The following is a 139,853-nucleotide window of genomic DNA, read 5'->3' as shown; positions in this document are numbered from 1 at the left end:
TTTGGGGGAAATACTACACTGTACATGACACAATTCAAATATAGTCAACCACCAAAAGGACTCTTCAGGTCTGGTTAAGGAGAGGGGTTTTGAGGTTGGCGCTGGAGTACGATTCCCAGGGTCCCATCATGTCAATGAGAGGGAGAAGAGGGGAAGACTTTGTTTCTTCTGTCTCTGTTTCTGTCTTTGTCTTTGGAAGCGCTAGAAGGCTGAGCTGGCGTTCTTGTCTCTAAGGGGAGCAGTATCGAGCGAAGTCAGAAAAACCGCTTGCATGACAAAACACAAAGTGTCACACTGAAGTGTTGCAGAGGAATGTTGCTCTTTTACTGCACGTTCTCCATCAGTTTCAGCCACTCTGGAAGAGAAGAGAGGACATTCAGGAACCCCGGACAGACTGAGTGACCTAGGGACAGCTGCAAGGTGGAGATGGGCGGGACAGGGCTGCTGGGGACAGGATCGTAATGATGGTGACTAGGCACAGCTACTGTTTGTGAGACGGACTTGTTGTGGTCATTCCTCCTGAACTACAGCTAATAACTTCCATGTAGTGATTACCTGAATAACTTTGACAAAAGCATCATATTATTGAATAGGAACAGGTAATAGGTTTATTCCATGCTGAGAAGAGATAAAACACAACGTTTAGGCTGTGAAGCCTTCTTCAGGTGTGAGCCGAAACGTTGTTTTCTCTCTTCTCTTTTAGAATAAACCTATTACTTGTTCCTTTGCAGACTGCGCATGCTGACGCAGCTGCCCACCTGAACTGCTTCATACTATTGAACAGTATCGGGGGGCCCAGCCCTGTTCCTGGTAAGCCATTTCCAGCTGGTCTTAAAGTCTCCATGAAGTTGGTATTTGTACCAATCACTTGCTGAAGGAATTCCCAGTGTCAGAAGATTGTGAGTTACAGTCACACACGAGCTGAGCCTGCCCTGCCCTGCAATCGCGCCGCGGCGGCGAGACAGCAGCTGTGCCTGCGGGATCTCTCACCTCTGTGAAGCAGCAGCACCTGGGAGCCAGAAGAGGTCTGCAGGCTGGACCAGTGAACTCAATAATGGGCTGATTGAGGTCATTATGTGCCAAACTGGAACAAACATGGGGCCCCGCAGGCCCAGAGCTGAGCTCGCACTGAACTGCAGAGGATGCATTTCCACTGGCTTTGAGCAGATACGTGCTGAGCCAAATCCTAATGAGCCCATAATGACTTAATATACTGCAAGACAGACAGATTCCCTCTGAACCAGGGGCAAGGGCATTTCCACTTAACATCAGTCTGCTACAGAGATTCTATCAGAAATTGTGCTGCAAAGTGGGAACCCGTCACTGAGCTGGGTTTGCACGAGAGCAGGAGGATGCTGTACTTCTTGGGTCTCCCAGCAACTCACCATCGAAGTCCAGTTTGCCATCGTTATTTTTGTCTCCTTCCCGGAGGAGCTCATCGATCTCTTCATCCGACACGTTCTCGCCCGCACTGCGGATGATCATGGCGAACTCCTCCCTGTCGATGTAGCCGTCGGCGTTCCTGCCACAGACAGACACAGCCGTGCTCAGGACAGTGCAGGAAGCTCAGCTTTCAATGCCCGAGGGGAGCGGCTCTCTGGCCCAGCTCACTTCGGGATGATTACTGCGCAGACTCGACTCTCATCCCTCGTTCAAAGTAGAAAACACATCACACAACGCGCTCTGTGGGCATTCCTCCATGCGGCTGTAAAGGCTGGTTCAGGCTACAGAGGAAGGTACATACTTGTCAAAGATGCGGAAGAACTCTGCCAGCTCCTCCTCGCTCTTCCCTTGCTGATCCTCCTTCATCTGGCGCACCATCATGACCAAGAACTCCTCAAAGTCAATGGTGCCGCTGCCTGGGGCCAGAGAGAGACAAGAGTCAGGACTGGGGCCAGAGAGAGACAAGAGTCAGGACTGGGGGCAGAGAGAGACAAGAGTCAGGACTGGGGCCAGAGAGGGACAAGAGTCAGGACTGGGGCCAGAGAGAGACAAGAGTCAGGACTGGGGCCAGAGAGGGACAAGAGTCAGGACTGGGGCCAGAGAGAGACAAGAGTCAGGACTGGGGCCAGAGAGAGACAAGAGTCAGGACTGGGGCCAGAGAGAGACAAGAGTCAGGACTGGGGCCAGAGAGGGACAAGAGTCAGGACTGGGGCCAGGGAGAGACAAGAGTCAGGCCTGGGGGGCGGGGAACAGGCCTGTACAGAGCCACCAGGAGACAGACAGACTGAGACAGGGAGACAGAGAGACAGAGAGACAGACACACAGGTCTGGGACAAGAGTCCCAAAGACAGAGCCACCAGGTGACAGATGGACCAACAGAAAGAGAGATATTCCAGCTGTCAAGTGGAAACAGAGACTGGTGGACAGACAGGGAGACAGATGGACACAGAGAGGGGGTGGGGGTGGGGATGCAGACAGTGTTTTCCAGGGCTCAGCAGTTCCTTACCGTCCTCATCTACCTCCTCAATGATGGCGTCCAGCTCCTCTCTGGATGGGTTCTGCCCCAACATCCTCATGACGGTGCCCAGCTCCTTGGTGCTGATGTCTCCGCCGCCATCAGTGTCGAACATGTCGAACGCGGCCTTGAACTCTGGAAAATGAACGGACTCCAGATTACGTCCCGTGTTAAAAACAATCAAACACCCGATAGCGCCGTAGTTAACTCACTTCAAGAACTAGCTAGCTTAGCTGGAAAGTCAGCGGTGTTTTTTTTTACGAATGAACCGAATCGCCAGGATGGGCGTGTATAATGCGCTCACCTCCGATCTGTTCCTCGCTGAGGTAGGAGCGCGCGTCTGATTGCGCGTCCGTCGGCTGCAAGAGACGGGAGACAAGAGCCTCAGAATCGCAGAAAAGGCGCTTCTCGCTGGTGGCGGTGCTAGTGTCTTACCCTTTCAAGGACACCTTGAACAAATCAGATACCTTCAACTGGCCGTATCAAATCTGCCTTCTCCCCAGTGACTTGACACCAGCCATGTAGCACACCCGAAGAAGCGTTGCGTTTCCTTTCTTCTCTTTCCAGCAGGGAATAAACCTTTTACTTGTTCCTTTGCAGACGCAGCTACCCACCTGAACTACTTCTATTAGAAGAGACCTTTTAAACATTAAGACTTCAAACTTTCTACAACCAGAGCCTCGTGCCTAGAAGAACCCGATGACTTCAATAATAATTTCTGAATTATTATTCAGACACGTCCAGCCAGGACGGTTTCGGTTGATCATGCAATTTCTTAACCCAACAGGCTCAGACAGCGCCGAAGCGGGACCGCGCCTTGCAGAGCGCGCACACGCGCGAAAGGAGCGCGCTTTAGAGACGCCACTTCAGCGTGCGTGTAATAATAATGAAAACATCTTGCACAAAAGATCACATCTGGTCCCGAGGATCTATACACAAAATATAATATATTAAATATAGATATATCTTCACAAATTTCGAAAAAATAAAATCATTCAAAACGAATTGATTTGATTAAACTGTGCATCTGTAGAATCTTAAAATGAGGCCAAATTGCACAAAGTTATCTGTGTTTGTCACTTGATCAATAACATTTAGACAATCTTTCAGTTGGCCTTAGAAACTGACCCCCGACACGAACCCACCCCCGCAAATGTAGAAACACCGGGTCTAAATAGTTTGCGTTGATACCTAATACCCACTGTGCGTTTCCACCATTAAAGTTTGGAAATCCTACCAGATAATATCGCTTGCTTTAATCTGGCTTCACGGGAGTTAACATCATGCAAACGTTTTGATGTTTTTTTTTCTCGCTTGCGAAGCGTGTATAACCTAATATCCGTCGGCTGCTTTAATCGCAACCCGCTAATACCCGAGAGTATATAGTTACGCATATTTCGAATTATTAAAGAGAAAAATCGGTTTTGAGGCGCGTGACCGCTGGACCAAAACAGATTGTTTGCGCTACATTCTCAGTAGTGTGCTTTCTTCCGTTGATGAAGACACCCAGTTCTGCAAAGCGACAACTCAGCGAAACTCTTCAGCCGGCCAAGACCTACAGCACATCGCTCCCGCACCTGGCCAAGTTACCGAAGACCTTCGGATCATTTCCTAGCCCAGCTGACCCGGTCGCTGCCCTGACAGTGACCCCGAGTCACCCAACCTGCTCGCAGCTGCTGTGAGCTCTGGCACAAAGCAAAGCGAGATCTTTACCGTCTCGGAGAACTGCTCTATTCGGTATGAGTTTGAAAATCCTCGATTCATACATCCTTCTACTATTTACAGATACTCCGGTGCCAAGCACATGTCCTAGGGTTTAAAAACGTTTGTTAAACGTGTTTGTTAAAGGAGTATGTTTATTGCATCTGTGCATGATTAAACATGTCGTTTTGGACCGTTACTGGTATACCATTATGTAAAAAAAAAATAAATCCTTCCAAGTTTGCCATTCGGTGGATAAAGCGGATGCCTCCAGTATATAAAGCGATTTGAGATCCTTTGGGAAGTAAGGAATGATTACTGAGGTATCCCTCTCACATTCCACTGTCTCCCGGGTGTAAGGAATAGTTCCAGACGTGCTGGAGTTCCGGGTGTGGAGGTGATCTTTCACAAGACGTGAAAACGAGATCGGCTGTCTTCCACTATTAAGAGAGAGAGTCGCCATATGTCCCCATGATCTTCATTATCAAATGCATCCTTTCTCCTTCTTCTCTACTCACAGAAAGGAGCGAAGAAGTCGCAGGTTTGTCTTACCATGTTTGCGGGTTACGATAGACTCCCACAGAAGAAGAGCTCCCCTCCACAGAAAGACTGCACGTCAGCTGGAGTTCACCCACCTTTTAAAAACGACTACCGGGGCCACGCCTCTCCGCCCCACTGGCGTCCAGAATTAGAACCCTTAACTTTTAGGGTTTTGAACAGGATCCAGCCAATAGAGTCTTGGAATGCGATGTCCATTTGTTTCTATGAACATTTGCACTGCGCTGAATTCCAGGACAAAGCTGGAGAGCTGGGGGGTAAGACCCTACAAACAGTACCTTTCACGCAAAAACCGCTCGGTGAGATACGGGGTCTTTCATCTGAAGCCTGCTTCACGTTGGTGCATGCGTGCGTTTTCTTCCTGTGTTTTAATTGTTCCTGTCTGTAACTTGGAAGATAAAGATTTTGAAACGAAAACTCGTCAGATCCTAATTTTCCGCTTTATAAAATTATACTTCCATGTAATTTTAATCTCTGAGACGTGGAAAGATAACCTGAGGATTGATTACTGTTGCAGTACAAAGTGTAGAGAGATACAGTACTAGGTGTAGAGCATATTTTGGAACTTTTTCAAAATATGATTAACTTTTTTTAATCTAAGGAGTTAAATATGGTGCTTCAATTTATTGACGTTGTAATATTTATGTTGATAGGGAAATGTGCGTGTATTTTATTTTGTGATTGAATTTGTTCAAAACAGTAAAACACTATTCCTTGAAATGAGGCGATATCAAACGACCCTTCTCTAAATAGCAAGCAATGCAGAGCCAGCTGGGTGTGTCCTTCACATAGGGTCTGCTAGTGCCAAACTGCAATAAATTCATTATGTCATTATCACTGGCTTTTGGTTTGATGTTGAAACTCTCCTTATATAGATACAGGACCCTGGAGCATTCCAGGAGGTTCAGGGAAGTGGACCAGGGTTCCAGAATCTACAGTATATAAGACTTGACTTTCACCATGCAGGCTGCAGTCTTTCACTGGTACAGAGCAGGGCCACCTGAAGTCAGAGCTGCTTTTCTGAAGCCCTCATGCGGGTCTTCAATTCACCTGTAGCTGGAGCCCCCAGGAGACTGCAGAGCTCAGAGGACGAAGCAAATGGTTTTCATTGCTGCTCGGGGATTGTACAGAATGGCTCTGGACATCCAGAGAAGGGCATGGTTCTGGATAAAGCTCTTGATCTCTAAGGCTCTTTTAGTCCTGTGTGAGCCACAGGAGGTCTTGGTTGTATCGGGGCTTGGGCTCCTGCTGTTGTTGGATCAGTGGATAAAACGTGGCCCCTGAATCTGCTACTGTTCTCCACTATTGGAAAACCCTCTTCAGCAATTGAAGTCCGCACTGCACCAAAGAAAGAAGTGACAAGATATAAAATATAAAATCATTTTGGAGAAGCACTACACTGTACATGACACAATTCAAATACAGTCAACCACCAGAGGAGGACTCTTCAGGTCTGGTCTACAGACAACCAGTCTGTGCTCTAACCAAGCTCTTGATGAAATGGTCATTTAACGTCCAAGTTGGACATCTTTAATCCTTTTCAGGTCCCTAAAGTTGTCGAATTGAGCTTTAGGTAACACAAAACTAAAAACGAGCCATTTAAAAGGGTGAAATAGAAACCAATGTTGAGTTCCATCAGCATGAGCCCTGGTAAAAGAACCCAAAGCAAAGACTATGTTGGGGTCCTGGGAGCCATGTGTGACTCTGAACAAATGTTTTTTTTTGTCCCAGATTATTTTTCCAGGACAATTTTACAAGTCAGAACCTTCCTTTTCCACAATTAACCCTTTGTCTTGACACATAAACTCTAATCCCACACACATCAGAGTGATCAGCCCAGGATGTGATCATTAAATCAAAACCTCAACCACAAACCAGCCAGTCCCAAGCGATTATCGATCCGCTCAATGTCTGCTTCTGTCTGTCCAGAGGGAAAAAGTCCTCAGCAACCTCAACAGCACACAAAGCATTTGTGTGCTGGGGGGCTTAGAGTTTCGATTTAATCCAGGCTCAGCTCTCAGTGTTGTGTAAAGAGAGAAGTCAACTCCAGACCCTATCTCCTCTGTGGCTCCGGCACCTATAGAAGTGTCTCAGTCCCTGACTGGGAAAGTGGGTTGTGGCACAGTGGTGCAGGAATCTCTCAGCTGAGCACTGGCAGTCCCACAGTGTCTCAGAAACTCAAATACCCCAAAGGTACAGTGCTGCCCTGCTCACTCACACTGTGTAAAGCACTGGGACCTCTGACTCTCTTTCTCCTGATGTCTCAGAGGCTGTGTAAGCAGGCCCTGAAAAAATCCAATTAAATCTGAGCCTGTAAACCTCAAAAACCTCAGGGTGTTGGTTCATCTGAGTAATGGAGAGTCCTGGTGTGAGGAGAAACTGAGAGACCCCGCGGTCATCAAGAGTCAGGAATGTCTGCCATTACTGTCCCACACTGGCTCTGGAAAGCACCCATCCAGTACATCTGATGTCATCCTAAATCACCTGTCTTTAGAGATAAGGAACACGTGTAAGCTACTGAAGGGATGCTCTTCAGATTTTCGTTCTGGGGGATCTTTAAATTACATTTAATTTAAAAAAATCACAAGATGAATAGATCACAGCAAAAGCCTTCCAAATCTTTATAAATCGAAGATTTAAGGGGTTGGCAGAAAAACAGTTGATCTGGGACACTCATAACCATCAGAATAAAGCCAAATGTCTGAGAAGTTGAAAACAGCTTTATTTCTATTCTGTTCTGTACAATGCTGGGATGATGCAGCTTACGCTTGTGACCGGTTTCACATGTCTGGGACAGGTGGTTAAGGAGAGGGGTTTTGAGGTTGGCGCTGGAGTACGATTCCCAGGGTCCCATCATGTCAATGAGAGGGAGAAGAGGGGAAGACTTTGTTTCTTCTGTCTCTGTTTCTGTCTTTGTCTTTGGAAGCGCTAGAAGGCTGAGCTGGTGTACTTGTCTCTAAGGGGAGCAGTATCGAGTGAAGTCAGAAAAACTGCTTGCATAACAAAACACAAAGTGTCACACTGAAGTGTTGCAGAGGAATGTTGCTCTTTTACTGCACGTTCTCCATAAGTTTCAGCCACTCTGGAAGAGAAGAGAGGACATTCAGGAATTTCCAGAAGAAAAGACATACTGTATATTCTCACAAATCCTTGCTACGGATATTCAAACAATCACCACCTTAAAGGTAACAGACTTTGCGGAGTAAAATCTCATTTGGACAGTGTTTTAATCATGTATACAATCTGTCAAAAAATGTAATGTACAGTACATTGTGCTTAATGTCATGTGTGCCTGAATATCTTCAGCTACTGTTGGAGAGTAGACTTAAAGGAGAATTCTTGTGTAAATGTGTTCCTGTGTTGAGCAATGAGAGCTGTGTGATGACTGAGGGACAGTCTGTAACACACTGGTGGGGACAGAAGGAGACAGGTGTGGACTGATGCGGACAGGTGCAGACAGGTGGATAAAGTTGTGGACAGTTGTGGATAAGTGGGGATAGTTATTGACAGCTGGGGGTAGGTAGAGATAGGTGGACAGACAGGGACACATGGGGACAGGTGTGGAAAGGTGTAAAGAGGTTGGGGCAGTTTTGGATAGGTAGGGACAGGTGAGGACAGGAATGGAGAGGTGGGGACAAGTTGGTACAGGCAGGGATAGATCGGTACAGGTGTGGACAGGAGAAGACAGGTGTGGAAGGTGTAAGGACACATGGGGACAGGCAGGGACAGGTGGGGACAGAAGGGAACAGGTGTGGACAGTTGTGGATAAGCTGTAGTTGTTGGCAGCTGGAGACAGGTGTGGACAGGTAGGGACAGGTGGGGCCAGGTAGGGACTGGTGGGGATAAGTACAAACAGATGGGGACAGGTATGGACAGTTAGGGACACATGGGGACAGGTAGGAACACATGGGAACGTGTGGACAGATGGAGACAGGTTGGTACAGGTGGTCGCTCTTCTTACCATCAAAGTCGATCTTGCCATCGTTGTTCTTGTCTCCCTCGGCCATCAGCTCATCGATCTCGTCGTCTGTCACGGCCTCTCCAGAGGAACGCAAGATATCCCCAAACTCCTCCCGATCGATGTAGCCATCACCATTCCTGCAGGAGACATTGTTGACAATCATTTGAATAACAATTCCTTACTTTCACATCAGGGTGACAGAGGATCGCCCAGTGCTTCACACAAAGTCTCCAGTCACCACACTGGGACATTAGGTTAGTCAGGTCCAGGGGGGAAAGAGTGTCTCCTACTGGTCCATCAATACCACTAGCGATACCAACCTGAACTTCCCCCGGAGGTCTCCCATCCACAGGCTGATCAGGCCAGACCTTGCATAGCTTCTGAGACGTGATGCGATTAGGCTACACAGTAGTTATGCTTTAGTCACACAGGGAGGTGTGTTTCATCAGAGGACCAGGGATTGTCCAGTTTAAACAGCATCAAGCCCTTCCTGCAGAGAGGAGCACTTACCTCTTGCAGGTTAACCCCCAGATGATGCTGGTCCCCACGTACACAGGAGGGTGGACTGGGATAATGGATTATAATGATTATGGATTGGGAACTGGGGCTAGTTGTCCGAGTGTGTAGGAGTGGCACGTGTGTGGTGGCAGAACCTGTTATGATATTAGTACTTGCTGCTGTACACTGTGTGGGTGATGTGCATGGACATAGCAACCTGGAGTACTGTCGACAGTCAGGTCTGTACCTGTCAAAGATGCGGAAGAACTCTGCCAGCTCCTCCTCGCTCTTCCCTTGCTGATCCTCTTTCATCTGGCGCACCATCATGACCAAGAACTCCTCAAAGTCAATGGTGCCGCTGCCTGGGGCCAGAGAGAGACAAGAGTCAGGACTGGGGGGCAGGGAACAGGCCTGTACAGAGCCACCAGGAGATAGACAGACTGAGACAGGGAGACAGAGAGACAGAGAGACAGACACACAGGTCTGGGACAAGAGTCCCACAGACAGAGCCACCAGGAGACAGATGGACCAACAGAAAGAGAGATATTCCAACTGCCAAGTGGAAACAGAGACAGGTGGACAGACGGGGAAACAGATGGACACAGGTGGATGCCTCTTCCCTGCAGAGAGGGGGTGGGGATGCAGACAGTGTTTTCCAGCAGGTCCTTACCATCCTCATCTACCTCCTCAATGATGGCGTCCAGCTCCTCTCTGGTTGGGTTCTGCCCCAACATCCTCATGACGGTGCCCAGCTCCTTGGTGCTGATGTCTCCGCCGCCATCAGTGTCAAACATGTCGAACGCAGCCTTGAACTCTGGGAGGGACCAGACACAGCCAAACAGCACTGAGTTTCTCATTTCTGGGTTAGTATATTGTATATACTGTAAGACAGCATAATTAACACTTCATTTGTGGATTCACCTGGGCAGTGGATACACATTGCTGTAGTGCATTAGAATATTAGGACTATTCAATGTAGGAATGTGTGGTTTCCTTCTAGGGACTAAGACACCTAACCTCCAGCTCATTTAATTGGTTACCTAATTGTCCCTAAGTGTCTGCATATGAGTGAGACCCATCCAGGGGGTAGTCCTGCATTGCACCCTATGTTTCCAGGATAGGATTCAGGTTGCTTGCTTATCAGGAGCAAGCAGCCCCCTAATAATGGCTGGATAGATGGAAAATAATAACTTTTATGGGTCCCCCTCTCCAGAGGTGTGGTTTTCAATAGATCAATTTTCAGAAGAACAGCGTGACTCCAGGGGATCTGATTTAAGAGGAACAGCTCAGTGTGGGTCTTTTTGAACGCTTTAAAATCGGAACACTTTGGAAAAAGACCTGTGTCTTTGATATAAATATTCAGAATGTCTTAAGCGTAATAGATTCTATTAAACGTCCTGGAGTAGCACCCATGGGGACAAAGGAGGGACCAGTGGGTCGTACTGCTTCCTCATTTTCTCCTGTGAGACGCTGCCAGATACCTACCAGCGACCATCTCCTCGCTGAGGTAGGAGCGAGCATCGCTCTGCGCGTCAGTCGGCTGGAAAGAGAAAAGAGACGCAGTGAATCACAAGTAGAAACTATAAGGAGTGTACAAGCAAGAACAGAAGGTACCTATTGACACAAAGAGTTATGGAAGCGTGGAAAACGCTACCAAGCTGAGTGCTAATCCATTTAGTCAGTTCACTACGAGTTACCAAATGGATGTGATGGGCTAAGTGGACTCCTCTTGAAATGGAAGATCTCTCCTGCTGTTAATGTTCTTGCTTTTAGTGGGAAGCACATTTTCTGCAGGGAGGGAACTACAACACCCTGATAGCTGTCTAACATCATAGTGCAGTCAGAGATAAATCACTGAGTCATTTACATATCGAGCAGGGAGTCAGATGCCTGTGTCATTTGTTTGTTTTTTTTGGTGTTCCTGAACGCGAGTAGCTAAAGATTCCAATTGCTGGTATGGACTGACAGGAAAAATCGTATACAATTATCCCACAAAATTTGGATTCCTGATGGTAGAACTGTGTTCACTTCCAAGCTGAATAGAGATAAAGGATAAATAGAACAGGTTTCCTCATCCATTCACCCTCTCACCCCGGTCATAGTATAAAATCAGAAAGTTGGGGAGCTAAATTCCAGGACGGGGCTACAGTCCAGTTGGTTTTCTCTGTCTCTTATAGAGGAAGATCAAATGAGTCCAATGAAGCTGCTCTTATGGTCTTGTGTAAGTGTGGAGTCTGAGCAGGCTGACGCAGAGGCACCACTGAGAGCCCTTCACTGCAGAGACCCTGCTCTGGGCCCAGTCTGTGAGGAGATGGAGAACTGTGTGCCGAGGGGCACTACTAATTCTACTAGAGAAAGAGAAAGGCGTCATGTTTTAGTTTTTGTTACGAGCACAGCTGTCACCAGTTGACCCTCCTTATTCAGTCTCCTCGTCCCTCTCTGTTTAAACCCTCCGTTCACTCCTAGTCCTCGCTCGGTGTTAGGAATCTATCCGGCATCTGATTTGCATCGTCCTCGAACCTCTGGCTACCGACACACAGACCTTTCTAGCGTCGGACCTTCTGACTACCCTTCCGTCTCGCCCCTTTTTGGAATTTTTTGCCTCTCTGCGTCCTCGAACCGGACTCCGACCTCTAGCCTGGAACTATCGAAGACTCTGCTGCCTCACTCCTCTCGGACTCGTAAGCCATCGGACTCTCTCAGTAACCTGCGCAGGGTTCAGGACTACTCGTCGGAATCGTTTTCCAGTCAGGATGAAGAGCAGGCGGCTCAGAAAATGCCCTATTTGACTCCTTCCCTCCATTTAAAAAATTGACCTCAGCCTCTTTTTTACCCAGTTAGCGTGCCGTACAGCCGAGACTCATCACACTTACTGTTCTGGTTTGTAAAGAGCATGTAAAATGCTTTCGTTGGGTTTTTGGCATTGTATGAAAACATCAGCTGTTTTTCAAATGTATACTTCACAGTAGGTTTGGGAGCATTACTACTGAGCTAAAGATCTCAAATTAAATATTGTTCATGAAAAAAGTAACCACTCCCTGATGAAATGCTGTCCTGCAGCTACAGTAAAGCAGTGATGTAGTTCATGTGTAGTAAATTCCCTTCTTTGGGAATTGGCCTTTCCTGTATAAGGAAACCATATGGAATTGTAACAGCATCTCATATATACTCTTGTGCAGATTGAAAGGAACACTCTGAGAAATTCCGGGATATAATTACTCGGACTCAAGCCGCTTCCCAGTCCGTAAAAGGCTGGGACTGCGGAGCAAAGAGCATATCACCCCCAGCTGACTCTGCAGAAGAGCCCCTCAGAGCCTTCTGCAGGCTTGTGACTGCTGTATTGTGTTACAACCTACAAGAGACTCCCCCTGCGGGGTGCATGCAGCTATCGCCTCAGTCCCCGTTAATACCACACGCCACCCTCTCCTCTTCGTCGCTCATTTTCACATCCCTCCTCAACCCCCCTCCCACCTTTGTAGCTACCCCTTGGTTGCCTTTTCTCCAAGCACAGGGGTGCTGGCCTCCCCGTCCTGAGGCTGGGAGGCTGGACCTCAGCCAAGCGGGTTAAGCCAAAGTTTTCACTAAATTCAATAAGCTATTCTACCGTCACACAAACTCCACGGCAGCTGCTGTCAATCCTGGTGAAGAAGTGTTTCTGAGACATTCGTCAGTGAGGGGTTGGAGTTCCCCGTGACAGGTGCAACCTCCTGGCTCTCTGGGGCCAGAGGGGAGCACTCTGATCACTCTGTGATCCGCCAGAGTGAGGAGCACAGCTTCAGACACATGACTAGGGCTGCTCAGCTTTCAGCCCACTCAGGCCAGCTCACCGTGGATCCATGCTTTTACCAGTTCCTCTAATTAAACTCATAATCAGCAGAAAACATTAACGAAGGTGCTGGCTGTATTAAATTCCTCCAACAGAATAGACTGAAAAGTGTCACACAATAAACAGCTGTATGTATAGACAGATAGGTTCTGCTTTCTAGCATTGACAAACGGCCCAGGATCATTTATATCTTCTATACACAGCAGTAACTCGCAGTAACTGGTACAAATACTCTTATTTCTGCACAATATTTCTAATAAGAACCATATTAAATATGTTTTACTGGTTCAAGCACAACTACACCATGCTGTTGAGCTTTATAAACAACTGTCTGTGGCTTCTTATCTTAAAAATCTACACCGAGCAGAATCAGACCAGGCTCTGCAGCTCTAATCCCAGAGGGCCACAGCCCTACAGCTAACATAATGTATCTATTAGATTAAATACGCATTTCCAAGGATGAGTGCCAAAGTCAAGCAAATAATTCATCAACTATCTGCTCCAATTAAGTAAATTAGAACTTGGCTTGAATGAAAGCCAGGTGAGTCTTCCACTCACTTGGACCAGAGCAGAGTAGCCCTGCTTCAGACAGTCCAGCTCTCTGCAGCCTCCTAGTGTTTGAAATGGTCTTGGCTAATCGATATTCGCACGGCACGGCCAGAGACGCTGGGTCTGAGGGCTGGCTGGTGAGTCAGGAGCACACAGTTACAGCTCCGCTCCCTCTCTGGCTCGATTCCCCCGAAAGAGCTTTCCGAGCTGTGCTCCGGAGCCGGCCAGCGGCCGCTGCTTCCGAAGGTCTGCGCTTCCGGAAACCACACGGATCAGACAACCTGCAGATCCACATCTCCTACATGCAACATACAACTTCCCCTTCCTATTCTTCGGTCTTCACGCCCTTCACTCAGCTGCCTCCCATCCTGCAGAATGAACCACCTCAACAGGACCGTTTATGGCCTCTGACCATCCGTTCACACTTAACGCTTTATTCTTCTTAGTGACCTGACTCGCTGGCAGTCTAATTGCCTACAAAAACAAACTATGTTCTTTTCCAGTGGAGGAATGAGGACTTAACAGAGGAAATCCTCTCTTCCTGGGAAAAAACAGTGGGATTAGAAGTTCTGAAGAAGAGATTATTGTAATTAATGGTGACGTCATTAAGGGCAACACTTAAAAATCGCTCCAAAATTATTGGTTATTTTTCAAAGCAAGGGAGAAATCGTAACACTTTACATATTTTTTACATGCATATAGCCTTTGAAACTGCTACCTCTGTTGGTATTACATATACATACACTGTTGTTAATACACTGTCCTTTTTTAAGTTGAATATGTTCAAATACAAAACAGAAGACATTTTCTTGGTGAAATCTTTGCACTTTATTGTATGTATATGCAATAACAATAAAGTCTTGTTTAATGGCACATGGTAAATGCATTTTAATTTTTTTATTGCGCTTATAAAAAATAATATCCGTAATTTGTTAATACAAAAGATATTTTGATCTATCTATAAGACTATTTACATACAATATCTATATCTATGTTTGTTCCTGCATATTGAGCTAGTAAAACTCAAAAGGGAGAAGAACTCAAAAAAAGAAACATACACTCAGGGAATAATCTTATTGAATGTACTGGAGTCAGAGACATAGTAGGATACAGTGTCCAGGCTCTGGGCAGTCTGCCAGCCTGCCCACTACTGTGCCCAGCAGTCCGTCTCGGCTGAGTCAGCCCACACGCGCCATGGACATCTGAGCGCCACCATCACCTTCTCCATCCCTCATGTTATCACCTGACACACTGGCATGTGCAGCCCTGTGCTCTGGGGCGCCATGCCCTCACTGACACTCAGCGTGCCCGCTAAACAACCTGCTCTCGGCCCAGCAGTCACATACACTGTCACCGTGCACTCCGAAACAGCCCACAGCTCTAACCCTGAGCACATTAGACCCAAAGCCCTACTGCTTCCTGAGCTGTGCACAGCACTCTGACACTGACAACTTCAACACACTGCTGCTCAGAACCCTAGCATCTAGCTACTGAACACACTGCAGTTCAGAATCCTGACATTTACGCTACTGAACACATTGCAGTCCAGCACTGTCCCACTACTGAAGTCCTGAAGCTCACTGCCTTAAGCACTCATCATTAAGAGCTCCATTCTTCCGCTTCCACGGAAGTCACCTCTGAGCCCCTTGGTATCAGTGTCTTTCACTACAGAACCTCTGGCTTGTGTAATTATTCCAGAAATCCCCAGCAATTTGAAGGGGCCAGGTTAGACAGTTATATTACACTGAAGCAGGCTTTGCACTCAAATTTCTTTTATCTGCATGAAATATTTTCTCACTGGAGCCAGAGCATCTTTTTCTATGGACAACTGGAAAGGGCACTGGGAAGTGTCTGGCAACACCAGTGCTCAATCAGTGCCCACAGGATTTAGGAATTCAAAACCTGAAAATCCCCCCCCCCCCCCCAACTCCACCCTCCACTGCAAATTTAACAAAAAGCGTCTATAAAGCACAAGCCTTAACAGTAGCAAGAATTAGAATGAGAATATGCATGTTAAGGACAAGCAAAACGACAAAAAATAGAAATTCTTTCCAAAATCCGAGACAGGTTTTTGCTCTGATCCAGGTCCCACCATCCAGAACTCAAGACCTACTTATAAATCGGAAGCTGTTTTTAGGTTATTTAAAAAAAAGTGGCAGTAATAATGAATACGAGCCAGGATGCTTATCCCATTAACCAGGCACGCGGAATCCCAGGTTCATGTGTTCACGGGAGGAGAGAGCAGCTGTTGGCAGAATCCAGTGGGAAATTGGCCAGTATCCTCAGCCGGATTCAGACTTTCCTCACACTCCAGGCCGCTGTTCGTTCTTTCTCTTTGATTTATATTGGCAGAAGCGCAGACCGAGGCAAGATTAAAAAAAAAATAGAACAGACCGTCAGATCTGTTTTTCTGCAGATTCTTACCATGCTGACTTGCTAAGCAATTGGAGGGAGAGAGAGAGGAGACAGACGTAGGGGATGCAACACTTCCTCCAGCTGACAGAGCGACACCAAAAAAGCCCAGTGTTCCTTCGTCAGCCACTCAATATGTACCCTCACACCTCAGGAAAGTTTCAGCAAAAATCTTCAGGATTGGGCAAGAAACCAGCGCCCTCGGCTCTTTCTGGCCAATGAGAGCTCGGCTCTTCTGTCCCCCCCTGCCTGCTTCACGACTGGTAGCTCCCACCATTTCACCTTATTTAGCTAAAGGACAGCTAGCTCCGTGTCTCAGTGACATTTAAAAAAACTCAGTCAAGGCATTGGCAGGTTATTTTGGAAATGTTTCAACTAAGGAGCCGGAGCACATGGGGCGTCTGGTGGGATTCCTGGAGGGGGGGCTAGTGTGTGCTGTCAGATGTGACATGGCATGTAATGCATATGTTGATTGATTTGCTAGACAGATAGACAGACGGACAGAATATAAGCAGATGGCCTTGAGCACTGACAGGCAGCAACCCATCTTGGGGAATTGTGATAGATGAAGCTGGATTTTCAGTGCACAGTGACAATTCCAGGGCTGGAAGGCACCATGCCTCCTGCTCGGGAACTCGGTGAGCACTGAGGAAACGCAGACTCTTCAAGGAAAGGCACAGCCTTGCTAAAGGCAGGCTGCTTGGCCCCTGCACTCTGGAGTGCATTTTACAGCACGTTGCTTGATTGCTACACACAGAGTGAGATAAATATAATAAAAATTGCTTACACTTCTATAGCGCTTTTGTGGAGACTCCACTCAAATTGCTTCACAGGTAATGGGGATCCCCTCCACACCCACCAGTGTGCAGCCCCACCTGGATGATGCGACGGCAGCCAGAGTGCGCCAGTCCGCTCCCCACACACCAGCTCTCAGTGGGGAGGAGAGCAGAGTGATGAAGCCAGTTCATAGATGGGGATTATAAGGAGGCCATGATTGGTAAGGGCCAATGGGAAATTTGGCCAGGACGCCGGGGTTACACCCCTACTCTTTTCGAGAAACGCCCTGGGATTTTTAATGACCACAGAGAGTCAGGACCTCGGATTTACACTTCATCAGAAGGACCGTGCCTTTTTACAGTATAGTGTCCTCATCACCTATACTGGGGCATTAGGACCCACACTGCAGGGTGAGCGCCCCCTACTGGCCCCACTAACACCTCTTCCAGCAGCAACCTTAGTTTTTCCCCAGAAGGTCTCCAATCCAGGTATGGACCTGGCTCACACCTGCTGAGCTCCAGTGGGCTGCCAGATGTGAATTGCAGGGTGACATGGCTGCTGGCCATAAATATGAATTATGTGGAATGATCTTTGATTAGCTCTTGAGATTTCACAAACGAGGAGTGTGAGACTTCCCCTTTCGAGTGTATAAACCCTAGGGTAGTCCATAATGTCTTTTGCCTGTTCTACGTTCCTTGGCACTGTGAAATGGGCTAATTAATATTCATTCTCATAACTGATAGCAGCTGCATGCTCTAACTACATACCATCAACTTGAAAGGTTTTCCTACCCAGCACTGGTGGAGCGTTTAAGCCTGGCTGAGCAGAACTTCCAGAACGCTGGTGATAAAGTGCACCAGACCGAAGAGGATTCAGAAATCAATGCAAGTGACCGTTTCCTGCAAAAGAGGATCTCCAAGCTGGCTGTGGGAGTAGAATGGATGAAGACAGCCCTCGAGGGCTTGGATTGTTGAGAGAGATTTGTGTGAGAACTTGTCCTCCTCCACTTTTCCGACTTGCTGATCCAGCTGAATATCTTCATCGGGGTACTGATTGAAAGCCGGGAAGTGTTAGGTGCCAGCAGGGCTGTGTATTGAATGGATGTCGAGATACATTGTCTGTCGACAGTGGGCAGAATAAAGTATGGGTCTGATTTTTACAGCACCAGGCCCTGGGAGAAACCTCCTGTTCCCTTCGTTTCCTAGAGCTTCTTACAACATCTCAGCATCCTGGTTTTCAAAGCATTTTTTGCTGTGGGTTGAGTTAGGCCTTTGTTCAAAGACTAGTTCTACAGAAATGAATAAAGTTAATGGACAGTTTATCTCCTCTCACCTCTCTCGAGATGCTCCCCAGGCCATGAAGTCAACATCCTCCCCCCTCCTCCCTCAAGCTGCGGGATGAAACTGACCTTCGGCAACTGCATCGGGTTTCCTGCTAATCCACGACACTTGAGTTTCGCACATCTCCCAGGGTCATCCAGGACCGCTGCTAGGGGAGACTTTAGCAATAAAGAATAAAGGCGTAAACAGCTACCAGTGTTTCTTTGTTTATAATACCACACTTCAGAAAAGCTCCCATCTCCATCAGCCATCACTGTGCTGCACAAAAAAAAAGGAAATTCTTTCATTCATTCTTGTCAATTTCTGGCGTCTTTGTCTCCCCTGTTTATTGCGCAATTAAAATGCAAGATAAGAAGAAAAAACTGATTTCTTTGGTGCCACTTTTCCTTCTTTCATTGTCTTTTTACTGCACAGATACAAACTATTGTTTGTTTATCAGTATGTCTCCACGCTTCCACGTTTTATAACTGTATTCCGTGGCTACTCGTGACCTTAATCTGCTCCACGACTGTGCCCTGATACTATCAACCCCTAGACTGCTCTATCGATCCTGCCCATCATCAATTAATAAATGAAGGATGTGCTTGCGACAAAAGTGTGTGACGGAGTAGATTGGAGTTGGCCCAAGCTGACTCGCTTTGCTGTGCTGTTACGATTTTTTTCCGCGCTTTCTTTTTAACTATTTGTAAACCACGCATAGGTGCCCGGTCTGGAATGGGGAGATGTTTCGAGCCTCGGCTCTTCGGCTGCGCCCCCGGCCCTCGCTCCACAGACGAGGAAGCGCAGGGGCGCGTTCCGCCGACCCTCCGAGGGCGCTCCGCAGCGCGCCGACTGGAGCCGCCGCAGCGCAGCCCTGCTCTCATGAGGCGGTGCACCGCAGCCAGGAGATCTCCGCTGACAACCGGTAAGGGCCGAGGCCCTCTCATATTTATCTGACTGTATGGTCATTCAAGCGCGTCTTTCCACTAGTTGGCATCCCAGTTGTGTTGTTATTGTGCGTCTTTTTTTCTTGTCATTCCTGACTTGCGCCTGACGCAGGGACTATGCTGGGGAGTGGGGAACACATATATGTGCACATGCTGCACTCAAAAACGATGCCCTTGGTTTCATGTCGTAAAAAGTGCGAGGCAATGCGCCCATAAACACGGGTGATTAGGAGGGGCCATTGGAAGTTTCAGCATTATTAATTCACCTACTGACAGAGGCTGCCCTGGGACAGCGCGGTAAACAGATATCACTTTCCGCTGAGCATTCAGATGTGAAAAAGCAGGGTGTTAAAAATTTAACTGCTGCTGTTGGACACCTCACTTTATCTGTTTACAATTTTACGGTTCTTTATGGGAGTGGCCTGCAGCCCTGTCCCTGAAAACCCCTTCCACTGCAGCCTCGTTAAGCTACCGAGTCAGTAAAGTACGTGGAAGATCTGCCAGAATGAAATAAGACAAAGTTCAATTTCAGAGATGAAGGGCTTCTGATGAGAAAGGGCCACTTAAAGTGAACAGTGGTGAGATCATGAGCTGTAAAAGGCTACAGATTGTCCTAGGCTGTATTGCTGCAGATACACACTCGTTTGTAAGACAGTGGTTTGCAGCTGCTTCAGTTGAAAACGTAGCACTGTATGTAGCAGCACCTTACAGAGTGACATTGCCTCTTGAAACCCAGGCAGTGGGGAATTCAGAGCCAGTCTTTTAGCATGGTGTATCTAGCCATTGAGCATGCTTCGAGCAGCTGTGATTGGACCCCAGCAGAACAAGGACCCAGCTTGTCACATGCCTTGTTCACCACCTGGTGATGTTACTGGCCCATTGTCTCTAGGGTGCTGTGTTTCAGTCCATGTGAACAGGTCTGTGAAGTCTGCTCACAAACTTCATGGACCCACAGTGCGTAATGTTTTACCTACATACAGGTTTTGTGTATATAAGAGCTGCTCACACTACGACAATCCCAATCTGCCCGGTTAGAGTACTTTCATTCAAGCTGTGCTTTGTTGTATTGATCCTGCTAATTATCCATGAAGTAATTAAGAAGTGAAAGGCAATGATTTACAAGGCAGGAACTATGTGTGTGGAATCTGAAGAGTTTCTACAGCCCCTCTTTTCCAGAATCAGCACTTATCAAGTGACCCTCATTTTCCCAGATTGTATGTTTGCTTATTAAACAAGACAGGATATGTTTTCCAACCACATGCACTTCCCCAATTTCAGTGGCCAAGTTTATCTGTGGTGTGCCAGATCCTTAAATCATGTGACAAACTGCTATCCCTTAAGCTTTTAATACACTGGCTTCTCTTGCCAGGCTACCAGTGTTGTTGATTATGCTTATTTTAGGAGAGATTTGATGTTAACAAGCTACTTCTATCAATGGATATTCCACCAGTTGGTTAATTAAAGGAGTCCTTCTTATTTGTGCATTTAATTTCAATTGCATCTCACCTGTTTTATATTTTATGAGCAACTGATATTACCATAGGCACAGTTTACCTGTCTGTTATTAAACCCATCTATTGACAAGAGCAGACATCTACAGTTCCAGCCTTAATTGTGTTTTACACACTAAAACAGCTAAATGGTTAGTCACTGCCTCCCCATTACACAACAAAGACATTTTCAAACTTACTGATTTAATGTTGTGTTGCTGCTATTATGAATCGAATCCTCATTATGTCATGCGAACTGTGTGCCTTCTGTTCATATTGAACAGATTTTTTTCTAGGCCCCAGATCTCAAGAATGAGCACCTGTACAGGTGATAAACGCATTTAATTCATTAAACCCATGAACCCCAGTTGATATACTGTAGCTCTTGCCCCCTGAAACAAAAGCCAGTTTTGATGTAAAGGGAGGTCCTATAAATACCTGTTAGTATATAGCAAAGAGGTGTGACTAAGGTTGGTGGAACATGTTTTGCAGCCCCAGGAGGACATCCACTGATATCCATGGATAGTGCCCTTTTCCATGACTCGCTTTTCATGAAAACACTGGAATTGACTCCAGACAAAGAGGAGATGTGAAAGTAAAAGCACTCAGAGAGACCATGATAGGGAACAAAGGGCCTGTAAGAGCCTGAACAGTGCCCTGATGTGTCAGGGACGGCTTTGCTGAGCTGGAAGCTAGAAAATAAAGCAGGAAATCAAGACTTCCCCCCCACCTCTTCTTCCCAGAGACACTCTCTAGTTTTTGTAAAATGTTCGACCAGGAATGGATCAGAACACATTTTTATTTTTAATTGAAGTGCTCCGGTAAAATAGCTGGAGCACTTCACAGCTGAATAAATGGGAGCAGCTGTAAGTTGCTCTGTATAAAACCATCAGCCAGGTAAATAAGTAGTAGTAGTAAAAAAAAAGATAAACCAAATATCAAACTTCTTCAAGTCTAGACTTAGAAGAGCCTTTACTTCACTGGTTCTGTTCTTTACCCCTCTGCTCCTGCTGCATGCAGTACCCCCATCTACTGTCTCCTCTCATTGTGCATATATGCAGAGCAGGCTGAGGCAAGTGTGTCTGCAGAGTGGTGGAATTGTGGCAAAGAGCTAGCAGATGTAACACAGAGTTATAAAAACAAGGTCATGTGGAAGGATACCCAGTTCAAGAAAGTCTTTTGGTGACAACATAAGTAACATTATCTTATTTTCTAAACAGGAGGCTGTTCACACCACATTCTTGGCTGGGCTTCACCCTCTGAATGATGAACCCCAAGGCCAGCCAGCGGGAGGGAGAGATGTTCTGTGATGAAAGGCAAACAGAAAATCTCTTCGTTTTGTGAACAATGGTAAATTGATGCATTTGCTGTACAGCCCAGACCTGCAAATATTTGCCACGTGTCCTGTACCATACAACAGAACATGAACTTAAATTGACTAGAGTGCAGTTTATAATTTTTTTTCCCTAATCATTTATCCTGCTTCAGAGAAGACATTCAGCGCATGTTCAACTTTTTCCCAGGAGCTCTGAAGATATTACAGGGTGTGAATGAGGAGGAGTAAATGTTGGTGTTGCAAAGGTGTGTGTGGCTTCAGGTGATTCTGTGTCCATCACTGTCTGTACAGTTCGGACTTGTTCATCTTTGCCATGTTTTCCTGTGTACACCTGAAACCAGCAGAAAACATCTCTCTAACATTGTGCGAGAGGCCCCTGATTTTCCCCTGCCATGCACAGATTCCTCACTGATGATAATGACTGGTTAATGTTTATCCACTCACAATGCTCTTAAAGAAATTAGGAATGTTAAGAGCTGGAATAGTGAAGGATTACCTCTTGTTTGTTTCCTTTGCTTCAGATGCACTGTCAGGAGAGCTCAGTGCTCAGCTTGATGCATTTGAAAACTCAGTTTAACCCAATCCATTTAATTAAAAGACCCAGACCTACTACCCAGGCAGCACAGGTTTTATGTTTGATGTTTTGCGAAAACCATTTAGCTATTTTGATCAGACCCCAGGTGAGAGCTTATATCACCCTTCCATATGATGAGATCTGAAATGTCAGTTCATAAGACAAATGGAGAGAATCACTAGGATATCAACCGGAAAATCACAAGGGCTGGCTGTTGGTTGACTTAACACAGACCTCCTAAATAAGAAGCAATGTTTTAGGACCTTTGTTTTTGTGTTTAGCAGCAGTATGCTCCTTATTTGCGACATTTCCTGAGTTCCTAACGGGCAATTAGGAATAAAATAGAATTCCGCAGCATGAAAATTCAAATCGCAGAAGAAAGGGCCAAACCCAAAGATCATTCAGCCACTCGTCTGGGTGGTAAGACGGACAAAAAAGAAAGCAAATGTCCTTCTGCAGGAAAGAAACATCGAATTCATTTTGTAGAATAAACCCTTTATACTTGTCTAGACAAGCCTGTGCGTAAATGTGTGGACACCACTACCCTCCACTTCCTCTGTGACGGTGGTTCGGTGTGGGAAGTGTCAGCCTGCTGCTGTTGTGTGTTAGCTGCGTTTTCTCACACCTGTCTGTGCCCAGCGTGTGTGAGGCTGTGGACAGGCCGGGGGGCGACTGCTGGTGACCCGGCCTCCCCCCTGTCCGGCTGACGGACAGCCCCAGGTGTCCAGTCGCTCTCTCTCTCTCTTCTCTCCCCGGCCCACTTTTATTCTTAGACATTCCCCAGAAAGACAGCTGAGCCCAGGAGGCTGTCCTTCAAGACGTTCCGAACTAAATAAGGAGAAAGCTGGTCCGTGGCGGAGCCCTGCTCTCTGCCAAATGCCACATGCCCCTCTACCTGGGTCAGGCGGGTATTTATAAACCAGAGGAGGAGGAGTTCTTGTGGCTGCCGTCAAGACCAGCTTGAACTCTCTTGCTCTTAAAGGGGCTGGATGAGGACCTGGGGCAGATCGTAGAATTTCACTGGAGACCCACAAAAACACCTTTCGTCCTCCTGCTCTGTCAACGTGCGGAAACGTACCGTGCACAGCGCTCCCGGTGGTGTTTTCGTGCAGAATACACTAGAATATACTTTCAAATGTCCCGCCAGTGTACTCTATATGTTTAATAATAATAATAATAATAATAATAATAATAATAATAATAATAATAATAATAATAATAATATGACTCATTTAACGTGGTGATGCTTTAATCTAAAATAAATGGCATTTGCATTCCTTTATTCAGCAGGGAATTTTACTGAAGCCACTGAGGAGGTTCTGGGCACAACAGCTGTGTCTCGCCTGGGATTGGAACCTGCAACCCAATAGTTACCAGAACCCTGGCCAGTGAAGGCAGACTTGAATATTACCCTCAGGCAACTCAAATGAGTCTGACCCCACTGATTGAGCCAAGTGTGTCCAACTTGATTTGAGCTAGGCTCCTGGATACAGAAAGCTGTGTTCTCTCTTGGAAGACCAATAAATAAATTGTGACTTTTTAAAGAATATGCAGGATACCAGTACTCCAGTCTACAACCGCCCCGATGTCTGAACTGCATTATTCTGCAGCTCTTGCACTTAATATGAAGATGTCCAAGCTGCAGAGCAGCAGTCCTGTGATCATAACCAAACGAAGTCTTGCCACAGGATCCCTGCAAATAGCGCCACCTACAGCATAGCACGCCGAGGAGCATTTGTTTTCATTTTGATTCTTGTCAGGGTTTACTTACTTACCCGGCTTTATTGACCCAGGTGGGAAATGTGCTTTGCAGACAGGCAAGAGACATAACCTAGTACACAATACATTTAACACAACATGAACCATTAACAAACAAGAAACGCACACGCATAAAATGAAAATAAAATAGCAGTTTAAGTAATCTTCAGGATCTAGAAAACATTGGGTCATCATTATGTGAGATTAATACATAAGATACATGCATGATTTAATTGTTTTGAATCATTGTTAAATGTTCTGTTCTCTTTCTGCGTGCTATGATTTTGATCGGTTTTTGTAAAATTGAATAAAAAAACGGGTTAATAAAAACCTGAGTTTATTATCGCTTATTTACAGACACCTCAATCATGGTATCACCTTTAACTGAAAAAAGAGCGTTGCTTTAAACAAAAAAAAAACATTTTAAAAATCTGCTGCAACGAATTACTTTGTCCCTACGACACCTTTGACACCTTTAAAATTTCAAATTGTGTTCGGTTTTCTTTCTTCCCCGTCATAATTAATTGCAGCTGCGCATCATACCCGATATTTCGTTTATAATTCACGCCGTTATTTCATTTTAAATATCAATTAATCACTTAATACGTTTTATTACAAAGCGCCTAGAATGACATAACGTAGTGGACGTCACAGACGAGAGACTGTTCGCGTCCTGTTCTCGGCTGAGCTGCGCGGCGTCTGGAACTTGGCGCTTGGCGACCAGGTAGAATCTGCCTGCGTGATTTCTATGGAGACAAATGGGATAAAACACGTCGTGTCTTCACGTCTTGGAGGTCCTTTAAGAGCAACAACTGAAAGTGCATTTAGCAAGATCGATAAAGCACTAGGAATCTGTCCGGACACAGTGGCAAGTGGCTATTAGTAATTACACCCCCAGCTGCAATCTACTGCACCCCAAAGAAAGGTTTTATTAAATTGATTGATGTCCACTGTGACGATCCATAATGCAGAGACGTCACTTGTCCTGATATTTAAAGAAAATTTTTAAAAAATACCATTCACACTCCTTTCTGTGCTGCTTGAACTTGTATTATAGGTGCCGGATGTCAAGTGCTGTTGTTATGGAAAGTACCAGCCAGTTCTGGGTGACACCGGTGAATTTCCAACTGCAGAAAAACGGTCTTAAGCATATACCAGCGTTATGAAGCTCAAAGCCTACAGCGGTCTACATAATCAGCAACATATTAATTTAACATACAATATAATAGAAATGTAATCAGAAAGGTTACCGGACTACCTAGAAACACTATAAAACAGTTTTTTAGTTACAGAGAACTGTAGAATTGTTGTAACGTGTGCTTCTTTGGTGTTTAAAATGTTCCTTTCTAAATCTAACATTTGTTACTTTTTGAGATTTTCTTTCAATTTATTCCAGTTGGGTTGCCGTCTCTGAGTCACCGTCTAAGGCACATAAACCGTCAAAGGAGAGATCATTCGAATCTGGGATTTATTTTTATACGGTATATTAAAGGGTATGTTTGCGTTTCAAGTCTTCAAGATACAGTATTTCTGATGTTTAATTTCACTGTTTCTGCTTGTGGCGTTGTTGTGACACAGATAATGATCTAATGCAGGGCGTAAAACCGATGGGGACCAATAATTGATCTCATGGATGGCTTGTTGGTTAATACTGCAGCCTCACGGCACTTTGGTTCTTAAAGTAGGTTCAATTCCAGACTCGGATACGTTCTGTGTGGAGTTTGCATGTTCCTCTTGTCCCTATCTCAGCTTTCCCCCAGGTGTTCTGGTTTCTTCTCACCTTCCAGAGACGTACAGCACTGCCCAGGTTATGTGGTATGTGTGTATCGCCCCCTGTGGTTGTGTTTGCTCCCTGCAATAGACTGGGCTCCCACGCTGTGCCTGCTGGGATAAAGACTCTGGCTCCTCAAAGATAGAGCCGTTACTGATGGATTATTCGATTTTATTTATAAAACACTGCGCTCTTATGCTCTTGGGATCTTGTAGCCATGTAGATCCCCCCCACGTGCTGAAAGACGTTCAAAGAAAATCAACTGAACTCTATTACAGCTGTGATTTTAAACTGTGCCTCTGCAGGGGCAGTGATCTTGCACACTTCCAGAGGTCCGCAGCCTGTTCCCAAGACCCTGTTGCTGATTCGCTGCTCTCACAATGAGAGTGGAGGCAGTGCTTCAGTCTCGGAAAGCGCGCTCAGATACCACTGCAGGCCAGATCAAAGCAAGAGCAAGCTCAGTGTAGGGCATTCAGTGGAAAGCAGTCTGCGTGGGGGAGGTAGGCATATAGGGCTGTTGAAGACTGAAACAGAAAAGGAGTGTTCATCAATAGCCCAATAGCCCTGCAGGTGATCAGCACTCAAAGGACCTTGCATTACTGCATTGCGTAAAATGCAAAGATGTCTTTCATTATTACATTCTGAGAATCAAAATTCCTTCATTGAAGAGAGAAGGATAATTGAATGCTATATCCCACTGACAATGGCCATGGATTATAATTACCTACCCAGTGGCAACGTGTGTTTTAATGCAGACAGCCCGGAAGAGAACAGCTCCAGCTGGGATCCGTCGCACTGCTTCTTCAGGTCCCTTTTGCCCGGGGAGGGCACTGTGAATTCTCTCATCACTCTGTTCGCGGTGCTGTCCTGCCTGTCCTGGGTGGTCAATGGCTACACGTTTTACGGGATCTTCAGGTCCGAGGAGCTCTCCTGGCAGCCCAGGTTTATCTTGCTGAAGAACCTGGCGCTCAACGATCTGCTGCTGACCACCACCTTCGTGCCCACCATCCTCCACTGCCTGATCAGCAGGCAGACGCTCAGTTTTGGGATCTGGTGCCTGGCGCAGTACTCCATCGGGACCATGTGCGTCTTGTGTGCTATCTACACACTCACCCTGATGGCGCTAGAAAGGTATCTGTACATCTGCCACGCCATCCAGTACATCAACATCCTCACGCCCCGCCGCCTGAAGCTCGGCATTGCCCTGGCGTGGGGGGTGTCGGCATCCATGTCCGCCGTTTACTTGATCCTTCTCCTCACGGGGCACGGCTCTTTCGGGATGCCCACCACCGGCCTCCTCTGCGAGCCGGACATCGTGGAGAAGCACATGAACTTCCCGCTGGCGGCCGCCGCCTTCAGGAAGGCCTGCGGGATGGCCTCCTTCCTGGTGTGCATCCTGACCTGCGCGTTCTCCTACTTCAGGATCTACGGTGAGGCCAAGAACGCCGTGGAGCCCTTCAACCAGACCAACAGCCGGGCGCGCAGGACCGTGCTCTTCTACATCAGCATGTTCTTCCTCCAGCTGGTGCCCTACTGGCTGAAGGTGGTGACCGATGTCTTCTGGGAGCTGAACAGCCAGCCGCTGCGCCAGCAGGGCAACGCCGGCCTGCTGCACATCGCGCTCCTGCTGCTCCTGTTTGTGCCGCCCTGTGTCAACCCCCTCATCTACGGGCTCCGAAACAAGGAGGTGAGACGGACCATGCTGCTGGCCACGTGCAGGATTCACCTCCCCCGTTCTCCCGGCATGGCGGCCTGACGGGGCTGCGCTGCCGATGCTCAGTCGCCCATTTTCTGACCCGGGTCTGCTGCACGGGCCGACACCTGTCTATTCAGCACCTGCTCAGGTAAGGCCGACGGGAGCAGGTGTTCCCCCTTCGCCAGCGCACCAGAGACGACGCTGAAGTGCAGCTAATCAACCACAACGAGACACAGAGCAGATGGAGCAGAAATGACAGACACCTGGGGGCCGGGAGCGCTTCGAGCTCAGAAATCAGCAGCGTAGAGACGGAGCGTTTTATTTTCATAGCAGCAAGGAGAGAATGACTGCTGGAAGAGGAATGCAAGGGATTGAAATGAAATGATCCCACTGGTTTGCTAGCTTACCTTCTCACCTGTCTCATGTTGATCTTCATTTGGAGCTCTGAACACATTGCTCATTTTATTCATCCTCATGTGCCCATGTGAGAGCGGAGCTATTTGTTTGGTGTGTAGGTAGCAATTCCTTTGCATGGTGCTGACGTCTGCTGAGAGGCAGGGGAGCGCAGTATAGCAAACGGCACCGTTTCCATATACTGCTCTGCGTTTGCTTTTGTCAGACCTCTGCAAGACTCTTCATTCATGTGTGTTGCTGTGTGCCAGGGCGGGGGGGGGCTCACGAGTGTGAGATGTGCTGCTTCATTTCTGGAATAGCAAACTCTGTGGCAGAGCTCGGCAGCCCCGTGCTCATTCCTCTCCGCCCTTTGAAGCATGCTGCCTCAGTCGAGCAGCAACTGGTTTTTATTTTATTGAGAAGTTTTCAAATGTTTAATAAGACAACAGCTAAGAAACACCTATACAAAACAAAACAGCACAAACAAAAACTGGCCAATGACCAAAAAGCTCAAATTTGCTGATGCCTTTTAACGGTTTTCTTGTTGAGATAAGAGAAAAGCCCAAACCTGTGAGAGAGGTAATCACAAAACAATTGGATATATAAAATAATCAGGGATAAGTAGAGCAGCTACTGTTTTATGTGATAGATGAAAAACAGGGGCAGTTTCACGGATTTTGACTGGAACGTTTATATTTCTCATCTCATCATTTCTCAACTTACCATTTTAGAAGGTAAGGCATTAGCAGTTGTGAAACAAATCACAAAATGACTCTGACCCGTATGCTCTGTATATATTCACCCCAAACTGAGAGGTACACTCTGAGTATGGGAATGATGAGAGGCATTTTTGCAAGCAAACCTACACACTATCTGCTCTGTCTCCTTTTATACCATGTCACCTGTTACACCTTGTGCTTTCTCAGGTTTTCTCAGACACCCACCTAAGGCTACAGAAGAAATATTCCTTTTTTCACACGGGCCCTTGCTTGCTATTTTAAGCCAAGCGTGAAGCAGAAATCAAAAAGCTCTGGTTGACTTTAAGACTCCACACCAGGTGCACTTTAGTGAATGCATTCTGGAAATGGAGCTTTCAGGGATTTGCTCCATATACGGTACGTACAATTTCTGCTGACAATGCAGGGACAAGCACTGAATAGCCCGTGACAAAAAAAATAGACTAACCACTCAAACTTACGACGTGAGTGATTGTACAGTAGATGGAATGAGCTGCACTGTATGGTTTTCTTTAGCAAACTACTCAGACACACGAGGAGTCTGAGAACGCAGTAAACGCATCGACGCCACTGACAGTAAACGACACCCTTTAGACTTGCCTTACAATCGTTATAAAAAGTAGACAAAAAACAGAGTTCGAAAAACACTCAGGGTGAATCCTGCCATTAAGTAGAACCTCTTCATCTCTGGTGCAGCTCGTTGCTTTCATTTATGTCCTCCACTTCTGACCTGGGTACCAGTTAACAATACATGAGACATTCCTTTTCTCACACCTGGGCCTGGGCCTATATACAGCTGCATACAACACCCACAGGCTCGGGTGCTGAGGCAAGCAGAGGGGCCCTGCTCCTCAGTCAGCTGTCTGGGCTCTGCTGCTCCTGTGAAGCTCCTCAGATCCCCATTGTGGTCAGAGACCCCGAGCTGCCGATTTTCTTGAATCTGTTAGCAGCAGCAACAGCAATGTAGTTTTTCTGCTTGGCACCAGTGAGCCAGGAGAAGGATGAGAAAGCAACAGAATAAAGCAAATATTTAATAAACATAAAAACCCGTTCCTGATAAAGATGAAAATTTAAATATATGACAAATACATTTAACACTGTTGGGCAGCACAGTAGCATGGTTGTTAGCACTGCTGCCTCATGGCATTTGGGTCCTGGATATGAACTGGAGAATCATCTATGTGGAGTTTGCATGTTCTGCCTCATTTCCCATGAGCTTTCTCCTGCCACTACTTTTCCCTCCCACAGTCCTAAGATGTCTGTTCTACAGACCAGTCTTATGCCTAGTGCCCACCTCCTTGGCGGGATCCAGCTCATTGCAAACCTCTAAGAATAACACAGTTACTAAAAACGAAGGATGGATGCAAAACTGTTTATTGGAATTTGATTGTGAATTCACCCATGAGATAAGCAACATAACCCCCATGGCTTGTTGGACATTCGCACATTCGCTGAGTGTGATTTGTGTGAAGGAGCTCGTTAAAAGGCGGTTGACTCACCTTCCACATCCTCCTAGCCATGTACTTCTTGAGCAGGACCTGGGAATGCAGACAGATGTGGCTGTGTTTGGCCTTCTCTGCGATGTTGTCCAGCCAGGGATGTTTCAGGCACTGGGCTGCACTGAGACGCCCGCTGTCGGGGAACATCAAACGTACGTACTTATTGTACTCCAGGCCCCGGGAAACCAGCTCAGAGTTTTATTAGCTAAACTCAAATACCTAAGCATCAAAAGATCTGAAAACGGTGGTAATTCTGACAACTACCATTAGTAACTTAATTAAATTATTAAGAGCTCAAAGGGCATTGGGGGAAAAAAGGCGAAAAGTCTCAGTTTCTCTCAGGACTTGAAGGGTTTTCCAGGTGCTTTTGTAAAAGAAGAAATCAGTACCAATACAATCATATGGAATCTCCCTCCTGCCACTAGCAGAAAGGATACAGAAACACACTGACTGAGCAGCGTGGGAGGTTGTGTTACACATACAGTACTGAGCCAAAACAGAGGCGGAGTGGTGGCTCTGTGGCTAAGGATCTGCGCCTGTGACTGGAAGGTTGCTGGTTCAAATCCTGCAGCTGGCACAGGAATCCTACTCCCTTGGGCCCCTGAGCAAGGCCCTTAACCCCAACTGCTCCAGGGGTGCTGTACAATGGCTGACCCTGTGCTCTGACCCAGGCTTCTCTCTCCCTGTTGGTGTATCTCATGGAGAGCAAGCTGGGGTATGTGAAAAAGACAAATTCCTAATGCAAGAAATTGTATAGGGCTAATAAAGTGATGTTATTATTATTAACTAGGTTTATAATTTAAACGTTGTGTGTGTACAAGAGGGTGAAATCTACGGGAGCAACTCATTAGAGTGCAAAAAGAGAATCTCTGATCAGTCACTGTTTTTTATTTAAGCATTCGTTTTTGAGGAATGTGAACAGGAGTCCCATGAATGTCTAGTATCTGTTGGCGCTTCTCCTCCTAGTAATTGAGGATGGGGGTTTGTGACATCCCTCTCTGGCCAAATCGTACTTTTAAAAAGACAGAATCTTCGGTGCTACGCGTCACGTTCATTTGTGGGAAGGTCCTGAGTGTCCTGTTCGAAAACATTTTAATGACAAAAATGGAGTTTTAATGTGCTCAAATCGTCAGATATCGATTAACAACACCTCCGAGTGGTGCCGTGTTATTGACCCAATGTTACTTAAAAGAGGAATATTGGACAGGATGTCTGGAGGTCCAGATGAGAAACTAGATTAACAACCTTTCCTCTTTTAATTCTTGTTTCCTCAAAATGGGTTATCAGAATGGGTCCAAGGGAGATTCCAATTCTTAATTCATCAGAGGATCCGTCTGTGGTAGATCAGGATGAATTGCTACCATTTTGGTTAGTCTGTTATGTAAAATATTTTTATTTAGTTGTATGAAACTGTATTAATAGGTGGTTCTTGGTCTTTATCAGTCACGTGAGAGTTAGGTATATATATTTGTGTTGTGTTGTACAGTAAACCCTCGATTTAACGGACAAATAGGGGTGTCCGTTACTGCCGAATGCCCGTTGTATCATGAATAACGTTTTCCAGCCTTAAAATGCTATGAAACATCTATGACATACAAATTGTACCTGTGCCTTTAGCATAAATATAAAACCTCTTTATTTCATGTCCCGTGCAAATACTGTATAAAATCAGATAAGGCATACAATTGATAAGGCAATTGATCTTACCTTATGGGACTGTTTTTTTTGGTTCATTTCTGAATTTTAAACCCATGTAGTATTTTGTAGGTGTAGGTCTACATAGTGAATATCAAGTATATACTGTAGGTTATCGATAAATTGCATTTTATTCACCTGTTGAACTCCAGACAGTGCCTACATACAGGTTTTCTGTCAGGTTTTCAACAGCGGTTGAAAAAGGCCTCGATTTGCATTGCTTTTGTTCATCGTTTTATTTTTGTAATATCGAACTCTCTTCAATTGGAGTTCTTTTCCCTTTTTGTTAACATTTTACCTGCATGAAGCTAACAACACCCTTCTCAACTCCTTCATAAACACTACACCACCATTTGTGCAAATGACATTGCAGGTACGCAATTATTCAGCACGGGTCATGAGGAGAGTTTCGTCCGACAAGTGAAAGCAGAACTCCAGGTAGAGAGAAGTCAGGTGAAAACGAAGAAAGACGCCAGGACTTTATTTTTGCTGGAGCAGATCAGTAACTGCGGGCATGATGTGTTCTTAAGAAGTTTTACTTTGTTGTACGTTTTGTATCAACTTTGTTTTAATGGTGCTGTGCAGTGTAGAGCATTCAAGAAGAGCGTTAACCCTTTATCGGTCTAAGGTTAAGTTTCTAACCTTTTGTCTTGGCCTTGTATGTGATAATAAAAAGATGTTTCCCATTAAAAAAACACTTTGTCCTCTTGAGTGCATTCACACATGGAAATTCTAGTTTAATCAATATTTGCTGATTTATCAACCTAATGCTTGCAAGCACTGCTTTTCTGAATGTGTTAGTATTTACCTGTTACAAATCGTATTTAAAGGGTTTGCTACATAAAAGACGGTGCCTGATCTGCATCTCTGTACAACACTTGGAAATGTTCGTACTTAACGAGTCACTGTACTTGGGGCAGCTCTAGGTAGTGAACATGCAGATATGTACTGTTAGGAATTAACATTAAAGGGGTACATGACATTGCAGTTTACAGCCTGTTGAGTTAGTAAGTCTTTAAATAACTTCCTTTAAACACAAACAGTGTCTGGTCTCTACTGCTCTGCCAGACAAAGTACCCAACTATCTCTTCCTCTGAGCCTACTGTTCTTGAGAGAAAGTCCAGCCACTAGGCCCTGCCAAGAGGGTGTTAGCCTGTGTATAACAGATGCTCGTGATGATGTGGAGTACTACAGACGTGCCCAAGCTGTGTGCTGTTGGTATGAGTACAGCACTTACTCTGCTTTGTTATTCCCTGGTGTGTAAAGTTTTGCACAAAACGAGGCTGCACATTTCCTCCCATCCGCGACAAGGAAACCCCTGGAGAGGCGTGTCTCCGGGCCTCACCTCTTCTCCCGGATGAGCAGGTTGGAGATGAAGTCTTTGGCCTCGTGGGACACGTGCTCAAACGCCTCCTCGTCGAAGTACCAGTTCGCCGCCAACACGTTGTTCAGAGTCTGGCTGTCGTCGTCGCCCAGGAACGGAGACAGGCCACTCAGCCTGCCGCAACAGTGCCAAACACAGTAATTGAACCACAGAAACAAGGAGGAGGGCGTGTCTGGATTTAGACAAATAGATCATTCTTTTGTTTTATCGATCATGTGGTATTCTTAGAGCTGGAAAGCATCTCATGGTCAAGAGAATTGCATTAAAGATGCATAGTGGGTGCATAGTGCTTAACAAAAGCCAGCACAGAGCATTTCCAAACAGAAAGCTATTCCAAGGCCACTGTGCACCATGTTCTGTAGTGAATAGACTGATAGCACCTCTTCTCCTTTCTATACGCCTTACAATACATTGCCTCGAGACTGCAGTTGATGTTACAATTTGTCATGTTTAGGAAAATCGGCAATTCCAGGCAGCAACAGCTTTTAAACCAGGGCTGTCCAGTTCAGGTCTCAAATGGCTCTGTGGGCTTCCATTTCAACACTGTAATGAGCCTAATCAACCTAAGCTCTTCAGGTGCTCCTGCTTTAAAGAAACCTAGAAAACCACAGTGCAGACACACTGGTCCTCCAGGACTGGACACCCTGTGGACACACTGACCCTCCAGAACCAGTGCTGGACACCCTGTGGACACACTGACCCTAGAGAACCAGGGCTGGACACCACGTGGACACACTGACCCTAGAGAACCAGGGCTGGACAGCACAGCAAGATTTGGTGAAACAAATCGTCTTTACTTGTCTAAAGCCCACTAGCAATCAGTTTTATATGGCTGCCTATACCGCACTACTTAAAATTGGGAACTACTAGCAACAGCTCTGATTAAAGAGTTCGGAAGTTATTAAATTAAGCAGGCTTTTCTTCACTTGGTCTTCTTCATTTCTGCGCTCCAGGGTTCCTCGCAGTGGTACTCACAGCATGTACGAAATCACACCCAGTGTCCACATGTCAGTTGGGAAGGACACGAAATCAAAGTTGACAATTTCGGGGGCCAGGAACTCAGGCGTCCCAAAGGACACCCTCAGCTTCTCCCTGGGTCTGAACCTGCAAGGAGATGAAAGATAAGTGTTCTCACAACTTCTGCACATCAGAAAAAAAAACCTATGGCATCAAGAGGCTGTGTGGTGGAGCCAGGATTACAAAATCCTGGCAAGGTGTAAAGTTAGCCAGTGTGACAATGAGTCCTGTACCACTTCTTCCTGACGTCCTATCACTCCTCTACGGATTTCGTGCCGTAGACAACAAACAGCCCTCTCTAACGAAACAGGTGTGGGTGGCAATCAGCCACCAGGTGTTAGGTGACAGCTGCCTCATAACTCTTGGGTCCTGGGTTCAATTCGGGACTGGGGCACATTGGGCGTGGAGTTTGCATGTTTTCCTGTTGTCCTGGGTTTCCTCTCAGCTCCTGAAGACAAACTGGTGTGGGTAATTGTAGTCTGTAAATACTGTGTGTACCCTATAAGGATCTAGCATTCAGGGTTGTGTGATTCTGTAAAAGGCGATAAGTTTTCTTATAGAGAACTTCTAATATTCTCATTTGTTTCATAATTACCTTAAAGCAATCGGTGGCTGTCACAGGTTATGGGACATGCTGGAAAATAACATATTTTCTACATGGTTGTTGTTTCAGGACAAGTCTGGGCACAGTGACTGAAACCTTGGTGAATCTCTAGCCCTTGTCCTTACTTTTCTTCCCCAGAATATTCTTAATTTAATTACTTTTTTGAGAAAAGTTGGAATGGAATTAATGTAACTGATTACAGAAATATCTCATCTCCATATGTGCAACTTAACAAATAACGCGTAGAATTGTGTGTAACCTTGAGTTGTCCTCCCATTTAGACAACTGTTTGACAGCGTGTCTTTTAACAGATTTCCTTCTGTAAGGAGGTATTATGTTGCTTTTCAGCATGTGATATCTCTTCTCTAAGATGGATTCATTCTTTAAAGAATTTGGTCCCTGAAGAGTTGTTTTGTCCATTATTAGATTCTGGCTAACCTCAAGACAGTGGAACTGGGAAATGGGATTTTGGTTCCAGTGAAACAGGAGGATTTCCAGCAGGTGGAGAATGAGTACTGAACCACTGGAATGTGAGGGAAAAATCCCAGTTAAAGGAGAAATAATCAAAAGGAATATTATGGAGATACAAGAAATAATTTGTGAGACCCCCAAAAATGCAGATTAGAGGAGAGGAATTTTCTTTTTATCTACTGTCTCCGTACTGGTTTTTTTTCTTGCTATTTTTAAATAGATTATTTATATTTTGGGCTTTTTTTCATATCAGTATTTTTACTTCTCATTTTTTCAATCATCTTTCCTTTGCAGTGAATCCCTGGGGAATTCACCAGGAGTAACAGAAGCTGAGGAATAGATAATGAGCTCGAGTCACCTACTGAGTGAACAGTGAATACAAATCAAGTCATTAAGATAACCAGAAGACATTGCTCCCCCTGCAGCATGGCGAGTGAATACTGTGTCCCAGACCAGAACAATAAAAACTTGTACAACTGTTGGAGACGTAAATTGTTATCAGTTAAATACAGCTTTACTGTACCTCACTAACTCCAGTGTGTTCTGATGTAGATATTGTCCACCAGGTGGAGTAGTCTGACATATTATCAACCACACCAAACATAAATGCAATATTGTTCGGTGGAGACCAAAATTAATTGAATTATGTCATATGGGACATGACGTATGGGACATGTTTAAACACAATATTGAGAGGTCTGAATGTTATAGCACAACTGTTCAGACAGGTTGAAAAATGGTTAAACACAGCAGGGCCCACTGGATTCTAAAACATCCGTGCAAACAGTTTAAGAAAGCAGAACAGCATAATTATTTTGAGTTCCCTGGTGTGTGAAATTTCTGTAACTGCAGACCCTACTCAGTACCCCACAGGGCTGTGAGCTATAAACTGTTCCGTCCTCTGACAGCATTAATATAACAGCATGGGTCTCCTTTTTAATGATTCTAAATGCAGTGGCCTGGACTACAGTACCAGTTACACGCCAATACAAGTTGTTCAGTAGGCTTTTGTTAAACTCACAAATGGGAGGGAATCTCGGAAAGATTATTTTTAAAAGCGAAGAACAGCTGGGAATAAAAGCGTACCTTCTCGCCAATCCAAAATCAATGATTTTCACCTGGTGTCCAGTCTTGTTCACACACAGGATGTTCTCGGGCTGCAGTGGAGTGAAGAAACATTTCTTAATCTCAACCTGACACATTGCTCCATTCCAAACTAATGTGCTTTCATCCCTTTGACATAATAGAGGATAAAGAAAAAATAGGCTGGACTTCATTCGGGAAGATTTGCAGTACTATCCATTACTCTGAAAAGCTCAACTGTAATGCAGGATTTTGTAACCCAGGTAACCATTAAATCATGAATGTCTAAAGATAATTTAATTGCGATCAACAAGGCAGATTTTTCCAATCAAGTAATTAGGGGATCCTATAGAATACAAATCTGAATCCTCTTAGTTGTACTAATTACTGGCTTCATTGATCAAGAGTTTACAAATCTTCCTAATCTATAGAAGGAGGTGAGGATGATTTATCCATTCTATAAATGGATTGAACCTAGAACAAGAGTCTTTACGCAAAAAGTAGTGGGCGAATGTACCAACCTAAGGATGGCTAAGATCCTCAGCTCAATGATCTACTAACTAAAGGCCGGGTTAGGATGGCCACTTCCTGTTGGCATGCCTTCTTATGTTCCTGTGTCTCGTGTATCGGGACATCCGGTCCAGGAGAACAGACCGCATTACCTTCAAGTCCAGGTGCAGGACGTACATCTGGTGCATATAGTGAATCCCCTCGCAGATCTGCTTGACGAAGAGCATGGTGTCCACCTCTGTCAGGCGGCAGCTGTCATCCACTATCCTCTCGAACAGCTCCCCGCCTTCCACGCTGAGCGTTAAACGAAAGACAGATGACAGCTGGAGATGAAGCATGTATAATTCACCTGGCACAACAGAAAACATCGGGAGAGGGAAGCAGCCAGTGTACTAAACAAGCATTTTTTCACTCTGGTTTTCACACCAGCATGCCTGTGGCGCAGAAGGGATTTTTTTAATTTAATTTTTTATTTTTTTATAGCCAGTCCTCAGGTGTGGCCCCCCAGGAGCTGGGCTGTCCGGGGCTGAAGTGGACTGCTGAATCGCACTCACTACTCCATGATCAGCACCACCTCGGTTCTGGCCTCGAAGGCGCTGTACAGCTGGATGAGGTTGACGTGGCTCAGCTGGTTCATCACCTGGATCTCGTTATGAGCCGATTCCTGTAACGAGAGTTTTCATCACAGCAGTCTGTATTTGAGTCAGCTCTGACGCCAGTTGGGGGCTAGTGTGTGGACAGACTTTCTTTCCAGAAAAAGAAGGAAAGCAACTTACAGCAGCTTGATCACTGGCTTAATTTAACCCATTAAACAGCTTTGCCTGGCTCAGTGGGGGCTACTGCTTTCTATTTATTCTGAATACATGTTATTAATTCACTTACATAACACAGTGTACATCATAAAACACATTATAAGCTGTTAAAATAAAAACCACATATAGTGTAATCTTCCATGGCAACAATGCTGTATCTCTTCCTCAGTAAGGGCCTACTGATAATGGATCATTGGCAGTAATGCTGAATTAGCTGATGGAAGATACAGCTATTTTTTTTTTGTTGTTGCTAATGATTCTGAGCTGGAGCACATTCTCTGGGGAGTTTGCATGTCTTCCTCTCAACTTCCAAAGACATGCTGTCGGGATTAATTGGTGTCTCTGCATTGTCCCTGTGAGTCTGTGTCCTGTCCAGGCTGTAGTCCTCCCTCGCACCCTACGCTCCTAAAAGAGGTTCTGTGTTGCCATGGAGACAGCTTTCTGAGCTGGTGTGGGACCCTTCCTGGGATGGATAGAAAACCTGTCTCGGGACTTCTAAATTCCGGACTGGATGAGTGCAACATTTCTGACAAAGCAAGCTGCACATCAGTACCTTTTCCTTTGCGGACCGCGCCTTGATGATCTTTGCTGCCAGCTTTAACCCGGTTGCCTTCTCAGTACAGGTGTGAACTCTGCCAAACCTTCCTCTAAGCACACACACACACAAAACAAGAAGATGAGGAAGAGGCGGGGCAGAATCACTGAAGCTTCGATCTTAGTTTGCTGTTAAAAAATAAACCAAGTACTGTGCATTTAACTCCTGCACATTTTGTAAGGAATCTTAACGCGAGATAAAGATCTAATTGCATCTTTTTTTTAATCAGGATATATAAATAAAACAAAATCATAGCCTTCTTGTGAGCAGCACAATGTCCCAAAGGTACTGAAAAAACTCAAATAACAGTAATCAGAAATGTACTTTTTAACTTTATTTAATACCTTCTGTAACATACAAGGTTTTCACAGAATTTCTAGCATCTAAAATGTGTCCTAGCCACCCCCCTTCCACTGATTTTGTTTCTTTAAATTCTTAATAGGTACCAGTTTTTTATGTCTAATCTGTATGTGTTAAAAGGATTTGTAATCCTAATATTTGTAACCAACACTTTCACAGCGATGTTTTCTAATTGCTTGGAATGATTGGCGAAGAGAAGGTTCAGCTCGAGTCCTGAAGGCTCATGGGGGGCGACTCGCGACTGGATTCCCCGGAGGAATCCATGATTTTCTCCCTGGGCTCGGATCGAGAACAGGCGCCTGACCTCTGACCCTTCACCCTCCAACACTGGAATGGTGCAGCTGAGCGCAGCTGAGTGCTAGGGGCTCTCTGAGAGGGCTAGTGAGAGGAGCAAGGGGCTCAGGGGATCTTGTGTTTCAAGCTTTGCGCAGGGTTTCAGGTTTGACTTTGTCCCTGTGGCTCTTGACAAATCCACTCGGCGCCGTGGGCCAGTACAGCGCCCCCCTTGTGCTGCGGGGCGCGGCAGGGCCTTACCCCCCCAGCACCTCCTTGGTGTTGATGTCGAAGAGAGGGAAGGACGGGGCGGGCTGGAGAGACACCAGGCGGTGAGGGAACGGCGCGGGCTGGGGGGCGCTGTCGTCTGCGGGGCGGGAGAGCAGGGGTTCAGTGGAAAAATCACAGAGGATCTGTACCCCCAAACCCCCCCCCCACACACACACAAGGGGGTCCGTGCTCATTCAGAGTGAGACACACATACTGTTACTTAAAATGTCAGGGGTAATAATAGGAAATAATTCCTTGCTTCTGTATTGTGCATTTCATCCCAGTGTACCTCAAAATACTTTACACGCATCTCCCATTAAGCACCTGGATTGGCAGTACGTGAGTGAAGAACAGAGAATTTACTTATTCAACTTATTCAAGTTTTCATGTTCAAGGTTGCCGACAGACTGGACTGCAAGGCGTGCGTTTGAAACACCCGGTCAGAGCAATTCCACCACACAGGAGAACAAGGGAAAGATCCAGAAAAAGCAAACCGCTCTCTGCAGGGCCAAAACGTTCTAACTTAGTCTTCCCGTAACTGATGGGTGAGTCGTTGACATCTTCCTTACCATTTCCTTACTACTATAACTACTGAGCTGAGCCCGCTCGCTCTCTAAGCGAAAAATGTTTCCGTTTCCAGATACATACTGTAGTTTTAGAGTTTTGCGGTCTCTTCACTGGCTCTCGATCATTTGCTTTTTCATGGACAGGCTTCCTGATAAACGCTCCCCACAGACAAAGTGTTCCCTGGCGATCTCTCACCTTTCCACAGAACAGAAGAACAGTGGAACACGACCCCTGCAGTAACAAGGCATGCTACTTCCAGTCTGGCCACACAAATAGCTGACTGTCACCCAGGAAAGAGCAACTCGAGGGAAAGGTGACACTTCCTGGATTAGGAAAATTCTAGCCTATTTCCAACCTGGCTGCCAATCAGTTTTGGAATGGTTGGCACCCCTTTAAGGATTGGTATCCAGTTTTCCAGCTGGCAGGACCTGATTTTTAACTTGAAACACAGTAAGGACCAGCAGTTATCTAACTCCTAGAGAAAACTGTGTGGCTCTACAATGTCAGATGAGAAAATCACCTGAATTTCTTTAAATTTAAGATACTGCCCGTTGTCTTAAAAACATGAAATAAAACTTCAAAGTAAAAGTTGTAATCTGGCATCCGTTCATAAGCACACTCCTCAAACTACATGTTTTCTCCGTGTCAGTGGGGGGCTGGGGAAGTGTGGGGCAGAGGTGAGGAGAAAGAACACAACATACCGATCACTCTGAAGCATGTGTCAGGGCTCCTCTGGCAAGCTGTGTCTGCGCTCCTCTCGGCCGGACTGACTCGGATCTCAATGAAGGAGGGAGCTGGAGTCGCGAGCTCCAGGCTGGGGCCCGCAGCTTCTCTGCCGCCGGGGCTGTCCACCCCGGTCCACCCAGAGAGGGTCAGCGTGTGTCCGGGGTCCTGCAGAGCAGCCGGCTGCCGGCTCCTTTCGGTGTCCTCCGCGGTGTCCACCCTGCCGCCTCTCCCATCACCTTCCTTCGTGCCTTTCACCTCCCTTTGACAGCTGCAGAAACACAAAGAGCCAGGAGAGGGGTGGTAGTGCAGTGTGACCAAACAATTCAAAGAACTCTTGTGCAACTGGGTGGGCACCTGCCGCCCCCTTCCCCCCCCCCCACGCCCAGGAGAGCCAGGTCTGTGCCCCCGGCGCGATGCCCACGATGCCCTGCCCGCACCCTACCTGCCCAGGGCCTCAGGACAGCTGTGGACATGCCTGAGGGGGGGCGTGTGTGAGAGAACAGCTCCCAGCAGTGGTGCCCCCCCTGCCTCCTCGGACGGGGCGGCCTGGAGATCCGCTGCGAGCGAGGCGCCGGGCGCCCCCCGCCCTTTCACCTCTGCTCCCTGCCCACTCCCCAGCGGCTCTGCGGCCTCGGGCCCCTCTGCTCCGGCGGCTCCAGTCCCGTTCGTGCTCTCCCTCGGCCCCAGGGCGCTGCGCTCGCCTGCCTGGCGGTCCGGGTCCGCCTTGTCCAAGCTTCCCGCCCGGCCTGCTGCTGCCAAGGGCTGGGGGCACCCCGGATCAGCCAGCAGCTTCAGCTTGGGCTCCATCTGGGGCGTCCCATCACACCCCGACACTCGGACCTCGGGGTCAACAGTTCCAGGAGGAGGGCTCCTGGTTTTCCCTTCGGTGAGTCCAGGCGAGACTGCGGTCCCCAGGGAACAGAGGGGACAGGGTATAAAATAGCCTCGTAACTCCTAGGAGAGTCTGGGAATAAAATCATCTACACTTCTCTAAATTGGAGATACTCTACGTTGTCTTGAGAGCAAGAAAATAAAACTGAGAAGCAAAATTTGCAACTTAGCATCTATGCCATAAAATACATCATTTCTCCATGTCGCTGTGGTTGCAAGACTCACTTTGAAAATAATTTGTGGTATAATGACAAGTAGAAGGGGTAGGAGAATGACGTTTTCAATAATGCCGTCCCAATATTTAACACAAGTTTGTTTCCTCAGTTGGAAAAGAGGAAAAAAAGCACTTCACACTGATATGTAGAGAAGGGGAATAGAGCTTCATAATTGAACATAATTACCTTCATTTTTTACGTTGCACGTAAAATTATCCGCCTTCTAGCTCAATGTTTTTTGTTGGAATAAAATAAGTCAAATAAGATGAAAGCACTCCTATTTTCCCCTTGTTTTATAATGAGAGATAATAATATAGAACAGCTCTCCTTCTTCCCTTATTAAAAACCACTTTGCATTGAATGTGCGTGTCCGTATGTCTCGCTTGGTAGCTGTTATTATATTTCCACGTGTGATGGTTGCATCCTGTGACAGATTAATGCTACTAGCAATTATTCCATCCATCCAAGCTTCTAACTGCTCCAATACAGGGTCTTGGGGGAGTGTGAGCCTATCCAGCTTTCAGAAAACAATCCATTTTATTTAGAAGATTCAAAGATGATGTACAGTGTTAAATGCATCTAAGGTGGGATACACCCTGGAAGGCATGCCAGTCCATCACAGGGCGGACACGCAGATACAAGCACGCATAAAGGGAGCCTAAAGGAAAAATCACAGCACCTGGATAAGATCCACACAAACTTGGCGAGAACATACGATTGTCATGCAGATAGCACCTCAAGCACCTCAAAAACTGAACCCAGGGCCCCAGGAATGTGAGGTAGTAATGCTAACCCAAGTTTTATTATTATTATTTAAGAGTGACATCCTACAGTAAACAGGATTTCAGAGTCTGTAATATTAGACCTGAATTCGAATTCCCTGTAGCAACAGGAGTCAGTCTGGGGGCGTCTGTACTGCCATATTCTGACATCTTACATCAAATTGCTCTCAGTTAACAGCACTGCCAGAGTCCAGTAACCTTTCCTTAATGCACTAAAGTAAAAGTGAGACATTCGTATGTGTTTAGCTCTATCTTCCCAATAATTGGGGATGCTTAAGTGCATTGCTGTGTTGGAAAACACCCCATTAAGAGCCACGTCCACTGGCCAGTGAATGCCAGCTGGATGTGACAGAACACCAGACACCTCAAGGGTACAATTTAACCTATAATAATATCTCAGGCTCTAGCAGCTAAAAGCAGAAAAGCACCGTGGCACGGTTTCAGATAAAATGACATCTTTGGCCCTAGTCATTAAAAATCCAAATACTGGAGCTGTCAGTCATGCAGTTAGTTTGTAGCAGCACACGATCCAGCAGAACATGGACATTTTCCAAAAAACAAGTAGAGAAAAGGGCTGGGAAGTCCCAGCCACCACCAGGCCCTGAGAGCATTTTCACATTGTGCTTACCTCTCCCGTGAGCACAATCCCGATCCCCCGAACTCTGCTCCCTTCTCAAATCTAACTTGACACCTGACTCCTTAAGAAAACAAATAGAGAAAAGGCAATGTTGTTCTATTGCTGTAAATGCTGCCTTTATCAAAACTCAGCCTTTGTTCTTAAAAAAAATTCACTTCATTTCACTCATATGTTGACATCTTTATTTATACAGGTTCTGGACAGCAGACAGGTATTTTTACTTTTTTGTAAAAAAAAATGGCTTCATGGCTATAGATAAATCCAATCATTTGCACATTTATAGCATGACACAACAGACTACAATGCAATACATTTTGGCCAGAACATTCAAAGATGATTGATGGTATTAAATGCATTTACTTCAATGAAATGCTTGTTGCATAAAAGACTGAGTATCGAACCGATTGTTGAACATGTTCATGTGTTTTGTTGCTTTGTTCAACTAATTCATAGTCTAGGAACAAGGGAGAAAACTAAAGAACAAGCACAAATCGCTGCTCTCTCATCTCTGCCAAAGGCTAAAATAAAGCAATCTCACCAGTTAAATAGAAATGTTTGAAAGTACAAAAGCTTTGCCTGCGATCTTGAAAATTGCCTCTAAAGGCTTTGGCTCCATCTGATTTTCATACTTAAACTGCGGGTGTGTCGTTTGTTTCGTGTAACCTGCAAGTGTTGTAGCCTTCACAACGTATCATTCAGGGGCTTTTCCAATTGCTCAGAAGCAGCCATTTATATTATTTAAGCCCATTTGTTATTTTGAAAATGTCTGCTGTGTGTGAGCTGCTTGTTCTGTTCTACTTATCGGATGATAATGGGCATTAATGTGCCCTTGAGCTCTCTAGACAAATACAGAAATTCACCGTTGCTGCTAGGATACTTTGGGTAGGCATTGCTGCTGTTCAGACGCACATCAGGATTTTAACATTGCAAAGGGTGCAACAATAAACCTTAATTAAACACAGCTCTACACTCCATATTCCCCACGGAACCGGAAAGAAAAAAAGACTGAGGAAGCTCTAAGAAAAAGAAAAATAAATACATTGCTGCTGGTGCGACCAAACCTTTGGGTTTACAATTTCATATGGATGTTTTTCAAGGGACTCATTAACATCCAATTACAACATCATCGGCATAATCGACAGTCCGAGCTGCGGACGGGTTGTGGTGCTTCCAGGACCTGCCAGCAGGTGGCAGTGGTAAGCACACTACAGACCACGCTCTGGATCCCCTCAAACCTTTGAGCAGGAAGGAAAAGAAGGAAAAATGCTCTGGAACATGGAAGCGATATTATTAATACTAATAGTATTAAGAGTAATTCAAGTAATTCGCATCTCTGAACTGGCTGGGTCACTCTGCTCTCCTCCCCACTGAGAGCTGCTGTCACATCATCCAGGTGGGTGCTATTGAAGGGTAAGGAATTGTTATTAATGATTCAGTAATAGTACCTTGTCGTTCACGTCTCCTGGGTGCTCGATCGCGCTGCTCTCCCTCCTCGCGGTGGGTGAGGGCTTCCCGACCCCATGATGCCCCAGACGCTCCACCAGCAGCTCCAGGGTGGTGTGCGTCCCCTGGGCCAGCCTCTCCAGCGCTGCCAGGCGCCGGCTCTGCTGCTCGCAGTGGGTGGCCAGAGCCCGCAGTACCGCCGCCAGCTCGCCCGGGCACTCGGTGCCCAGCACCCTCTCCTGCCCGGCCAAGAGCCTGTCCACCTTGCGGGTCAGGCAGTCCAGCTTGGTCTCCATGGCGGCGAGGAGGTCGGCTGGGGCTCGCACCTGCAGCGGGGAGGACGTGGCCAGCCTCTTCACCGTCCCCATGGCCGAGGGGCAACGAGAGGGGGGGCCGCACTGCGCGCAAGGTCACCTGTCAGCTGCGTCAGTAGGGTGGTGTTGCTGGGGGCAGCAGGAGGGACAAAAAATAGTTTGCATGCTGGATTCCGGCCCTATCAGCTACGGCAGTGCTGTAAATATAGCACAGCAGTGGGGACTTTAATAGAACCTGATAAAAGAGCTCTTCAAGGCAGCACAGGCTGCACGCTTCTGGGAGCTAAAGAACAGGCCGTCACTCCCTAGTCTCGTCTGTCAAGTGGTGGTGGAAATATAGCAGGGCCCCGGTGATAACCCCAGGGAAAAGCTTTCCTTCTCCCAGTGACAGCCAGTCAGGAGCTCATGGGAAAAGCCCGTTCCAACAGGGCGATTCGGACCCTCTCATGTGACCCCACAGCAGAGCAGGGGACGAGCACAGGGGTCCAGCCAGGCACCGGGTTTCACTCTTGAAAGTGTGCAGCAGTAGATTCTAGGTGATACCACAAAGTTCAAAACAAACACCAGATGTGCACATGGAGCAGATTCCACTGTTCTCCTCCATTAAACCCAGCGGTCAGATCCCGAACGCTCGTTCTCGTGCAAACGAGACGAAGTATGTCGTCGGTGTGGGATAAAGACAAGGATTTACCACTCCAGCCCTGGAGAGCTGAAATCCAGTAGGTCTTAGATCTCCAGTGTCTAAAGAACAGGGGGAAGAGGTTACAGACAGGTCCAGTTAAGCTAATGAGATCAATTTGAAAAGTAAAGGGTGGGATGGAGAAAACCTGCACACACTGCAGTCCTGTAGGACCACATCTGTGTGCCCCTGGTGTGAAGAGTGATTTTTACTGCATTGCATGTATTCTCGACAGATTCCATTAAAATGACCCCCCAGTGTTTTGGGCTTCATGTCCTCCCTTGTGTGGAACAGGAACATGCCCGTTGGGACTGCAGAGACTCCTGTAGTCTAACCCTGCTCCCCTGCCTTTCTTCTAGTGCTTTTTCCCCACCAACCAGAAGAAAAAAAAAGTAATAAACATCCATGTGTAGAAATGGATGGTTTAAAACAGTTTGGACCGTGCAAACATTTTTCTGGGATAATTATTTAATGCAAACGTAAGGCTGAGCTGAAGAGCGACTTCCTATGACGCCGGACAAGCGCCTACGAACAGGTGTGAGGGACGAGAACAGATCTCGCCCACCTTGGCGATCCCGCTTGGCTTGTTTTCTTCCCAACTAATAAAAAGCTTCGTCACCTGATCCGAGTGTGGAAGCCGGACGAGCGTGTTAATACCCCCCCCGCGGCGCTGCGCTAATACATGCAGGTGACAGGAGCTGTCAGCAACACTCGCCCCCGGCCCGGAGCCGGGACGCCGTGGGGCAGATGTCCGAGGCAGGTGTCAGGGACATGGTGTAGCGAGAGCAGATGACGCAGATCAGACGTTACTCCAGAAACGCGGAAAACGCACAGCGAGGATAAAAGCGGCGAGGACGCAGCTGACACGTAGGGGGAATATCTACCTCAAATTGATCACCCCCCCTCCCGACAACGTGGTGCTCTAGAAGCGTGCGGAGCCGGAGACACCGGTACAAGCACCAACACCGGCAGGCTGGTCTGCATTGTACCACGGGAAGGGCCGCTGCGGTCGAATTCACTCGCTTCCTGATGCGAAATAAAAAACAGACAGAGCTGCGTGGAAGTACATGCAAGACCCGTAGTCGCATGACAGATGAGGGAGGAAAAACTGCCCAGAAAATGGAAAAGTTGAATGGAAGCTTGTTAAGAGATCCGAACTGAATCGCCCTTGGTCATGTTGTGTAAAGCTATGCAATAATAAGGTGACATCCTCGGAGCTTAAAAACGTTTAAAATGGTAGTCCTGCATTGTTTTCAAACATCTCTTAACTGAATTTGTCATTACTTCACTTGTGGTGAATGGAATGAACTTCAGGCAAGGCCAGACTGCACAAACCCTGTGTAATGTAGCCAGGACACTGAGGTTAGCATCCCTCTCCAACAGGACCTCGGTGTAAAGTCTCATGTGAAGTTCGGCACCACCTACCCCACTGGGCCCACAGTCCCGATGCTGGGTCTTTGGTGTGGAAATTCTGGTCCATGAGACAAAGAGCATCATGCGGTAGAATACTTGATTTACTGGGGTTAGTGTCAACTGCTGTTCATGGGTTGAATCAAGACAATCCACCTACAAGGACATCAGGATCTTTTAGTAACTACGCAGGTGGCACGATACAGCAATAAAAGCAGACCTTAGTCATGAATTTGAAAAATAAACCTCAACTAGCAGGCCACCTGGGGTATGGGTAGTCCGAGGAATATATACTTTTAGTTCAAATGGTATTTTTTTAGTTGGTTTATATTGACAATCAGTCTCAAAGCTCGCTCCTACTGGTGCGTCACATTCCACAGGCACAGCCGCCCGTCCAGCTGGGAGAAACCTGAAGCCCCTCTGTTGCGCCATCCGTTTTTAAAAGCTCCCAGGGCGGGGATGCAGAATGTTAATCTCCCCGTCCAGAACAGGCTGTTCCCAAAGCGGGCCAGCTCGGAGAAGCATGCCACCGTCCGCTGCCGCAGCCACTTAAACTGCCAACCTCGTTTTAATGATCTGCAGAGTCACCCCCGGGTCAGCAATTTATTGCCCACCTGTGCTACAGAATTAAAAGCCAGAGCAGCGCCGAATAAGGGACAAGAATTCTGACGCGCAGGAAGTCTTTCAATGCCTCCAATTTAAAATATTACTTTCAAAATTGTGCCTGTACAACTAGGTTATTCAAAGCATTATCACAGTAGGTACTTCATAGGGGGTACCACACTCAAGTTACTAAAGCTACTAATGTAACATTTAAGGCTACTAATAGCAAAGGAATACATTTTATGAACACCAAGGCAGCTCACCCTTTGAGGATGAGACTTACACCATCTAGTGGGTTCAGAAGGCATGTGCTTGAAACGGCTGAGCAAATTCCTAATGCAAGGAAATCTATTCACCCCTGATCAAAAAGCTTCATATTCCTGACAAGGATCCCGACGACCCTGAGCTCCTTCAGGAAGTGCAGGGCACAAGGCGGATCTACACTTTGAATGGGAGAGTGGACGACACACACATACACACACACAGGGAATATCGCGAGTCTGCCCCCTCCACCTCAAACCAGCTAGTGCACCTTAATGGGACCTGCCTTCAAAGGTTCCAAGACATTCAGAACAGAGTTTAGGAAACCCAGTCTAGGCTCAGATTCCTCCGTTCAACACTTTACATTTCCCCACTAACCACTGATTTAAGGAACGAGTGACTTGACATCTAACTCCATTAATCAATCGAGATCAGACATGCAATGAAAGCCAGTTGAAGACTGGAGTTTTCTGCTCCCCAGTTTAAGATGGAAAACGGTGGTGTGGATTAACGCAAAAACAAGGCAACAGGATAATCCCGACCTGGTAAAACCCCTGCATTCTGGTTTACACTCCAAGTTTTTAATCCCAGGCTATTTACAATTGATGAAGATCTCTTTACATCTTTGAGGACCTACAACTCATCATGCAGAACAGCCTTTACAATTTGGCGGTTAACCTACAGAACCTGCTGAACCGAGGCCTTCCAGGAAGAGGGTTGAAGACCCCTAGGGCAGCAGGACCACCAAACTGAGTACCCCAGAGTAAAGAACCTTTGATTTACAGGTCACAGGCATAAAAAAAAAAACGAAGTGACGAACATGTTTCAGAAGTCTGTTTATTCAAAGGAATAGGTATAGTATTTATACATACTAGCGAACAAGACCCTAAAACATTTAGTCAGGTTATTTACATATCAGAAGGATCACAAATCACTTCGGTATCCCAAAATGCAAACAAGAAATAAAAACGTGAACTTTACATTTATGGTAAAAAGAACAGAGGAAAAGCATTCTGGGAACAGCAAGTACAGGGTTAGGGTTATGGACTGCACATTGATACTGGAGCAGGTTGAAAGCCAGTAACATGTGGATGATTAATTTTCTGCAATACGGCCTTTTCCTACACCAGACATCCAACTTTCCCAATACTAGCCAAAGAATTTCAAACAAGTGACTGACCAGCTTGGTCACAGGACACTAAAGGTGTCATTTAAATGGTCTGAGGTCATGGGAGCAACAGGAAAACTATGCTAGGAATAAAAATGCCAGAAAGCCAAGTTATTATTCAACTAAAAAGTCCTTAATACGGATAAAAAAGTTCTTTAAAGTTACTGATGGCCAGATTTAAGAGCCTTATGCTGGCCTGGAGTCTCAGCTTGCATAAAGTAGCTCATCACTTCACACACGGAATCGGTCTGAGAAATTGGGGGACTGAGGAACTGTGAGCGAAACCTCGCTTTTCTTCAACTCCAATGGCTTGTAACGTCTGACTGGTTGAGCTTTGTGCACCTGCAAGAGTGCAAAAAGAATCCAGGTCAGGTCAGAAAGGAATACGATGGGCAACCATAGCAACGCTTTTTACACAGATCGTAGAGTACATTTGAGTTTTCCACTTAAGTTAGGCTGATTCTTTTAAACTACAAGGGCTAACAGCTGGTTAAATTTAAAGACAAAAATCAAAATGCAAGTTAAAAAAAATGTAGCACCAACAAATTTCGCAGACCTTCCATGCTGTAAAACAACTGAAAGACTACCAGTTGCAGGAAAAAGTCAGGGGGCACCAAGGAGCTGAAACGCCTACCTGCTCCTGGCGGAGTCTCGATATCTCCTCCTTTGCCTTCTCCTCCTGCTCCCTCCTCTCCTCCTCTTCCTTCAGCGCCCTTTGCCTCTCTTTCTCTGCGACAATGTGATCAAACTCCATTCGTTCTTTCGCCCGCCGCTCTGTAGACAACTGAAATCCCTCTGTCACTACGGAATTAGAAAGGGCCTCTAAGTACAGAAAGAAAATGGGGGGAAAAAAATGGGAAAGTAAAACCGAACCCCAAAACAAGCCAGGAAAAGTGTGCAGCTGAGATAGTTCACCATCTTGCATGTTGACAGCAGCACTGCTTCTCTCAATAGTTGTGAGATGCACGTGTATCGGTGCAACAATGAGAAATACTCGAGCTCTTGTGCACTCGAACCACCCTTACCCAGCTGAGAACAGGTTTCACAAAAACCTCTACAATACCTGCAGTTGGTCTGTTCTCCTTTTTGGGAACGAAGGGCTCCTTGTGGGTGACGGTGTTGGGACGCGCCCTGAAGGAGGCAGCCTCAGCCTGCTGCCTCAACTCTTCCTTAAGCTGCAAAAGAAAGGTCAAGCTTTTTCAGCCACAGAGGAGCCCGGATTCTGGGAGGCAGGCAGACGTCCCGGCATGAAAACGGACATCGGACACTCAAGTTCAAAAGAGCATCCAAACAGCACAGGCTAGTTGATCACTACCCCCGACAGATCCCAAAACCGGAAGACCCGGACGTTCACGACGACTTCGGAAGGCTCACCGCTTGCTCCCAGTGTTCGGTCTTCTTGGCGCCCCGCTCATCGATGAGCAGTTTGAAGGGCTGCACCTTGGTGGCTTCAGCCACCTTCTTCTCGGGCAAGTGGACTTCACTGAAGTCAGGCAGCGGCTGAGCTTTGAAGTTGGGAACCTTCAAAATAAAGTTGTGTGCATGGGGGCGAATTCAACCGGCTGCCGCGTTTTACAGAAAACAGCTTGGATCGTGAGGAGATTCATTAACAGGGGTTTCTGAGCAAGCGAGAATACTGAACGTGAAAAGGGGAGCCGTTTTAGCTGTCCATTAGGAAGGGTCACAAGGCAGAGGGGAAAAAAAGAAAACCGTTCAAAATAGTTACCTCCTCATGGCGAAGCTCCTCCAATTTCTTTTCTTTGAGAGCCAGTCTCTCGCGCTCGCGGGCATCAAATGAAAACGGACACACTTCCACATGTTTATTTTCCAGGGGTTTAGGTTGGAAAGGAAGTCCAAAGTGCGGCATTGGATGGGCCTTAATCACAGGACACTCCTTCTCCTGGAACGACAGACGCATTTTAATAAAAACTCTAAAACGGCTGCTTGAACAGTTGAACTCTAAATGAGAATAATAACGTACCTCCTCCTTCCTGGTCTCGATGCGGACCCTGTTCTTCAGCGCAAAAGCTGGAGACTGTGGTACCGTTGGGGGTAAGTGCTTCTTCTCGGGCACACCCTGTTATACAGGAAAGAGTTTGTAAGACAAACTGCCGCCCAGCTGGAGCTCTCAGGTGACTAGACTGGCACGGAAGTCCCCGGCTCAGGTCGGTATCCCCCCCAGTGATGAGACACGATCGGCTGCACACTGCTAGGGTAGAGCTGGGACCGACTGGCCAGGGCAGCATTCCAGCTCAGGATGATGTCACTGGGAAACACCGTTTACACTCACAGGTGAGACAGTGCCAAGTCTAGAGCCCAGACGAATAATGTCTCCACATCAGCACAGGAGTGGCAGCCATAACGCTGAGGAATACACAACTGGTGCTTTTCTAAATAGTTTGTGAAGGAAAAGCATAAGATTTAAACTCAAAGCTGTAGTACATCTGTATCACAAGACACCAGCAAGTCTTCTGAACAGACTTCTTTAGAATTAAAACCTCGTTAGCAGCCATTGCAAATATTAGAAATATGAGATTCTGCAATGCATATTAATGACATGCAAAGCAACATGGGTTTTAATTAAATGTACAGCAAATGGAGCTTTCTCATTACAATAGGAAGACAGAATACCTGGCCACTAAACACTGATTCTTCAGTCATCAGTAAAACCTTGAACGATTGGTACCGATTCGACGTGCAAAAACATTAGACTCAAGATTCACCAAGATCAAGCCAGGGTGAAAAGGCAACGTACCACGACATCTTCAAGTATCTTCACAGGCAGTGGTCTTGAATGGAAAGTATACTCGTCCTGGGCCTCTGGCTTCTTGCTGGCCTCCCTCTCCTGCAGCCTCTTCTCGATCTCCAGGTCGAAGCCGATGGGCTGGGTGGATTCCTTCACAGGAGGCTTCTTCGGCACAAGAGCTCCATCCAGGACTTTGCGATTCAGCTCCAGTGCTTTAAACTTGAACCTGAGAGGACATGGAACAAGAAGAAATGAAGGATGGAGGACAAGCTTGACCTAACAAAAACCGGAAGGCAGCCGACTGGCTTTTCGGCACACTAAAAGCCATACAAAATGGAACACCTTTAAGATGGTTCAAATGTAACCCCTTCTGTACCTTTTGGATTTCAGCTGTAAACATCCATATTTGTAACAGCAAATTCACAGCTCAGCATGTCACTTAGCAAAAAAGGGCGACTATTTTTGTCACACAAATACTTACTGGTGAATCTGCTCTATCTCCTCCGCCTCTATCTCAGCAGTGCTCTTCACGAACAAAGGCCGGGTCCGCTTCCTGGTCAGCAGCTGGGGCGTCTTGGGATCGGTTATCTTTAGTTTGATATTCTTCACAGGCGAGGGACCTGAAAGCAAAATAAACTCTCCATCACTCAAAGACTGACATGCCTGGAAACATGTTCAACACATGACATCAGTAAAACATTTTTCGTAAGTTTTTACAAAAAGACTAATACATGGGTGCAAAACTCTCAGAATATTAATATACACTACTGAATATATTAATATACAAAACCACAAAAAAGGGACTTGTTTTAAAGATCAAAATTCCTTTGGGCACACATCCACTTACAGACAGAGAAGGATCAGTCCGATTCCTTCCATGATTAAATGAAACATCCTATACTGCGAGAAGCGCTAAACAGCCATACACCAAATATTAATTAACATTAATAATAATAATAATAATAATAATAATAATAATAATAATTGCTTACACTTATATAGCGCTTTTTCTGGACACTCCACTAAAAGCGCTTTACAGGTAATGGGGACTCCCCTCCACCACCACCAATGTGCAGCCCCACCTGGATGATGCGACGGCAGCCATAGTGCGCCAGAACGCTCCCCACACACCAGCTCTCAGTGGGGAGGAGAGCAGAGTAATGAAGCCAATTCACAGAGGGGGATTGTTAGGAGGCCATGATTGATAACAGCCGATGGGGAAATTTGGCCAGGACGCCGGGGTTACACCCCTACTCTTCTCGAGAAACACCCTGGGATTTTTAATGACCACAGAGAGTCAGGACCTCGGTTTTACGTCTCATCCGAAGGACGGCGCCTGTTTACAGTATAGTGTCCCCGTCACTACACTGGGGCATTAGGACCCACATGAGCCGCAGGGTGAGCGCCCCCTGCTGGCCCCACTAACGCCTCTTCCAGCAGCAACCTTAGTTTTTCCCAGGAGGTCTCCCATCTAGGTACTGACCAGGCTCACACCCGCTGAGCTCCAGTGGGTTGCCAGTTGTGAGTTGCAGGGTGAGTTAATGTAAGAGACATTACCCTTCTCTTCCTTCTGTCGGCTCCGCAGGTGATACCGGGCAGGAGTGCGTTTCTGAAACTGCTCGATCTGTTGCGCCATGGGGACGTAAGCCGTTTCCTCGAACTTCCTTTTTGTGCCGCTGGACAGGTTGAAAGGCTTGGGAATGGTGTGGCCTTTTGAAACCTTTGCCTGAAACACAACATTTGCATCCTCACAAACAAAGAAGTAAATCTTACATAGGACCCTGAAAGAGCAAGGGAGGAGTGTCCTACAGGCATGCAAACCACGTGAAGAAAGAAAAGGTACACACAGGCGAAGGTGGGTGCTTCCGAAGTTGGGCCGCAAAATCCACCTCTTTGTAGCTCGCGTCCGATTGGTGGTCGCCATGCGGCTTAATCCGGTCATCCGTGCGAAAGTGGAAGTCCACAGGAACGGTATGGGGAATGACGGTCTTTTTAGCCGGCTGACCTAAACAAAAAAAGGAACAAGTGAAAGGTTTTTTTTCCCCCCCACGCTGAAAAGAAGAGAAAACGTTTAGGCTGTGGAGCCTTCTTCAGGTGTGGGGAAGAAAGAAAACCAGCAGTTGATAAAGCAGGGGAGAGCAAAAGCCGGGAGCAGGGGGGAAACAGTTATCAACACTCAGGTCTGTCACTGAGAGAAGGGGGAAGGTGTGATCCTAGTTTCATGATTAGTTTTCGTTTGCTTGAACTTCCAAGAAAGAACCATAAAGCTAAAAAAGCAATTTAGAGAACCTAGAAGACTACTAGCAACTGACTGAAGAGCAGCAGCACAAGACATGTCTCACCAAGGAGGTGACAGAAATACGACTACTTTGTATCAATGCAACTAGAACTCTGAAGCAAGATTTCAGTGACAAAACCTACAGTCTTTCAAACCAATCATTGTTAGTTCAGATAGTTTTAACAAATAGCTAGCAGACACCCATTCAGACTTAAACAGGAATCCTACTGCACCACGTTAACTGCACCGAGACTCGAAAGTAACTGAACGAAGGGTGATGTGGCGATAGAAGAACTACCATGCTTGGGGTTCATTGGCCAAACAGTTTTTCCGAGTGGCGTTTGAGAAGTCTGAATAACATTGGCTAAATAGTACCAATTTGTCAGAATTTTAGAGTTTCTTGTTTTCAGAAAGGGGGTCTTCAGAGGGGGAGGGGAAGCTATCAAGACTCACTTCCAGCAATGGCAGCCTTGAAGGTGGTCTCATTCTTCTTCCGCTGCTCGGCCACCTCCTTCTGGAGACTGTGGATCTTCTCCAGCTCCTGCTGCTCTGTGCTTTTAAACTTGGCCGACGAGTTGCTTCTCCTTCAAGTATGAAGAAAAGGCAAGATGCTCTGAATTCCGTGGTAGTTTCTCACAGCCTCAGTCCAGTTATTACATAAAAGCAAACTTTACAAGAAAACTCTGAACCCCAGATGGGCCTTAAATGCTTTTGCAATATGAATTAGGAACTTTTTGCTCGTCTAACTTGCAAATCACTTACTTGAGCACAGTTGGTGTGGTCGATCGTAATCTGCCTTTAGTTTGGGACTCATTAGCCCACCTGGTGGTTTCTGAAATCGTCTCTTCCCGAGTAGTATGGTTTGCACTCCTATTAAAATTAAAGAAAACTGTCAGTCATTTCCACATTCATCCAGGCACAAATCAAGTATCCAGGGGTGTAATACATTTGAAAAGCTAAACCCTTAGAAAAAGTGAACAGCAGAGTGCTCCAACTCCCAGCGTCACCACTGTACACCCTAGTGTGACAAAGGCAAAAGTGAATTACCTTTTTATTCGATGAGGCACATTTGCTCTTGACAGCTGAGGTAGATTTAAATTTCTGCTAGAAGTTGAGCAAAAATGCAACCCAAAGTTTTAATGGACAATCACTACACAAATTAAAAAGATTCTTTAGGATCTTCAAACAAAGGAAAAACTACACATGCATTATTAACTAAGAAAAAAATATAGGCTGTCCAGAGGACTCTTTTCAGAAGTGACCAGGCCCACCTTTGCTCAGCTTCCCGAATCAGGCTATAAGGTGGTAATGTTGCCATTAAAAATGTATATGGTGCATGCAGCCTTGAATTAAATTATTGCAAGCAGTCTCTCCTTACTGCCTCTGCCCAATTACCTACATGTCTCTCTGCCTTTGCCTGCCTAATCAATGGATTTCCATCCAACACTGAACGCTCAAACACAGGGGCACAACATGGGCTCAGTCTGCCTTGTTTTACTCTGGTGTGGAATTAGTTTACCTCTATCTAGCTCTTGGTTATGGCTGATAAGTGCAAAAAGCATAAAGCAAGGATGATCAACCAGGTGGGCCGAATTACTCCTCTCAACAAAGCTGTGACAGAATACAGAATCCACGTGCCTCTGGTTATGCCAGCCACTTGGGAATATCATTAGAAATCACGTACAAGTTGGGGGTTATGAATAATCACTTCACTTACTAAACTGCTCGGTCAATTGCTGATTTTTACCAGTTTCATAACATTATATTAATACCTGTTGTCAGTAATGAGATTTTATACATTAAAACATTTTAAAACATCAATTACTGCTACATGCTATGCGGCACAGATCAACAAGAACGAAAATCCAGGCATCATCGAGTTCCTTTGAGATTACCTTTTTCTTAGTTTTTTAACAGGAGGGTCTCCTGCATGAGGAACAGTGGCTGCTGCACTCCTCCTCTTTTCCTCCCGAATTTTGGCCATTTGCTTCCGCTGGTTTTCCATCTTCTGATGGCCGGACAATCTTTTAGAAACTCTAAACGGGTGAGGGACAGAGCAGTCAAGGCCAACAAGAAAGTTAAAAAGTGTTTTCCTGAATTCAGAGTTTTTTTTTTCCCTGCCCTTGGTGAACAGTGCACAGTGATCTGTAATTTCACACCATGTGGAACTCTGAGAAGCTATCCGCCAAGTAAAAATTCACCAGCTCTTGGGGAGATCCATGCCACGGGTGAACGAAGTGGCACTCAGATCAGCAATTTCCAAAACCGGAAAGCACAGTCCAACAGAACAGGACAAGACCGTGCATTTCTCCCCCCATCCCATTTTTAATTCCAGCATGTAAGACTGTCTGACAGAGGCTCCTCCTACCTCCTGGGCTGTGCTGGAAGAGCCTTTCTCTGAGGCTGGTTGTCTGTAGATGGCCAGTGGCTCCAGGAGGTCACCAAGTTTGAAGAAACAGCAGGAGCAGACGGTTTCTCTCCTTCGGCGCCGCACTCTGAAAGGGGACATCACCCAGAAAGCTGGAATAGCTAGCCCTGAAGTTGCTTTACCAAGAGGAAAACGACCTTGCTTTCACTTAAGGATGTTATGGTGGTGACAAATAAACATGCTTGCCTGTCCCGCGATTGGCATCGTGCACCATGGGTAAAACAAAGGCTTTGGGCACATCGGTCTTCGCTTCTCCCTTAGCCTTAAACGGAGTGGTATGCAAATCCATCGTCTTGGACTCTGGCTCAGCTATCTGGTCTGAAAGCAATAACAGATGTTTCAGACAACAAAAGGCAGGCAAGCCCAGATATAACCAGCTTACAAGGAAAGAGGAGGGTGCAAAAAACGCGAAAAGCCCGAGACGGTCTTACCGAACCAGTGATCTGCATTGTCCTCCCTGTCCAGGGACTTGAAATCAATCACGACCGAAGGCGCGTCAAACTCATAATCGGCCATCGACACCTCCTGCTGCATGTCCATCTCTCCGCCGTGCCGAGCTCCTCTGTCCCTACTGGGGGGAAAAAAGTTTTAAAATCGATAAAACCTTACATTCCGAGTGCAGCACCTGCCTTCTTTTCCCGACTGATTTGTATCCCTACAGCGGTATACACTATCCAGTCGTATCCCTGGAATATTATAGTATTTATTTATAAATATTTAAGGGGGGGGGGGGTGCTCACTTTGCAGATGGGAAAAGTCCTTCTTCCGGTGGAGGGACAGACTCACTGCCAGCGGATTGGAGACGCGCAATTTCAAAGTTTTGACCGAACCGCCTCCCGACGCCCAGACCACACCAAGTACGTTTTGCTCTCTCCTTTCACCTGACTGAATTTTTGGGGTGACTTCTTTTTTTTTTAAATCAAGGTGGAAGCCCATCCGGGCTCACCTAACAACCCATGTTTGAGCTAAAGATTCCTCCTACACGCTTAGAGTCCGATCAGAAAGAGGGGGGTCTAGTTTGAAGCGATCACGGGCAGGAAAAAAAAAACACATATACCTGCATGAAGCGTTATTTATGTCCTATCCTATTTACTTGGGTATAGCATATGAAAAAAGGCGATGTCCGCCTTAGACGACGACGCTGACTGAAGCAAATCCAGATGCTGTCGTTAAGGTGAACCTGTGGCTATTCCTACGCAGAATCCTTTCTTTTTCAATACTTCAGCAGTATTTTTCCACCCCAAAGAGATTACATAACTGTATAGAAACAATCCACCCGACACCCCCAGCAAAAAAAAAAACCCAAACAATACTGGTCGGGTCCGACACAGCTCGGCGTCTAGGCCAAACAACAAAGTAGCCCTAACTACTCATTTCAGCCACAAAACCAGCAGGGTACGTCAACTCACATAAAAGACGTGTATTTTAAATGCACGATTACATACCTGTTCCAAAGTTTCTTCCCTGATGAGTAAGAAATCCACTGTATTTAAAGAAAAGTTATAACTCTCCCCCGTCCCTACTTTACTTGCTCTGCAGAAAATGTCTGTCTGCTAACACCTCCCCTAGCGCCGTTATCATTTGAAATCCGTCCCTTTCCAAACTGGCCAATCAGCAGGCGACTCGCAGCCTCGGCGCATTTCTATTGGTGATGAGGCCGAAATCGTTCGGGTAGGCTTGAGCGCTCATGGGAAATGTAGTCTTTTCATGCCACGTACTACCGACGTAAAAATGTAGGGAGCGTCAAGATGATGTGTTGATAACCATTTCGTGGAAGGGTTTGGGTCAAACGTGCAGGATGTGGAATTAAGGGGGGATCTAAAATGTACATAAATCAGCTATATAAGACATGTAGGCCAGTTTGTCGATACTTGAAAAAAGCTTGGCCAACCCTTTCTAACGAGTTATACGAAATTGTATTGATGGGCGAGCAAGATAAGAGCAGAACTGTGGAGTGTCGGCTTCAAAACCTCTAGATTCATATGCTCGATTTACATTTTAGAAAAGAACAAGCAGATTCTTCATTCCACAGTGGAAAGTAGAAGAAAACACGCAACGTGCAGCCTTCTTCGAATTTCAGGGAAAATATATAGAAGGGAACAAAATTGGGAAGTCGAATCTAGTGCAGTTCTTCACCAATAGTGTTATACAGTATATTGCGAGGATTAAAATAATATCCTTCACTGAGGGGCTGAGAGTCCCGCCCTCCTTTCTGTCTTGAACAGAGCACATACTAAGGGGGAACCTGACGCACGGATTAGGAATCCTAAAGGCTGTAAATGAAAAAGTCAACCCAGCGAACTACTTCAGAATGAACATTTAAAAAACCCGATCCAGGGGACAAAAGTGTACGCTATGGTGAAAGTGCATTTAAAACTGAGAGCAGGAGGAACTACTTAAAACACAGCGGTTCGTAAGATCGTGGAACGGGCTACCCAGCCATATTGTTGAAGCCTCAAGACGATGGCATGCTTGGATCAGTGTGCTATTAAATATCCAATAGGCTCTTCTCGTTTGTAAATGTTCTCATGCGGTCATGTCAAATACATACTCAACTGCACACACACACATATATATACACGGACCCCCTGACCGTTTTAAGATCGGACAGCTCAGAAGAGATTGTGTCTGTCCAGCAATCGTATGTATTGCCCCTCGCTCTTAAAAGCCAAGAAGAAAGCCGTTTCAGAGAACATGTCAGAGCATGAGAATCAGAGATTCCAAGCAGACAGTTTAAACGAGGCACAAGAGGAGGCTATTCGGTAAATCTTGCTCGGCTGGCTTGCTAGTTTAGTGCAAATTCACCAAATACAGGAAAGGAATTCGTGCTGTTCTCTGGTGCTTTATGAAAAGATCTCTGGTGTAACAGACACATTTAATGTGAAAACAATCAAGGACGACCCGGGTGTATTTTCGTCATCTCGTATTGTTTTGTATTGTAGGACATCCTGTCTTATATTGTGTTATGCTGAATACGAACCCGATTTTATAAACATGTGGTTACATCGCACGCTACTTTAACTTTTGTACAGTCTTAGAGTTCAGCAGATAGATAAAAGTTAACTATAGGATGAAAAAAACCGAACACAAGTGTTAATTCGCTACTGTTTTTATCAAGATTTGTCACCCATCACTTAGGACGTATCTGAAATATCGTGACTTGTGATTATGGTTATTTTCAGGATCTGTACGGATTAGAGGGACGTATTTATATCTATATTTATATCTATATCTATATTTACATCTATATTTATATTCATATGTGTGATACGATTTTTCTGTGTACTGTTCTGTTCTAGTTTGTTCTTGTGTGTCCGGACTGTGAGTAACTCTTGTATTGTATTGTATGTATTGTACTATTATTATATAATTCGTTACACTGTGGCTGTGTTGTGTGTGTTAAGCTGCTGTTGCACTGCAATTTCCCTCACGGGATCAATAAAGTATCTTATCTATTTTGGGGCGAAGTGGCAGTATTCACTGCCTGCAGTGGTACCTCCCCCCAGCGGCCACAGTGAGGCGCTGTGTCTTTAACAAAACGGGGGAGTGGGAGAAGCGTGGTTCGTCACTAGAGGAAACAAACGTTACCATAGAGATATTTTAAAGCGTTTCATCGTTTTTCACCCCGTGTTGGTTTAAAGATGAAAACCAGTCCGGACGAGGGCGTTACAACCTCTTCCTGTTCTTTAATCAGGTCAGATTTAAATACATTATTTCAGACGTCGTGACTGTAACCATATTGAACACGCTTACTGTGCTTTGCAGGGGTTGGTTAAGGGACCTGCCTTGATTAGCTAACGAAAACACTGCTGCGACATAAGAAGGATAACGTTGTGTAAATGCGGGATTTCTTTCTTTTTTTCCCGAAAACGTGCATTACAAATTGCAAGCCAGTGTGCACAAGACCGAGGTAAAAAAAAAAGCATGACGTCCCGTCGTTACTCGAGCAGGGTTGGTCTAAAAAGTGTCATTTTACATCCCAAAGGCGGAATATCCTGCAGAAGGAAAATTGTAGTGCGCAAAGAGGCTCGGGCTGGCCTCTGGATCTCGAGTGGGGTTGTGGAAATGAGTAAAATGTCGGATCCTAGTCCGTATTATTGATTAGTGTTAAGCGACCATGATTTATGAAGGGTACTCAAACGAATGGGGTAGGTAGTGCTATGTGCGAGTGCTAAATTGTGGTCTTCTTCAATCAGAGGTGATTTGTGTGTGGCTGGACTACGTTGGTGCTGACGGTTAATTAGAAATGGGCTCCCTGCCTCTTCTGCACACGGGTTTATAATCATGTTGACTCTGCAAAGGTAAATTGAGAATCTTAAAACAACAGAGTAACGGGGAATGGGACTTTTTTTTTTCCGGCTCACCGTGGAGGGCCGATTTTAATTCGTTGCGGGTAGTCATTAACCACTTTAATGTGGGTTACAGTGGTTAGTGGTGTATGATTGGTCTCCTAAAATGGATTACTCACCTGGGTTGGTCCGCCTTAAAAATAGGCCAGTGCAGTCGTTTAATTGTTGGAAACTAAACTATGTACTATGTTATGTACAGTTCATATGCACTCGTAACCGTCGCGGTTTTTTTTTTTGCTTTGAGCAATGTGTCGTATCGATTTACAAAGATGTATAGTTTTATTGACGTAATTGTGCCTCATGCGTGCGTGTGCGCGCCTCTAACTGTGCAATTACGGTAGGAAGGACGTAATTGCCCCCGCCCCCTTTCATCGGCGAGGGGGCGGGGCCGTGTGCGCCGTGCATTGGCTAATAGGTTCTGCTTTGCTCCTGTGCTGCAGGGTTTGACAGCGTGCAGTGACTCAGGAAGCCCAGCTCAATTGACTGGATAGGGACGAGCCAGCGGTATTGCCACCAAGGCAAACAACGCAGGGCTGCTACCGAGCAGGACTTTCATTTGCCGAGGTGAGTGTCACCCCGAACCTTTTCAGGTCCGTCGTAGCCTTGGGCTGGGTTTGATGGAGAATGTTTCGCTTGCTCCATTTGCGAGGCATTGAAACGCCGACGCCGAGGAGCATCCGTAGTTCGGCAGTGGATTGCGAGATGCGTGCTGGTTTTATTTTCTGCTTGGATTTTTATTTTTCCCGATGAGCCCAAAAAAAAGTGCTCTCCAGCAGGTTTTCAGAAAGCAAACGGCGTTCTTGTCTGGCTGCGGCGTGCGCTGTGAGCCCCGACACTGGTGTTGATCCTTTTCAGGGCGTGTTTGAGTAAATAAAATAGTTAGCGATTGCTTCCGATTGTGTGTGTGTGGGGGGGAGTAGGCTGCTTGTTGGTGTTTCGCTCCGGTAGGAAGAGCAGCTCGCAGGGGAGACTGGAAGGCGAACCCTAGGATCCCTAAATGTCAGCCTTCTCCTGTCTGAAATGTCGAGCCTGTCTTTTGTCTCATTTATCTGCAGACGGTACCGCACAAATCACAGTCACACCTACTGTATGTGGCCGGGGAATCCGGCAAAGATCGTCTGGCCGTGATAGCGCATTTCTATGTAAATCTGTCTCGGGAGCCGTGGCCCTTCACATCGGGCTTTTAAATGAGCTGTCGTGGAGGAAGTTGTCGTTATCGTAGCCGGTAAAATACCAGTCCAAATGCCAGGATTAACATAGGAAAGGTTAGGTTTTAGATACTCCGACCTTTCGCTAGCCGCCTCTGATAACCTGGATGAGGTCAGGCGCCATGGAGAATAATAACAGCTTTGATCATCATTTCAGTCTTAATGTGTGTTTGTCAGACCGAGGAACATTTATATGCGTCGGAAAAACGTTTATTCCTGTTGAGAAACATAAATGGCTGTGTTGTTTGTTATGGAGGGAATGTTATGTGTGTAAGATTACTAGGTAATAGCCAACTGCGTGATTATATCATATGTTTGTGTTATTCACATTGTTCAGCCTGTGAATAGGTTTATTTTTGTGTGTCCGTGTGTACAGAAACACTAGACACTAGAAATGGGAAAGAAGACACCCTAGTTTGTAGAGGTTTCCCTGGCGGGGGGTTTAATTTGTGATGTCTCAGTTCCCTGTGGTTCAAGGCAGCAGAAATACTTGTACTTTATCTGAGCATCTTGAGCAGTTCTGGACAGGGGCATTGGCAGCTCTTTGCTGGCATCGGGGAATCAAGGAGTCAGGTAACTGGAGAGGTCAACACTGACCTCTGACCCCTCCTCCCCAGCCTGCCCCTGAGTGTGGTGGTGGTGGTGTGGGGGGGGGGCACGTCTTGATTTGTGCCTCAATATGGTCTCTTGAGTTGGTCTTTGCGGGGGTCACTTGAGAAACCCCTGCCTGTCTGTCTGTCCGTGTCAGTGGTCATCTCTCCCTGCAGGGCAGTTCATTGAATTCCTGTCAGTCTAATTTCTGAAGGGTTTTGGTGCCACAGAGAAGATGAGCAGTGGCGCTGTGACAGGATGTGGTGTAGAGCAGTCAGACACTCTCCTGCCATATCCTGGACAATTAATGAACGCTGTCAGACAGTAACAGACATCAGATTGTTTTCATTCTTTAATTAGTGTGATCCCTACACCAACCCTGTAGCTTATAATGAGCCCCCATATTGGAGCTTGAAAAAAAACAGACCCTGGTTGCCAAGTTGTTTTTAATGCTTCCTGGTGGCTGTGTTTCGAACGAGGTAGTGCATGAATTTGAGATGATCGGCCTTTTTGCTTTTGCATGCCGTGATGAACGGAAAATGTGCTTCATCTGTGCCACATGCTCCTTGTGACCGGTCCTGACGGATTTCAGAATGCCTTTTTTTTTTTCTCATTCCGAAAGGCCAGACCGTCAGCCGGCAGCAAAGAGACTGCAGCGTCCAGGCAAGGGAACTTGGTAATCCCTTGTGTCCAGAATGGGTTTTGCGGCGTGAAGCAGGCAGAGACGAGCAGACAAGATGTCGTACAGCAACAGAGACCTCGTCGTCTACTACATCAACTATAAACTCTCGCAGAAGAACTACTCCTGGGACCAGTTCAGCCTGGAGGGCAGGACCGGAGGCGCTGAGGCGGTGGGTTCGGGGAGCCCGAACGCAGAGGAGCGTACGAACGGCGCGGCCAATGGTGGGGGGGGGCCCGTGTCGCGCCAGCCCCCCCAGGGGATCGAGGCGGTGCAGGGGGCGCTGCGCGACTCAGCCAACGAGTTTGAGCTCCGCTACGGCCGGGCGTTCAGCGACCTGTCCTCCCAGCTCCACATCACGCCCGCCACCGCCTACCAGAGCTTCGAGCACGTCATGGACGAGGTCTTCCGGGACGGGGTGAACTGGGGGCGCATCGTGGGGCTCTTCGCTTTCGGGGGTGCGCTGTGCGTGGAGTGCGTGGAGAAGGAGATGAGCAACCTGGTGAGCCGCATAGCCGAGTGGATGACCGTCTACCTGGACAACAACATTCAGCCCTGGATCCAGAGTCAGGGAGGATGGGTGAGTGCAGTTCCCCTGCCCCTCCACACAGGGGCGCCCCAGCTGGAGATGATCCGGGTCTAGGACCGCGTGTGTTTGCATGGGGGATGTTTTTGAGTTTGTGGTTCATTTTTTAATTTGATATTCACACAACCTTCGAGCCACAGGCAGATCCTTAGCCACAGTGCTATTGCTCCGTACAGGTGCAGACAGGTGCATTTGAGCTCAGTAGGTGGCAGCTGGCTTTCCTCTTGATTAATAGGGATGAGAGCAACTAAAGCTGTTCGTTGGGCATTGGCAAGCTCATTTGGACCCGAGTCTGGTATTGGCCCAGACTGCTGCATCGACCCCCCCCCCTCTGTTTATACCCGTGATGTTTCATGTGGTTGTCTGCTGAGTCCGCTCTTGATGGTACCTGGTGCTTCTTTCTTTCTTTCTCATTCTCTATAGCTTTAAGTCCGATGCGTCAGTTTGGCATTGACCAGACTTTTGCGCCTGTGCTTCGTGCACGCCAACAGATGGAGGCAGCCACCAGTGTAGTCTTTCCAATTCAGGAATCAGTTTCAGGGCTGAGCTGTGCCAATGAAAAAGCCTTCAGCTGCCTTGCTGGGCGTCTTCTCATAGATCTCATCTCTGAAGGGTGTGACAAGTGGCTCAAGCCTTCTGGAGCCAGAGAAAGTGCAGGGATTGACAATGGCCCTCTTTTTGGGTTGGTTTTATTTTTTTTTTGCTCTTCCACGGACAAGAGATTTTAAAAAACAAATGTTACCAAAGAAAGCAGTTGTTTTCTTCAAGGTTTTGGACAGCATCTTCCGTGTGTTCCCTCTCTCCCTGGGCTCAGAATTCCCAGGGACCTCTCTCCTAATTGTTAGACGCATAGATGGGGTCAGAGCTGTCTACGTTCCCCACAAAATATAGTCACTGCACATCACTGATCGGGCAGTGTGGGCTCCAGACTGAATCCATTAGACTAGCTCCGTTTGAGCTAGAAGGAGGATGGTCTTGGGTGTCAAGATCTTGGGCTGTCTAAACGCAAAATAGTGCGCAGTGTCCTTTCCTCTTATTTGATTGATCTGCATTCCATTGTGATTGTCAGGGCGGTTTACCTTTCTTTCTGCTTTGAATGTGACTTACTCTTCTGTGTACATGCTGAGGAGCTGCATTTAGACAGGCAGGGTCTGGGTTCCAGTCCGCAGGGTCTGGGTTCCAGGTGTTGGTGAAGCTGAATGTTCTTTAAAGCTGAACAGGTGTGTTTTCTCACCACCTTTGCGTCTTACTTTTATGCTTTTTAAGGGCTTTGGGCAGCCCTGTTCTATTTGCGAGTTTCCCTCGGCGGCAATGCCCAATTCAGGTTGGACGACGCTGAAAAAAAAAAAAAGCAAAGGGTTAGAAAAATAGACAGCTGCACTCGAGCTGACACTAATCCATGTTAGGGAAGCATGAAGTTTTAAACAAAAAAAGATGGAAGAGCGTTAAAGCAGATGCATGCAATACCGACTTCACAAGCGTGCTTTCGGTGGCGGGGTCTTCGGTACTTCCTCGTCTGTGACAGCTGCCCTCCTGCTGCGGGCTCAGCAAGCAGGAGTAAGATGCATGTTCCCCCTTCCCGGAGCAGGAAGACGCCGCCCTTAACGTAGGCGCCCGATCCTCCCTTTCGGGGAGAAATGCTGCGAAGTTGCCGGTTGGCTTCAAATTTCGTGGGACGTCTGCAAGTCCACCTGGAGCTGACTGGACCTTTGCGTCCCAGTAGCGGCCACCCCTGGCGGCCCCAACCTGTCTCCTGGGGGTTTGCTAGCAGCGAATTGATCTGAGGATCCCATGCTGGAAATCGCAGTTGGACTCCAGAAGCGTGACTGTCGCCCGGCCTCTGTGCGGCTCGGCGAGGGGCCCCACCCACCTGCGTGCTGTGCTGTTGCTTTGAAGCTCTCGCTGAATGAGGCGCGGGCGGGCGGGCGGGCGGGGTGGGGGGGGGCGGCGGCTGTGCCGAGTCTGAATGAATGGAAGTGGGAACAGAGCAGACGCCAGTTTCACTTCTCGGAGGGGAATAAGCACAGTTTGTGGTTTTCCCTGCTTCCTCTGTCTCGTCGACGTATTCAATTTTTCACTTGGTAGATCCACTCGTTTAGGGTTAGAGCATTTTTTTTTGTGTTTGGTGGGGCCAGATTCCCTTAAAGTCACATGACCCAGAGAGTGTACGCTTATGTAACTTCTAAGCTTGAATGAACGTTCTGGTCACGATAGTCTAATGAATGAGACACCGTGACCACCATCTGTACCCAGCAGCATTGGTGCAATTGGATTGATAGCTGTTTGACTGAGCTTCTGCTGGAGGGAGCTTTATCTTTTCATGCTCCTGTTGAACACAAATCGCAGCTTCTGGAGGTGACTTCTGTGGGGGTGACAAGAACAACATTTTGGATGTTGTTCCTGTCTTCTACGTTTGGTTTTCCTTTAGAATCGTGGATGTGACGTTCAGGTCTCCGTCTTAAGGCTCTCTGAGACCTGTGGTTTGTGAGGGTGGGGGTCAGAAAGGCAAGAGCAGTGGGGTTTTCTGCAGGTTAACACCTGGCAGCCCACTGGAGCTGGGCAGGGGGGGGTGAGCCTGCTCAGTACCTGGATGGGAGACCCCCTGGGAAAGGTTGTTGCTGGAAGAGTAGGACCAGTAGAGGGTGCTCACCCTGAGGTCTGTGTGGGCCCTAATGCCCCAGTATAGTGGCGGGGACACTACTCTGTAAAAAAAAAAAAAAAAAAAGCACCGTCCTTCAGATGAGATGTAAGACCAAGCTCCTGGCTGTCCGTGAGCATTAAAAATCCCAGGGCGTTTCTTGAAAAGAGTAGGGGTGTTCCCCCCGTGTCCTGGTCAAATTTCCCCCTGGCCTTTACCAATCATGGCCTCCTAATAATCCCCATCTCTGAACTGGCTCCATCACTCTGTTCTCCTCCCTGCTGATAGCTGGTGTGTCGTGAGAGTACTGGTGTACTTTGGCTGCCTTAACACGTTAAGGTGGGGCTCCCCATTGCTGCTTTGAGTGGGGGTGTCCAGAAAAGCACAATATAAGTGTAAGGAATTTGGTTTCTGAAATCGAGGCGAGCACACTCTTGGGCAGAGCTGGTTACAGGAACCTGAAATGCAAATGGAGCCATGTTTGTCATGCCCCCTTGTCTAACCGAGATGTTCATCTCGACGTCCTGGGAAAGAATGCGGCAACAATACAGTCGCCCCATTTCCACCAGCCTTTAGACAACCAGAACAGTGCTTCCATCAGTCAGTGTGAAGGTTTACTTCGGAGTTTTGAGGAAAGAAAACCATTTAGACTTTTGTCTTTGTTTGCCAGAAATCTAATCATCTTTGAAGCCCTTGCCTAATACGTGGTCACACAGTCGTTTTTTTTTTTTAAAGGTATTCTAGGGCCAGAGAACATAATGGCATAATGGTTAAAAGCCATTTTTCACTTTCAGTACGTGGCTTTGGCCTCGTAATCTCTAATAGATCGAGATTTCAATTGGGAAGACATTAAACTGATGTAAGTGAAGGTTGTGGGGTAACATGGAAACGTCCCTAGACCTCTTTCTTTTCCAAAAGCAGGCCGGTGTTTAAGTCTGCTGGGAGAGAGACGTGCCCATTTTGCACGTTTATACTGTTCCTCATTATGCACTCGGGATCAGTTCACTATAAGTCTTAGTGCTACATGATGACGTGTCTTTAATCAAAAGGTATGTGAGTCTCATCCATCCAGATGCCCAGCTATTTGTAAGCTTTAGCAGATTCCTTGTGCTGACCCTGTAGTTTTGTAATCTCTCATTTCTCGCTAATCAGATTCTTAAACTTAAGACATGTGAAGGCCATGAGCTCTCAGCCGCACGACAGCATGAGTCACCCAGGCTGTAGAACTGGCACAGGGAGGTGTGGGCTCTTCAGTCTGTGTGCACACAGTGCTGTTCATCTCTGCCATCATTCCAGACATCACTGGCTCTCCTCGGGATTGGGAGTGTTGCATGTTACCTCTCGCATTGAACATGTATAAGAGCATTCTCAAATGATGGGAGCCCATTGGTTTGTAGTTAATTGATCCAAAGGTCTCCTATAGCTGTGCCTTGAAGAAAGCCTGGACGTCTGCTTCCACATGGCTGGGTAGATAGCATGTTCCATACTCCCACAACCCTTTGTGTAAAAAAAAAAGCGCCTCTTGTTCGGCCCCAAGATATGACCCAGTTTTAAGAAGGGAAGGCAAAACTCCAAGAGGTCTGTCCGTTTGGGATATTGTAGCTCACAGCTGAGAGGTCTGCCTAGGCTGTCCCTGCAAAGACGCCCAGCATGGGCAGTTCAGCACTTTTTCCACTAGAGTACATCTGAACCATAAACCCCCCTGCTGTGCGTGTGCATTGGATTTCTGATTCGCGCTGATCTCTCAGGACGTGCACGGTAGGGCAGACGACGCCACACAGTGTAGACGGTCCATTACGGAACGGAATTCAGCGGCTCCAGTGACCCCTTCGTGGCGGAGATCTTTCCCAGGGGGTAACAGTCGACCGTCAGGCCAGGTCATAACTTTGAGAGGGCAGGCAGCAAACCCGATTACAGTGTGCCCCCCCAGTATCGGCTTCACGGCGGCCGCCGCGCAGCTCCTCCGGTCGATGAGGTCAGAGCCGCGCGGTGCTGCGGAGGCGCTCTGCCCCTGGCTCACCCCCGCAGCCTCGCCGCTCCTCCCCGTTCAGAGTGAGGTTCGAATTCTCGGCCTGGGAACCGCGCTCTGGCCCAGTGGGGGGATCAGGTGCTGAAGATCCCATTTGCTCAAGATCTCATTTGCCCCGGCCCGCTCCCCTGACGCCGGAAACCCGGCCCGTCGACTGGGGGGGGTTGGGGTTGCTGCTCGGGGAAGGGAAGGTTGCGTTAGCAGGAAATGTCTCCGGAATGGGTCTGGAAAGCCACATCCTCAGCAAGAATGTCTCCCCTCCTCCCTCCTGCTTCTACTCACAGACCGGCTGAGCCCATAAAGGAAGTGTGCTGCCTTCCAGGATACCTCCCGAGACCCCAGAACCGAGACCCCGCTGATGTGCTTGGCCCAAAAAAATAAGCAGAAAGTAAGATTTCTGTAACCGCAACCAGGAATCTTCTTTGGTAGAAACTTACCGCTTCTAAGCTATGTTTTGTGATCCTGGGAGGTTTGGTAATACGTTGGCGGTAATTACTCTGTTTTTCTCTGTGTGAAATGTATAGATTTTTGTTGACCCTTGGAAGTACACGTTTTTATCTTATAAATGTTTAAAAAGCCCAGACGTCTGAAGTGATTGCTCTCGGGTGGTCTCCAGAAAACCTGATGTTTGCTGGAAAGAAATGATGAACTCAAGAGTTCTGCCTGTAACAGGAGGCGCACACTGTGTTTGTTCCACTCTTGAAGATGATGCAAGGTATCTGCAGACTGTAGTGCAATGCTAAATTATTCAACTCTTAAATATGATTAATAAGATTTGAAAGCGAAGCGATGATTTTTAATTTATTAGCCCTGTCCCCAGTTGAGTGTTGGTTCATCATATTTTTTTCCATGAACAGTTCAGCCACTTAATTCCTAAGAGGAGGGATGACACATCCTGAATTATAATTATTCAGTCCTGTCAATTACTGCATGAATTTTGGATTAATCAGAGGTTTTAGATCTGCATTTGATTAAACCAAGTTGCTACAGAAAACAGATAGCCTTGTGCTGGTAAACATTAATTATTTGTTTGTGATTGACACTACTTGGTTAATGTTTAAATGGCTTTTTCTGCCCAGGATAGCGCCTGTTGCTGAGGTTCTGCAGGGGAAGGGTTGTTTTTCAGTCAGCTGTACAATCAGGCAGCAGATAGCCTGAGGACAGTTTGGTAGCTCAGTCTTTTTCTTTTAAAAAAAAAAGTCTTCCAAGAATTGCTGATGAACTATTTTCTCTCTGGGGACAGGAGGCCAATTTGGCCAGGTTCAAGGTTCTTGTCTCGACTGATAGTTTAGGTTAAGAAGCATGTGGCCATGCTAATTTGCCGGTAATTTGCCTTTTAGTTTGTTGATGTGCGAAGTAGAGAGCTTGAAAGAATTCACCGGTACCTCTCTGCTGTTCGGCACGATGTAAAACAGCAAACACCAGAGGGGTTTTACACCAGGTTGGAAGTTTCTTCCCACAAGCTGTCAGATGACTGAACTCTACCCCACCACTGGCTCACACTGAGGGGTTTTTTATCTAACTTGTTGATGCTGCTGCTGCTGTTCTGTTTGTTTTTGGTGAGCGCTTCGAAGGGCCGGCTCTCGGTCCCCCTGGTACCGAACGGGTCGGCGGAGAGCGGGAGGGCGGGGGGCCCCTGTGGCCCCGCAGGGGAGCCTGCCTCTTCGAGAGCGCCGCCGGTGCAGGCAGGAAGCTGGGGCTCAGCCGTTAGCAGATGGCTTCTGCTGGGGCGCAGGTGTACACCGTCAACCGACCAGCAAGGCAGGTCGAGCAGCGTTTGTTTGTTTTTTTCGATCTGTTTTTGCGTTTGTAAATGGCGCGTTCTCGAAGCATGAAGCGGAGAGAGCTATTTTATTTCCTCCTTCCCCTTTCGCCCCCACCCCCACCCCCCTCTCCACGAGAGACAGCTGCTGTAGCCTCGCGCCAGCGCCGCCGCGGGACAGCGGGAGTGGTCGTGTCCGGCCTCTTCCCCAGGCCCTTTGCATCCTGGGCCTCCGCGCTCCCCCTCCTGTTGGACCAGTTGTAGTTCTCCTGTGAGCGATCGCTATAGCAACCCTGCCATTGTCCCAGAGCTGGGCCGACTCACCTGTGCGAGAGGCGGGAGAGACCCTGCCCCCTCCAGCAGGACCACAACGGGCCTCAGTGTGGCGGCGGCTCTGGCGTGCAGCTCGGGGGCTCATCGCCTCATTCAGCCACCCTTAAGGGCCGCCGAGTCTTTTTGTTTTGTTTTGTTTTTTAAAAAAAAAACGCCTCTGAGTTCGGGTCTCTCCCTGCACCTCCGGGGCCACACTGGGCCAGGCAGGAAGTTGAGCCACACGGCGTTCATCCTTGGCCCGCGTGACCCAGTCCTCTGGTTTGTCCTCGAATTTTTTTTCCGTGTTGTTTTTCTTTTGTTGGGTGGGGTGGGGTGGGGTGATGTTGAGCAACGGAGTCTTGCTGTAAGAGGCGCTGACCCCTCTGCGTCTCCCCCCGTGCTCTCTGTCCCAGTTTCCCAGCCTGCGCTCGGCGTGCACGCTGGCTCGCTGTCGGCAGGTCAGCCCCTCGCAGGCTCAGTTCTTTTCCCCCTTCCCCTTCGCTGCCCCTACAAGACATCGGATGCGAGGCCGGAGACACAGGGTCGAGTTGAGGGAAGAAGCAGGCCAAGCGAACCCCGTCTCCTGCACTCTCCTAACGTTTCGGCGTCGGGTTTGTGAGGGATGCGTGAAAAGTCGAATGGCTTTTAACACGCGGTTGAGAAACGGGGAGCAAAACCATGCTGGTCTGGTTTCGGCGTGGAGACGGACAGGGACAGAAACCGGAGGACGCTCTGGGGCTGTACAGCTCCGCTTTCTGCACCTCCATGAAGCCGCTGACAGGGCCTGGGAGGGCTCTGGTCCGTTGCTGTCACCAGGCAGTCCCCGTGTGTCTGTGCGTCGCTGTGTGTGAGGCCCTGTGAATTGAAGGCTCTGTGTGCTCTGTAAACTGGCTCTGTTCGCTGATAATACAGCGTGCTTCTGTTGTCCCGGCATTGGCGCGCTCCCTGAAAGGTAAATATCTCCACCACACTGGTGGACTCGGCTGATGACCCATTCGACAGCATTGATTAAGCATCCTCACCCCCCCTTTTTAAATTAAACTCTTCAAAAACGTTTTTTTTTCTCCTCACGTCCACATTTCTATCCAGGGAGAACAACCACCCATTTTCTGATCCCATCTTCCAGTTCAGGGAGCCTATCCTAAGGGAACCCTTTTTTTGCAGAATTCTAATAGAAAAACCTGTCCGATCGCATCTCCCAGTTACTGGGGGGAGCGTGTTGAATCCCAGGTTGCGCTCTTAAGCATTCTGCAGCTGTAAAGTGATATTCCCTGCAGGGGTTCTAATGACGAGACAGTGCTCTTGTCGCTCTTTGTAGAGAATGCACAACCCTCTTGCAACACGGCATATTGCCTTACAGTGGCCATTAGATTATTTCCTTGCAAAATAAATGTGACGTGCCTTGCTTTGTGTTTACAGAAAGACGGGCTGCCGATATTGCATAACGCTCCGCATTGTTCGCCTCCTGCGGGGTGAAAAGAGCCCACTTTAAAGCCGCAAAGGCACTTTTTTTTCCACGAAGGCGACAGGACCCAGCTCCGCGGTGGTGTCTCGGTGTCTTGGACGCCCCTCCGTGCTGCAGAGGCGCCGTTACGTTGCGCCTCCCGGCCCGCAGACTCACACAGAGCAGCGCTGTAGCTGCAGCTGCAGCTGCTGCGGCAGCCGACGCGTTGCGAGTTATATAACGGTGCTTTCTGTTTTGAGGTCGCAAATCAGCCCAGCCAAGCAGAAGCGATTTTTTTTCTTCCCCCTCCTATTTATAGAAGTGCCTGAGCCAGTGGAATGGAAGGCCAGCCTGCAGGTATAAACCCCTGACATGTTTTTTTTTTTTTCAGCACGCTCTCGGGGAACAGATGCGGTGATTATTATATGTGCGAGGCGATGCCCAGGTCCGCGCTCATCAGCGCTAATGGGTTATATAGCAGAGCACCGCTTTAGAGTGCAGCGTTGCGACCCGGTGACCCTGCATTGCAGCGATTTGCAGTTCAAGTCAGGTTCAGGTCCCTTCTCTGCTCGGTCACAGTCGGCTTCGCGTCGGGGGGAATTTGCCTTTGCGGCCCGAGACGTCACGTCTTTTGTTCTTGCGTTGCATTTCAAAATGGCTTGCGTCACGCCGCTCCCGGGGCTCCTGTTTCCGGCCGCGCGAGTTCATCAAGCGCGCCCCCCCCCCCCGTCCGAAAGCAACCTACCAGGGGCCACCGAGGGCCCGAAGGCTTGCTGAGCCCCCATGTGCTGTGAGCGGCTGTCCCCCCTGAACAGGGGCCAGTGCGTCACTGCCCGTCTAAGGGCTCTTCACGGTTGCACCGCGTGGTGACGTAGAAACCCGGGACGGCGAGTGAGCAGATCCCTGCAGCCGCTTGCTCGTCTCTGTGCAGCTCCTTAGTTCTGCATCACTGGTGGCGGTTTTGCGCGTTTTCTTCAATAGGGGGTTAATAAGAGATTCCTGGTTTTCAGGAGCACGGTTTTAGCCAGACATAAAACCTGTCTTTTCGAAACAGTCTTTTATTTGAAGTCTGTGTCTGCTAAGGGAATGGGCGCTCCATTTCCTGTTGACCGTATATCTTCTTCTGCACATCTAACTGCTGGACTTTTGTACTTATTTAACAATTTGCTCTCCTTACGTCCTTATCACCGTTTATTTTTACACCTACTGTAAAGTGCTGTGAGGTTTGCACCTACTACAGGTGCTGAATAAAAGACTTGGTTGTTATTATTATCAGCTGTAGTGGTGAAAAGGCTGCAGGATTTTAACGTCGCAGGCCAGGCGTGATGAGGATTCTCCGGGCCATAGCGTGCAGGGGGTAGGGACAGGTCAGCCCTCTCTCTCTCGGCTGGCCACCTGCAGATGTGATCTGTGAAGGGGGTGCAGGACTCGTCTGTTGCCGAACAGGTATCATCGCAGTGAGGTGTGAAGAAGATTCCTGACTAGGTTCGTCTGATATGAAGAAAAGCAATGTTAACCGAAAGGAGCTGCAGCATACCCAAGAGGGACCTTCTGCATCACTTGTTGTAGGGAAGGAAGTGGAACTCTCCCCTCTCTTAACTGACTCACCCTTTCCAGGCAGTGCCAAATGGTTGGTAATCAGCGCTTTTGTGATCTGGCAATGCTTATGCTTGTGGCAAGTCCAGCTCAAAACAAATCGGAATTGTTCAAGAGCCCCAAGTTGGCTGGGAAGCATCTGATCTCTTTATTTGTTTTGGTGGGGAGGGGGGTGTTTCTGAAGAATGGCTGGAGCAGTGCCTAGATCCTCAGTCATTCTCGAAACGGCAGCAGAACCTGTTCCTGTAGAGCCAGGAATTCCACAGCCCCCCCCCCAGGGAAGTGGTGATTCAAGCTCTTGTGATGAGAAGATAAAGCAGAATTAAATATCTGGAAGGGATGTCTTAGTGCGGGGGAGAAAGTTTCCAAACTGAAAGGGAAAACGTCCGTTTTTGGTGTTGCGTGCATTTTTGAGGGTTGCAGGAGGGTGAAATACACTAGTATTGCAGATGGAAAAAGTTGCTCCTAGTTCCCATCTTCATGCATCTGGTCAAAATATTTCGACCCCAGCCTAGTTAAGCTAATGGGTTCCCCAACATGCAAGAGAGACTTTCATCACCTTCTCCACCCCAGATCTCTGTCCTCAGTTCAATCCCGACTCCATTACCCTGTATGAATGTGGATGTGGGGTGCAGGCTGAACTCCTTCTTCAATAGGGGATCCTGATCTTTTAACAGGTGAGCCTATGGCTGATTTTTCTCTTTCAGTTCGTCTTAATTTGAAAATCTCTTTGTTTCTGTAATATGTACACTTTATAAGAAATATGTATACAAATATTAAGAAACTAAATGTCACATCTAGACTTCAGTTCCTTTCCTTGACGCCTGCAGGAAAACGTAAATTAAATGACCCATAAAAACATGAAAGTAAAAAAAACAAGTTGCCACATTTACTGGAAGTTTCGTGTGTGCCGTGTGGGCTGAAGCTCATCTGACTTGCTGGGCTGGTGAAAATGGGGTCATGGGTGCATCCCCTGTTTTAGAAGCTGAGAATGGTGGGAGTTTAAAAGAAAGTTTTCTTTACCAGTAATGTAGCTTATGACTTCATTACATAAATGGGCCTCTACATCTGAATAAACCACACTTCTCCTGCACCCCGAGGTTCACAAGAACATTTTACTGTTGTAGAGGTGCTAGACGTTAAGGGCTTTACTAGGAAGCAAAGCAGAGGAAATATTCATGCAGTTTTTCTGCCAGAAAAAAAAAAATGTGTTGCAAAAATTGCTGCACGGTTTCTGCAACAGACACCCGTGCTAACAGCCAGTCCTGGTCAGACCTGGGTTTGCCAACCGCACACAGTCGCAAGAGTTTGATTTTGCGTGTCGACTCCTGAAGTGTTGCATGTCTGCAGTGCCTGGGTTCCTCACACTGCGGGCCCCTGCTAGGCCGCGCCTAACTCCCGGACCTGGGTTTGCCTCGTGCTGGGACTGGCAGGCAGTGAAAGCTGGAGCGAATGTTAGAAACGAAACTGCTGCATCATAAAAGAGGGGCTGCAGGCTGCAGGCCACAGAAGGAGGAGAGTCGAGATCCCAGCTGGGGCCTGTGGAGACTTGTCCGCTTGCTGCTGAGGGTGCAGTTTTCCCCACGCTGTTGCCCACTGGGCTCTTTCTGACCCTCCGGGGACGGCAGAGCATGGCTGGTCTCCTTGGTGAATTTGGGAGTCAAAACAAAGACGAAATGGCTGTGCTGGGACCTTCCGTTGGCAGCGGCCGCTTAATACCTGCGCCCCACTCTGTCTTGTACACCACTGCCCACCGACGGTGTCGAACTGTAGCGCGTTGACTTTGTGATGAACACTCAGTGTTGGCTGGCGGTGGGGACGCAAGCTAAGGGACATAAACGCACACACTGCGGACCGAGGAAGGAATCCGTGGGCGAAGAGTGAAGTTGAAGCAGCTCTTTCCCTCCCTCGGCACAGTGGCGGCTCAGGCAGTAGGTTCAGCATCCCCCACCTCCAGCGCTGCACACGCCTCCTTGTGCCTGCTCGCAGGCTGCTTTCTGTCCCCTCTAGCCATGAAGGCCAGTCAGGTGTCAGCCCACATAGCGACCTGCAGACTCCGGCTGAAGTGTCCCTTCCAACAGCCGGAACCACGAGCCAGCTGGCACAGGTGTTGTCCCTTTCTTTTCCAATGTCCCTTCCTCTTGCGCTGGTTTTTGTTTTGCTGTCCTGGCGCGGTACCCCGACAGTGGAGGGCGGAGCTGCGGACTGGTTCCAGGACGCGTTCAGAAATTAAGTGCAGCTCCCTGGAGCAGCCTTCATTAATCACAGCACAGCGTGTAGAAGCTCCCAGTGCATTAAGAGGCTGTGCTTTAAATCTTTCGCGGTGTCATGTAACAGACATTTTTTTCTAATTTGCTGTCTAGACTGTGTGGATCCTGGAAGTGAGGTGCTTGTGTGGAGTGTCTTATTTCCGCCACTGTGTACCACAGTCCTTTGGTCAAAGTCGGCTGAGTAACTCATTCCAGATCCCTGTTCTTCTTGCCAGAGTGGCTTGCTTTCTCTGCAGGGGGTTACCGTATTAACCAGCAGTGCCGTGTCTGGGTTTTCACTTGCAGAGAAGCGAGAGGGCTGCTCCTGAGCTAGGGAAGGCAATCCCTAACTTAGGCAGCGAAGAGAGTGCATCTCACTGCCCTGAAAGGCATTGCATTTTAATGCAATAAACAGAATTAAAACCCAGAGTTCAACACCAAGCCCCAGCTTCATGATGGGATGCTTCGACAGGGGGCGTGCCACAGGCTCTGTCCCCTCCTCGTGATGTGCGGTTCACTGTACCTGTCGACTTGCAGACATCTTCAGAGATCAGACAGACAGAGATCAGACATCTTCTAAAGGATGAGCAAGCCTTTTTTTTATCTGTGTATTTTATAGAAGGGGGAGTCATGCTTTTATGGGAGAGGGGTGTCCAGTCCTTGGACATGGGGTGTTTCCGTCCCAGTCCTGATGAGAACAAGCTCATAATTGGCTCAATTGGACCAATTTAGCTGCTCCTCCCAGCTCTTCAGGTGCTGCTGCTTGGAAGAGACCTTGAAGCCCTGCAGATGCGCCCGACCTCTTGGACAGGACACATTGATCGCTTTCTTGTAATGGAAGAGTTTATTGCCATGTTTACACGTACGTTGGAATTCTTATTCACATCGATCTCTCGGGCCTTACAGTACAACGGACAATGCCACACGATGTAGACAGTACGTTACAAACAGAATCAGTAATAACAACCAGAACAGTACATCTGTTGTGGAGAAGAAGAAATATGTAGAAGTGCAAAAGAAAAACATGGTTCGTGCAAACAGTGTATACTGCAGAGGTGCACTGAGTTCTGAACACTGTAGTTAGCTGTAAGGGATGTGCACTGTTTGTTTAGCCTTTGAGTCACTCACAAATCTTGTGACAGGCCTCCGCCGTCTTCCTCTTCCCCCCCCCCCCCCCCCCAAACAAAGTTTCTGTACATTCTGTCCGTTTGCATCATACAGCGTCTGCTCCGCCTGAGGCTTCGCGGGAGAAATGAAGAGCGGTAAAGGACGTAGTCGCCATAATGTCGCCAGCTCTTGAAAAAGCAGAAAAAAATTCTGCTTAGAAGTGCTCAGGATTTCCCTTCGTGACCTCTGGCTCTCCAAGCAGATAGCAGTTCCCAGGGGCACTCTGAGTACCGTCCTTCAGTGGTCCTCTCGAACAGAAGGGCAGTCGTCTTGAGCTCTGTTGCCATGAGGGCGTTAACTGAGGAGGCGCGCGTGTCAGCATTTCAGCACGGCTCTGTGAGCGATGTGGTTACTAATGCGGTAATGATATTTACTGGGAGTAGTGGCTCAGCCCATCCCAGTACTGTGAGCGTTGCCTTGTGCAACATACCCTCCCAGTCACTTGATTTAAAGACGTACCTCGGGTTACAATTGCAATATGTTCTAGTAACGCTTGACTCGAAGGAGGCTGAAACACAACTGCATCATAACTCCTTCATAAACACTGCGGAACACAATCAAACAACATGCATTTAAAAAAAAACGCGTTCCAAATCACGATCCCAGGCGAACGGACCAGGAGCCACGTCCTTCTCGGCTTTGATGGGCTCTTCCATCATTCTTGCCGGACTGCTCTCTACCTGGAGTTCTGTTCCCATCTTCAAGCCGAAACTCGCATGATGGATTGGAACAAATAATCGACGTGCTCGTCATGTTATGTGCACAAAAGTTTGTAAAGGATTAGGCCTGTTGTTTTATGGTGTTGTGTGGTGTTTATGAAGGAGTTATGACACTTTTTTTTATAAATATAAAGTGACTGGGAAAGTCTTGTGGATCTTTTGGGGAATATTTACTTTCTCCTAATTGACATACAAGTCCAGTGGACTTCTCAGCTGCATTTCACCTTGTTCTTTTTCCACCTTGCCAGCCATTTGCGACTAGTCATGATATCAGCGGTAGTGGATTCCGTCATCTAAATTCGTGCTACTGAATCGTGTGATGTGAATTTGTCGCTGCCCCAGGCCTCCTGTCATTGGGTCATTGGCAGTCGGGCTGTGGCAGGAACAGTAGCAGGTCGCTGGTGGCACGTGGGTGACGTGCTAGCACGAATCGGGGTTGGGGTTTGGGCAGGAGCGGGTCTCGCTGTAGAGGAGTGAGAGGACTCTTGACCTTCGCTTGCTCAGTTTGTTGGAATGTTCACATGATCTTTTTTTGGGGGCGTGAAAAACGGATCTTTTTCCCCCCCTCTCCGAGGTGAAGGGTCATTCTTTTGCCTCCTCTTTAAAATGCGAGGTGAAATCAACGCCAGAAAGGACTCATACAGTCTCCTGGGTGCCGTGTGAGCTGTGTATTCTCCTAATTCAGAATTGACCTTCCTTTAACTCCTAGTTTAATACACACCTGAAGAAGGCTCAACAGCCGAAACATTGTTTCTCCTGTTTTTTCAGTGTGGAATTAACCTTCACTTGTCCCTGTGTTTTAATGTGTTCTTAATTGGAAGTCTTTTTAGGCAATGGGGGATAAAGTGTATTGGTTAGTCGTGGTAAGGCACGTCTTGCACTCGACAGCCTGTGCAAATGCCTTATAGCTTCTTGTGAAGAGGCAGTGCACGCCGGGCATTCAAAGGGCTTTTGTTCTTTTTTTAAATGACATCACACTTGCGTTGTGAAAGCGACTTCAGTTTTGTCATTCCAGGGTCAGTGGAATGCATTGTCATCTGTATCCTCCCTGCAGAAGGGCGGGAGTTCTGCTCCCAGACTCGCAGACGCGGTGGAGTGCGAGGAGGATGTGGACGATAGCTGCTCTAAAGCAAGTGACCTCCCTGTTCTCCATCCCAGCTGCCTCAAAGCTTCCTGGCCTCTCGCTGTGGGAGTAGTGGAGTGTTCTTCTCAGTCTGGTTGGGTATACGCAGCGGTGGGGCCCGGAGCCTCCTGCTCTTAAACCGGACTGTTGGAAGCAGCGTTCTGCCTACACATGCTGGCCCCTGGCTGCGTTGAGATCAAAGGATATACCCAGAGACCTTGTGGGAGAATGGCTGCAGCCTGCTCCTTACTACAGCAGTATTGATGGTGGTGGTTAGCTGGTTAGTGGAGATGCTGAGATTCTGTTGCACAGTAGTTTGCTCCTCAGTTACAGGCCGCTGGGAGAGTCGGAATTAGCACAGTATGTTCATGGACAGGCTTGGTGCATGACGTGGGTCATTCAGATTTCTCCATGGAAAAATCTGACACATGCTTCCTTCCTCCACAGTGTAGCAGCCTGTTTGCAAGAGGATTGCGTCAATACCCAGTGCATCACCTGCTATTACTAATTTATCTGGCTCGTGCTCTTATCCAGAGTGATCTTGCATCTTGCATACATTTATACAGCTGGCTCTTTCGCTGGAGCACTTCAGATGATGTATACCTTGTTCGAAGGTACAGAAGCCCTCTCTCACCTGGGGTTTGAACCCACAGCCTTCCTGTACCCTGACCACTGCTCCGCATTACTGCATTTTCAATACAGACCCCCCCCCCCAAAAGTACAGACAAAGCCAACCTGGCCTTGCATCTATGTCTAATGCAATACTAAATACCTGTTCTGTATGTCTGCCAGATTAGCTCTAATAAGCGTTGTCTGAATAGAGCTCGCAGACCATGTCTAATTGGTTTTAAGGCGAACACACTTCCCAGACAGGGAAGGATGTCATTACCTCGGCGAACACACCTCCTTCTATATATAGAACCAGCCACCTGCTTGGCGCTGCAGGATTATGAAGCCAAGACGCACGGTGCTCTGGGACCTGCCCAGCGCTGGGGGCTGCAGCTGGGATCTGCATGGAGCTTGGCTTGGAAGCTGCTGCCCCAGTATCAGGGGGGGGAATGAAAAGTCATATTAGGGTCTTGCATACAGGAAGGAGATCTCTCTGTGAAGAAGCTTTGTGACCAGCAGATAGTGGTCTAGGAAGTGTTCTTTGGCCTTTCAACAGTTCTGATTTGTTGTTCTTGTTACTGTCAGCGTTGTTTCAGAGACGCGATGCCGGCGAAAGTGGCGATTTGTTGTCTTAACGATACAGATAGGAATGTTTTTTCTGTGACGTGATTGTGCCCGAAGAAAGTTAACCTTAATTTTAAAAAAAAAGCACCAGTAAAAGATGCTCCTCTGCTCTGGGGGGGAGTTTTATTGCTGTTTTGCAAATCCCGGCCCTGCTGTTTGTCAGGGATGAACGTGGCTCTTTTCCATCAAAGGTCAGCACACCCCCTGACATGGCACAGCGCAAATTTCCCATGAAACAGCTACAGTCTTCAAAAGAAATGGAACTCGGCGGTTGGGAATATCAGGGACTTCCTGGGTGGATATGTGTGTGGGGGGGTGATAATTCAGTGCCAAAACTGTTGGGGGTTTTTTTTACCACAAGGTGCAAGGTTGCATAATTGAGCCCTTTTCTGAAAACGACATTCCATCTCGGTTAATCTTTCACTTTCCAGGGCTGCTTTCCTTCCCACCACAGCTATAAGGTCCTTTTATATTCCGCTGATAACATTCATGGCTTGGAAACTTCATTTCCAGTGTTTAAACCCACACCTAGACAATGCGTTGTGGTGCCAGAACACAGCCCTGTTCCCCCCCTGCTCTGTTGTGCAGGTTTGCAGTTCTGGGGGTCGTGCTTGGCCTGCTTCATATGCCAGCTTCCTGCTTTTTAAGGGCAGCATGGAACTTCTCCGAGTTGCAAGGCGTCCAGGGATCTGTTGTTTTTTTTTTGTGTCATCTTAAAAATACTGGGATTGGGAATTTGGAAATTATCCTTCCAGTTTTTCAGTTGAGGAACAACGTTTGAAAAATACTACTGTCATCAAGAAGCAGATTGTAATGCAAATTTAAAGTTCTTCTTGGAGAAAACACAACTCTCCTTATATATATATACTGTATGTCTGTTTATATAGATGCTTCTGCGTGAAAATTGCTCCCAAACTTTTTTGGAAGTATTTGTAACTCTGATACCATCTATAATGTTTGATTCTAAGCAAAGGTAAAAACATAGCTCATTTTTTCGGAATGGTTATTTGCCGGCTGCTCTTAATGTGGTGCAGTGTTTTTTTTTTATTGGCAGGTTAAGCAGGTGCAAAAAAACAACCTGTGGTTTGAGCCCACTGTAGCTGCAATGCTCTACTGGCTGATCCTGTTCAGAGATACAGCTCATCTCGTTTCGAGTTGAGCTGGCATTACAGAGATTATAAGCGTGGGCTGAAGGACAGTAAATCATGGGACACCGGTTTCCACGTTTGTGGTCAGGTACCTATTGGAGTGAATTCTGTACTAATAACATTGTTAGTTTTAACTTAATCTCCTGTGCCTGTGTACGAGCTCTTCTGAAGGTAAATAATTCTGAAAAAATGGCTTTTTAGAATAAAGAATTGATGGCCACAAAAGAAGGACAAAGTCTGACAAGATTTCCTAGGCTTTTTTTAGGGCTTCTAATAATTAACCAGAGGGAGCTCGCTTTAGGCAAGCAATGGGATTGCTTTCTGTGCACTCCTCTTACCACTAAAATCAGTTTTTTCCAAGTGTGTCCGTGACTAGAATCGGATGTCTTTCCATCTCTGTGCGTAGGGCTGACTTGGGCAGCCTGTGTTTGAGCTGCACCAGGAGGAGGGGTGTTCTTCCCTGCAGCTCCTGCCTGTGTCTGTGGACGTCCTTCATCCAGCCCATGTGCAGATGTTTACAGCTTGGGCAGGCCTGGGCAAGCACAGCGGCAGAGTGAAAGCTGAGCAGGAAGGATAAACCGTTTGTATGCCTGAAAATGAACCTGGCTACACGATAAATCCCTTGGAAAATAAACTGAAAGGGCTTTTATTATTAAAAATCACATGTTCTGCACAGATGTTAATGAAATATTAACAGGCCCAATCTTTTATTTAACATTTTAATTTAGCTTTTGCAATACTGTACACGTGAAACTTTGCAGAGTTTATTTTAGCTTTAAATCAATCCGATCATTTTCTAACCACTTCTTCCAGGAGTTCAGGGAGCTGGAGCCTATCCCAGCAAGCAATGGGTGCAAGGCAGGGTACACCCAGGACGGGACACCAGTCCAATTACAGGACAGACAGACACACAGACACACACACACCAGGGCCCATTTGTCCAGAAGCCAATAAACCTACCAGCATGTCTTTGGACTGTGGGAAGAAAACATCTGGAGGAAAACCACATGAACATGGAGAGAACATACAAACTCCACACAGACAGCACCCCAGGACTGGAATTGAACTGAAGGTCCCAGTGTTGTGAGGCAGCAGTGCTGGCCACTGAGCCACTGTGCCGCCCATCCTTATAAAAAAAACAAACAACTGGATGACTGGTGAAAAGCATAAAAAATAAAGCATGTGGTACTGTATGTACTGTGTCTTTAGAACCATGAGTTGCACTGATGACATCAACAGGGCTGTTATCTCTTCTTTTATCAGTTGGACACATGACTCCTGCGTGTGTGAATGCCATGGGAAAATGTGTCCTGGTTCAGACGGCTGTTTTTAAGACAAACCTGACTGAAAGGGAGTGAGCTGTGCTTAGGATTGCTGGGAGTGGAAGTCACAAGACATGTGAGTTTTCCCACCAGAGAGTCCAGTAGTGTGTAGCCCATCTGCATCAAGGCTAGCGTGTTCTATCAGTGCCGGACAGCTGGAAATATCTGCGCCTTTTCCTTTTTACAAAATCTGCACCAGGAGCTGTAACGCTCTGGCCTGCAGTATTGCATCATTCATCTCGGTGGTGTTTTGAAGGAAGGTTGGGGGTGCCTGCCGATCATGCGTGAATGCGGGGCTTGAAACGTTCTGTTCTAGCGTTCTTCGTACAAACGTGCCGCCACCCTGCTGCAGCAGCTCTTTCCTGTGCGTGGTCCGAACAGCCTCTTCTAAACACCCTCCTTCCTTCTGCATGACTTGATTGGATTTGTCTTCATTGCTGGAGACGCTATACATCGTGCATCCGTGCATATCACAGCTACTGTACACACGCTTGCAAACACGCGTGTGCGAGGACCTTTCCTGTGGGAGAACATGTTGTAACAAGCCTGGTCGCTAGGCACTCCGTCCTCCACACCTTTCGTAGTTTTTATGGCTGTGGAGTGGCGTGGAATCCAAACTGTTGCAATCAAGGTGTAGAGGGCCCAGCACCGCGCCCTGTCCTGTGCACAGCATTCTTCAGGCACCCTTCCCTGGGAGCTTGCAGTTGTGTGGTGGAATCTGACAGCATGTTCTTCCTGTTTCAGGTTGTTCTCAGTTTCAGTGGGGAGGGCGGCAGGGGACTAAATATAGGCTGATGGGCATCACAGCAAAGGGCACTGTACAGACTACACTGACACTCATCTAGGAAGGATGTGGTTACCCAGAGCATGAGCACATTAAACATGTATATTATATATAGGCCTGCATGCATAGGCAAAGCTTTTTGAATGCATCACAGTGGAATTATTGTAGCTGGGGAAAACTACGGGGGAGTACTGTGATATAGGTGTTGAATTCACTGGAAGAGCCAATTGTTTCTGCTCTTTTGTTTCCTGCATACTTTTCTTATCAAGATTGACCAATCTCTTGTCGTGCAGAGTCCCAGGAATGCGCAGCCCACTACAAGGCGCTCTGCCATCTCTTGACAAGCTGCGTCATTGTCTTTTAGAGCCGCGACCTGGGGCTGCCGCGAGAGACAGTCTTCCAGCAGCCCCTGGGCCGAGCAGGAGAAGGGCCTGTTCCCCGGTGCGGGGCTGCGGACGCGTGGGCGCTCGGCGCTCCTGGGAGCGAGCTGCTGGCTGGGCTGTGGCTGAGCAGTGGCGTCAGGGCTGTCTGCTGCCGGGCCCGATAGGCACCGCGTCCCACCCTCCGCCTCCTTATCTCTGCCGCCCCGCTGCCCGTTTTTCTTAGAAAGCTCGGTTCTTAGAAACGCGATCTGTTCTGTACGGTTCCCGACTGCGTGCTGATTCCTGTTCAGGGGAGGCAGGTGAAGCACTTGCAGGCTGGATTCACATGGGATCCTCTTTTTAAGCCTGAATGCTGGATACACTGAAATGCCGTATGTGCTTTGTTACTCTTGAAGGTGATAAATACAGTGTATTTATCTTTTTTTGTCTTGTGTATTATCTCTATTATTTATAAATACAATTATTATATCTAATAATATGTAGTTTAAAAAAAACTATATCTATATTCAGGGTGATGTTTATGTGTATAGTATTCTTGTAGATCTTCTTTACAGTAGAAGGAATAGAGAAATAGCAAATGGGTGAAAGTCTTTGCATTTTTTTTTAAGCCTGGTTATTTCACCAGAAAAAAAGTCACGAGTCACAAGCATGACCTGAAAAGCAGGGAAAAGGGAATGCAGTACGTCTCTCTTTAGGCATGCTCTTAATCAGCAATCGGCGCTACACCCCAGTGGGAAGTATTACAAGCATGTGGGAAATGGGAGTTTCAATGCACCTCGACAGCATTGCTTTTCAGCGCTTCGGTTTAAATCCCAGGTCTTCCTTTATCACCTGGATATACAGTAGAGTGAACTTAGTATTACAGCCTGTTGGCTTGCGTGTTGGCCATTGAGATTAAAAGTATGGTGGATATATTTGCAGTATATTTGCAGTATGCTGGCCTTTGAAAAAAAAAAGCTCTTGCGCACAAACACTTTGAGTCTCTGCTCTTGGACACATCAAACTTGCGTGCGTTGTGCAGTCCCACAGACAGTACATGAGCCTATGCAACATTTCAAGAATACACAAGAGAAGCATAAATCCTGGCTGAAAATCATATAAAAATAAAAAAACCTTGAACCGCTTAATTTGTTTCCATTTGGCTTGAGCTGTGAGGCCTGAGATTGCGTTCAGCTTTTCAGTTTGAGATGGTTATCTACTGTTAAGCAAGCTGTTCCTTGAATTTCCTTCCAGTGTCCTTATCTTGCACTATTTTTGCCTCTTTGCCTTCTTGGGCAGAAGTGACCCATGAGGCTCTGCACAGTGTTGCACCTTGTGTTGCAGGTGGAGTAAGTGCAGGAGCGCGGAGTGGTTTGCGTGCCGACACACAGCAGGCAGGAAAGCGATAGAGGTGCAGAGCGCAGGGCAGTGGGCAATATGACTCCAGCCATGAGCAGTCTAGGTCTTTCCACACTAGGGGGTTTGGCGTCGCCACCTGGAGAGTTTGGGAGGCAGTGGCTGCCTTTCCATAGGAGCACCGGGGTTGGTGGGAGGTCACAAAAAGTTTAGGACTGGTCAGCGAGGACAATCTTTGGCAAACCCCCCAAGGATGCACATCAGTAGGGCTTTTTACATGTGCAAGTGATCATCTTGGGAACGGTCAGGTGCAGCCAGAGTGGGTTCAGAGCAGCCCTGCAGCAGCAGGAGCCAGTTCCCCAGTGGGACAGCTGTAAGAGACGCAAGCTGACGTCTATAGAGGTCTTGATCGCTCTGTAGAAGGGGGCCAGTGCAATAGGCAGAGCAGGGAGCACGGATAGGCAACACCTAACACATCGAGCACATAGTGGTGAGGAAGAGGAGGTCCCTACTGGTGGCCAGCAGCCCGAGAATGGGCCAGTCTGTTTTCCCATTCAGGGTGGTGGCAGCGCTGGACTCGTGCGTCCTGTAAAGCGCTAGACGAGCAGACGTCGCCTGTCCTGCGCGCGTGCGCCGCATTCTTGCTTTGAAAGGGGGGGATGGTTGAGCTGAGGCTCTTCAAACCCGGGCCCTTTCCCGCGAGTCGCCATCAGAACCCGGGGACAGCTCGGGTGATGCTGAGGAAGATCAGTGGGATCGGTCCCGGGGCCAGATGTGCTTGAGTGTTGAGCTGCTCTGCTATGGTCCGCCTTACCCAGTGAATGAGACCCATGGAGCACTGGGCCTTGATCGCTAAAGGTTCTTAACCGCATGAGGCTGGTGTTAATGTTAATGCCAGGTAAACTGTAAGGTGATGATCATTAAGGTGAATGTGCCTAATTAAGATGGGCAGCACGAAGGCCGTAAGTGTGTCGGTAGTATAGCTACAGCTCCTGGGACAAGAGTGTCTGAGCACCTTTCATGGCTCCACTGACTGAAGAGGGAGGAGTAAAGGTCAGAAAACAAGTGGTTACTTTCTTCTTGGCAGCCAAGAAGGTTTCAACAAAAAGTGCATCTGTTAGCTCAGAGCCTGCATATCGACATGGATTAAACATTAGAGAACCATTACTCACCAGCTGCAAAGACCACAGTAGCAAAAAAAAAAAACCCACAACAGATTGAAATGGAAACCGTGAGCCTGTAGGGAAATTTAAACAAATCCCTCAAGAAACCCAGTCTTGAATTCCCCTCACAAGCCTTTTCCTCTCTGGGTATCTGTTAGGATCGGCAAAAAGTCTGGCGAGAGAAGAAAATGTTACAGCATGGTGCGCACACAAATGCTGTGAAATTGCGACGAGAACAAACACCCACCCAAAGTTGGTGAGGGGCTGACCAGAGAAGCCCCATCTGATGCTCAAGTCACACCTTGTTTACTGCCTGTAAGGAGCACTGATTCACTCGAGGAGGTTTTGTGCTGAGATACAAGTTTGATGAGCATTAAGCAAATGGATACAGAGTGTGTGACCTGCACGCATCTTGAGCATTTCGAGGGAACCGTTGGGCTTGTATCCACTGACATCCTTGGCCCTGGGTTATTTTGTTTCCCAGATGCAAGAGTCTGGGTGTCTTATTATCCAGGTGGGGCCGCACACTGGTGGTGGTGGAGGGGAGTCCCCATTACCTGTAAAGCGCTTTGAGTGGAGTGTCCAGAAAAGCGCTATATAAGTGTAAGCAATTATTTATTATTATTATTATTATTTGTCCGTTTCTAATCACTCACCTCTGAGGCTGCTGGCTGCTCATTTCCATTGCCTTTGTCTTCCGAGGCAGTCGGAGCATTGTGGGAAACCGCCCGGAGTGTGGGGGGTCTAGAACATTTCCTTTTTCCCCAGTAAATAATTCTCTCCCCCTTTCCTTTTCTCAGGACAGGTTTGCGGAGATCTTTGGCAAGGATGCGGCTGCGGAGTACCGGAGATCACAGGAGAGCTTCAAGAAGTGGCTGCTGGCGGGCATGACTCTGGTTACGGGGCTGGTGGTGGGCTCCTACATCGCCAAGAAACGCTTATAGGACAGCAGTTGTGCCAGGTGCGGAGAGGAGCCCCCCCCAACACACGCACACACCCACACACCCCTTCTCTCGCCTGCCCTGAAGCCTGGGGCTGGTCACTGCCTTCATGAAGCAGAAAGAAAAGAGTTTTGGGACCAGTTTTGTTCCTCCATCCCCCCTCTTGAGGGTCGTTATTTTATCATTATCCCGTTATTTGAGGCTTACTTTATTTTTAAAGTTTAGGGGAAAAAAAGGACCGTGCTAGGGAGTGTTTACAGCACAGGACCGTGCTCGCGATCAGCTGGGGAGGTTTGGGTGAGCAGGCTGGGGTGGCTCATTTCCGTAGTGAAGGCGATTGGTCCTCTTTAGGTGCTGTTGTATGTCCCACACCAACAGCGTCAACCGCTGGAACAGCAGTCCGAGCTTCACCAGGCACTCCATCCCAGAAATCTGGGGGATCCCCAGGCACTCGGAAACTGATGGGAATATTTAATCCGACTGGATGAGACTCGGACACTTGCCGTCTTGAGCAGTTTCAAGGAGTACCCAAATTTAAGGCTTTGTTGGTGGACTTTTCTTAAATAAATACCAAGAGGCATTAAAAATGCAACAAATGCTATTGCGTCCCACCCTCGTTTGTGACATTTCAGACGCCTCTCTGTGTTGAGGAGTGCACGTAGGGGTGTATATGTACAATTTATAATAGTAAAATGGGCCTTCCAGTGCGTCACCGCAACCGGTTCTTAAATAGGGTTCAGACAACGAAGGATTAACACAAACGCTTGCGTATTTAACAAACGACATGTGGACGAGGGGCCGCGCCGGACCCCACTGATCCCTTCCTTGCTGTTGTAGAGTGCTCGTACCGTTGCGCCCAGCATGCGTGTCCTGCGCCTGACGAGCCCCATGTCTGCGCCCGGATGATCCGCGCTGGCTGCCGTCACGTGGCGAGGGGTCCGCGGGTCAGCCGAGTTCTGTGCCTTGCGTCGGAGTCGGCGGGGATATAAACCAGCTGTCGAAAGTGCCGGTTCCCTGCTGTTCCACCGACGCCCAAGGCTTAAGGAGATGGCCGCTGGACGTCGGACAGCGCAGATTTTAGTACGTGTGAAGCAGGCATTGGCCAACCTGTTGCTGTTGGTTTTGGTTTGGTTTTTTTTAAGTCCCTGCTCCGACATTCGTTTTACATTTTACATTTGTGGCGTTTCGATTCCCCGTTGCCCTTTCAGGTTTTGGTGGTTTCTCTTTTTTTTTTTTTTTTTTTATTTGTTGTTGTTCAAAAAAGCAAAAACTCCCAAATGTCTGAAGAACAAAAAAAAAGAAAAAGAGGATATATTCACCAGTGCTGGAAATCCCCTGATCCTGGTCAAATTCCCTTCCTATGATATTCTTTTTTTTTATTGCATGTGATTTTACAATTAAAGCATTGCTGGAGAACCCCCCCCCAGTTGTGTAATATCCTCCTTACAGGACGATTCTTGAAAGCGAGAGAGATACACGGTAAACATTTGTCTCCAAACCACCCACCAAGAAGTATCCGTCCAGAAACAGATATTACTGGAATCTCAAATGCTTAATCAGAACGTTCTGTATGACGTCAGCACATAACATTTCTCTTACCGGTGTTCTGCTCTGTAAGCTGTGTAGCAGGGAAACTATCAAGAGGCATTTAAATACAGCAGCCTTTTCTGTAAACAACAATGCTGAGCTATTGTGCTCTGCTGAGTCAGAGCCTAATGCGACACCATGTTGAATGTGTACTTGAAAGAGGGCTTTAGAGATTGGGCAGGTGTCCAGAAAGGAATCTTAAGTATACGCACTTTGTGGGTTTTTTTTTTAAATAAAAGGTGTTTTTGTTTAGAAAGCTCTTTATCCGTGAATCGTTAAAATGCCCGACTCTCACAGTTATTACTCTTGTGAGCTCAGATCCCAAAGGAAGAGTGACTAAGCTTGGCTGTGTCACAACAGATGGCATCCAAAAACGGGGTTTCGATGCAATCTTGATGACTCACCGCCAGCCACACGGCCCAAGTGCCATTATTTGTACTGCACTGAGCAGTTGGCCCTGGCGAGGTGATTGTGAGGGCCTGGATGCTGTGGGTTCGAGCCGCCCTGGGGAGGCAGGCTGGTGGGGGCTGGAGACGTGCTCCTTCTGGGGTGTGCTGTGCCGGGATTAGCCAGAAGCCATTACTGGGTGATGCTGTCGTCCTCGTCCTCATCATCATCATCGTCACCTCCCCAACTCGTGGGGCGTGTGCACATTCTCCTTCTTCCGAAAAAATCTCATCCCTTTTCCGAATGCAGCTTTTCCTTTCGGATATTAAAAGAGGTGAAGTGTAGGATGAAACAGGAGAAACAAGGAAGGGTACACTCTTCCAGTTTATTCCTCTCAGCTGCCAGGACGCAGTTTTTGCGAGAACTGTCGTATGTTTTTGGGAAAAGTAACGGTTGCACCAACTGACAAAACCACATCACACTAAAACGCAGAGTAGGAAGGCGGGAGTATTTTTTTTTGGTCTAGTTCTCTTACGGTACCTTTTAATTAGGTCTATATTAATACAGGCCTGTCAGTTTATAATAGAACCAATTTTGGAATCAGTATTTAACTACAGGTGGGAATGAGTCTTTCGTAACTGGAAAGAGCTTCTACATACTGTGTCGTGTGCATCATATTTTTTTTTGTGAGGAATAAACACTTCCAATTGTAGGCCTTGATCTCGGATGAATATCGGGTTTTGTCACGTTGTAAGAAAATAGCAGTTCAGAAATACGTCCACCCCACATTAGCTTAAAATTGTTTTAATATGAAACTATTTTATTGAACTGAATTGAATTTACTTGATTTCTTTTTCTCTTAAAATGTTTCTAAGAAAAAAATGTTGGCTGCTGATATCCACGTTTTTTAAATGCCAGGTGTGATCTGTTAGTGGTGTTTGGGTCATAACTTGCTTTATTTGGTCAGATTTTGAACCAGTTTCTGTCCACTGCCTCTAGGTGGGGCAAGGCCAAAATCAGGCATAAATTCCTTATTCCCAATCTGACGATTGGGTTTAAGGCACAGGCTTGTTAGCAATAGTGTAAGTAGCGTATCGTAGAGACCAGTGGAAACTTTGTCAAAGAGAACAACTGAGATTTTAGAATTTCTCAGAGGAGCATAGTCTTAAGCCTAAATCGTGAGGTTAGAACTGTCCCTCGGCACCCTCCCCAGAATTCCCGATCTCCTCCTCCTGTGCTGGGAAAAATATTCAAGGAGGTAAAAAGTTTTATTAGGTGGGCTGCTTGCTCGTCCCTAGTTTAGTTTTGTTTGACGGGAAGGTTCTGAGCTAACTAGTCAGCATGACCAGGTCCTGCTAGATTCTGTTCCAGACACTAAAAGCTGAACACGCCTCCACTGCTCGTGGAGTGCTTTCCAGCTCTTTGTCGAGTGTTGATGTTAAGGAGCAGGAACCCAGTGCACAAGCTTGGTGCTGGCCATCCCGGAGGGCCAGTCTGGGTGCAGATAGACTTTGAAACTGAAATACCTGGGCTAACTAGTTAAAAAAACATCTCTACTCTCTTAAGTCGATAAAGTCGGAGGGAGGCGGATGCAATCCACTTGAGATTCTGCGCAACGGGCTGGTTTTGCAGTTTCTTTTTTTGTTCCTTGACAGGCCTAATCTTCGCTCTCTGCACATTTCACCCCTCCCCTTGTGGACACGACGAGCCCAGGGTTCATAGGATCAATTCCTGAAGGGCCTGCCCTCTGCTTTATTTGTCCCATGCAGGCTTTCATTTGCATAGTTGGTCTAATTAAGTGCATAATATTAATATTCTAACCAGGCGTTCTAGATGAGGGTGTCTTCAGGGATGGGGATGTTCTGAGTGCTGTGTAAGTGCAAGAACAATCCCAGATGTTTGGAGAAAAGCACTAGGTTGACTTCAGCTAGCAACAAAAGCACGATGACACCAGCAACTCCAAGAACTTTTTGACCGACAACTGACAATAGACAACCTTGAATATATCCGTCCATGAAATTAATACATTGGTCTTGTATACAAGCCAGTTGTTTCCATGATGCACCACCTTAATAAATGTTTAACCTTGTTGCAAAAGTTTGTTTTTTTTCCCCTGCTTTTGGTTATGAATACTTTGAGGATGTCCTTGCTCCAGGGTCTAAAAACCAGCTTATCAGTACAAGCACTACATCCACTTGTCTCCTTGACAGAAGTTTAGAAGTATTTAAAGCTGAGTGTACAACATATAGAGTTCCCGCTGCCTTAATTCCAACATGTCTGTTTGAAGCGTCTTTGTAAGGCCCTTTGTGTATATTTAGTCCTCTTAGAAGAAAAGTGGAAATATTTTTTTAAAGGTTTTGTTTAGTTCTAATTTAATATAAATGAACCGTTGTGGTCTTAGAAGCCTGTGCTTTTTATTTTAATGTTTAACACTGAATAAAGACTAGTACAGTATCAAAGAAATGTTTGGCGTTTTATTTATTGTGGAGCCTCTTGGTTGCTGCCAACAGCCATATCACCCTGCAGCTCACGACTGGCAGCCCACTGGAGCTCAGCAGGTGTGAGTCTGGTCAGTACCTGGATGGGAGACTCCTGGGAAAGCTAAGGCTGCTGCTGGAAGAGGTGTTAGTGGGAGCAGTTAGGGGCGCTTACCCTGGAGCCTGTGGGAGTCCTAATGCCCCAGTATAGTGACAGGGACACTATACTGTAAAAAAAGGTACCATCCTTCACTTGAGATGTAAAACCAAGGTCCTTACTCTCTGGGGTCATTAAAAATGCCAGGGTGTTTCTCAGAAAGAGTAGCACTATATAAGTGTAAGGATTATGTTATTAAATTTGGAAGAGGTCATAAGGAGAGTGGCAGGTTTGCACTGTGTTTTTTTCCTTTAAAAGGCCCCATGAAACAATTTTGCATGTTTCCAATTTTTAAATGTTGTGTGCCCTAAAAGAAGCGCGTATAGACTTCTCAAAAGCAAACAAGAACACTAAAGTTCAAGCTAATCCCAAAAAAACAAAACCTGAAATGTACCAGTTATCAGCTTTACCCTCTGAAAAACGAATTCGCTTTAAACCAGTATTCAAACTGGAGGCAAGCATAAGCCCAGTCTCAGAACATCCTTCCAAAGATGGGGGGGGGGGGGATCTCTACCACAGATCCGATGGGGAAAATAATTTCAAACCTGTTCTTTCCTCACACCATTACCTGCTCTACTGAGGCTGTGGGCGTCCCAGGCTAGACAAGACACGAGCAGTCGGGCACGATTCAAGATTTTTATTTCGATTCAGACAGTGCATATCAAAAGGAAACAGAAGTGTGCAAGGGGAATCCCACCACAACGGACTTTCCCCGATTTTCCCATCCGCACTGCCTCGGAACTTGATCAAACAAATCCTGGCTCCCGTTGGAAAAAACGTGGGTGCATCTCAGGTGAAGCTAACCGGCTCTACCTTCTGCAGGCTTGTTTCGTTTCCTAGAAGCGAGAGGCGCGCAGTGGCGCCCTGCCGCAGCGCCGGGCAAGCAGGAGGGGTTTTCCCTCCCCGAGTGTGGGAGGCGTGAAGGACAGGACGGAGGTGGCTCGCAGGAGGGAGGGCAGAGTGCTCATCCGGGCAGGCCGACGAGAGGGTGACCCACTGGCCCTTCGTCCCGGCCTCGCCTCGCCTCTCCTACTTCTTCCACTCCTTCCTCTCGTAGTCCCACTTGGCGGAGAGGCCCTCCACCGGGTTGACCCGCATGTCGATCATCCTCTTGGCCTGCGTGGCCTTCCATTCGTCGGTCAGGGTGTGCGGCCGGGGGGGGTACACTGGAACAGGGACAACGAGAGGGGCTGCAACACGCTCTTCTGACAAGAGGCTACGCACAAGAAGGACCCATTCAGATTATTTAGGCTGTGTGGTAGTACAATCGATCTGAGGATCCCCTCCAGCGCTAAAACGGCAGCATTTCCTTTCCTTCCTAATGCAACGGGTCCGTTTGGAGCAGGCTCTCTCGGAGACTAGGAATCAAAGGGGCAGGGCTAGGTTTCTGAAGAAGAACCAGCGGGTAGGAAGATCAGGACCGTTAGTCTCCCAAGCTTACCTTTCTGGGAGGCTCACAGCTTGGCTCCAGTGTTAAAAAACTGGCAGGTTCACAAGGAAGACCCAGAAATGTAAGAATTCAGAGGTGTATTACTTTCTGATCACAGGGCGGTCAAATTAACAACAGCCAAATACAGCATCACAGAAAGTTTTCACAGGGAACGGTTAAAAGCCATGTTGAGAGGCATCAGGAGTTTTAGAATATCTACAGTATTATCTAGACTTGAATTATAAGTAAACCAGATGCACACGAGTCAGTCTAGTGCTGGAGTGGCCAACCTGTTGTCCAAGCAGGTCTTTAACAGCACAGGAAGCTGATAGGGCACCGCCCTGTGATCATCTACCCAGAAGCCCGTTTCTTTCCTGGCTCTGAATGCCTGTGTTGCGCACGCAAATTGGGCGAGAGATCATTCAAACTGCCCGCACGCTGCAGTTGTCTTTGTCATCCTTGATTTCAGTGCAGGTGCACACGGCCACCGGTAACGACAAGCTCCTGCTGGAAACGTAGTCAAACGTACTTGACCGCTTTGACCCGCGCCGGGAAAGAGCGCCCAACAGCGCCGTGAGCGCAGAGGGCTGCCGGCAGACATAACCACCGAGCGGCGCTCACCAAAGACGCGCTGCCACCACACCACCAGGCTGGTAATCCCGATGAAGATGAAGACACCCCCCACCACCGTCTTCCACTCGTTCGACGGCTTCTTCATCTCCGCGTAGCTCTGCTTGAACATCATGCGGTACACTGTGGGGGAACAGGGGGACATAAAGGCGCTGTTGACCCACGGGCACAGACGAGAGGGGCCGGGTTAGATTAGCCGATCCGTGCCCACATCAACCCACATTTTTCCTCAAAGACTGGAAGTAAAAAAAAAACAAAACAAATTGCAATCTGGCACGCAGTACCCGGAATGTGCAGTACTAGATAATTAATTCCTCAAGCCCATACTTACGAGCAGTAGGTTTTTTTGTGGCACACGGGTGCTCAGAGATCCCGAACCCACGCAAATGACGTGAATTGCGGATACCAGTTTTAATGGTCAAGACTCACCGCACTTGAGTTTTATTTTATAGACCCTGTATGGGGTGGGGGGTCGTGCGTGATCGTTATTATTTCTGGGGCTCCTGTACGCGAAGACGCAGGCCACGCTCGACTCTTACAGGCGATCTGCTCCTCCCGGGTGAGCTCCTTCCACGACCTCCTCTCCTTCAGCTTCAGGCTCTCCTGCGGCCCGCTCAGCTCTCGCTGGTACGGGACGTCCGGCAGCGGGGTGTCCCGGCGGTCCCAGTACATGGGCAGAGACATGTCCGCCTGCTTCGCCACTCCTGCCGGACGGAGACGTGGGTTGAATTACGGTTCAGGTAAGGACACTGGGAGGCGAGAAGGTTTGTAATCCTAGCCGTAAAGCCTCCCCAAACAGATAAAACTTGATAAGGGGGGCTCTTTCCAGAGAGTACAACTACAGTCGAACCCGGGACCCACCGCGCTCACGGCCAGATCGCGCCCCCCAGTCATCCCTGCGGTCCCTGCAATTTTAAATCCCTGTATTGCAGGATAAGTCCCCACCCACGATCACTGAAAAAATAAAATAAAGCAACAGTGTATATTAGCTGAAAGTGCGGCTATTCTCAATGAAATCACACCTTCGTACAGAGAACTGCACGTTTCCAGAACGCCGCGACAAAGGACGACTCTTGAACTGCCCGTTTTCCTGTATAGGCGCGCCCCCTGGTGGAACACCGCGGCGCTGGACTCACCGTGCCCGTGACTGGCCGTCCTCACACTGCCGCGCACACCGGCCGCGGTGCCTCTCCTGGCCAGCAGGCTCCCGACGCGCAGCAGCGACAGCTGGGACATCTGTAACGGCAGGGCGGGAGGGGGTCAGCGTGCCGTGACAGGCCGCAAACCGGGCGCGTCTGTATCATAGCGTGGGGTTCACTTCCCCGCTTGGCCCAAGGAGACGGTCCTTTTACGTCAGCAAAGCAACAGCCCAGGTTTGCAAGTTTGAAGATGGTCCATTTAAAGGAAACCCAGCTACTCTTTCCATGGCTGTATAGGCCACAGGTGCTGATGCTCATGACTTCGCGAGAAGCAGACCTTGGGCTGCGTCTCCATCTCCTGCCATTCTGATTCGAATTCTATTGAATTGCGCTTTTAAATCCATTCAAACTGCCCTGTGAAAGCTAGACTGCCTGGGAACCTTTCATCGTTTCTTGTTGGTCTGCTGTTCAGCAGGAATTTTCCCCCCCAAAATAAAACCCTCGTCCTGTTGCTCCTGGGACTATAGAGAACACTGTTGTCGCGTATCGAAATTCTCAGCGTTTCCAAGCCTAATACATGTTCTCCAGCCCCAAGTGTTGGGGGCTGGAGATGGAAATTATGTATTTAAAATAAACAAACCGGAGTCCATGTTAAACTTGAGAAGCTCCTCGAGTGAGGTGTACAAACACCCGGAGTCTGATTCAGGTCCCCCATGGTACAGGGCTCCACTATCCCCAGCGGAGGACCCGGCCTAGGGAGTGACCCTGCATGGGTCCGACCCCAAGAACCACCAGGATCACGTCTGTCAGGAGCAGGGAAGAACTGCACTGGGGGACTTGGACGGCCAAGCTCCAGCACAAATGAAGTACTGGTCTTGCCCTCGGATAATCCTTTCGGAAAATCCTGCAAAAACCGTCCAGGAGCTGCGGAGCGGAGCTGTCTAACACTCTGCAATGGGCCTGGCCTTGAGCCACAGCAGACAGCGGAGCGGGCTCCACTCAAGGCCTGGCCTTGAGCCACAGCAGCGCGCGGAGGAGTGGCGACCAGGCAAGAGCACTAAAAAAAAACAGCCCGGAGACCGGACCGCCACCGGACAAAACACTGGGAACTTTCTCACGAATCAGGAGCTCGCGGGCCGTGAAGGAAGCAAGGAAAAGAACAACAACAACAACAACAAAAATGGACTGCGTTGCCCGTTGCACTCTGTCCTACTTGTTTACAGAAAGAGCCTTTAACAGGCCTTTCAGAATAACGCGTCGCAGCAGAGCAGAGGGGGTTTGACACTTAACCCATATGTGGAATCGAAGGGTTTCGGTGCAGGTCGTCAAATGCACAGTACAGGACAGCTATACAGTAGTTGACCACGTGCTTAAAGCAAGTCGCATTTAAAAGCCACACTTTGCCCTGGATCGGCAGACCAGCCTGCCATGTTAAATCTTAAATCCGTCTCTCAGACTCCTCAAGAGCAGCAGACAGCTTCTCTTCCACTGCTGGATCGAAGCAGTTTCCTCTAGTCTACCCTCACCGGCAAGGTGCACAGTCTCAGCACAGTGACCGTACTCACGGCTCTTGACAGAACGAGTCAGGCGTCAGAAGAACTTCGCCCTCTAACTTCTTCCCCCCTCGCTGCCCGGTTGTGCAGTTTTTCTTTCGGGTTTGGGACTCTCGGCACAAAAAGGGAAGCTCACACTGACCAAGGACTTATGGGGATGGGGGTACAGCTACATTTTCCAGTGCGATACTGTACTGGCACTGCAAGGTTTGTGCATTCAATACTGTCGATCGAGCTCCTGGTTTGTGTCCTTTGAGGACAGTTGACGTTGAAGAAACAGTGGGGAGGACTGCTGTCCTGCCAGTGAGGAAGCAAAACTTTTTCCTCTCTCCCCGCTAAACAAATGGAACCCTCCAGACTGCTGGCCCCCGGCCAGGCCTGAACTCGGCAGCAGAAGTCTGGGATAGCAACCGTAACTTTTGGCACAGCTGAAACCCAAGCCTCAAGCAGACTCTCCACAGGGTAAACAGCAGCAATGAGTGCAGGTTAAGTGCACACTTTAGGAAGTTCTTTCAGTGTTAAGTTTGGGTTTTAAAAGATGGCAGCAGTGTGAATTAGCGGTCAGGACTCTGGACCTGTAACAGGAAGACTAAGGGATCAAACCTTAAGTCCTGTTGCTGCCTTCAGCAAGGCTGTGTGCACAGATGGCTTCAGTAAAATGCCCAGCTGTACAAATGGATGCACATATCAGATGTTTTGGATGAAGCCAGCTAAAATCTATAACTATTATGATTTTCAGGATTATAAACTCAGTATTTTATCAGTCTAGAAAACAAATACACCTTCTAAAATAATAAGCGTAGCACTTCTACTACAACCTTTGCATCGTTCTGCAACATTGTGCTCCACGATGCATGAGTCAATTCCAATACCTGCCAGAAATGTATTGTGAATACGGCCAGTTCTGGTGCAGTTTTTTGTCAGTTGTTAGTAATGCTGTCCTGTACAGATTGTCTTTTACAGGCTGGCAGTTCCTTGCTTAAACATACAGTAGTTAAAACATCCACAGTCTCCTGGTTCCATGGTGCATTAACTTATAAATACTAGAGGTCACCCCCTTCTCTCCCTCGTATGTCCCTCCCTATCTCCACTTGGGATCACCTCTCACTCTACAGGGGTCCCAGCCTGCTCATCCTGCAGCCAGGGGGCTGGCCCTCAGTGAAGCAGGTCAAGACAAATTTACTCTCCTTAAACCTTTTGATACACTTAACTCTTGGGTGCTACTCTTAGTGAACAGAACTTTGCTTCTAAATAGATCCCCCTTCTTGATCCCGTAAGCAGGACTGAGTGTTTGATTTACCTGCTGGAAACAAATCACATCACTATGTTTTGCTAGTTCTAGACGTGGGAGTTTCAGACTGAAAGCCTAGACTGGTAGCCTGTACATCTTACCTGAGCAGATCTGCTCCTGATTTTACAAACGGCTTTGAACAGAGAGAAAACACCTCAAATACCCAGCTGGGGGTGGGAGAGGTTGCAAACTGTCAGATTAATTCTTTATATTGATTGGCTAATCCCTAATTGATTTGGGTTATCCTTTAATCACTATATAAGCACTAAGCAGGGTGTTGGCGAGAGTAAAAAACTAGGGGAGATTTAAATAATTCTGTCACTATGGATTACGTCACTAAACCTGGATGTGTTTTAAAAGTGCTTTCCCATGTCCAAGACAAAAGGAGTGTTCCTGTACTGCCCAGTAATGGTCATTTAGACACCTGGTCTATGACTGTATGATCCACAGCTCTGTGTAGTGTGGTTGTTTAAAAGCATGTAAATTAAGAGGCCCAGCAAACCTGATATTGTTAATGGAACTGGAAGGTCTTTGGCAGTAATTGCACATGTTTGTGCTGATGCGTTTAGATAAGCAACGGGTGTAAACCACAAACTCTACTCCTCAGTAAAAGATTCCCCTCAGTTTTGGCAGGGGCAGCGCTGAAGTGGTAACCTCTGTTTTTTACTATTTTAAAAACATTTTCAATGACAATCAGTGAACACATCTGTTCTCGCTAGTATTACAACTGTTTTTCAAGGGCATAATGAATCCTGCAGCTGTGTAGTGGGACACAGAGACCATTTTTATGCATCTGTTTTGAAATTGCAGGAGCTGATTTTAATAGCATTTGCACTCATGATAAAACATCTCAGGGCCCCTGGGCACCTGCTGGCTCTCCTCACTCCAGATGAGCTCTCAATGACTTGATTGCTTTTCTTAATTGAACTAATTGTTTTGCCTTTTCGTGATTCTCTTGTGCCTGAATGCCAGGGGTTCCCAGTCCTGCCTGATTGGAGCTGTAATCCAACTTGCGTGTTGTTTGTTTGGAATAGCTGCAAGTTCTTGTTTTCTACTCAGAAGCAGGGGTTCTATTTCACTTCTGAAACAGAGTTGTTAAGAGGGAAACCTGCAATTTAACAGCTGAGAGCCAGACAGATATATTCAGATCCATCCTATTATTCAGTTAATTGAATTGACGATCGAAACGTGTAACGGAGAGCTGGGAACACAAACCCATAGATTAGACTACCTATAAAAGAACTAAAAAGCACCACCCGGTTTAAGAGCTGAAGTCATTTAGGATATCGAGATATTCAGAACGGGTCGATTAAAGGCAGACTGACAGCAGCCGGTGAGTGTGGTGGCCCCAAAGTACCAGACCTAGAAACAGAGAGACTAGAAATAGCCGTGCGAATCAGGAGGGTATAAAGTAATATTTCCGACAAGGAAAACCGGAAACCGCGAGCTCTTGGGGAGGGGTAGTATTGTCTCAGTGCCGCAAAATGGTTGTTCGCGCAGAGTGCTTGAGGGTTCTCCACTAGGGGGCAGTGGAGTCACGCCTGCAAGATTATTTTCTGCCCCAGGGCGGCACAGGGTTGGCGTCGAAGGATCGGAGGCCCGGTACCCTACGTGATAAGGATGGATTTCTCCACTCCTCGGGGGCTGAAGGATCCTAGTTCGTTTTTGCAATCGGAGATGATTTGGATCATAAAGCACACTGACTGAACAGCGCCTGTGAGGCCGGCTGGAGTCCGTCCCTGGGGTGTAGTGACGCTCACGATGGGAGGATAATTCCTTTGCAGTACCGTTACTGGATGCTTTCGACATTTAGGAGAATTAGCAGGGATAGGCACCTGAACTCCCCTGCCCGCTACCTCCCCGACTGTGACTGTCGTAATTAACTGCGTTAGAGAGGTGTAGTCTTCTGTTCGTTTTGTAAGTTTTAGTTGGTAGTCATGGGCTCATATTTCCAGAGGACCGGAGGCCTCCGCAACTACAGTGAATCTACATGAACTCGCCACAAGAAAAGATCGCTTTGCTACCTGGAGTCAAACGTAATAGAGTAGGGCTGCGTCTTTTTTTTTTCGTAATCCAGGTTTCAGATTAATGGGCACTTTTAAGACTTTTTTTATTTATTTGAACAACTAAAGGAAATAACATAAAAACAAGAGTACATGTAGCATATCAATAACGTCGTCAGGGGTACCTATTACAATACAAATACGCTTTATGGGAAAACGTTTCGACGGAGTAAAAGAGGATCGAAATGTTTTTACATTTCGAAAAAGTCTGCGAATAACACCTTTATATCTGTTTTGAACCGTTCAAACACAGGACTCTGCCTGAACCGTTTCGCGTGATGTGTAAAATAACGTGCAAGTAAAATAGTCAATTACAGAAGATATTTGCGTATTTAACATAACGTCTATTTCTTTCAAAATTACGTCCATAGCGCTGAGTCGTATTTAGCGCCCCAAAGTGCAGTTCGTTGCGGTTCTTTGAATAACCACTAGGTGGCAGACATGGCGTATACAATGGACGTTTTGGACCGAATACAGTGGGGTTTATCGCTACAGAGCTCCCATTTTAACAGGACCGACCATTTGCTAAATACCTGACGCTTTGGCTACTGGCGTTTATTCCGTCATCGGTATTTGTCCAGCATGACTTTTTTAATGGGGAAAAAAAACGTAAATGGTGTAAAAAGAAGAACACGGAGTTGGACAGAAAAGGGATTCGGCACGGGAAGACCGACACGGCACGAGATACCGCCCTTGCAGAAAAGAAGTAGTTGGGGGAGCCGCGTCAGCACGCGTGGGCTGCAAAGGAACGAGTAAGGGGTTTCTTCCCTGCTGGGAAGAGACGAAAGGAAACGCAACGTTTCGGCTGGGGAGCCTTCTTCGGGTGTGATGGCGGAAAATAGGGCAGTCTAGTCGGAGCTCCGATGGGTGGGTTACGAGGGAGCGAAGGCCGGAGCAGTATCGGTTTGGGGAGCAGGTAGCGATGCGCAGATGCCTGCAGGAACAATGCAGGGCCGGGGCTGTTCTGCACGGACTCCCGGGCTGTGAAGCTTGTCGAACCGTTCCCATCACGGTTTCGTGTTTTGCAATTGGCCAGTTGCACACTAGGCGGCAGCAGGTGTCTCAGTCTTGCCAGGAACAGCCCAAACGGAGACTTGCATGTCCCCCCTACATTACCTGTTCTAAAGGACTGGGGAGACCTGTACATTATTGATCAGTTAAGAAAGAAATTAAGGAAATCCAAATCCCTCAAAAGCTGAAAACGTCTCTTCCATATGAATCCTAAGACCGTACATTTTTATAGTCAACTAAACAGTTCAATTAAGTATCATTTAGCAATTAGACATCAGTATTTTTAACAAATCTGAAAATCCGGTTTAGAGACCCCTCTCTAACTGCAAACACCCGTATGTCCCAGAGGTACAGGGTCTCGAAAGCCCTTCTCCAAACACAGATGTGTGTATCTGGAGAAGGGGGGCTGTGTATATAAGAACCTGGGCTGCCATCAGCAGTGTAGCAGTTCCCCATCGCTGTGCCATGCTCTCCCTCCGTACTGGGCCACGCTGCTGCTGTCATCATGACAAAGAGTTGGCCAAAGCTGTCCTCGCCTGAGCTGCAGACAGGGCCCAGCTGAGCTCTCTGCTGAAGCCGAGCAGAGCACAGTCCTGCCGCAGAGCGTGCTACGCGGGGAGGGGGGGGGTTCAGTGTGAGGCAGGTCGGGACAAGTCCCCTAACATCCCCCCCCCTCCCTATCCCAGGAAAATTCCACAAACAATACAAAAAAAAAAAAGAAAAAAACCCTCATCCCCGGGCCTGTTTCACAACCCTCTCTGTACGGAGCGCCGGAGGTGAGATTAAGAAGAGCTGGCCTGCGTCTCGTCGTCTGTGGAAGACTGAAACACCACAGCAGGCCGTCTGCTCCACGCTTCGGACTTTCACTCCTGGCGCTGTGTCCAACCCAGGCTGCGAGACAAGACTGCTCCTGTCTTCTTCAGTGCTTCAGAAGACTGAAATCGAAACGTGCGGCAGGAAAAACGAGGGTTGCGTGCATCGTGGGGTGGTGTGAGTACCACAGCAGGAAGCAAAAACCCACTCTTTGTAGCCTGCATTCCTTCCACCTCAATATTTCCCCCTGATCAATTGTCTTGAGCCTCGCAGGGGGATTTTTTTTTGTTTCCTCCTTCTTTCTTTTGTGATGAATTCAAATATTCACTTTGCATATCGTTACGGTGTGAAGACAGTGAATCATCCATTTTCAACACGGCGCGAAGCCTAAATGTTTCTCTAAGTACACCCTGATGCCTGAGTGCCAGCGCTCGCACACAGAGAGTCTCCAGGTGGCACAGACTGGCCCCTCTCCCTCAGAGGGCACACATCTGGAGCCCTGGAGGGCTGGCAGGTGGCCAGAGTTCCCAAGCCTCTGTAAACCATCAGCAGTTTAACACCCGTACGAAAATAAACAAAATCCGCATGATTGTGCACATTTTCTCTGGTTTTGAAGTGTTTTTGTTTCAAAGTGTTATAGAAAACCTGCTGGATTTCAACATTTAGAGACCAGTCCTAAGTTTCAAGCTTAGATCAAAGGTTTTGAGAGCAGCAGAGGAAGAAAGTCACCTCTCTAACACAGGGGTTCCCTGTCGTGCTCCTGGGGACCTCCACACTTCCACACAATAAAAAAAGCCCAACCCTTAACAGGCCTAATAATAAGTTTAATTGGAGCTGGTTTCATTGTTTCCTAAACATGTGATAGGCGACCTTTTCACAATTATGTTCCTTCAGAAACCTAACAAACAAACTTGGTAAGGATCCAGTCCAGCAGCTTGTTGGTTCTGTTAAGGAGTCGCTGAAATAAAGAGCTCAGCTGCACTGCACCAGGGCTGAGATCCCCTGCTCTAACCTTAAGTCCAAGGCCCACTCCAGAGAGTAGCAGCTGCTCATGACCCCTGCTGTTGGCCGCTTGGCAGGAGAGCTTAGAGCGAAATGGACGTTTCAGTCCTAAAGGTCTCATTTCTAATTGACCCTCTTTCCTGCCCAAAGAAATATCACTGAGATCCTGTGAAACCCCCCAGCACTCGCGCCTCACGCAGTTGCACCAGCCAGGAAGGGCAGTACGAGGACCGGAGCTGAAGAGTTTTTAATTTTCCACAGGCTGCGGCTGTAATTAGTCACTGTTTAATCTGAGCTGCGCAGCACTTTGCTCTCTGGCAAGGAATGGAAGAGAAACGTTTTTTTCTGAAGTCGTTCCTTGGCGAGCTGTGCGCTGTGCTTGTCCCCCAGAACAGAGCCTCTTTCTATCCGGACACCACAGCGCTTCTTCGGGAGCAGCAGGATCTTCTTCCCGATGGGGGGCGGGGGAGGGCCGCAGGCTGAAAGTCGGGGACCAGACCGTGCTCATCTCTGCAGCGTCGCCCTGCTGGAGACCCAGGGGAGGAGGAGGGGGGGAGCGGGACAGAGGGTGAGGTGGGCGTTTGATTTGACATTAACAGCTGGGGTGATAATGGCGAGGGGGAAGAGACAGACACTCCTCGTCTCCCGGCGCGCCCCCCCCCGCCCCAGCTCGCCTGACGGCACGTGCCCGACCGAACAATTCAAACAGAACGAAGCTGAAACGGTCTTTCTTTCACACCGATTCCGGCACCCATTGTCCTCTTCGCCGGGCTGAGTGGTGCGTCCATTGAACTTGAAATTAGAATTGGAGATCGGCCGCACGGCTACCATTTGTCATGGGTTTTGTCTTTCGGGGGGTGGGGGATAGAAAATAGCTGTTGACTGGTAGCTGAAGTCAATCTGTTTCCCCAGTAGAGTTTCTCGCCGCCCTCCCTCCTACCCCAGCCAGCCCTCAATCCCCCGAAACACAGCCGTTATATCTGAGCTTTCAACAAAGTGCACAGGGACTCTGTATCGGAGAGAAATATGGCTTATCAACGTTTCGGGTGTACGTTGAGAGCAAGTTTGCCCACTGTATGTTGCAAAGTGTAAATGTAAGATATAGGCAAGAAATCTGAAGAAGCTACTTTTGTAAAGGATTATGGTTTTATATGAGTAAGTCCCCTTTCCAGATGTTGTAGGGAAGCAGTTAAAAAAAAAAAGCAAACAAGTTATGAGGCCATACAGTTGAAAGCACAGAATGTAGATCAGGGGAAGTTATGTTAAAATCATACAATGCACGAGTGAAGATCTCATTTAGAATATTGTGGATGAATTCGGCTGCTGTGTTGCAAAATAAGCTGTGCTGCTCTGCAATCATTCTAGAGAAGAGCAACCAGGTATATTCTCTGACTTAAAGAAGAGTCCTACACCGACAGGCTAAACAATTCTGAACTCAACTGAATCTTGAGCAGAGAAGACTAAGAGGGTAACGTGGTCCCAGTTTTCAAAATCCTCAAAGGTACTGAGAGACTCTACCTAGCGGGTAGATGGAAAAAGACACTCGATTCTTCAGAATCAGCAGTAAAGCATGAACCTGAGTACACCTACAGAACCTACCATGATTTCACCAGGCTTTGCTGTAATTCACTTTGTCTTTATCATGGTGTACCAAAGTAGAATTTAATAAGGGTGTATGTACAATTAGTTAGGATCAAGCATTTAGGATATGGTTTGCCATAATCCATCATGTTTAAGAGCATCCCAGAAGTGGGTTTTGCGTTAATGTGAAGCTTTCTCCTTTCTCGTAAAGAAGAACTTTAATAAAACAAACAAGTGACAAAGCATGAGACTCGGAGATAAAACGTCCAGCATGCCCAGACACGAATACCTCCTTCACGAGTCCTGTCTGACAGCTCTGCTTTGTGTTCAAACACTGCAGCAGCTACTGCCGCAGAACCTGAGAAGAGAGTTTTAAGTGTTGCCTGTTTTAATGCTCCAGGATATAAGGTATGACATTTTATTCTTATCTTCAATTCACTCCCCCCCCTGCCCCCACCACCACCATTTAATTTCTTACAACATTAACTTCTTCCCTCCTGGAATCTCAGAGAAGCGTGCTGTTCAATAGTCTCAAACACATAAACAAAAACATTTGCACAGGTTCTCAAACGCTGTTTGATCATTCTGTGGCCGGCACTGCAGTGCAGTGGTTTGCATTGCTGCCTTGCAGTGTTGGGGCCCTGGGTGTAATTCTGGACCAGGGGTGCATCTGTGTGTGTGCCCTGTTGCTCCAGCTCCCCTGCGACCCTGAACTGGATAATGAAACTGGATGAGCTGTTGATGATCTTGCAGAAAATGGGGACCAAAGTCTGCAGATACTGTATCTCATTCTTGAAGTCCCTTGCCTCCATTTTGTCTGGTTTTCCTTAGAATTATTACTGCTCATAGGATGAAAGAGCATTCAGAAAATGCAAAAAGGTCTTGTTGGTAAGTGAATCAAATCCAAGAGTGCAAATACGTCTGTCTGCGTTGTTCTTATAAAGATTCTCTTCTTTCACAAGATTTCATCTTGTGAAATCTTCTTATTTATTGTTGTAGTCTTCTTATTTATTGTTATTGTCATCCTGTAAAGCGCTTTGAGAAACCACCTTAAATATTCTATATTTATATATATATATAAAATGAAGTTTATTATTTATTGCTTAATGTATCATGTATATTTCCAGGTACAGTATATGCAGTCTACTTGTGCTGGAATTCACGTGTGGGGATGTGGGCATAATGATTCCAACTAAAACTGGGATCTTGAATACAGATAGTCAAATATTGGTAACAAGCTAATTACATTTTTTAATACCACAGACTGCAGGCTTCTGTGGAACAGATTACATTGAATTCTACAGGGTTTCAGACAATTTGTTTTTGTTAAAAATTACATCGCGAGTGAAACAACATGCTGATGTAGACAGATGTGTGTATTCCAAGTTGAGAGCCAAACTTGCAAAAGCTAAACACGCAATCTGTGAATGTCATTAAGTACACCTAGAATCTAACTGGGGGACCTTTGTGGTACTTTGGGTTTGTATTGGGTTTGTCTTTTTGAAGAGCTCCAGAGTGAAAATGTGCAATTTCCACTCAGGGCACAAGCACTGGGAAATGAGCGTGCCGGTGGTAATTTAATCAACACCCCCACACACAAGCACCCCCCACTGACGCCCCAGAGGCAGGGCTTCATTGTTCCTGCCAGGACTTGGCAAAACCTCTTTCACTGCAGCCTGTCCTGTGAATCACCAGCTCCTTGTCAGAGGCCATTGTTGCTGAAGAGATTAGACCTGTCTTTAATTACCTTCATAATGAGTCCACAAGATGGCTCTGTAAAATCTGACTGTATCATTGAAAGCGAAGTGACAGAACTGATCATTAATCAATCAAGTATAAACAAAGCCAAGCATTAACCTCCTAGCTATTGTCCTAACAAGTTACTTATGTAAACATCAGTAGTTCGGTTATATTGCATTTGCTGAGCTGAAGTGTTTTCTGATCGTAACTGTTAAGCATGTGAGGGGTTGCATTGATCATTAAACAGTCTTCAGCTACAGGTTTTAATATACTGTATACATAAAACATAGGTGGGTCAGAAGCCTTTAATCAAAATAAGGAGTGTGAACAGTTAATATAATAATATTAGTTTATATGCAATCTGAATTTTGACTAGATTATTAATGACAGATTTTACTAAGCGTGTGCTTTATCTAGATCAGCAGTTCAACCCTGGTCCAGGAATAACTCTGTCTTGTCTGCCTGTTTCCATTCCAGCTGAGCTGTAAATCTCCAGTGCTAATTGCTGACTTGCTTGATAGCTTGCTGAAACTTTGATTAAAGTTTCTTCGCTCAGCCCTGAGTATTTGAAAACTTCACTTCAAGGGTCTTGTTTCCGACTGCTTCAGCACACAGAGCTTCATGCAGCCTCTGACTAAACAGCTCTTACTGACTGCTCAATTGATTCATCACTAATCAGCTAATCGATTGAAGAGACGGGAAAGAATGACAGTCATACAGAGGTCCAGTTGATTACATTTCAGGCAATACATCTGAAATGAAGGCACTTCTGAAACTCTTTGAATTGTCTAACAGTTCCATTTTTTTCAGTCCAGTGCTCCTGTGAGAAAAGTGTCTCTGGGAGTCTTTCTGGAGTTAGTTTTCCTGGGCCTGCAGGGTTGTGCATTGCTCTTAGATGTACTGAGCAAATGTACATATACTGCATGTCCCAAACAGAAATCAATTAACCTGTGATCAAGAATTCAACTGGAGTAAAAACCGAAAGGCACAGAGAACACAGGTCTGAGAACCACTTGACTACAACTAAAAATAAAATTACTGCAGTAAAATATTTTATATTTGCATGCAGAACTTTATTCAGTCGGCCTGCTAATACTAACTAAATAATCATTATCTCCACCATCGAAATGTTAATTATTACAGAATAGCTCATCAAGAGCTTGATTCGATTATTTAAATATTATGCAGATCCCAGCTATCTAGGCCAGTCTTGTTTCCAGGGGAGACAATCTAATTATGACACAGTGCTGTCTCCTGCATGCTGGTGCCACAGGTCTCAGTCCGTCAGTCATATCTCCCCAGAAGTAAGTGCTCTGTAAACTCCAGGCAGTGATCAGTGAAACTGATACAGCCCGCTTGAGGGGTCCAGGATAGCACGCTGAGCTCAAATATCTGTGCTGCAGGGCACCCCCGGTGTGTGAGAGTTATCACAATGATCTCACAAAGAAAATGGGGCCCCTAGTAATATTGTCAATAATATTCAGGGGACCGGTCTCCCCTCGTAGTTCCAAATATGCCTGCAGTTAGTACATAAAACACATTTATTGATGCATGAAATGTAAAAACCTCCATAAAATCCACCTATCTTTAGGACTAGTTTGAATGACCCAGTAGTTTAGTGGTAAATTAACATACATTAAGTGTTGTAGTCACATACATATGCATTGACACCCCCTTCTTCAACAGCATTACTTACTAATGAATTGCACTAAGTAAATTATTGAATAGCATTGTTAGAGATGCATGATCTCAATGCATACGTCTCTGACTGCTTGTGTAAATAAATAAGCAAAGGCTGTGATATGTTTTGGCACTATTCTTCATTCTTGGGAAAGATACCAGGCTGGCTTATCTTGATGACTGGCATTTGAATATTTCAGGTTTTTCTCAGTTCTCACGGACATGAATATGCAGGCTGTTTAAACCACAGCAATGTCTTGTACGGATTACACAACCACAATGGAGGCCTCATTCTTGGCTTTCAGCAGAGGGCAGGCTGGTGTTCCACGCCAGCAGTGTGAGCTAGCGTCAGCCAGAGCAGGCTTGGTGAGCCCTCCCGGTGAGAGCAGGCTGCGCACAGCACAGGCCCTGCAGCTGCTGCAGGGGTGTCCCCAGGTGAGGTGCCCCAGAATAGGAGCACATATTCAGACTGGTTGATCAACACAGCCCCATTCATCTTCTTTTCCAGGTGGCCAGTAAACTGGAGGCTGACTCACATTGTCGGCTGACCAAGGAGCTACGGGACTTTTCTGCTACGTGTTATCCCTAGTGTAATAATGAGAATTCTGTCTATTTTTAAATCATCTAATAATTTGTGATTGACCTGGGCCTTGTGTAAGAATAGAATGAAAGATACTGTACAAGATACTTTAACCACTGCATTCCCCATGCTTTGACCTTCTAGATATGAGGGTTAAGCTCAAAAGCCTAATTTTCATAAATAGTAGACTGAGGTCAAAGAAGAAAAAGTCTCATCTTCTCAGGAGAGTGAACCAGTTTGACATGACTTAAGGGTTCCACAGCTCTTTGGATGTAGTGATGCTATTTTTGAAGATTATAACAAAAGGGGAAGACAGCAGAGGATGCTTTTCCCCTGAGCTGCACAGAGCTGAGAAAGTACGGTTTAACATGTTCTTTCCGACGGTTCAGGTAGTCATAGAGTTTTAGTCAAAACTGGTTACTTGTTACGGATGGTTTGTAGCTGGTTCATTCTCCTGAGAAGATGAGGCTCAACCATCTTATCTATAGAGTCAAAGTCAGGAGACACGGCGCAGTATTTTCCCACTGTTCACAGTATCTGGTGTTTGCACCACCATCGGTTTATTTAAGCAAGAGGATTGCTCTTGGGTTTTTCCTTGGACAAGATTAGGAGAGCAAACAATAAATCTGATAAAAGGTACTGTAAACTCGTTGAAGGGCAGTGCCTTAACTTCAGTGGCTGTACAAAGCCTCAGAATGTGTCTAGAAGTTCCTGGAGGTCACCTTGATGACCACTCGGTGTTCAGAGACTGAACACAGAAGCAAAACACTCTCTGCCATATTATGTTGGGGAAAGTCAGTTTTGACCATGTTGTCAGTCTTCAGGAAGGCTGATATTACCCACATGTGGAATCAGAAAAAGTGTCTGGGAGGCAAACGTTTGGGGGTTTTAAAATATCTGTGGCACTAGGCAGGCTCTCGAGCGTTTTTTGTGAGCCCAGGTTGTACACCACGATTTAAGTATCGCGGGTTCAAGCCTGGGATACACCACTTCCCAGAATGGAGGCGCAGAACCGGCTGAGTGCTGCTGAGGCTGGGCTGAGATTCATCTGTTTCTGCAGGGCTTCCCTCTGCTTCAGTCAACAATCCCTGTGATTCCTAGGGGCTTTCAGGCCCGTGGTGCTGTAGGTGAGGGATGCCTGACCATTTCTTAACATGAGTGAAGGCGGGCGCAGAAGAATGCTTGGCCAGTATGAATACAGTCAGATGAGCACAGTTAATCTCTTTGAAAAGATGGTGCCTTTAACCTCTGATGAGTTCAATGACAAGAGGTCTGGTAGAGTCTGCATACACTTCCTAATTCTTCCTGTGTGTGGCTGCAGGGTTTGTAGTTTTCCTGCCGATGCTTATTCCAAAGTATGTTTTTTATATACAGCAAAAATACATGGAAATTGTTAGAAATCTGGCATCATCAGGATACAATATGTCCAACTACTATTTGAGGCTACCCTCGTGAATCAGGCGCTTTCGGGAGATGCATAAAAAGAAAAGATTTCCATTCGCCAAACAGCAACTAATTCGCTCCCACATCCGAGGTATGTCATGAAACAACACAAGCTGAATCTTTGGACAACAGCCCAACAAGACTGGAAGTGTCTTCCTGAGGCTGTCCAAGCAAAAGGATGGTTTGCCAAATATATGAATACATCTGAACATCATGCAATCAGAAGAACATGCAACTCTTTTTCACATGTTGTCTGTTCATCTACAATATGTAGACTGTTATCAAACGTTTTCAGGTTTATCGAATGGAGAAACACTAAAACCACACATGGGCACACTCAGATTTATGCGTACATTTGCAGGCTTTTGTATGCAACTGTGTGTGAGCCGTGCCTACTGCATATTAAATGGATTTGCTGAATAAAAAATTCACAGCACAAAGGGAAGTGTGCCGCATTCACCGGCCCCAGCTTAGGGATGAGGGATGAGGCCCGATTACGACTCTCCCCTTTGTGGAAGCTCTGTTCTAAGCAGGGGTGATCACCATTTTAATGAGCGTACGCCGCGAGCCTCCTCACACAGCGCGTGGAAGGTGTCACCGCGGGGAAGTGACTTCGCTGAATGGAGCCTGGACCCAGCAGAAAGGCCCAGTGCACACGCACCTGCCCTCTGACCCCAGGCGTCTAGCCGGCCCCTTCCCCTGCTTTCACGGGACGCCCAAGCCGCTGCTTGGTCGGGGAGCGGGGCTGGCAGCTGGCAGCCTCGGGTGGAGGAGGAGGCTGTTGAAAAGGGGGGAGGGCGGGCGAGGGTGTGTGTGTGTGTGTGTGTGTGTGTTAAGACCTGAGCTAGATGCCGCCAGGAGAGAGAGAGAGAGATAACATAAACTGGAATGCTACAGAACCCGAAACAGACAATACACACTAGCTGAACATTTGACCACAATAAAAAACAACAAACAGAAACAGACCCTGACGAAGTACAGGCTCAGTGACCACAGCCTGGCCATAGAAACTGGGCGACAGAGGCAGACCTGGCTGCCCAGAGAGGACAGGCTGTGCTCCCACTGCCAGCGGGGAGAAATAGAGACAGAGGCGCACTTCCTACTGCACTGTGACAGATACTCTGGGATTAGAGGAACATTCTTCCCGAAATTCAGAAATCTAATCCCAGAGTTCCCACACCTGCCAGAACCACAATGGGTCCCAGTCCTACTGGGAGAGGGAGGAGGGAACTCACAGTTCAGCCCAGTATGTGATCTCCTGTCACAGCCTGCGGAACAGTGAGTCTGTCTCCCAATAATGCTCCAGCCGCCTACAGTATATGTCAATATTTTATGATATGTCTTTGTTGTAAATGTCTGTAATATGTCTGTAGATTTTATTTTACTTCTGTTTTTTGTTTTGTTTAATGTAAATATCATTACTTTCATTTGCTTTGGCAACACCTTGAATTGAATTGAGAGAGAGGCTCCACCTTATCAAAATCACTTGTCAAAGCACTGCGGACAATGGGCCTTCCCTCTCAGCCTGTCAGCGCTCCATTGAAGAAGCTGTAAATCTCCATCTGTCCGCCCTGGAGCCCCAGTCGCTGGTCATCAGCCGCGGCAGCCTAGACCTTGACCTGCCGTGACCCCGAGAGCGTGCCTCCTGCGCCCTGGCTGACAAAGCTGCAGGCTGCGCGGCCCTCCTCTCCCTCTCCGCTCTGAATGTAACAAAGCTGTTTAATTTTGCATGAGCCGCTGGGCGGAACATATGCTGGGCCCATGCTGCAGTTGCACAGGGACACTGGCCTGGCCAAACACGTGGGGCTAGCAAAACTACCCTTCTCCTCTTGTTTATGACCCTCTCCAGCTATAAATCATGGTAGAAACACGGAGATGGAGAGTGTAGTTGCTTTTAGATTGTCGTTAAGTGGGCCACTAATCTTCACCTCCCAGAGACTTCCCTCCCCGCCTGGCAGAGTTCGCCTCTGCGCCAGTCATTAGGTTTATGTCCTTATTTTCTGCTCTGCCGTTAGTCAGTGCTCATGGGCCCTTTTGAAAGATGATTGCGACCGAAGTTTCAAGTCATTTAAATAAATGATGATCTGAAAGCTTTTTTTAGGCCCCAAACTTTTTCATTACCGGGTTTTTTTTTACAATATCAGAGAGTTTTATATCGGACTGCTTTCTATCAATGAGGTGGCTGTAGCAAGATCTTTATGACAAATGATCCGTCGTGAAACTGACCGAAGTGGGGGCCAGGAATGACATCCTAAACTCAGAGCCAAACCGCATGGCAGATCCTGAGCACTTTCACTTTTCTGCTCTGTGTGATCAGACGAATATCTGCACAAGGCAGCCTGTGCTTTGCTTATTGTCTTGTACATTTGTTTTTAGTTCCCAGTGGATACTGCTGTGACTGAAGACACTGTAAGAGAAATGCGGCAAAGAGCAGGAACCCTCCTGAAGATCATGCAGGTGAACAACGGTGCCGCGCTTGACGAAGGAGATGCTCTGGAGGTTCTTATTTCTTTTCCAGTCGGTGGGATGGTCCCTACTGTCAATGGGGGCGACTGGCAGGGAGTTAGAAAAACAGCAGGAGCTCAAATCAGGAGGACAGCCAAAGGCCACGTACAGTGCAGGCTGGTACAGGTTTGGAAAACAATTCTGTGAGCAAGAAGTGATAAAGTCATAAACTGCTTTAGTCCCTCAGATCACAAGCACAGAAGTGAGGTGTCACATGACGACTGAAAAGGGCCTCGTTTTTGTCCCTGCTTGGGGCCTGTGAAGCAGAAAACAGACTAATAGGTTTTACAGCTATAAATATATCAGTGGTCAGGGAGCCAAACGCATTCTTTATCTGTGACAAGATGGACTGACTGCCCGTGTGTTGAGCTGGGTGTGAGACAAGTCCAGGTTTGCAGTGAATTCAAGGAAATGAGCCATAAAAATAGCACTGTTTGGGTGAGATGCGTGACCAGATATGAACGCACTCTTCCCGATATAGACTCTAGGAATCCGGTAAACACAGAAGGTGTTTTCACTGTTCTTGCTTTGTTTAAGGATGAGAACCCGAGGCAGGGAGGCTTCAAAGGAAACGTGGTGTGACGCAGAGCGAGAAAGACCCCTCTGGCCGCAGAAGTCACTAGAAGAAGAGGGAGAGTGGGGCTGTCCTCTAGCTGGGCTACCGGAGCAATGATCCAGGAATGCAGATGTCCTCAGCTCCTACACAGGCACGTGCCAGCCCTGTGTGAAGGATCACTTTGACTTCGCTCTGCCCCGTGCGTCACACAAACAGACTCCTCCAGTCCTTCTGTTTCTCTCATAGTTTACGGGCGCTGTAATCTACGGGAGTTTTAATGTGCTGTACTCTGGCTGGAGAGGCCCTCCTTGTCGAGCTCCAGCCCCGACGCGAACCTCTAAGGGAGCCCCATTGTGCTAAAGGAGGACTCCTCTCACCCCTCACCCCCACCCTCCTTCCAGGGAAATAGAATCCCTCAGGCTGCACTGCTCCGCAAGTCGGATCCACAGCCAGGTGGTCACTGATGGAAAATCTCATCAGTGACGGCTGGAGCCCCCCGCGCAGGGGGTCTTTGACACTGGAACACATGCAGCGCTCTTGTAGTGTTCGCTCCAATTAAGGCACGTGCTCCGAATCCTGTGCAAATGTTAAAGCGCGGCACTCAGCTGATGGGAGGTCATTCAGGCTCAAATACGCCTGTGTATTTTTTTTGGGGGGGGAGGGGGTAGGAGGGGGAGGGACTGTATTCCGAATGACAACAAGGGATGTTCTTTTCCGTAGCAAGTCGGCCTGTCTTTAACAGAACTGATATGTAAGCAAAGTCCACTAAGCGTAACAAGAGCTGTAGTAAGAGTTCCTTTAACTAAATGATGATAAAAAACAGCTGTGTTGTAAATAGAACCTTTACAAGTAACTTCTCTTTACAGTAAGAGAAAACAAAGTTAACAAGGAGAAGAGGTAACAAGAAACTAAAGGACTGATTAACTTCCTTAACGCAGCCTGAGTCCTCGGGGTTCTGATGTACTGTATGATGCCCTGACAGGGGGATTTCAATGAAATACCCGCTTAGCAACACCGAGCCACTGCGGAGGCTGTACATTGCTGTCTGTCTGAGTGGAAAGCTCTGTGAAAGTCAGAAGTTCTCCAGGAGGCTGACCCTATATATGTTTTATGCCCCATGTGTTACATGGCTTTTCAGAGCCCTTAGGTCACATCTTCTCTGAAACGTTCTGAGCAGTAGTTAGACTGCTGAAGTACGAACAGGAGTAGTGAATGACTGCAGGCACCTTTCTGATAAAAGATACACTGCACCTTTTTAACCAGTGGATAAACCAGCAGAATGTGTCCCCTACTTTATAAATGAGTGACATACTGTACATACTGTGTTAGCTCACATCAAACTAGGGCCTACATATTAATTCATGAGTATCTGAATATGCAGTATTGCTTTCTTACCGCTGCTCAGCACAAAGTCAATAAATTCTGGATCAGTTTTTAGCAAACGAGATGCAATCCTCATCAAACCTTTCTGTAGTGAACGTTTTTTTTTCAGCAGAACAGAGTTCTGTATAATATATATATATAGGTCACAGCAAAACACACGTTGGAATGGCGAATCTTCCGTGTAATCGGCTCAGGAATTCGAGGGGAAACCACAGAAAATACCGAGTCGCTTTTTCTTTCCTGTGGAAAACCTTTAGAAGGAAATGTAAACCAGTCATGACTGATGAGACAGAAAGATAAAAAGGGCATTTTTATTTTTGTATGCCATTGTGACATATGTGACTTAACCCTTTTTGATCACCTCAGTACGAGGGGGTTCTCACTGTGGAGGTGTGTCAAAACAGCCCTTCACGTTGAAATGTATTAAACCTCCTGATTCAGAGATTAAATCGCAATTTGCGCAATAGTGTAGCACACGCAGGTGTAACACCTGGACTGTCCAGTACTGATTCCGGGGTTGGCCTGACTATTGCTTTAGGTGCACACGTGGACTGTGGTGCCCCGCCACGCGTGATTCCCCGGTAGGCATATGGGGGAATCGATCGCGTTCACTCGCTAATCGACAACAAGATTTCCTTTGGGAGGCATGCTGAAAAGTAGGGAGGCCCGTTTCCGCCAGGGAGTAAAAAAACCGCGCTATGACCTTTTTTAAGTATAAAATGACATACAATGGAAATATGGAAATATGTCGCAAATGTGAGATACTAAATCGCAATTCTGAGATACCATAGCGCCTTTTTGTTTTACTCCCTGGCGGAAACGGGCTTCCATAGTAAGGACTACGTCACCAAATTTGCAGAGCAATTAAAATACGTTTACGTGAAGGGGTTTTGTCTCCGGAAAACTGAACATCACAAAGTTCCCATGTTGCTCTTGATGTGGTTTTGCATGTTTTTCTTGAATATAAAAAAAAATCTCTGTAAAACAAGGATACTTTCCAGCTAAAATGCACCTTTTTTTCCCAGAATGTGTTACGTCATCAACAATGAACTGCCTCCGTCCAAAAAAAATCAACATTTACACTTTTCTTAGTCATGCCCTGTGTTACTGATGTTTTATTCAGTTACACTGTTAAACTATTTTGAGTTATACATAATGTGATGGTTAAGAAAAAAAAACTTTGAAAAAGAGAAAATCCGTCCACGATCCTTACAGGCAGAATGTGAACCACGCTACAGTTACAATACTATGCGAGTCAGCGAACAGGTTTTTACTTTTTCAGATATCCATTCACGTCTGGTGAGTGAATTGTTATAAACAGTCTGAACAAATTGTAAATCCAATGCCCAGAGGAAAATGTAAAAATAACCTTACACTGTATCTTGACAGAGGGCTTTTCGGCTAGCCTGATTGGCATTGAGAGCTATAAAAAACATACGTTTTAAATCATTTAAAATAAATCTCTGGATATGGCATCATATAATGTCACAAGTGATCATACTAGTTCGTTCCTCCCTGACGGAATGTTGTTGTGCTTCATCAAGCTGTGGCAAGAATTCACAAATGATAAAGGATGCATGTTTACAAAAAAAAAGGCTGGAGTTTAACCAGTGAATTTTTGTTAAAGGAAAGCCTCAGGATTACACTCCTGGTTATGACAAAGGGAGTCGCAGTAAGCTTCTAAGTCCTTCACCTGACTGTTTGTTCTCTCTGTGTTGGGAGACATTTGGTTTTCCTGTTCAAAATCTCTTCTCAACTTATTGTGAAGAAAAATGGTGCCTGATTGTCAGGACCGTGCACACGCTGAGACACAGTACAACACCGGAACACTGTTACAGCCATCAAGCCCTGAGGAATTTAACGTTGTGCATATTTGGTTTCTTCACATCAGTTGAATAATCTCTTAGGACATCCTACGTCACCTGTTATTTAAAGATTAGACACACTTCTTCAAGTTATTGATCACTTAAGGAAGTCATCTGTTCAATGGAGTCAAATCTGGACCTTGAAGACTAAAGGTCATTCTAGATTTTATTCCAAATTATCTTTAAATTACTTAATTGAAAATATCATCTTTTCAAATGAGCATGATTAAATTTGCCTTTTGAAATTGATTATTTATTAGCTGCCTACAAAACATGCTGAACGTGGGGCTCTCTAGGACCAGGGCTGTAGACCCCCGGTCTAAATCAACATTTCACAAGTGGTACTTTACAAATCCTTTCAAAGTGAACCTCCAAGGACCAGGTGGAGTCAGCCTTGGTTTATAACCTCAGCAGCAGGTGTAAATCTCCAAGCCATCAAAAACCTGCCTGAAGTCTGCAATTGAATTCGCCTGCCAGTGAATTCCATGTCACAACTTTAAAACGACCTTTCCCTTTCAGTTCTCTTTTCAGGTCTGGTGCTCAGTACTTTGTGTCCTTTGTGATCTCAGTTTATATCTGTGTGCCTGGTATTTGCACACAGATAGAAAAGAAAGCAAGTTAAGGCCTGAAACCTGACAAACAAGAGCTCGGAGGCGGAGGATAATACCTGCTCTATTATTCTTATTTTGTGTCGTTCGACATTCAGCTGTGAAGTCATGATGAAACTGTAACGAGAAGCGCTAACGGACACTACAATGCCTCAATTCGAAGTCACAAGGTCCTTTCTCGTTTCAGTGCCTTGTCAGGTTCCGCTGTCATCGCCCGTGGTTTTGTGTCACCGGTCGGCTACGTCACGACTCCTCTCGAGGAAGAATCCGACGAGACACAGAACGTATTGTGGCTGCCCTCGGGCCCAGGCCTGCACACAAAGACCTTGGGATATTTGCTGAAGGTCGGGCAGTGTACATTTCAGGGGGGAGAGAGAGTTTAGGGTTGTGCTATGGAGACCCTCCCTGGTTTAGCTGGAGAAACCTCCTGGATTAGCAGGGTTAGCAAATCCTTTTATAGCTCTAAGGATGCAAGTTTGCCCCACTCATCTCGTTTCCAGACTAGCTCTCCATACAGCTCACTGTCTTCTTAGACATTCTGCTTTCTCTCTTTTGTGCTGAGATAGAGGCTCCGGTGCACACGAAAAACTGCAGGACACTCTTGGAACCACAACAACAAAAAAAAAGTTCTGTTTTTGGCCCCACAAGTGATGTGAAACTGAGCAGTTTACCGTCACTGGTGGCACCTGAGAGCCGTGGACATGAACAGGGCCCAGCTCTCTGTCAGTGGGGGTTGTCAGGTCTGGAGGCATCCCTGATCTGGAGTATCTGGAGGCTGAGGCAAACGGCTTCCACACAGCGAGGGGAGCAGAATGGAGATGAGCTCCGATTCGCAACAAAGCCGAGCGTCTGACGTTAAATTTAGAATGGATTGACTGCACACCAGGGTCCGTCATGAGTCAGACAGGAAGACGGCATCTTTAGTTTTGATGCAGGATCAAGCACTCGGCCCTCAACCAAAATGTTTCTTTTTAGAATTTTTTTTTTCAGGAAAAGAAAAGAGCAGAGCCTTCGGCCTCTGTGATCATGGCCACCGTTCTTTTAGGAACACATCGTAACATTCACAAGAGCTCATTTTTAAACACCATGCCAATGAAATAACCGTCAGCTCGGCTTGGGCCAGATCCCACACTCGGCTTGGGCTCGCTTCCAGCAGGTAATTAAATAAATGAACCGGAGAGGGAGAGAGGCGTGTAATGACGGCGTCTTGACAGCCATAATTAGATGAGATAACGTTCACCAGCCGGCAAGGATCGAAAATGCTCTCCTCTTGAGCAGGTGTGAGCGGGGGACAAACGCACTGCTCTTGTGGTGAAGCTGAACGCCCCTGCGCACATGCAAAAAGCACTTCCTTCTTCCGCGAAAAACCTGCCCCCGACCTGGCCAAGAAAGTAACCCTTGGGCAAAAGTTTAAAAAGCAATAGGACTTTATAATTCACAGGGAAAAAAACACGGAAAAAAACCCACCAAAGTTCGTCTTGGGAGAATATTCAGGTAGGTGATCATAAATACATATTTAGTCAATTAAAGAGCACTCCCCCTATACGTGAGATGCAGTGTCAGCATGTTTTTTTTTCCCCCTCACACAGGTATTAATACCCACAGTCGCTTTGACAATTATGTTTATTGAACCAGAGTCTCACAACAGGATGACCGAGCATGTCCTCCCGCGAGCACTTGAGCGCGTTGCCTGGAAACCGCGTGCTCTGCGTCTCCCCGAATTCTGAATTCACCAATTCCAGCGCCCTGGCCGCACCAAGTGAGTTCGAGAGGGGTGTCCCAATAGCGCCCCGAAATGCAAAATACGGGGTTCGAATCTCAACTTTTTACATTTAATGAAAGAGGCATTCCGGTCTGCAACGAAACCACGCGTTTTCGTTTGAGAAAGCCGGCCTTTCTTCACCAGAGTGGTTGTTTTACCTACAGTTTCCAAAGTTTTCATTGCACCGTTTTGGTATCGCCCGCGCAGAAATTGAAACTTTCTGCACCGCTCGACCGGTCCGACCAGTTTGTTTGCCTGTCCGTAGCTGGAGGGGTGAGTAATTTTACACAGCAAACGGGTGTATTAATTATTGCTATAATTGACTCGGAAGATGGTGTTTTCGTGGGAACACGCTTCTTAGATGTGGTTACTGCTCCGCACCTGGCGTTTGTCGCTGAAAGCAGCGAGGTGTGCTGGTTTTATCTCAGTGCTGTGGCATGTGTTTTTAATCTGTCGCAATTTTATTAAGTGCATTTCCGCCACCCGATTGTCCTGCGGGCAGGTGGGTAAACACACACTTTCTTTACCTCTCTCGCCTCCTTAGCAAGAACTCCCTGCCTGCACGCCTGCACGCAGCCGCCCAATTGTACTTTGTTGCCCAGAGCGCACTTCTTCCGGAGGGGTACCAAGACTGCGGTGGTGTCGTAACTTTCCCCTGCCCCGTCCCACTGATCGCATTGTTAGAAGAAACCGTCTGATACCGTTCGTCTTGGCTGGAGGTCACCCCCTCCCCGGCGGCCATGCTCTCCCCCAACACAGGAGGAGAGAGAGACCTCCTGCGGGCAGGTCCTCACCCCGCCGCGGGCCCGCTGCCCTTACTGCGCCGCTCGGTGCATCTGAATCCGCAGTGTGATGAGTTTTGTGGTCATACGCTCTCACTTGCATCGGGTTACTAATACACCTGTGCCCTGTTCCTTTGCTCCCTGCTTGTAATCGCTGTGTGCCAGTTTGGGATGGAGCGTGCACGGACGAGTTTGGGTTGTGCTTCATCGGCTGTTCCACCCTGTCACTTATTTTTAGGGGTCGGGGGGGTCATATATATATATATTTAAGGTTCGTTCCCAGTACAACCAGTAACGGCTGTAGGCCCTGGAAAATACTCCCAGGCGAGCGCGGTGCCACGGGTCCCAGTGCCGGTCCTGGTGCCCTGCGCACCTGCGGATTCGTGTTCCAGCCGAGCCCTTCGTTCACTTAATGATGAGAGGGAGGTGAACTGTTTGTCCCCGGCTCTGTCACCTGTTCGCCGTTGCGTTTAGTGAAGTAAAAAGTACAAAGACAAAGAAAGCACTTCAAAATGCAACTACTAAAAGAATCTGGGAGCTACAGCTGTAGATGAAAGCGTTACTGTTTTCAAAAGATGCAAGTTCCATCTTTGAAGACGGAATCGCTTTGCAATCACGGACACGACAAACGAGAGCTACAATACAACCCCCAGACTTGTGGCTAGAAACAGAGTGCTGGGGATCCCAGTTGAACCTGTTAGATGAGTTGAGGCTGCGGTTGTCTGGTGATGGGGTGGACGCCGGCAGGTGTGTGGGGCATCAGGACCAGGACTGGGGACTGCTGCCCTCTGCCCTCTGCCCTCTGCACACGCCTGCTGCCCTTCCTTGGCCCGGCGAGGGGGGCAGCCTCGGGAGGTGTCCGTCCCCGGAGCTGGGCATCGGGCTGCTCTGGCGTGGGAGTGCGAGCTCGCTGGGGCGGCGCACGAGTCCGCTGGGAGTCCTCGGGACATGCACAGCACGGCAGGAGACGGCCCGTGACAAACGGCATAACGGAGCTATACAGATGTGGCTGTGGGGGGAATTAAACATGGAGGTCCAAGTCAAAAGGGCCTAGTGCACACCCTGCAGTCAGCTGTCTGTGATGTGAGCTGCGGTAGGGGCGAGGCTGGTCTTCGGCCTAGTGGTCCGCACTCGGACGGTGCACTACTGCTTGCCAGAGCACGGGGGGGGGAGGAGTTCGTGGCCTGGGATGGCTGGGGTCCTGAAGGAGGGGGTTGAGTGGGCTTCATGGGGAGGTGGGGCAGGGGTCGTTAGTCGCTTTCTCGGTAGGGCTGATGCTGGATTAGCGCGGCCTGGTTTTGTGGAGGCACTGGTGTGTTTGTGTTCAGAGGCCCGGTTGCGGTTCCGAGAAATGTCCCCCCCCCCTCCTCCTCCGTCTATCCGAATATCCTGTGCGCCGCGCTCCAATTGTTTATGCGGTGCTGCTCGGAGACAGAGTTTATGTGCTCTGGGTTTCCTTAAGAAGAGGAAATAGGAGTGGGAATATCCACTAAAATAAAAACACGGCGTTTCCCTTTGTTGCGTCTTCACTTTTCCTGCCTCGAGTTACGAGGAGGTTACTGGAAAATCCAGGGACTTCAGTTCGCCAGAGGTCAAGCGGGCTGCGGTCAGAGGTGAGCTGAGGAGGCCGATGTTTTGCTGGGGCCGACACACCTTCGGGTGAAAGCTTTTCCAGTCAGTGGGATAACGCATACCGGCACCCTTGTTCCCTCTTTGGGAAATTTACCTATTTTCCCCACATGCATTTTTAATTATTGTTTAATGCACGGCTCATCCTGTTTTCCTTGGAAGATTCTGAGGTAGGAAATTTGCACATGGGAGATAATGGGCACACTTCTGCAATGTTGCAAGTGTTACAACAAACACTGGAAAGTCATTATAATCTGGTTGAAATCCTTAATGGTCAAATCGGGGTAAAATGCATTCCTAGAAAATATAAATATATATGAATAATGAAATCAATCACATAATTTCTCAGAATTTGAGTGGGAAAGCATTTTGGATCGGATATTGGGATGGTCCCTCATTTTTTTCCTTTAAGTGAATAGGGGAAAAAAATATGCAGAGTATCATGCAGGAATAAAATAACCCCTAAATCACAAAACAGTTTAGATTGTTGCAAGAACAATTGTTAAGGTCCTGTCCTACACCTCTCTTGGAGCTCATTAGAAATCCACAACCTGTCCCCAGTGTGCCCTGCCACACAACACTGGAAACTGATTCTCCATGCTTTTCTCTGTGAAACAGCTACTTTTGCACAACGTCTCGGTGTTATTTTTAGAAGATCTTATTTCCTGCCCACTCCCAGGCGATAAACATTTAGCTACATTTGTGAATGACCAGGGCATGCTTTTCGAAAACGGGCTGCGTAAGTGCTTGCCAGAGCAGTTGGGTGGCATCACGCTTGGTTGTTACAAACGCACATCAGTGGAACATTGATGCTGTGAACTTAAATAGACTTACCTCTAATTGAGCACAATTAAAAGTGTGGTGTGAGACTGGGGACAGGGGTGTGTCTGACTCAATCCCTAATAAAGAATTGAATGCCATTCTTGTTCGATTGTTGTTTGCTTTCGAATGTTAAAATGGAGGACGGCGTGTGATCGCGTTCCTTCCTTCTCTCGTCGTGAGCTCTTGTAAAAACGTGCCCCGAGCAGAGTGGACTGGCACAGCGGTCGTTGTGAAGAGGTGCAGTTGTACTTGCAAGAAACTCCAGGCCGGCGGTGTCGCATGTCAGGGCTCGGGCTTGATGATCAAAGACACGGGGTCAGATTGTGTTTCTCAAAAAGAGTAGTGGAGTTACCCTGGTTTCCTGGCCAAACTTACCCCTGACCTTTACTAGTCGTAGGCTCCTAATAACCTTAATTTTTTAATTGTTGTTTTTATGTAGATTATTTATGCCTACTCTGGGGCAGCAAAGGTGGTTCTTAGCCGGCTTGGAGACTTTTCCAGGCAGGATTATCAGTGCTGCAACAAAAGATGGGATGCTTAGGGGTTAAACGGCAGGTGTTTTTCCTTCTTTCTTATGTAAGAGCTGCTGTAAACTGATAGGTTCTCCTTAGACCTTGCAGTGCGAATGAAAGCCTTTTCAGTCCTAGAGGTAAAAATGCACGGTTGCGGGTTGGCGTCGGTCTCCCTGTTCCCCGTCTCGAGTTTAGTCCGGACCTGTCCGGGCTTGTTGTGCAGCTCGGAGCGCACTGGAACCTGGGCGAGATGATGTCACGGAGAGGAGCGTAAGAAAAAGCAAGGGGCCAAGTGTCGCGTTTCATTTCTCGAGTGCGCTTCGACGGGGAGCCAGCGCGTGGGGGGAGAACGCGACTTGACCGTCGTCTCGTTGGGAGCCGGAAGGTAACGATTTCTTTTAGCGCTCCTGTATAAGGCCGCTTGCTTGTCGTGAGGCTTAAGGAGTAGCTCATTGCTTAGTTTCTCATTGAGACTGTAAGTAACACAACTGTCGGTGCCCGGGGATGGGGCACTGGCACAGGCGGCGGGCGCACAGAGCCCCGCGGTCTCCACACCCCACCTCCTCCTGAGCCGCTTTTTCGGACACGGTGGTGTCGGGGAGGGAAGGGGCTCACCTCCCCCGTCGCGGGCAGGGGGCGTGGGGCACGCCCGGCGCCGCAGGGGGGTCTGTCCTGGCGTTGACCCGGGGGGGGGTCCCCTGCAGCCTGCGGCGCCGGAGAGAGGAGGTGATCGCTCGTGCCTCCTGTCTCTGGTGAGGGATTGCGCCCCCGAGTGAATGGGAGTGGAAAGCGATCTGATGACGGGAGCACTGATGGGGCTCTTAGTCAAAGAGGGACTGTGAAAACCCGAGCCCCCGGGCCAGAGTTAGTCCTCTCTCCAACCCAGCACTAAGGCTTCATTTTGAGTGTAGCTCTGCCTTTCGTGATCATGGTTGATTCCACCCAGCTGCTTTCCAACGCTTAAACCTACACTCAACCTTGCTTTAGGTTCTCTTCGGGAATCGTTCGCAGCTTTTACATTTACATTGACGTTTATGTTGCTTCTCATTTTGGTTCCCATAATACCGTTGGCAGGGGGGGCGCAGGCCCCTCCTGTCATATGGTCCTGGCTGGAGAGTCGGCTCCCGGAGCACAGCAGCAGGAAGGGCAGGACACAGAGCTGCTGTGCAGGGGAGGGAGAGGGAAGAGGCCTGCGGGCCCGGTGCGGTCCTGGGGAAGAAAGGATCGGTGTGGCCCGGCCCACACAGCCTACCCCCTGCGCCTCTGGAGCTGGCCGTTCTCAGGGCATGTTGGCTGCTTCCAGACTGTGCTGTGCTGTACTCTCAATCTTCCACGTACAGCTGATGCTGTGGGGTTCAATTACCGTTTGCTAAAGACCGCGGCACTTTTTGTGGAAGTGGTCCTGCTTTTTTTTCCTTTCTCTGCTTCAGGATGCCACGCAAGATCAGTCAAATGGCCTCCTCTCAGTTGTGATCTTTGCCTTCTTTGTTATTGCTCAGCAAAACATACCATCCGGCTGCGCAGCTGTGATCGCTAGGTTCAGCTGAGGTTCTGTTCAAACGTATTTTCATTATTGAAACTTTTCTCTTATGTCTCTAATAAGTGGTTCAGCTTGCGTGACCAGAGTCGCGACGCGCAAACCCATTTCATCCTATTGCAGGGGCAAAGTGTCTCTTGCACGGATTTATTTATCCTTGATTTGTATAAGAATGGAATGCCACCTGTGCTTTAATTAAGCCACCGAATGAAGGAAGTGAGAGCTTGAAAAGCTGTCCATTTATGGCATTTTTGGGATGTCAGTAGCAGCGAGTTTGCAATGCTCGAGTATGAATTCCTTTCATATTCTGTGTTCACCATTGCCAGTACGTAGATGGCCTGATCTCCTCATTGTGTATCACTTAGTCATCACATTTGAGGTCTGGTTCACAGAGCAGGCCCAAACAAATGCAGGGTGGAGACCTAATTGATCTCCGTTTCTGCAGATACTGTACATGTTCATGACCCAGACTCTCGTGAATTTGGGTGCTGATGCCACATTTGGCCAGCAGTCCTGCTCTGTGACTCAGTCCAGGTCTGACGTCTTGTTAATTGTGGGGGGACAAACAAAATTTACGGTGTTCACTCTGTCACTGCAAAAAAAGCTGGAGGCAAAGTAAAAATCTTGCTTTATCTTCTCAAACAATACGCCTCACTGGGGAAATCTGATCCCTGTAAAGAAAAAGTTTGAAAACTTATCCAGATACTTTTTTTTTTTTTTGTCAAAGGCTGAGTCACTCTAGGCTTGAATGATGTTGATTTGTTCAGCACGTCTGTTTATAAAGCTCGGAGGCAGGTTCTCGAGCTGTCTTTAAGCAGCACTTTGTGTAAATCTCTTCTCGTGTTCGCTGTGGAGCTACCTGCTCTGTTCAGATAAATTACAGGGTTCCCACTGAGCAGGACCCTTGCTGGCTTGCCTAATTACAGACGAACGATTCGAGGACAATCGCCCCCCCCCCCTCGATGGGCTGAGGGCGCTGTGTCCTTTCATACCTGCTGCAGGCGGAGACAGGTGGCTGTGCTCTGCGCCCCGGTCCTGGGGCGTCTCTCTTTGAGCCCCAGCTCCCTCGTGGGCCCTGTTAATGGTCTCCTCGTTGGTAACCTTTCGGCCCGCGTGGCCCGTCTGGTTCATACTAGCTCACTGATCCCAAGGGGCTCGTACAGCTGGTTCAGTAAAAGAAACCAGGCTCCTGACTTCAAAGGGTAGCATGTTACACACTCCCACACCCCCACACCAGCGTTCCCAGTCAGTGTACTGGGACCTTGAATGGGAAATTATGCTCCAGAGGAAAGGGGGCCGCCTACTGGTCCGCCGGCGCCGCTTTCGTCAGCAGCCTGGTTTTGAATCGAGGTTTATGACCCCACTGCAGCGCTTTGAACCTCAAGTCTTGTTGTAGTCGTCTCGCCCCTCGGCCTCACTCGCTGCTCTGTTGTGTTGATGTCGTGCGGCCGGTGGTTTTTGGCGCTGCGCGTGAAATTGTGCAGGAAGAGGTGTGGGAAGCGAGCAGGTGAGCTCTCTTCATCGGTTCTGTCAGCATCGCTCAGGTGCAGTAACCACAGAGACATTGGTCCTGTATTGAGATTGCTCGCCGAGGGCCTCCTACACCTCATTAACATTCTTCTTGGGCTTGTTTGAGATTAAGCTTTGGACCGTCTTATCATTTTGCTTGGCTATGGGTTCTCAGCAGGTCAGTGGGTGAGACTTTGAACTGTAAACAAGTGGGGGAGCTGCAGGGAGAGGTGACACTCTGGTAATTGAACCGAAGGTGATTGATTAATAATGTCGATGTACAGTACGTGCAGGCTCCTGTCTGTGGGCTTTTATTTTCGTTTGCTGTAATAACACTGCTGGATTGCTTTGGCTTTGATTGCTTCCCAAGATGCAGTTCCTAAGTCATACATTTTAGGAAGGTGAAAGTAAATAGTAATAAAGTTGTTTTTGTGGATTTGGACTGTTTTACTATGCTACTTAATGAAGGATTTATACTAAAACGTACTCTAAAACTAACCGAATCTTTAATTTTAAATGCAGTCACAGTTAATAAATTTGGTTCTTAATTTTCACAGGCTTGATGTCCCTGTGTGTTTGATTAATTATAATTCACCAGTAAAATTATTTTTACTGCAATGCACTTTGCTTTTTTTCATGCATTTTTTTTAACCTGGCATCTGGTCCAACAGTAGGTAACATTTATCACAAAAATAACGAACCACTATCCAGGAGAGTGCGCATTTGTCAGCATTGAGGATTGTCACTTACCAGGTGGGGCATTGTGCATACTACCATCTAGTAAGCATTTTTTTAGATTAATTTTCTGAAAGTATTCTGAAGCTGTTTCCCAGGACTTTCAGTTGTATAGATATAATGAAGCGGGACTTTCCCCTCTCTGAATACTCAGCAGCATAAACTATGAAGCCTGGCTGGTTGTGTGGAATGCCTGCAGGATGGCTCATGCCTTTCTAGAGGGAAAAGCTTTATCGCTGATCATCCACCCTCATTTAACCTGGCAGACTATAAACTCTCTAAAAGTGCATTTTGTAATGCACTGCAAGTGGAAGTTTTTTTTTGCGAATGCAAATTCTAAGTTCATGTGAAAAAAGTCTTTTTTTTTAACATTTCATTGCTTTACCTGATGTAAATAAAAACTTGAAAGAAGCCGGGTTATCAACTTCGGCAACGTGGCCAGGAACTCGTTCCTTCCTCCCACCACTCTTTGAGTAAAGAAAAGCCCGTGGTGCTGATTGCGCGATCTTGTCCATTTGTAAAGAAGCCAAGGCGTCAGCATCAAGCACCATGCCTATAAGAATTAAGGATCGTTTTGGATTTATTATCATTATTCACATAAACGGGTGCATTTCTTCCTTCTTGTTTTCTTGCACAGGAGAAAGGTGCTGCAGGATGTAGTGGCAAGATGACACGTATAACGAGTGTCTTTTACATGATAAGTGGAAGACTTAGTCATGTGCACAGTGGCTCACAGATACAGCCCTGGGGATGCCTTTCATAACCCAGTCCGTGTGCTGTCCAGCCCTCCCCAAAGGCTGCACTGATTATGCGGGTTTTAATATTCATCGGGCAGTGCCAGCTGCCACTTGGCATTCTCTGTAGCTCTGGAGTTTCCTGTTCGGATAATGGGGACCATGGAGGTCCTTTGGTTTCTATGGTTTTGCAGGTGTTTGGCGTATTTGAATTCAAACCGTCACCCTTTGAGGTCCCACGTCGATCAGCTGCGCCTAAACAAATCCGTGACGTTTAAGCAAATACCTGCTAGAGATTAAAAACCTTTTTTTTTCTTCCTTCAATGATGAGTGACTGCCAATATTTGCCTGGCAAACGAGTGGAAGTGGAGATACTGAAGGAAAACAGTCGATATAAACCGTTTAAAGTAGCTCCCTGTTGCTTTATCTCTTTGTTAGTTTCGTCGTAGGTGATCCTATTTTATTTTCTTGCGAGTGTAACATCCTCGAACCCGCGTGTTGTCGACAAGCCGCGGTTCTGGTTTGCTTTGGAAGGGTGAGACCCGTGGGGTCGAGCTCTTTTTGTTATCCCTCACTGTGAAAGCCTTCCTCTGTATCCCTCCATGTTAAAGTACGTCCTCTGAACCCGGGGAAACAACTTGTGCTCACCCCGACGCTCACGATGTCGGTGTGGCATTAGGTGACGTCTTCAGATTTGCGCGGACTTGTCTTGCATCGGACCAGACCGAGGGAATCCCTTCTTGTTTGCCGTGTTCCAGTATCCCCTCTCTCTCCCTCGAGAGGAAACATACCATTAGTGACTCATGGCTGGACCATGTGCAGTGACAGCAGTTCCGTGTAATTGCAGTTTCCATCAGTGCCTGGTGCTTCCCCCTGTAGCCACATGTTGGAGCCAGGATCTCGTCTAGGTGGTTTCATACACAGTCCATACCCGAATGCCATTTTCTGTATGTAAAAGGGGGTTCGCCCATAGTTGCATTGGTTTCGCGGACATCCTCACCGCCTCTACGCACAGGTGTGCCTGTCTCAGACTGCAAGCGGTTGAGTCCTGTCCACTGCAGAGCAAACATTGTGTGCGGTGAAGAAAACATCTACCATCTCAAGCCAGGGCCCTGTGTCGGGTTCTGCTCTGTGACTGGTGTTTTCTTAAACATCCCTCGGAATCAGGTGGAATGTGGAGAGTGCAGGGAATTCATTCTTTAACTGTGCAGAAGTGCAAACTGCGCTGTACACTGCACTAGCATATACTGTGACTATAATACTTCCTAAGGCTTCAGTGCTCAAGACCTGTCATGCAATGGGGGGGAAAACTGCATTGCATTTCAGTTCCAGCGAGCAGACTCTCATCTAGAAGGTCTGGCTGCAGCCCAGAGAGACAGTCAGTCCGTCCCTCCCTCGAGCTGAGCCGACGCCGAGCCCGCCCCAGCCCCCCCACGCAGACAGGGCAGTTCGTGTGCGTATCGCGCTCGTCTTGTGGAGATAAGCCGTTCGAGCTCGTGCTGGTCTCCTCTCCCCGGAGCCGGGCCGGAGCGAGGCGAGGAGGAAGGGAAAGGAAAGCCGAGCGTGTCTGGGGAAAGAGCCGCAGGGCAGGCAGCCTGAGTCAGCCAGTCCAGCCAGCCAGCCAGCAGCTCATTCACAGGTAGAGCGCAGGCATGTGACAGGGAGAGAACTTCCTGACTGAGTGGTTCTTCCTGTACTCGGCGCTGGGGGCGGAGGGACTTGTTAAGCTCGGGACCCTGGCGGTGTTCATTCACTTCGCTCACCTGCTGCCTCTGCGGGAGCTACAGGCTGTGGATCGCGAGGCACAGTGGCCTGCAGCCGGTGTCCCTTCCTGTCCTGTAACCCGAGCTCCTGGAAACCGTAAGTAGACCGAGCGCAGTCTCCAAACGCACTGAGCAGCGTCCTGAGGCACAGTGGCAGCGGGGAATTTTGTGGCATCCAGTGTTCGTGAGGGTACCTCATCTTTTTCTTTCTGATTTAAATATAGCACGGTATTTAGGTTACAAGACTCGGGACGTTTTTAGTAAGCTGTGGAGAGCTTGCAGGGACATGAACGTTGAAGGCTCGGCGCTGATCTCTCTAGCCTGTAGCGCAGTTAAGGTACAGCGGGGCAGCCAAACAGATTACACAGCTCTTTTCTAGAGTTGCAGATTAATGTTTGGCTATAAAAACATGTCCGACAGACAGGAACACTTGCGCACAAGTATGTGGTTGGTGCTTGATCTGCCTGCTTGTTCTGCTTGTTTCCAGCTTAAGGAAGCTTTCCCCGTCTGTAAATAATGGACATGTGGTTATCATTACAGCATATGGTGAACATGGTCAAATGCTTACTTGAAAGACTCTTCCGATTGCTTTCTTCTCCCCTCTTCATTCAGGTATTACAAACTAAAACATGAAGCGCTAGTTTCGCTATGAGTCTGTGTGTATTCGGTTACAAATTACTTCTGCTACCAATTCAAGCTCCGTAAATGTGAAAGTAAAATCCATTGGTAGCAGATGTTTGTGTACATTGTCACCACCTACCCAATAAATCCTGCTGCGTTTCTTCACTCTGTTAATGTTAAACTGAATACTAGTTAGGATTTAAGACACTTTGGACTCTGAAGGCCGCACAGTGCACTTGGAGACGTGATGTTACCTGCTGGTTAACCCCTCTCTCCTGGTGTAAACCTCGAGCCAGTGGCTCTCCTTGGGAATCCACCTGGTCATTGTTGCTGAGCTGAGCCTGTGAAGCACCCTTCTTGCCAAGTCTGGGGAATAGCTTACAGAATGCTCTCGATGTTGAGGAATTGTAGAAGGCCTTGGGCAGCACTGCTGGTAGTTCCAGGTTCTGACATTCACCACAATGGGAGGAAAGAGTTTCTGTTTTTCGAAAAGGAAGGTATGCATGATCTGAAGCAAGAGCAGAGCAGAGCAGATCTGGGCAGAGCAGTCCCTGGATAAGGGGGAAAGCTGGCAGAGAATTTGACTGCTGCAGCCTTTATCGTGAAAACCACAGAGAGAAGAACTTGTTTAGTTGATGCTGACGGTACCTCAATAGGTAACGTGAGCAGGACCTGAAGAACGTAACATGTGTTTTGTCCTCTGCACTTGGCGTGAGACAGCAGCCTGCCTGAGCGGACAGAGCAGTGAGACGACCCACACAGTGAGTGAGTGAGTGAGTGAGTGAGTGAGTGAGTGAGTGAGTGTGTGCTTGAGCAGAGCAGAGCAGGCTGGGAAGGAATGTCCGAAGTCCCATGATTCTCTCAAATCCCACTTTCCAACGGCTAGCTTCAGAAGAGCCTATGTGAGCGGATTTTAAAATTGTTTAGTTTAGCAAGATGCAGTGCTGTGTCTTTGTTTGGGTACGCTTGTTAAAAGAGGGAACAAAATAATAGTTTCAGCCCATGGACCAGATTTTGTTTGGAGTGTTCAGCCAAGTCTTGCGGGCCTGTCAACTTTAGAATTCCTCTTGAAGTAATGGGAACACTTTGGTGGAATGATTTCAAGGAACTGGTGGCTGTTTACCTGAGCTACCCTGGTCGTTTAGTAAAGGGGAAAGGCCACATTTTACTTAAGTGTGATCTTTTCTCTAAAATCTTTTCTCAGAGTTTAATGTATTGCTCAAGAGAACTGCAGGGTTCCTGGGTGCACAGCACTGGCATGTACTTGTAATCTCCTGCGTGTGACAGATATGTAAGAAATGTTTACTATGCAGTGGTGTGGCACTGAAATAACCGTGAGAAACTTCCTCTGAAGACGGGAGTCACACACAAAACATACAGAGTGTAGAAGAAAACAAATGCAGAAAATCTGTATATTTGACCTTTCCTCATGCTTGCCTAGTCCAGCTGTTGCACTGAGATTGTGCCTCCTGCCTCCTGTGTGATTTTTTAATCATCTACAGCAGTCTTTGGATTGTGCGCTGTGGTGGCGTTTGTAACTAAACTATGTGTGATAGAGAACTTCTGTCCCTGATCGGGGAGTGCCAAGATCAGGCAGCAGGCTGTTTCTGTCTGAATTAACTCTGATCAGTCCAGCGATCAGATCTCAGGCATGGTTTTGGACTGGCTTGGTGGTGAGGCGTACATTGCTCTCTTCTGGGTATCTCTGGAACTGCAGTTCAGCCTGTGAATGAGAATTACCCTTAGTGTGTGTGTGTCTCCAATAGGATCCATGAATACGGTCTGCACAGACCCACAGCACCGTTAAACCCATCCCTGTATCAAGCCGCCTTTGAGACTGGGATTGCACTGCTTTGCCTATAGGGTCACACAATTCCCCCACAGGCATAGATTGGCACGTCTGGATCTGGAGCGAAGCGCATCGCTGCCTAGTTGGAGCGGCAGGACAGAGAGACAGAGCCGTGACACTTAACACCGAAGCAACATGATCTGCTGAGAATTGGCTGGTGCTCTGTGGTGCGACAGTTTGATTGAAGAAATCCTTTATGATTCATACATTTACACTTCCCGGTCGCGTCTCTAGCGAGTCTTAATTATTTTTCTCTCGCTTTTCAAAGATGAAGGTGGCCTGTGATGAAAGCCAGATATGCTCGCAGGTTTAGATGTCCACATTGCCCCTGGTGCTTTCTCATAGATCTCGGCGGAAGCCGTTTACTCAATTTCAAGGAGATAATTGACTCAGTGACTGTAATGAGCACTTTCAGACATCGCAATCACCTTTAATTATACGTTTTATTTTATATAGGTGCTTAATGTGGTAAGAGCTGTTATGCCTTTTGTTTAAAGGGACAGTGTCTTGTTTGCAGTGGTTAGTCTTCACTATAAAACAAAAGGTTTGCATTTACCTTTATTTTTTTTAAAGGTGTCTCTCTACTACAGGACACTACAACAAAAGAAAAACAGTTGTGATAGAATTCCCACAACCCTTCTTTTTAAAAGGCTGTCCAAACATGTGTGCCATCCGCTGTGCTCTCCATTCGTCGGGGAACATTCGGAAACACCGGACAGGACAATGGCAGTCCTGCGTTAACCAGACCTGTAAAAAGACCAGAGCCATTGCATTCTCGCATTTTCTTGTGAAAATCTCACCTTGATCTTGTTCTTTCTTGTGCAAACGTGGTGCAGTGTAACAGTGTTTGACAAGAGGGTAAATGGCTCTTGATTTACAGCTGATCTGGTACACCTGGGCCCTTGTGATTCGCAGCACGTCTCCAGAGTGTCAGATTCCAGCCATTGTGTTTCTCTGTGCTGCTGAAGGTTTAGCCAAGAATGGGATTCAAAGACAATGTACAGTGCTTATAATGGAATTAGAGGTCTTCAAACCTTTAGGCCTAACTGTTTGCTCTGTGGCCATAGGTAGACTTATCTCTTTTTTTAGTAAAAAAAGAAGCAATAGAGTGCCAAAGGGTGTCCGTGCACAATGGTGAAATGTTTTTCTCTGTCCTGTACGATTGGGCATATATCTGTTTAATTGGTAATGAAATACAGGTTTTGGTTAATTGGAAAACTGTTCACTATTGATTGGAAGAAAACAATATGAGTATGCAATGAGACCCTTGGAGCCAGCATTTTAGAAACTCGGAGGTCTGTGGCTGTAAGGTTTTCTGTGTGTTCCTGCAATACGCCAGAACGGGCTTTTTTTGGGGGGGCGACGCGAGATTAAAAAAATGCTCGCGAGTTATCCTGGAGCCGGGCTCAAGCCTCCACTGAGGGGGCAGGACAGGCTGTGAAGCAGCTGTGCTCTTTTAAAAGAGGTGCAGAGGTGACAATAACCCGGTTTATTTCAAACAGCTGTCTCCTGCCTCACAAAAGGAGCAAGAGGGGACCTTTTGTGGCTCTTTAATAGAAACGCCAAACAACGTGCAGCAAACTGGACTGGGTCTGTTCAAGTGTGCAGTGAGAGTACAGTAGGAGTCCCCGGTCTCTTGACTGAGAATAAAAGGAGACTTTTGAATCTGCATCCAGCACAAGCTGTGTTTATACTCCCGGCTCGATCACGAGAAGTTTGTTTGAGGGTGGGATCCGAGAAGCTGAAAGAAGAGGATGCATTCTCTCCATAGCCTGATTTTGGCTCTCTTTGAACATCGAAAGCTCAGTGCATGTGCTGTGTTTAAAACAAAAGGCTTCCCGAGGTTTTAGTGAAACAAAACAACCAAGTTGAGCCCTGGCTAAATCTGTTGCAGTGCCTATCCTTAGTGTTTCGTCCTATGAAAGTTTAAATTTGCCTTTGTGTGTGTGTGGAAAACTGCTTTAATTATTTAATAGGTCTTATGTGCTGGTTGTGTGCAGCTGAGGTATATAATCGTACATCTGCCAGCACTTACAGTACAGTATTTCTAAAAGGACTTTATAAATAGGACTGTAAATCTAGCACAGAGGGAGTCTATTTCTTATTTAAAAAGGGATGAATAAAAGATCAATTAAAATGCATAAATAAAGAAGAGTTTCTTGCCTGGTGTAATCAGTGCTTCATTAGTGCAGCAAGCATTTTCTCTTGGTGTAGCTGGAGGAAAAAGACTGCAAGGTCACAGCTGAATCGGTTTGATAGTTTATCCTCAAAAGTCAAGGTTCTGTTTGGGGTAAAAGTTAATATTAATCGTTGGTCTGCAACTCTTTCAGACCCTCTGTGCAGGACTGAGAAAAGGAACATTTGTTTCCATTTGCCATCAGTTGAAAATATCAGCCTAATTTGGCAATAACTCTGTACAGTTGATTTGGTGTCATTGTTACCAGTGGTTAAAAATGATTTAGTGCCCAGGTTCCATCTTTGTTCTGTTAGGTTTGACAAAACTCTGCAGGCAAATGGGGACACCAGCAGCTCTTTCTTTTTTTTTTCCCTCTTCTCTTTATCCCTTCAAAGAATTTCATTTGAATGAAAATGTGGTGGGCGTGTTTGTTGTTAGAAGGGGGCGGGGCGGGGAATTCTCACCTCCGCCAATGGATGGGCTGCCCCAACCCCCAGCTGTCTTTTCAGAGCCCCTTGCTCCTCCGTGATTGGCTGCTGTCCCCGAGCATCTGGAAGGGCTGGGAGGAGAGGGGAGGGGCCTGCTTCAGATATTAAAGAGAGCTTGCCCCCTCTTAAGGCTTAGTGCTTTGTTGATGTGCTGCTGCGAACACCAAGTGCTGATCCTTAACTCCTTGCCTTATTCCATTGTTATCTTTCAGGAGCTTTCGGCTTTGGGACTTACAAGCTGGAGATCGGTGCCTGCGGCTGTGAAGAGCGGGCCACTGCGTTCTGCAAGTCAGCCTCCCGCCTGGGGATCGTTCTCCTTCACGCTGCAGCCCGGTGCCTGGAGAAGGAGCCGCCGTTAACCTCTGGTGCTTGAGCCATTGAGGCAGGCTGATCTGGAATGTGACCCCTGACCCGGTCCAGTGGGCGTCTTTCAGAGAGGAAGAAGCTGCATAAAAGACTTGAAAAGTATCTGGAAAGAAGCAAGAAGACAAAAAAGAAGGCGCTTGGTGTTTTTCCTGTTTCCCCCCCCCCCCACCCCAGCATGCCCGTTGAAACTCTGCAGGCAGGCGGGATGGTCAGACAAGTGTCATCGGGGATTCCTTTCACCTCAGCCATGCCCTTCCGCATCCTCCACAAGGGGCCCGAGTACTTCCGCCGGCAGCTGGAGCCCAGCTCCAAGAAGCCCAGCGCGGTGGAGCGGCTGGAGGCCGACAAGGCCAAGTACGTCAAGAGCCAGCAGGTCGCCAGCACCCGGCAGGAGCCTGTCAAGCCGCCCCTGATCAAGAAGCCGCTGATGTCCCCGGGGGCGCTGCGCGCCATGAGCACCCCGACGCGGCGGCCGCCCCTGGCCCTGCGCAGGGCGGAGGCGTGTAACCGGAGGGGGGCCCTGAACCTCGAGATCCTCAACAACCTGATCAACGTCTGCGACGGCCCCCTGTCGGCCTCCAGGCCGCCTGCGGAGAGCGGCGGCGGCGGCGGCCCCCCGCCCAGGGCCCTGCCGGGGGACCAGAACGCCAGGCCGCCCAGCGAGGAGGGGGCCGAGCGGGCGGGCAGCTGCTGCAGCCTCTCCAGGCGGGGCCCGAACACGGTGACGGTGCGCCGCGTGGACGTGCGGCCCAGCGCGCCCCAGCCCCAGCCCCAGCCCCCGGCCCGCCAGCCCAGCCCCTTGCCGCCCGGGGGCGCCCCGCCGCCCTCGCCGGCCTGCACCCACCTCTCCTCGGCCAGCTCGCGCGGCTCCCGCAAGCAGCCCGCGCTGCACCGCTCCAAGTCGGACCTGAGCGACCGGTACTCGCGCGCCACGGCCGACCTGGAGCGCTTCTTCAACTACTGCGGCCTGGACCCCGAGGAGATCGAGAGCATCGGCGTGGAGCGCTTCGCCCGCGCCAGCTCCGACATCGTGTCCGTGTCCAAGCTGCACAGCGTCAGCACGCCCAGCTCGGAGTGCGGGCGCTCCCAGCGCAGCCGGCCCGCGGACGAGGCGCCCGGCGAGCGCGTGCCCTACGGCGTCTCCGTCATCGAGAGGAACGCGCGCGTCATCAAGTGGCTGTACGGCCTGCGGCAGGCCAGGGAGGCCCAGAGGGTGTCCAACGTGTAGCCAGCCTCCAGCCGGGACCAGAAGGACCTTCTCCTTATTTATTACGACTCGGGACTGCTTTCTGTGTTGTATTTCTGTGCGTCTCAAGGGAAGCTTCGTTTGCTCCCAGCACTCCGTCCCCCAGGTTAAGACGCCTTCCTGTGGGACGCTGAGGGGGCTGAGCCGGGCAGAGGAAGGGTTAAGCTGAACACTGACTGGGAAAATGAAAGCTTTGCTACTATTTACAAGAGACATGTGGCTGTGGAGGCCAGAGTCTGAAATATTTACCTTTCAGTGGGACTGAGCTGTGACCCCGGTGTGTTTTGAGAGGGCATTTGAAATGCGTGTCTTTTTTTTTTCTTGTCAAGGCTGATAAGTACGTTGCATTGTGTGCCTAACCGTGGTAACCTTTTTCGAAGCAAAAAAAAAAGAGAAACGCACAGTACGAAGAACTTATCTCCAGATAAGAGCACAACGTTAAAGAAATTGAGAACTGTAACTAATGTATACCGAGGGCCAGACGTGGTCTTTCAGCTAGTACAAAAACTGGTTTAATGTGAATAGTTTTAATCAGCTTTAACAAAACCCGGGTCGTGCTCACATCGGGAACCTGATTTCTGTTGCAGTCAGTATGCAGTCCTTGTGTGCACTCACACATGTCCTTGCGCAGTATTCAGTTAACACCAGGATCAAAATGACCGTTTGTGTGATGGTGGCACACGTTCTTGACTTTGAGAACTTATTTCATTTTATTGATGGGGGTATCCATGGGGTGGCATAGACACTGAGCTTTTCTCTTCCATCTTGAGTTCATTTCTCAAAGGACGGCGAAGCCTGTAGATGTGAGTTTTGTTGGCGGTGAACAGGTGGCCAGTGTAAGTTCGCAGGGGGTGGGTAAGCGTAAGTGTGGGATGTCAGGCAGCGAGTCATTGAGATACAGTCTGGATGAGTTAAACTGACAGGAGAACAGATATTGCCTCACTTTCCCAGTGGGCAGGGTAGGAAAATCAGACGGTGAGGGTCTGATGGATCGAAGAAAGACAATGGAAAGAGAAACGCATGAAAGATAGGAAGACAGAATTGTGCAAGAGAGGCTGGCGTTTATAAAAGGGAAGGATAACGTATTTGAAATGTTTTTTTAGGCAAAGCGTTACACATTTCTATTTATTGTGAATCACATGTAAATATGTAATTATTGCTTTTTTTAAAACTTGTGTTAATTTAAAAGTTGAGTTATTTTTTCTTTCATGTGCAGCACATATAACTCTCTAGATCTGTAGTCTCACTAATTCAGCAGACTGTTAAAGTAAGCAGCATTTCTCATTTGTTCTTGTACTCTTCACCTGCAAGTGCACAGTAGCTGAGCAAGTTGATCCGTCTCCTCTCACTCGCTGACTCCGGACCACAGGCATCAATTTATTATTTTCGAAAAAGGCTCAGCTGATTCATCCCATGGAAGGCTTCATGTGTGGCATTGTTCTCCAATCCTCAGTTCTGTTTCATTGGAAAACCAGAATGTACGCAATTTTGCTGTTGATTTTTATCTGCTAAAAGACCGCATGTTACAGCACATCTGCAACTGTTTAACATCTCATTAAAGAAAAAAACGTTCTTGGAAAAATGTCAGTCTCTATTTCTCAGTGCCTTTTAAAAATGTATATACACGCAGCAAAAACCCACCCTTCTTAAAATCCCCTTCCAAGTAATACATTTTAGATGATAATTATCCTATAATACAACATGTTTTTACTGCATGCCTAAATGAACCTTTTTATTCTAAATTCTTTTAATTCTGAACACCAGGTTGTTGAATATTGACCTTATAAGTCAGGTCATGGAGTAAGTATTTGAGATTTTATTTATTCAAAACAATTTTGTAAAATGGCTCTGCTGAATTGTTCACTTTAATGCTGTTTAATTTAGTGCAGAGTGCAAATCTACATTTGCCAAGCTCCATCACTTGATTGACACTGGAGCATTGCGTAAAAGTGTGTATTCACTGCAGACTTTGTGATGTGAGTGCATTGCTTTTTGCACGCTTTTACAGCAGCAGATGCAGGGCTGTGGCAGCAGTCCACTCAATTATTAAAAAAAAAAAACCCTTTCCCATTGTATCAAATGCAAATGTTAGTGTGCCACTACAGGAGTCATGTTGAAAGGTAGCCAGCAGTTTGTCAGGAAGGAATTCAGTGCATCTGCTTGAGTACTTCCTGGGGTGGCTGCTGTCCAGGCCTGGGACAGGCAGCTGTAGTGCTCTAGTCTGTTGCTCCCTTGTGAAAAGTTTCCCCAGGAGATGTGCAGTTGGCTTGATCACATCAGACTGTCGGTGAGGGGCACACTTGCTGCAGCACGACAGCGCAGGCCACCTCTCCTCGTGTGGCTAACACGTTGCGGGGTCCTTGCAGGCGCCTGACATTTTCGATTCTTTGTTCTCCCAATTTTTGTTTTCCAGCAAATTAAGGAGCTTTCCTGTCAAGGCTGCGAGAGGACATGGCAGCTCTTGCTGTACATAAAGACTTGATCCAGATTTAGGTCTTGTATTTGTTTCAAAAAAGAAATTGGATGTAAAACGGAGGCCAACAGCAAATGAAATCTGGGTTTTCTGTCATGACTGGTGTGTTTTTGTTTGGTGTATGGACTTAGACTTTTATATCACAGGACAAAACTGAAGTGTTTTTCATAGGTGGGGAGGGAAGATCTTTTAGTGTACAACATTAGAGTACTTGAGCTTGGATGCCACCAGGAAATTGATCATTCACGTCTCGCCTGTCTCTTTTTACTTTGATTTGCTGTTTGTTTTGTTTTTGCAAAATCCGTTTTCGCATGTCGTGTTGAATGATGATTGCGTATCTGCATGTCTGTGCTACATTGTGGCGCACATGATCTTGTGAGGAAAGCCCAGGTGGGGAGGAATGATTGCAGTTAATAACCCGTTTTTCCATTTAAAAAAGTATGTCTCTCCAAAGTGGTCTCCCGTAGAGTGAAACAGAAGGCAGCACACGTCTGCAGAGCATTACGCCACTACTATTGCGTGCTTGAGCATTTCAGTCAGATGCTTCAGGGTAGAAAACTTCACGCTTGAAAGAGTAAGTTTGAATGCATTCGCTGCCACAGGGACTAAACCTTTCATGTGAAAGATGGATGAAGGGAGTAGATTCCCACTTTAACTGGGAATCCTATGGGATCACACAGAATGTCCTGTGGCTCAGGAACACAAAGTTTTCTTGTTTCAGTCTATACAGTTAGTTGGAATTTCTCCTAATGCACATGAGCTGCTGCCCAGATTTGGGTTTTTGTAAATGTGGCAAAAGGTTCCCTTCTGTCACTGTGTGTGCAGTATAGTGCTGAGATTGAGGTTTCGCTGGAAAGTCGAGACATTCTTTTATTTCAGATATCTTCACTTCTCATCCTAGAGATGAGGCTTTTGGGAGGAATCCAAACTCCTTAGAGATTAAACACTTGGCCACTGTTGTAATCGATGTTAACGAGGTTAATAATTGATTCAGTTAACTCCTAAAGAGTCTCTGGCTCTCCAGTATCTAAAGTGAGTATTACCGCTATTATATAAAATACTCGTTAATCAGATAGTGGGAAGTGGGTTTAAGATTGAGTGTAAAATATGTCTCGGACATCCTGGGGGGGTAAAAAGACGGTAGGATTTCAAGGTTATTCTGTGTCATTCTAACTTAAACACTGAATAATTGGTGAGCTTTATAATTTGTGTTTTTGGTCAGTATTGAGCAGGTAACAGAATGATCTAGCTGATGATGGGAGAAAGTGAAGTTTTGCGAATTCTTGCAGACAAATAAAACCCTAGTCTAGGTCAGGCAGCATTCCTAACTTCTTGCCTTCAACTAAATCAAAAAAGGCACTTTAAGCTGAAAGGTTTCTGACCGCTACTTTGAGGGAAACGGCTCTCTCATTTGCTTTTTGGTATCCATGTTTCCAGTCCGTGCCGATCTCTCCTCTTGAATTCCAGAGCTGGAGAAAGATGCTGAAGTCTAACACTTCACCTAGCTGCCTGGGTGTTCGTGCACTATCGCTGGTGCCCTTGCGAGAGTGTACAGGCAGCCGACATTGACTTGTGCACTCAGCAGTGGTGCAGTTGTGGTGCGTAGTGGCCTCAGCACGGTCTCTTCCTTCTGTGTTTTTATCCAATTTCCATCATTTGCAGCCAGGTCAGCTGGAGAATGTAATTCGCTGGTGGTAGAAAAAGATGGAGTGCGCTAGGAAATGAGAAGGCATTCCAGAGAGTCTGCCTCCTCACCTGTGCAAACGCAGGCCTGACCCCCTGCTTCAATATTTACCCTGCAGCTACGCACATCCTCTGGCTCAGCTCACCTTCTGGTTAAACAACAGAGACGCCGCAGGCGGCAGGTGCTTCTCCACTGCAGCCAGGCAGGCAGGGAAAAAACAAGCCAAGCTTGCAGTCCGTCTGCTCTGTATACCAGCCCACAGCTGGCAGGAAGAGACCAGGAGCAGGTTCACTGTGTCACTGTGCTAAAACTGCAAATGATTTCTGCAGCTCCTCAGAAGAACTCCCTGCCACACTGCTAGCTTCTCCCCCCAAACCGAAGTTTAAAAACGGGACAGCTGTGGGCAGAGCCCCCTGACCAGCATGTGTGTGAGTCTCAGGGC

At 47.3% G+C, this 139,853-nt stretch overlaps 8 protein-coding genes across 20 annotated transcripts in view; 3 read left to right on the top strand and 5 right to left on the bottom strand.

Moving 5' to 3' along the window:
• LOC148648321 (troponin C, skeletal muscle-like) overlaps positions 1-4,846 on the bottom strand; it is a 4,944-nt gene extending 98 nt beyond the window's left edge. The window contains exons 1-6 of the mRNA XM_088607625.1: positions 4,712-4,846; positions 2,763-2,817; positions 2,450-2,593; positions 1,745-1,859; positions 1,386-1,522; positions 1-355 (exon numbers count right to left, since the gene is read on the bottom strand). The exon at positions 1-355 is cut by the window's left edge and continues 98 nt beyond it. Of these exons, the coding sequence (XP_088463751.1) occupies positions 324-355; positions 1,386-1,522; positions 1,745-1,859; positions 2,450-2,593; positions 2,763-2,817; positions 4,712-4,714 (486 nt within the window). The 5' untranslated portion in view covers positions 4,715-4,846 and the 3' untranslated portion in view covers positions 1-323. The remainder of the gene's footprint in view (positions 356-1,385; positions 1,523-1,744; positions 1,860-2,449; positions 2,594-2,762; positions 2,818-4,711) is intronic.
• A 2,573-nt stretch (positions 4,847-7,419) lies between these two features.
• tnnc2.1 (troponin C2, fast skeletal type, tandem duplicate 1) lies at positions 7,420-16,134 on the bottom strand. Its single transcript, XM_088607624.1, has 6 exons — positions 15,976-16,134; positions 10,662-10,716; positions 9,847-9,990; positions 9,424-9,538; positions 8,679-8,815; positions 7,420-7,799 (listed from the first exon to the last, which is right to left on the bottom strand). Exons 1-6 carry the CDS (start codon positions 15,976-15,978, stop codon positions 7,768-7,770), a joined length of 486 nt encoding a protein of 161 aa, XP_088463750.1. The 5' UTR covers positions 15,979-16,134; the 3' UTR covers positions 7,420-7,767.
• Positions 16,135-26,477: 10,343 nt separating this feature from the next.
• On the top strand, positions 26,478-28,019 carry LOC148648319 (olfactory receptor 8D4). The gene has a single exon (XM_088607855.1). It carries the CDS (start codon positions 26,549-26,551, stop codon positions 27,689-27,691), a length of 1,143 nt encoding a protein of 380 aa, XP_088463981.1. The 5' UTR covers positions 26,478-26,548; the 3' UTR covers positions 27,692-28,019.
• Positions 28,020-28,413: 394 nt separating this feature from the next.
• mylk2 (myosin light chain kinase 2) lies at positions 28,414-45,158 on the bottom strand. Its single transcript, XM_088607853.1, has 13 exons — positions 44,598-45,158; positions 43,144-43,213; positions 41,070-41,529; positions 40,603-40,895; positions 39,326-39,431; positions 38,390-38,483; positions 37,579-37,688; positions 37,177-37,318; positions 36,518-36,588; positions 34,315-34,443; positions 33,301-33,453; positions 30,261-30,393; positions 28,414-29,733 (listed from the first exon to the last, which is right to left on the bottom strand). The coding sequence occupies exons 1-13, from the start codon at positions 44,961-44,963 to the stop codon at positions 29,653-29,655; spliced, it is 2,208 nt and encodes a 735-aa protein (XP_088463979.1). The 5' UTR covers positions 44,964-45,158; the 3' UTR covers positions 28,414-29,652.
• Positions 45,159-48,685: 3,527 nt separating this feature from the next.
• tpx2 (TPX2 microtubule nucleation factor) lies at positions 48,686-58,071 on the bottom strand. 4 transcript variants are annotated; one of them, XM_088608008.1, is made up of 18 exons: positions 57,928-58,071; positions 56,914-57,053; positions 56,669-56,800; positions 56,423-56,549; positions 55,950-56,090; positions 55,102-55,158; positions 54,817-54,924; positions 54,508-54,638; positions 53,624-53,781; positions 53,334-53,502; positions 52,258-52,396; positions 51,786-52,002; positions 51,012-51,107; positions 50,757-50,930; positions 50,405-50,551; positions 50,094-50,205; positions 49,665-49,852; positions 48,686-49,372 (listed from the first exon to the last, which is right to left on the bottom strand). In XM_088608008.1, exons 2-18 carry the CDS (start codon positions 57,020-57,022, stop codon positions 49,262-49,264), a joined length of 2,316 nt encoding a protein of 771 aa, XP_088464134.1. In that variant the 5' UTR covers positions 57,023-57,053; positions 57,928-58,071; the 3' UTR covers positions 48,686-49,261. The 4 variants fall into 4 exon arrangements, with proteins under 4 accessions (XP_088464134.1, XP_088464137.1, XP_088464135.1 ...); XM_088608011.1 differs by having other exon boundaries at positions 49,665-49,831; XM_088608009.1 differs by having other exon boundaries at positions 55,102-55,155.
• Positions 58,072-60,021: 1,950 nt separating this feature from the next.
• On the top strand, positions 60,022-91,680 carry bcl2l1 (BCL2 like 1). Of its 5 annotated transcripts, XM_088607413.1 has the most exons (5): positions 60,472-60,630; positions 61,272-61,395; positions 63,253-63,889; positions 87,103-87,263; positions 88,081-91,680. In XM_088607413.1, the coding sequence occupies exons 3-4, from the start codon at positions 63,368-63,370 to the stop codon at positions 87,244-87,246; spliced, it is 666 nt and encodes a 221-aa protein (XP_088463539.1). In that variant the 5' UTR covers positions 60,472-60,630; positions 61,272-61,395; positions 63,253-63,367; the 3' UTR covers positions 87,247-87,263; positions 88,081-91,680. The 5 variants fall into 5 exon arrangements, with proteins under 5 accessions (XP_088463536.1, XP_088463538.1, XP_088463539.1 ...); XM_088607410.1 differs by lacking the exon at positions 60,472-60,630 and adding an exon at positions 60,022-60,176 and having other exon boundaries at positions 87,103-91,680; XM_088607412.1 differs by lacking the exon at positions 60,472-60,630 and adding an exon at positions 60,267-60,392 and having other exon boundaries at positions 87,103-91,680.
• A 793-nt stretch (positions 91,681-92,473) lies between these two features.
• cox4i2 (cytochrome c oxidase subunit 4I2) lies at positions 92,474-96,773 on the bottom strand. The gene is made up of 5 exons (XM_088607414.1): positions 96,615-96,773; positions 95,047-95,146; positions 94,450-94,614; positions 93,902-94,033; positions 92,474-93,017 (listed from the first exon to the last, which is right to left on the bottom strand). The coding sequence occupies exons 2-5, from the start codon at positions 95,144-95,146 to the stop codon at positions 92,881-92,883; spliced, it is 534 nt and encodes a 177-aa protein (XP_088463540.1). The 5' UTR covers positions 96,615-96,773; the 3' UTR covers positions 92,474-92,880.
• Positions 96,774-117,042: 20,269 nt separating this feature from the next.
• LOC148648314 (protein FAM110A) lies at positions 117,043-136,836 on the top strand. 6 transcript variants are annotated; one of them, XM_088607805.1, is made up of 2 exons: positions 117,043-117,163; positions 133,855-136,836. In XM_088607805.1, the coding sequence occupies exon 2, from the start codon at positions 134,184-134,186 to the stop codon at positions 135,234-135,236; it is 1,053 nt and encodes a 350-aa protein (XP_088463931.1). In that variant the 5' UTR covers positions 117,043-117,163; positions 133,855-134,183; the 3' UTR covers positions 135,237-136,836. The 6 variants fall into 6 exon arrangements, with proteins under 6 accessions (XP_088463931.1, XP_088463930.1, XP_088463933.1 ...); XM_088607804.1 differs by lacking the exon at positions 117,043-117,163 and adding an exon at positions 118,495-118,758; XM_088607807.1 differs by lacking the exon at positions 117,043-117,163 and adding an exon at positions 118,816-118,987.
• The last annotated feature ends 3,017 nt before the right edge of the window (positions 136,837-139,853 follow it).

This window comes from Lepisosteus platostomus, chromosome 15 (assembly GCF_059453375.1).
Source record: "Lepisosteus platostomus isolate fLepPlt1 chromosome 15, fLepPlt1.hap1, whole genome shotgun sequence".
NCBI lineage: Eukaryota > Metazoa > Chordata > Actinopteri > Semionotiformes > Lepisosteidae > Lepisosteus > Lepisosteus platostomus.
This window is presented reverse-complemented; position numbering and strand designations above follow the sequence as displayed.

Excerpts from the sequence above, each read along its gene's own strand:
- tnnc2.1 (XM_088607624.1), bottom strand. Across the intron at positions 9,991-10,661 it reads CAGCGAGGAGATGGTCGCTG|AGTTCAAGGCTGCGTTCGAC; the intron begins GTAGGTATCTGG and ends GGTCCCTCCCAG. Across the intron at positions 8,816-9,423 it reads TTCTTCCGCATCTTTGACAG|GAATGGTGATGGCTACATCG; the intron begins GTACAGACCTGA and ends TGTCTCCTGCAG.
- LOC148648319 (XM_088607855.1), top strand. The coding sequence starts at position 26,549 with ATGCAAAGATGTCTTTCATTATTACATTCTGAGAATCAAAATTCCTTC.
- mylk2 (XM_088607853.1), bottom strand. The coding sequence starts at position 44,963 with ATGGGGACGGTGAAGAGGCTGGCCACGTCCTCCCCGCTGCAGGTGCGA. Across the intron at positions 41,530-43,143 it reads GGATTGTGCTCACGGGAGAG|TCTCGCCTGGACTCACCGAA; the intron begins GTAAGCACAATG and ends TGGGGACCGCAG. Across the intron at positions 29,734-30,260 it reads TGGCTAGGAGGATGTGGAAG|AAAAACTACATTGCTGTTGC; the intron begins GTGAGTCAACCG and ends GGTGCCAAGCAG.
- tpx2 (XM_088608008.1), bottom strand. The coding sequence starts at position 57,022 with ATGGACATGCAGCAGGAGGTGTCGATGGCCGATTATGAGTTTGACGCG. Across the intron at positions 55,159-55,949 it reads GTTAAAAAACTAAGAAAAAG|CAGAAATTTAAATCTACCTC; the intron begins GTAATCTCAAAG and ends CTCAACTTCTAG. Across the intron at positions 52,003-52,257 it reads GAGATAGAGCAGATTCACCA|GTTCAAGTTTAAAGCACTGG; the intron begins GTAAGTATTTGT and ends ATGTCCTCTCAG.
- bcl2l1 (XM_088607410.1), top strand. The coding sequence starts at position 63,368 with ATGTCGTACAGCAACAGAGACCTCGTCGTCTACTACATCAACTATAAA. Across the intron at positions 63,890-87,102 it reads TCCAGAGTCAGGGAGGATGG|GACAGGTTTGCGGAGATCTT; the intron begins GTGAGTGCAGTT and ends TCCTTTTCTCAG.
- cox4i2 (XM_088607414.1), bottom strand. The coding sequence starts at position 95,146 with ATGTCCCAGCTGTCGCTGCTGCGCGTCGGGAGCCTGCTGGCCAGGAGA. Across the intron at positions 94,615-95,046 it reads GACGGCCAGTCACGGGCACG|GAGTGGCGAAGCAGGCGGAC; the intron begins GTGAGTCCAGCG and ends TCCGTCCGGCAG. Across the intron at positions 94,034-94,449 it reads CCGGGAGGAGCAGATCGCCT|TGTACCGCATGATGTTCAAG; the intron begins GTAAGAGTCGAG and ends GTTCCCCCACAG.
- LOC148648314 (XM_088607805.1), top strand. The coding sequence starts at position 134,184 with ATGCCCGTTGAAACTCTGCAGGCAGGCGGGATGGTCAGACAAGTGTCA.